Consider the following 131719-nt stretch of genomic DNA (forward strand, 5'->3'; position numbering starts at 1 on the left):
CACACCCCCTGCACCGTGCACACACACCCTTACACAACCCCCTTGCACCATACACCCTTACACACCCCCTGCACCATGCACACACACCCTTACACAACCCCCTTGCACCATACTCACACCCTTACACAGCCCCTGCACCATGCACACACACCCTTACACAACCCCCTTGCACCATACTCACAGCCTTACACACCCCCTGCACCGTGCACACACACCCTTACACAACCCCCTTGCACCATACTCACAGCCGTACACCCCCCCCTGCACCATGCACACACACCCTTACACCACCCCCTTGCACCATACTCACACCCTTACACACCCCCTGCACCGTGCACACACACCCTTACACAACCTCCTTGCACCATACACCCTTACACACCCCCTGCACCGTGCACACACACCCTTACACAGCCCCCTTGCACCATACTCACAGCCTTACACCCCCCCCGCACCATGCACACACACCCTTACACAACCCCCTTGCACCATACTCACAGCCTTACACCCCCCCCGCACCATGCACACACACCCTTACACAACCCCCTTGCACCATACTCACAGCCTTACACACCCCCCCGCACCGTGCACACACACCCTTACACAACCCCCTGCACCGTGAACCCACGTTTCCACACACCCCCTTGCACTGTGCACACACGCTTCTACATCACTCCACAGCCCCCCTTGCCCCATGCACACACACCCTTACACACCCCCCTTGCACTGCGCACACACACCTCTACACACACCTCTTGCCCCGTGCACTCGCACCTTTACACACCCCTCTTGCACTCACACTTTCACACAACCCCCTTGCACCGTGCACTCACACCCTTACACACCCCATGCACCATGCACACACCCCTTACGCGTGCCTACTCTGTACGCACACCCCTATGCACACCTTGTTGCACACCCACCGTGCTGCACGCACCCACCTTCCCGTGCCCCGTGTGCACACCCCTTACCTCCACGTGCTTGCTCTGCACGCACACACGTTACACATGCCCGGACACAGCCCCGCGCACGCACAAGCGTTACAGACGCCTGTACGCAGCCCCGCGCACCGCACGCACGCCCCCACGCACCCCTTGAAGAGCACCTGGGAACCCCCCACGCCGCGCGCTGCCCGGCGCGCAGCCCTGCACCGCACACCCCTCCCGCCGCAGCCGCGCGCGGTGCACGCGCAGGCGGCCGCGCACACCCGCTGCACACCCGCTGTCACCCCCCGCTCCCCACCTCGGCGCGAGGCTGTGGGTGCACGGCGTCCGCCCCGGCTCCCGCACGGCACCGGTGTCGCGGCGCGGGAGGGAGGCCAGCGGCCGCGGCAATCGGCGTCGCCCGACGGCACCCAATTTTACCGTGGAAGAAGAAAAAAAAAAAAATAGAAGAAAAAAAAAAACCAACCCCCGGCAGCCTCATTTACGATATGTTTTGCATGAACAATCACAATATTATTTTGTGGTGACTAACTCAAACCTGCGCCCTGGCAGCCGGGAGCTGCCAACCACAGCTTCCTCCGGCCCCATCGCCCGCGCCGGGGAGCGCGGCCGGGCGTCCCGCCGGCAGCCGGGGAGACCCGCGGCCCCGCTGCCCCCCGCGCCGGCCCGGGGGCTGCGGCCTCCTGCCCCCAACCCCAGAACCGCGGGGGGAAGCCTGGGCGAAGCCGGGAGCCGCTTGTGGCTCCGCGGCCAGGGCATGGGGAACATGGCCGGGGCTGGTTTTATGGCTGGGGAGGTGACCGGGGCCGTGCGGCTCCGTCGCCTGCCTCTCCTCCCGCGGGTCCGTCGCGCTGGCGGATGGCACGGGACAGGGGATGAGGCTCCGGATCAAGGCACCGGCTGGAGAGTGGGATGGTGCAGGGGAGCGCCCCGGGGAGGGAGCAGACGCTGGGGCGGCAGACGGGCCCCCCATCCCGCCCGGCGTCCCCCCGCCCCAGCCGCAGGCAGGCCGGCGAGCAGGCAGCGGCACCCGGCGCTTTGCCAGCCCAAAACCGGGGGGACCCTTCTCTCGGGCCAACGCCTCGCCTTTCGACACCTCGCCCCCAGCTACTCTGTAAATGTTGACTCGTGCGTGAAGCCCGAGGACGGCGCTGGCATCTGCCTCGACGCCCAGCCCTTGCCTGAGTCAATAAACACCCTTATAAAAACACAGATGTCCGATGCTTTTGCGAACTCCGGGGGTGGCGGGTGCCATTCGCCTTCCTCCACGGCAAGAGAGGGAATTTTATCGGGGAAATGAAAAGAAGCCTCAGCAAAACCCCAAGGAGCCCCGAGCTGTGCCGGCCAAGATCTGAGCGAGCAGCCAGCAGCGCCTGGGGACATCTTGTCCCCCAGCTGCCACCGTGAGGGTGTGCCTTTATCAGCCGAGGCCGGGGCTCCCCTGCCCTGCCGCCGCCACCGAGGCCGCCGCCGCCGAGCCGGCTGCAGGGGATGGCCCCGCTGCAAACCTTCAGGGAACGGGCTGCGGTCGCCGCCGGCCTCGGCAGGGCTCGTTAGCCCAAACGCCTCCTCCTCGCCGCTGACGGGGTCGTGCACCGCCCAAGCGCCTGGATGATAAATGCGCTCCCGGCTTTCGGGGTGACCCTGCCCTCCGTGATGAATGCTGCTCCGTCCGCTGGCGCCGGCACCTCTCTGCCAGCAGTGAGAGCTGGGGAGAGCGCTGTGATTTCCCTCGATGCATGGCAAAACTGGCTCGGAGAGAGAGGGGAAGGTGGCCCCTGCTCCCAAAAGCTTGCACTGGGGTTGTAAACCATCCCTCCTGGGATGTCCCAGGGCTGAAATCCCCTTGTCCAGCCCCAAAATCAGCCACACGTGGCTGATGGGCAAGGGCCCGGGGTGGTCTGACACGCGGATCTTGCCCGCTGCTGGAGCATCCCTGGCCACCCTCCTGGCAACCGCCCCAGCTCCGGCAGCTCTCTTCCCATCCCCTTCACGCTGCTCCGATGGGATGGAAAGGAAAAGGGCCTGCGGGTGTTTGTGGGGGGAAAAATAATCTGGCAAATTCATTAGGAAAACTCATTAGGGAAAAATTTGAAGGCAGGGACCAGCAGCAGAAGGGAAAGGCTCGAGGGTCCCTCCTGCCAGCTTGGCCACGCCATCGCCTTTCCACACCGAGGTCCCACTGGTGAGGCAGAAGCAGGGCTGAAAATGAAGCCTCTGCCTCCTTTCCCGGCCCTCCGGCAGCGGCACCTGCGGCACGGAGCCGGCGTGGCTCTGCGAGGGACCACCCGCTTCCCAAGTGCTTCCCCCGGGATCCGGGAGCCACCCGAGGCTTTGCCCCTCCGTCGGGCGCTGCGGAGCATCCCGGGGCACCCGCGGCGCGGTGGCGGAGCGAGGGGGGATCGCTCGCGGAGGCACCGGGGCTGCCGGGGGCAGGGGGCTGGCAGGCAGATGCTGCAGCTATTTTCTCCTCTTTGTTCATTTTGGTTTCTGCGTGGGTGGCTCATGTGAACAGAAAGGTGATGGGGAAAGCGTTGTGAGAGAACAGCCTGTCCTTGCAAACACCTAAATTTAAGCCGTCGATTTTGGTGCGTTTGCAGGGCTCACACGTGCCCGCAATATTTTGGAGAGCCGTGACAGCTGCTGGCTTCACCCCCTCTTTCTCCGAGCGCATTTTTCCGCGGTGAATCACGGCACCAGCCTCCTGGAACAAATCTGTTTCGACTTTGTCCTCGTTCCTATTGTTGTGAACCATCTAAGAGGTATTTGCACCGAAGCCACATCCCAAAGGTCATCTAATTTCTGGCAGCCTGGCACGGCACTCGTCAGTGGACGTGGATGGAGAGAAGCGGGGTTTGCAAACCCTCCTCTCGCCCCCGCCTCTGTCCCTGCTGCATCCATACCCCAGCCCCTCGGGGACACCGGGTCGGGGATGCCACATCTCAGCCCTCGTCCTGCAGCACCGGCACGCGCTAACGGCCAATTAGCAAAGCTCCCCTCGGACCTGCTGGCATCCGTGTCGCAGAGATGCCGCCAGCCGTAGGGCGCTTTCTTGTCTCCCGCATGGAAATGAGAAGGGAGAAATGAGAGGGGAGGTGGAGAGGGATGAATAACGAGGATGGTGGGGATCCCGTGCCGCTGCGGCATCCTGCTCCCCCAGCACTGGCCAGCACTGGCCGGCGGCATCGCCCACCCAGCCCTCCCTCTGCGCTATCCCAGCGGACCGTCACCGCCACCGGGAAGCGCGCTGGGAGGAGGGACGGAGGGAAGGAGACGGTGCCCGCCGGGGGAGGAAGGACCCCTGCCGCTGCCGGCACGGCCCCAGCGAGCTGAAAAACCCCCAGTATCGCAAAGAAAAACAACCCCCAAAACACACCCCCAACAAGCAGCTGCTCACCAAACCCATTTTTAATTATACAACACATCAACGGAAAAAAATGACTACTTCTTCTTCTCCAACCCATTGTGATAAATGTTATTTCACTCAGCGCTGGCAGATAAAATCAAGTTTAAGCCACATGCCTTAAATACGAGGCTTTATCTGAGCTGGGTTTGGAGCCTGACCTTTACCGCGGCACGGTGCTGCGCTCCCTGCCGAGCACCGCCGGCTTTCAGCGCCGGGAGCGCAGGAGCAGACGCAGCAGCCTGGGCGCCTCCAAGATGGCACGGGGGCCAAGGGAGAGGAGGGAGAGGAGGAGGCTTTCCTGGCCGGGGACGGGAGGAAGGGCTGGAAGGGCTCGGGGATGGACGGGCTGCCCGGCGGAGCGGGACGAGCAGGCGGCACACGTGGGTTACGGCAGCCTGCGCCGGAGCAGGCAGCTGGGCACAGATGTGGTGAGAGCAGCCGTGGGACGTGCGCCGAGCTGCCACCGGGCTCAGGCACCTGCGGGTGACGTCACCAGCGCCAAAAAAGCCCCAAACCCTGCCCGCCCCGACCCCTCTCCCACCCAAAGGGTGACTCTGTTGGAGCGACCGGGCATCACCTTTCCTGCGCCTCACGTCCACGTCCCCTGTGCCGGGCAGGGACCGATCCGGGGTCCCCCACGTCCCAGGTGAGCACGGAGCTGCTGAATTTGAAAAAAAGAAAAGAAAATAGAGCCATTACTCCTCCATCAGCTTGCTCCGTGTCCTTAGTGGCTACTAGGAACATGCAAAGGTTATATATATACATAAGTAGGTGGGTTTTTTAAATATATACATATATATGTTTGTTAAAGAAACATCTAAACCATCTCTATGCGGGATGTCATTATTCTTCACACATCCGCAGTGGCGACGGTGACGTGGTGATGGGCCAGGGGACGGTCCCTCAGCAGCAGCAGCCTCTGTCCGAGGCAGTGGTGGCTGAGAACGGTCCCGTCGTGACCCGAGTGGTCCCTGGGCACCCCCCGAGGCTGTCGCTTGGATTCACTGCTGCCCGAGGTGCTTCGTTACCCGGTTAATGGGTATTTCAAGCTGGGTGAAGTTATTTGTTGTCCCTAACGGGACTGAGTGACATTGCCCTGGGTGACATTAATGCCTCACCTGTACGGGAACCAGGACCGCTGCTTCGTTAGCGTGCGTCTAACTAATTAGTGAGGTGCTTGCAACTCTTAACAACCTCAAACTTCTTTTTTAATGCCTTAAGAACTGCGATTAAGAAATTTGGCCTCTGCCGAGCGATGGTAGGGAGACGTTGCCGGCAGCAAGGGCTCGGCCAGGGGTGCTCGGTGATGGGTTGCCACCAGCAAGCGATGGAGGACCTGGGAGAGAGCAAGCACCCGACCCTGGCTGGGGGCCCCGGCTCACCACCGAGGCACGGCACGATGGCAAAGGGTGAAAAGTGAGTAAACTTGGGTTTTCTGCAGAAGAAAAAGCGAGCCACCCACGCGCCAGGAAATCTCTCCTCTCCGTGTGGGTGGTGGAGGCCCCAAGATGAGTTATCTCTAAAGGGCGACTCTGGGGATACCTAGAGATCTTCATCAGCGTGGATTTGGCGTGCGCCGTGGAGGAAATATCACCGTCGCCAGCTGGGGCTTTGGGTTTGTGTGTTGTTTTTTTCAAAGCTCTTTTTTAGCAGCTCATTTTAAAATCGGTTAGAAAATAGGAGCCTCCACCCCACAAGGTCGCCTCTCCGTGGACCCGTTCCCACGGCCATCGCGCCGCCCGGCCCCTCCTGGGATGGTTTTACCCTTTAGCCCTCCTGCTTCCCCACGGGATGCTTGTGCGCGGGGATGGCAGGAGCAGGTGCCCGGCGCGGGGGCTTCTCTTTAAGGCTGTTTAATGGAAAATGACAGGGCATGGGCAGCCTGGACCCGACCCTGCACTGGCACGGGCAGGCAGCATCCCGTTAGCCATCCCCACCGGCTACCCCAAATCAGACCTCAGCTCCTCACCGGGGCTCAGCTATAATCATTTGTAGCAAAACTAAGAGCCCAGAATGATAAAATCAAGGCGATTGCAAGCAAAAAGCCCACCCGGTGCATCCCTGCAGGCATCCTCGGAGCTCACACCCGTGCCCAGCTTCCCTGGGATGCTCCGAGCTGTTGAGCAGGAGCCATGCTTGCAGGCAGACGGGATGCTTGCCAAGCGAGGAGGGATGCACGGCGAGTTATAGCTAACACCTATCTACCATATATAACGATGTGAAACTCCTACACCCACGCGAGCTCCCTCTCCACTCGCAGGGGGGCTGACATTTAAGCTGCGGAGGCTCCCGCCCGGCTGGCGGCACAGCTGGCGGGGACACACCTGTACCGCAGCCGCTGCCGACAAAAATCACCACCCCGAGGTGGGGCAGGCAGAAATCAGCACCAGTTAGGGGCAAACACACAGGTGAAAACTCCATCGTGCTCGTTACGCAGCATCATACGCCGCTCCGAAAAGCGCTCCGTGCTTTTTTACGGAGCGGTGTATGATGCTGTGTTATGAGATGAGGAACTAAATATATATATATATATTTGCTATATGTATAAAAACTGGAGCCTGGCAGAGTTTTTTGCCTGGACAGAGAACAGGTGGCTCCAGCTCAGCTCATAAGAAAATTAAATGAAGGAGGAAGGGGGGGAAAAAAAGCAAGCCCAGCATTGAATGGTTGTATTTCCACCAGCTACAAGGGGGTTTCTGCAGCTGAGCTGCCTCACGGTGCCACTTGCTCCAGCTAACTCATTATCCAGCTGCTGCGTGTCAAACCCGAAGGCTTTTCCGTATGCCACAGAAAGCCTAACGAGAGGCAAAGCAGGCTGCGTGAAAGGGTAATCCCGGAGTTATTTGCCATAAAGGCAGGCAGAGGAGCCCCAGCCTCAGGGAGATGCTCCCTGCTGCTGGGAGGAAACATCCCGCGCTGCTGCCTGGCGTGGAAAAGGTTTTCCCAAAGCGAGGAAGGAGGTGGAAGGTGCTGCCGGACCTGCAGGCAGGCGGACGCGGTGCTGCGGAGCCCGGGCACGCAGCACCGCGTCCTGCGGGGAGGCATCGGTCGGGGCAGGGTTGCTGCCGGCAGCGGGGAGAAGAGCGAGAGCCCGATGCGAGACCCGGGAGGAGCAGATAAAGCAGCAGCGTAGGAGTGAATTACCCAAAATAACGCGGCTGCTGGGGTCAGCGCCCCTCCCGCCGACACAGGCTTTTCTACGGTGCAGCTGGATTTATGAAAACACCGCAACAAGCGTTTCCCGTACCTGGGCTTAGCTCACCTGCCCAACCGCTGGATGGTTTTCACGTTGAACAATTTAAGCAGAGAAAAAAATAGCCCTGAAATATGGTGAGAGGGAGGGAAGATTTATAGAAGGCTGTTGTCTGTCTCCCTCCTGTGGATAGATGCACAAATAAAATTAATGCCCTGACCTCCCCCCGGGGCTCTGCTGATAAAACGTCCTTTTTTCTATCCGTTTCACAGGATTATACAGCAGGGCGCTGCGACTGTGAGCAGCGCCAGGATAACCGCATCCCGCGGGCTGCTCCGGAGCCCCCCTGCAGCGTGCCGCCACGAGAGTGCTCTCCAGCTTCTCCATAAAGCCCACACATCACTCGTTGGCAGTCGGAGCGAGAAGGATTTCCAGGCTGACAAAGTCCAAATGCCGTATTTTTGCATGCCGCACGCAGGGCGAGCGCAGGTTTCCCCGTGCAGCGCTGCTGGCTTTCCTCTCCCCCATACGTTACCTTCCTTACAACTCACTCCAGGTCCCATAACTCCCAGTTACAGCTCCCCATTTTACCCACGGAGGGGAAGAAGGTCCTCAGCGAGAGGAGCCTCTCGGTGCTGGGATCATCCCGCAATCCCGGCTTGTCGGCAGCACGCCGCACCACCGGCCCTCCGTTATTCGCCGTTCGCAAGGCATCGACGCAGAGCACCGCCAGCCTGCGAGGAGCAAAGCGTTCGCTCCCCGAGGCCGATCGGCAGGCGCGGAGGCTCGAGCGAAGGCAGCAATAAGCTGCGGTGCAACTTTTGGGCAAGCAGCTGCCGGAGGAGCTGCCGCAGGTTTGCCGCGGCCCCCCGGCACGCGTGGCAGCTCCCCTGAGATGGGGCAGCTGCGGCGATTTTGCCACCACGTGGGAAGCGCAGAAGAGGAGGGGGGAAGGCAGGTCAGGTCCAGCTAGGAAGCCCACCAAAGCGAGCGTAGTTGTGGCTCCAAAGAAAGGCCACAGAGACTAGTTTTAGCGGCAAGTCTCAGCTTAGCAATGCTGAAGGATGCGGAGAAGCAAAAAGAAAAGTCGCTCCGTGGCAAGGGGAGCTCTAGAGGTGCCGTCCGTCCTCTGCAGTGCCCATCAGCCACGTCCAGCTGCTCCTGGCGTCCTTTTAAATGTTCGGCTGCAGGAATGAAGACAGGGACCAGGTTTTGCTTCGAAGCAAGGCAAGCAGAGAACCCACCCCGAGACATTTGCTTGGTGCCAGCCCACATGGAGACGCTGCTCCAAAGCAGCCACGTCCGTTCTCACCCAAATGCCGCCGTGGAGCTGGTGTGCTCAAGGTGCCCGCTAGATTTCTCTGGAGTTTGTGTCATTCAGGTAATTCAAGTTATTTCGACGTTTAACATTTGACAAAATAGCCATGAAGTCAAGCCAACCTCACGCAAACTCGAGAGAGCGACTTGCGTAGGCAGCAAGGCTTCAGTGCGTTGGCGTATAGCCGCTGCGACTAAGAAACATGTAAAAATAGCTAAAAAGGAGTCGGGGGCACTTTTAAAGGAATGCTTTCCAGAGTATTTCCACAACATTCTGCCACAGTAAGGGAAAACAAAACCTGGTGAGGAACACAAAACAACCCTTTCAATGCCAGTAAGGAGAGATATTTGCCTCTTGGTTTTCCCCGTCTCTAATAATGTGTTGTGGCTGGTCAGAAGTGAATTTAGCAAAAGGGGCAAGTGTGATTTCAGTCCTAGCTAACCTAAAACTAATCTGCAAACCTCGGTTTCTTTCAACCTAGAAGCTCCTGGGAGAAAGGGCAGAGCAGGAGGGCTGTGAATGTAGGAGCCCCAAACCTCAAAGAATCGCAATACCAGCGCTCGCTGTTGCTCATCTGCGCCTTTGTCTCATCACCAACGCAAAGCAGCGTTTCCTCCTACTCGTTAACTATCTGCAGTGGGTTTTTTGGGAGAAGAGACCTCTAGAAAACTTGTCCTCCTTACACCTACCGACCACGGGTTTCCCCTGGCCAGGTGTAGGCGGCTACCCGAGTTCGGGCTCTTACGTGCCATTTCACTTCAGTTGCTGTCGTCGCTCCTCTTGGAAGAGGTGCCGGAGTCCTCCGCGATGGTCGGGTCTCAGCCTGGAATCACGTTCCCATTCCCAACACCTCGCTCCTCCCCACAGGCTCTGTTCCCTGTTCTTCATAGCGGGAGTCCGAACTCAGCATTGACCTTGCTTTCAGGACAGAGCAGCCGAATTCCCAGGAATTCCCAGAAAGGTGACGGATTCAACGGGCTTTTTCAAAAACCCCAGGAGAGGCTGAAAGCAATTACTTTGCCTGTACACTACTTTTCACCAGCTCTTTTTCCCCTTAGAAATACACAATATTATGACAACTGTCTACAGTCTCCAGCACGCCCATGCCTCCCAAACCAGACAAGTTAAATTAACAAGTAATTTTAGTGTAATTTTTTTCCACAAAAGCATGGAAAGATGCAAGTTATCATTCCTGAAGTTAACCCCAAAAACATTTATTTTCAGAACAAGTTATTACAAAAAGATTTCACAGCAGTAAAATGCCAGTCCTCAGTAACTGTGCAAACTAAATGCTTATTTCCGTGACCGTTTGTGTTCTATAAGCAACACAACAAGTCTGTTCCGAAGGAACTTTATTTCCTTTGCGTACGACTTGCAAAATAAGTCCTTCAGCTTTTTGCGCAAAACTCCCAGGGAAGGCAGGCTGTGGCAACTGGGGATGTTTAGCATGCTCTCAAAGAACTCTTTCCACAGGTCAGCGTTGGCAAGCCTGCAAAGGGAAAAATAAGGAGTAAAAAAATCTACATTCAAGCTGTTAAAATACTATTTCCCGTATTTACGCCGCTCCCTCCCCAGTCAGAGGCCGGAGCAACCGCAGGCATCGCTGTAACACGAGCGGGCTGCTTAGCGAACCAGCGGGATTTTTCCTCGTTGGCTGCTGTTTCCTCCGCCCAGGCGGCGAGCGGCCGAGGACGCCGTGCAATTCGCCACGTGCACTGCTGAAACCCTTCCTGCCCTTAAGTCAGTGAATTCTCGGAAGCAGTTGCCATGCGCTGAACCCAGCTTTTAGGGTACCAAGAAGTGCGCGTAAGCACCGCTGAAAGCTGTGGCAGAAACGAACTTCAAACAAACCCGGTACTAACGGTGCATCTTTCTAGACAAGGGAAGATTTTGAACAGATTTTTGACACCAACCTTCTGAAGGCTCCCTCAGGCTTCCAGATACCGTTGTCATTCTTCACTTGCATGTAGGTACCAAAGAGCATGCAGTAGATCGTTGCTGCAATGCCAAAGTAGTCTGTCTAAACAAAGCATAAACAAGTTTCATACTAAAAATGGATTCAGACCACTAAAAATCAGCTGAAAAACACTCTGTGGAGCCAACAGGGCAGGCTCGGTAAGAAGAGGGTTCAGGACTGTGTTTTTAAAGCAACAAGCTACAACTCCAGTGCAAAAGTCTAATATTTCTATGCTCCAGTTATTCACCCCAGCTGCATGCAGTAAGCTCCAAAGGTTCAGGCTGTCTATGCAATCTCATACCTGGTAGTTCCACGGTTTCTGCGTCAGCATTTCAATACACTGAAACCCAGATGTTTCACACTTTGCAGTAAATGCTGTTCCTTCAGGAAAGAGCTTCATGTCTATACTCTGGCCCAAGTCAATGAGCGTCAAGCCATGGGAGAGACCATCTATGTCACACGTATCGTTGTCCAGAAACCTTCAACCATGACGAGAAGAAGTGATCACGTAAGTATCAAGGCTACGGTATCATGATATGCTGGCATCTCAGGTAGCAAAGGGCAATACTTGCCTTTCTCCAAGTATGAAATTGTCGGGTTTAATGTCACCATGAATGATTTTGCAGCTGTGGAGCTCTTCCACCATATAAAGAATTTTTACAGCAAAGTAGATTACAAGTGCTTGAGGCATCACCTTTTCAGGAAGCTTTTTGTAAATGTTTATGGCATTCTGTAAACAGAAAGATAGCAAAGAACCATCAGCTACACAGAAACAACTTGATATGGACTACAGGTCCACGTTGATAAACACGGAATATGTTCACAGTAAAGGTCCATGAAGTGGAGAGTGGAGGAGACATCTGAATATTGTAATATAATAGCACTCCAGAAAGAATCTAGATGTTCCAGAGCATAAGCTGGTTACACTTACTAGCAATGTTCCATAGTTGTAGAGCTCACCAACCAAAATGCTTCCATTTTGAAAGAAATGAGCAGAATAGAAGTGGATGTAGAGATGGCGTATACTTGGATTGAGCCTTTCTACCAGTTGTGTTGCTATATAGAACTCCCAAGGGTTGGCAGGCTTCTGGACCTGTAACCAAAAAGTTGATTTACTAGGAAAATATATTAGCATTAAAGCAGAAGTTCTTCTCAGGTTGGGTTTTTTTGTTTTTTAACGGCAGACTAGGCGTTTTTCCTCTTGACCAAATAAAATACTTGTATCTACAGTAATTAATCTCAGGTCGATACACTCAATGATTAACCCTCTTGAATCAAGACTTCAATTACACGCCACAATTCCGTTCTGGCTTATATTCTCTTTTGTGCTATTTAAAATATCAGTCTTTCTGCAACATTGGTGGTTCTGCTGGCCATTTTGTGTAAGAGAGAAGACTTTTGAGATCAAAACAGGAAAACCCTTCTGATTCTTTCCCCTGCTATTTCCCCTCCTACATTGAATACCTGATGCTCAAAAAAAAAAAAACAACCTTAAGTCACCTTTACATACTAGCAGGCTCTCAGTTAAGGTGCTACGCTAAAAAGATTTTTGCTGAAGGATTAAATATTGCAGAAGAGATCCACAAAAAGATTCCAAAGGAAGGAAAAGACCCGATGCGGAGAGGCTAAGGGGGTGTGTGTGCGTCAGCTCGATCGCATGACTGGGTCTCAGCCAGGCTGCGGTCACTGCGCGCGCGCGCTCTCAGCCAGCAGCAGATGCAGGACCTCGTACAACCAACCCTCCTGGGCTAAGCTGACCTCACAGTTGCACAGACTTTCCGTTTGGCAGCGGTTCTGATGTAAACATGCTATCATCTGTTGCTCATTCCTGCCCTGAAGCAGCCTGGAATAAGACAGGGCAGAGCAGAGAGGGAACTGCTCAATCTACAATTGCCATCGAGACAAGCGTGTTTATTAATAAAACCGTACCAGAGAGGTATCACCCAGCAAAGGCTACGGAACAGCCAGCCGCCACCAAACAGGCTGGCTGCACAAAGTGCAAAAATGCTTGCGGGAAGCGAGCGGGCACAAATCTGGAACAAAGAAAGCAGTCCTTTCGGTGCGACCTAGTAGCAAGAGCAATTTTATCATCAATCCACACATATTTTCGTTTGCTGTGAACTAAGAGCACTTGCACAAGCAGCTGCCTTTGTCCAGCTGAGAAAGATAGCCTGGCTGTAATTCTCACTCCTTAGGATACGGGCGACTACTTTATAAAGAAAAGATGAAGAGGCAAGTCGAGTCAAGAGGATAAATAACTTCCCGTGTAGAATGAATCAGACACCATGGCATTCAATCTGAAGAAAGCTTTGAGGACAGACCAATACGCTTTACTTCTTATTTATAAATAAGAAAACTCAGCAGAATCCACACAGAGTAGGTGTCATTACTGTAAGACTCCAGGATTTTCCAGCAGAGCTGTTCTGAATCAACGCTACTTACCTTGAATATTACTTTCTGGTTGTTTCTTGGGTTACTTGCATCCAGAATGGAAGCCTGATAGACTTGAGCAAAAGCTCCCTCTCCAACCAAGCAGTCCACGTGGAATGAGCTGGAACCTTTAAGAGATTAACAACATTAAGGTCTGCTTACAAACTTCACAGAAGAGACATTGCCACTCAGAGAAGGAAAAAAAAGAAAAAAGAAAAAGCACCAGCCACATACAAGTTCTTGCTTTAACTCTAATGCTAGTCTTTCTCTACAGGTCTCTTCTTGCTAGCCAGCCTTTCCACAGAGGAGAGCCTGTACTCACTCTTGAAAACAAGAGTGCTGCAAAGTGCCACATACTAAAAACCAGTGTTTCTATTTTAGTCTGACTCCCTGGAAGTAATCAAATTCCAAAGTGCCTTCCTTAAAAAGTAAACACTAATGTTTAAGTCATACAAGTGTGTTGCAATTACTGTCATACAGATTTTGTTGACACAGGACTGCTGCTGTTTTATACAAACTTTGAGGGCTGCGTCACAGATTACTAGGAGAGGGAAACTGGGAAAATATCCTACTCAGAACGCCTAATCAAAAATGCTTATGCTGCAAGAGACAAACAAAAAACCCAGGTCTAATTTCAAATCCGAGGTTTAGATCTGGAAGCTATCTGGATTAGAATTAGAAAAGTACTTCAGAGGTTCCCAGAAAAACGTCAAGAAATGCTTTAAAAGTGAAATCTTTGAAGTAGCTCTTACCCAGTGGGAGTTCAGCCTTCAGTTTGATGGCTGGAAGAGTACATTTCCATTCAAAGTAGTTGGCATAGGTGTGGAGTGGTTTAGGAAGCTCTGATAAGAATTTGCAAATCAATTCCTTATCCCAAGGGTTCTCAACAAGGACTTCATGGAAAGAAGAAAAATACTTAAGCTATAAGAAAAGTGTCATTTCAAAGAGGTAACACAAGCTTATACTTGAATGAGTATCACTGATTAAAAAAACCAACCAACCAACCAAAAACCAACACAAAAATCAAAGAGGGCAAGTTAAGTATTCCTCAATTTTGACAATCCAGCTTTTATACCTACGTCTTTCCTGTTAAAGTTGCCCAGAAAGACATGTTTCTGAAGTATTTGCTGCAAGAACATGACACTGCTCTGGTCTTGGTGGAAGAAAACTGTAGGCAATGCTCTGTACCTGCAGCTCTAACACTCCGGGCTGTCCTGTCCTGCCCAGCTCCAGGTGGCTTTTCATGGGAAATTTTGTCCACCCCAACAGACGAGGAATATTCAGTTCTGCTCGTGGCAGTCTGCTCATGTAATCTTTGAGAAGCAGCTGTGGCAATTCCTTGAATTCCATTTCCTTGTTTCAAGATATTTCCTTGAAGCTCTCCTTGTTCTGCAATGTGTTCAAGAGCAGGGCTACATATTTAAAACAAAATATTATTAATTGACAGTACTGCCATGGTATTTTTGCATCTTCAGTAAGCAAAAATGTGTCAAATGTCCACACTTGCAACTTTGGCCATAACCAACATTAAGATGAATAAAATGGACATTTCTTAAGTAAATAAGATCTGGTCATATCATGCTACCCATAGTCTAATAACTTTCAAGTTCATTGGCCAACAAGTTCAGCCAATATTGAACAGAAAGCCATAGTTTTACATACACAGCCATTAAAATTTTCTGGATGGTTAACTTTTAATTTAAACGTGTCAGAAAACTTAAATCATAGGAGCATTATCACCATACCCAGCTTCATTTAACTCCGCAAAGTGCTGAGATGTATGCTAAGCAGAGTCAGTCTGCCACAAATAGGTCAGCTCTAGATTACTTGGAAAACTTGAATCTAGAGCAGCACAGCAGACCTGCCTGCTGTGGCATAGATTTGCCTGGGCTCTCAAGCCTCGAAAAATCTCAGCAAGTCGTGACGTACCTTAGCTTCTTGGATTTTGTCTGCTTGTGCTGTTCTTCAGAAAACTCCAGATCCATTTGTGGCAAGTCATCCTCACGGGCTGAACAGAGGGAGTAGCAACAACAGCAAATGTTTATTTTCCCCAAAGGCAAGCACGTTGAGAGTATTCTTACCAAGACAAGAAGGTTAAGTCACACTGCAGCTGTGAAAGTTGCTAAGCTATCACAAGAGCTAGAACCGAACAAACCTATTTCTAAATATATATAAGGAAAGACAACAGCTTGATTTCTTTAGGGAGCGTGTTCCAAGACTAAAGAGGGGCAGACAAGCATAAAGGTGCCCCCAGAAGAAGGTGGTGCTGGGACTTCGTCAATTTTTTGACTATTTACAACCCTTTGGTACAGTTCAGAACAGCAGTTCTACAGCACAAAGTCTCTCTTGTCCCTTGCCACCTTCTCTTATTCCCCCAATTAAAAATTCTCGGAAAGCTGCTGTGCTGGCCAGCCCATGCTCCCGGCTGCTGTTCCGCAAGGAGTTTGTATTCAGAAGTGGCAGCAGTGGGAGCCATACCCACGCACTATTTGGCAAGGCCTGCCAGGTAACCAGAGCACAGGAATGGAGTTACGCAGTACTGAATTAGATGCTCTCGACCTGAAGTACTCATTATTTTACCTTTGTCCTCCAAAGGCTGTCGCGGATGTGCCGACAGGTAATTAAATGGTGTTGATACAAGCTGGGCAGCTCGTGCAAAGTCTCTTGTGTTGTTTGGACTGGGAGCTAATGTTTTATTACTACTCTGTACATTCCACACCGTACAATCATCCCCCAAGAACTCCGGTGTCCCTGTTTCTTCCTAGGCGGGAAAAAAAAAAAAAAAAAAAAAAAAAAAAATTTAAAACCAAGCCGTCGAAACGATCCTGCCAGCGCTGCACTGTAACCTGCTAGCAGCCTCTGCACGCAGTTCCAATAATGGTGAGTCTGCCGGTGTCAACTTACAACATTAGAAAAATAAAGGAATGGCAATATAACCTAAATCACAGGTTTACATCGTTTTGTATCAGCCCTGAATGTTGGCAATAATCGATATCACAGCAAAACGCTAGACAACAAAAGATTGCCATAAGAGTCTGAAAAAGCCTGTCTCATTACTCAGTGATCACTTGTATCACCAAGCAGCCTGAAGTTTTATGCATCTCCTTGGCTATGAAAACTGTTAGGTGGTTATTAGAACATGAAGTGTCTCTTGCTCCCTGTCCTTCCTCCCCCAAACAGATGCCAAATCCACACATCAGCTGCAGTGGGATTTGTTCTACAGATAGAGGTCTCCACTTTTAAGCTCCTAGAAGTTTTCTGAAAATTAACAACTGAAAAAGTCCATCCCATTGGCAGGAAAAGGGAAAGGGCATCTAGGCTTCAGGTAGGTATCATTCATCAGAATGTTGCAGGGTTGGGATAGATACAACCATCTCTCATATCCCCTATAACTACGTAACCTGTTTTCAAGGCTAATTCTTGCAATAAGACCAAACACTCACTTCTGTACCCGCTGTACAGTCAGTCAAGGGACGTTCTCCAATAGTTCTGGGCTCTTCTGGCTTGCTTTTATGCTGCGGGATCCTGACAAAACAGGTAGTTTAGAATAGCTTTTCGCAAGAAACTTTCCCAGGCAGACTGATCATAAAGACTTGCTCATTTTAATTTTTTTTTTTTTCTTAAAGAATCCCACTTGCAGGTACTTAGAGAACAAGCAGTAGCTCAAAGAAACAAGCTATCCATAGTTATCCAGAAAATTAAGCATCTCGAGCACACTGTCCAAACAGGAAAGTTGTACAATTTCACAGAGAAGCAACTACCGCTTTCTCATGCCACTTCCACACAGCTGCCAGCGACCGTATTCAAGCCAATCCTGATACTGCAAATACAGTCACAGCAAAATTATATAGAATAGAATCAAACCTATATGCAACTCTTTAATAAACTCAGCTGTTACTTTTTCCCGCCTTACCCGCTGTTTTCTTTTTCATTCTCGTCTTCAAAGATAGAAAATGCAGGCATGACAGGGGCAACAACATTAGCTTTCAGACTTCCATCAGGCTCTTAAAAAGAAAAAATAAGCAATATTATCTTCACCCAATGAAGATTCTATAAACAGTCGCATTTTCACCCCTAACCAGGCAACTGATGGTCATGGCTACATCCAGCTAGACCAGGAGCACCCTCAGAACTGCCACTCAGTTCATCTCTCCTATAAGCTCTTGGAAATGGGGAAGATTTTTCCATCTCAAAAGCAAGACTGGCCAGGTACAGAAGCTTTCTTGGCTGCATCTGACCAGTTGGGAAATATCTCTGTGCTGATTCTTGTAAGCCACTGCTGCTGCCTGGTTTTCAGACAATTTTAACTGTTAGGATAAGGTGCCTCTGCTGTTCTCAGACTGTGCATCAACATTTAGAACCTGTCAGTAAATTAAATTCATTATCAGGAAAGAAGCGGCTTCTTTACACCTAATCAAACAACTGCTTATCTTATTATTATGAGGACTGGTGGGAGGGGTAAACAGGAGCGAAATATCATGGACTGAAAAAATAAGCAGTACTTACCACTTTTTCTGCAAAAGACTTCAAATGGTTCCTCGCTTTCTTCAAGAGGTGATGGTTCGGGCAAGATGGGTGTTTGAAACATATCCATGAGAAATCCTAAAAAAAGAAATAAAAACCACAAGAATATCACCCCCAGTAAAAGAAAAGACGCTTTCAGAGCTTCTTCCATTGTGTAGTAGTCGAATTAAATGCCAATTAATTATTATCATTTGTCAAATGCCAATAACCCATTATGCCTTCATATTGCATTTAAACACTCCAGATAACTGAACAAACACAGGAAGATCCGACTTGGCCAACACATATTTGTTGGCGCCATGGCCTTTTTTTTTTTTTATTTCCCCTTCTCCAAGATGAGATTTTGACTTGTCCTAAAGGAGCAAATTATCCTTTATCTTCTTAGATATTTGGAAGACTAATGACTATCATGAGCTTTTTTTAAAGTTATTATTATTTTTACAGATATATATTCAGCTGCAGCAGTTTGCTACATGGTAGCAGTTAACAGGTTTACTATTGAAACAGAACATGGCAGAAGAGTACAGAAGGGATAAAACAGTATCAGGATATTATTACTCCATGTCTGACATCAGAAATACAAATGCAATTTCCCTTTTAGGATTTTGAAAAAGCAATGTTGAGAATTGACCATGTCCATCAAATAATAATAAAGACCTTTTGCATAAGTCACCCTTGTTTCAGCTTCGGGGGAAGCTCAACAGAGCTGACTTATTAACTTCCTAACGTTCTTCCACATTAGTCCGTTGTAGGTCACCATCTCGGGAACAGGAGTCCCTGACAGTACTGGCAAGAGCAGCCCAGAGAACATGCTGCCCAAGGAAGCCTGGCAGGTGTACCACCAGTGACTTACCCAGGGGTTTATAGGATGCGGCTGCTGGGACATTATTAAAGCACCTATTTCTGGTCAAAAGCTCTGGGTCATCCAGCCAATCGCAAAAGAAGAGTACCAATTTAACTTTATTTTCCTCTTTGATTGAATGGTGCACATGCCCATTGCTAGATACCCTCCTTGTGTATTCGGCGCCACTAAAATTACCAGGCAAGATCCCATGCACTCCAGTGAAAGTAGCATGTTATTCCAGATGCTTACCCAACGCTTCCTTCGTATGAACCGTAGGTGAAGGTTGCACTTTGAACGGTGTCGCCTGCATTGCTCCTCCCAGCGAGGTGTTTGGGGTAGCTTGAGAAGCATTGCCAGAAGCAAAGGAAGAATTTCCAACTCTAGATGCTAGAAAGGAGAACAGCGAGATCATTTCTGAAGTAGCCTGGGGAATGTTTATTAACATTTCAGCAGCTAGCAAAATGTTAGTAAGAGAAGTAAACAAGATGAGTAGCAGAATGACAACCCAGAATTTTGGGAGAGCAGATTTTGGCTTGTTCAGAGATCTGCTTGGCAGGTTCCCAAGGGAGACTGCCCTGAAGGGCAAGAGGGACCTTGGGCAGCTGGGTGGCCTCCGAGGACTCCGTCTCCAATTCACAGGAATGATCCATTCTGACACAGCAAGTCAAGCAGGCAGGAAGCCAGCAAGGACAAACAGCGAACTCCCGACTGAGCTCAAACAAAAAGGAATTGCACAGAAGGTGGGAACAGGGACTGGCTACATGGAAGGGATATAGAGACATTGCCCAAACATGCAGGGGTGGAGCTCGGAAAGTCAAAACGCTTAGCTAGGGTTGGAACTAGCAGCCACATGTAACAGTTATAGCAATAGCATCAGTCTTTTATCAAAACTTGGCTTATTACCTTCTTTCACGTCCACAGAAGTAGTTAGTTCAGTGGATCTCTTGTTAGGGTGCCTTCAAAGGAAAGATTAAGAACATGAGCTTGAAATAAAAGCCATTATTTAAATTCCAGCTTCAGTTCAGGACTTAGCAGTACTGCACTCTAAGCGGTTAAGGAGGCCTTTCCCAGTCTAAAACAAAGGAAACATCCCAGACAGACAGCAATTAGTGATCCTGTTTTTCCCCCCATGAATGCCTGTTTTTAGTCACACAAATGAAGTAAGTAAGAGATCCTTTACAACATTTGAGAGACTGCCCCCAGAAGGTTTCTCAGACAGTTGCTATAGGTACAAAACCTGAAAGGCAGCAGAGTCCTTTAAAAAGGTTAAAATGCTGGCACTAAATACTCTCCTCGGATACAGTTTGCCACAATATGAGTGAATGACAACGGGTTCCATTTCCTCTCGTTGGCCAAGCCTACGCAGCCACGCTTGCTTTGCCAACCTACGTTTCTCCCTCTGCCCCTCAATTTTGTTTCCCGTACTAGCCAAGTCACACAAGCAAGAGTGCAGAAGACAAATACAAGCACTTTTTTTTTTTCCTCTGGAGACCTTTGTGGCCAAGTCGTAACATACGGGATCTACATGAACTAAGCATATCCTGTTGTTTATTTCAGGCATGCCAGGGACAGCAATGCCCAATAATTACTTCAGTTACACAGCAAATTTCCTCTTAGTTATTACAACTAAAACACAGGGTTAAAGGAATTAAAAACTGAAGTGAGGACTGACAGTTATATAAGTTTGATATTGGTTTCCACAGGCTACTTCAGATTTTTTTTCAGAAGAGGGAGAAAAAGACTTTTTTTTTTTTTTAATTAATTAATTCTCAGCTGAAGCGTAGATACGGAAGACGTCAGAATTTGCAGAGCAAGAATTATCCTGTTTATACGTACTGTTCTCCAGTGCTCCAATTAAGAGCTGAGTCAGGATGTGCCCTTTCCCGAGCCGAAACATTATAGAACGGAGGCTGTAGGAAACTGTTCTGGAGTTCTCCAAGCTCTAGCTGACTTTTGACTGCATCCTTCTTATATGTTACTTCCCACAGGGAGGTTGATGTCATCCGGCGGCCAACAGGTTTCACTGACTGCAGTGTAAGAGCAGTGGATGATAAAGCACTTGATCGAGGCTGGTCTGGCACCAGACCTCGGGCGTTTTGCAGATCTGACTTTTGACAAGGTGCCATCCAGTTCTGCTGTAGAGCTGCGCTGGGCGTCACGCGTGGATGCACCTTTAGAGATGAGAAATGTTCTTTTATGTTCAACCCCCCCCCCAAATATAGCCATTGCCATTTTCCCTTTTATTTCTGCATAACTAAAACAGTTTTTCATGCATAAGAGAACTTTCATATGCAACTAAAACTAAATAGCGGAGAAGCAAAAACAAACTTTTGGGTTTAACAATTAAAATATATTTCGTCAAGCATTGAAAGTTACGCCAGGTATCTCTACTAATCAAGAATTGCAGTCTTGACTTCCAGATTTGGTTAGCGAACTGTTCTGGTTGCCATCTAAAGCATGGTTAAATTCTGCGAGGTGAGTTGACGAAGACATCTCCTGCTGATCATAGTACATACTTACCACTGTTTTATTTGCTTCAGCTGACGTTGTGGATGCTGGTTCCAGTCTAGTTTCCTCAAAGCTTTTGGTGAGCTGGGTGAGCTGCTCCAGCCGCTGCTGCAGGGCTTGCAGTTCAAGGACAGCTGACTCTTTTTTCCTTATGGAGTCTCTCTCTTCTTCTTCTAAGGATAATACAATGATATTAAGCGAAACAGTCAATCAGTATCCAAATGAGTTGCTCAACACAGCCATTACAAGCTGCTTGAATTTAAAATGCAGATATCTATAGTCTGTGTAACTGCAGGACAACACTCAGCTCTGGAGGCGTAAGTTTGGGAGATGTAGATGACACCGTGTCTAACCTCTCAGTCCTGATCCCTCAAGGGAGGGCTACATAACACTGCCCCAGCACTGGCCCGGCAACCAGCAGCAGCCCTAATAATTCCTGCTGGGAATTCTCATATATTACAACTGGATTTAAAAAAAAAAAAAAAAAAAAATCCAGATTCAAACACTGTTTTAAAAAATACATTAGCATCTTTCCTCCCACTGAATCTCTCCCTGTTCCACTGACTACAATTTATCCATGTCTTCCTTTACCAAATGAGATAATTACTTCTTTTGTCCAGCAACATCCCCCAGCAACTTTTTTTTCCCCTCCTATAAATGGTCAGACACAGAACTCGCTTCTGAGCAGCTGCTCTTTACTTGCACTTGGTTTTGCTTCTCTAAGACCCTATTTGTCTATTTGAAAGTCCACCTACTTTTGCTCCAGAATTCCATCATTTAGCAAACAAAGGTATTACTTCTAATTAGAAACTTTGCCTTGAGTCCACCCCAGCGACAAGCATGCCATCGCTGACTATACAAGGGGCATCCCACAGCTGCATTTGCCAAGAAGGCCAAGTGAAGACCGAGTGTCACTCTTTGCCGCAGCACGCAGTACTGCAAAGAGCTGCTCACGCTTTCCTCCCGTTCCCTCAGAAGAAACACCACTCTCTATGAAAATCTAGGTTTGAAAAGACAAACCCAAAGGATAAGCTTAAATATGTCAGTCATTTGGCATGTTACTCGATGCTTCCAAGCTCACCCCACCCTGTTTCTGTACGGGGATGCTAACTTGGGCTTTGAGACAGTTTTCAGGCTTCAGTAGAGAGGCTGAAAAGAAATGAATGCAGCCAAGCACCAGTTTTCCAACAATATGAGAATGTTTCTGAAATAGCTAGATGGAAAGAGAAGAATACCCCATTCTTGCTGTCTTCTGAGGCGCTCGTATTTCTTGAAGTATCTCTTGGCTCTTAGCTCCTCAAATGAAAGTTCCGAGCCTTCGCATATGAGCAGCTTTTTATCGTACATTGCAACCTGCTCACATTCAGCAACAGTAGACGACGACTTAGGAAGAACTTCAGATTTGGAGATGTACGTAACGTACTTTCTGTGAGGAAAAACGAGAAAAGGCTCTATTCAAGTTTATTGGATTTATTCTGGGAGCATGTTAATGTTCCCGCAGTGTGACTTCAAAAAAAACCAAATACTTACACTTCTTCTCTTCCACCAGAAGAACAGGACTGAGTACCAGCAGAATCAGGACCCTAAAGCAGGGCAGGGGAAATAAAAAAATAATAAAAAAGAAATAATTCCAATATTACAGTTAACCATCCATTTTGACAAGAACTGCAACCACAAAGCCCCTAATATTTAATTCTGATTGAAGAGATGACAATTCAGACCACGAGCGTGGCAAGAACAGATCAGAAAGAGAGCTCTACAAGTCGTCAGAGCCTGAGGAAGTTCAACTGAAGAATTAGCCACATCACAGTTTGCCGTCATCTCTGACAGCTTTTAGAAGACGAACTAAGAGAGACAGATGTAGTTCTAGAAACTGCAGTCCAGAAGGACACTGGAACTAGCTGAACAGGTAGTTTCTATTCCAAAACAACGGAATGCAAGTTATAGATCACTTGGGTTTGTCAAGAACAGACTGGGTAGCTCATCCAGTTTCTCTTTGACAAATTATCCAACCTCAGGGCTAAGGAACAGGCAGTGGACATAGTAAGTTTTAAGCTGTATTCCATCATCCAAGATATCTTTCGGTATTTGCAGGCAATACCAAACTGAAAGAGTCATGAGCACTGTAGAAAAGAGGACCAAGCTGAGAAAGGTTACATCAGTTTCCTACCTGCAGTCTTTAATGTCACCCCCCCCTTCACATTTCATCTGACTGTGCCAGAAAGGCTGTGAAGAATTGTAACTGGCTTTGCCAAACCTCAGAAGAACAAGAGTGCTGCGTTCTGGTACGTAGCTGAGTTACAAGAAGTCTGGTTTCTTTTTTTGTTGTTTTATTGTGGGGAAGGGGGTGAAGGAAGATGACTACGGGGTGACAGAATTTGGACTGCGAAGGTAACTCAAGGTCTCCACGAAGTGTGACCAGAACCTCAGCTGGAACTGTTAGCGACTGACCTGGCAAGCTACAGAGGGGCTCGTGAACCGCGATAAAGCCATCTCCTAGGCATTTCCCCGCTCAACAGACCGACTTCTACAAGAAGCCACCATCCCACTGAGGACCAGCCTAGAAACTTCTCTTCTTCCTCTGGCATTATCTTTTATTCATTTTTAAAGAGGGTATTTAAGAAGTAACCTGAATTCCACAAAAATTCAGTGTAGGCAATTTTCAAGAAGCACGACTGGCGCAGAATCTATCGATAACATTATTCCTCCAAAGAGTGCTAACCAGCTGGATGGATCACTCCTTGCCTGTGATTCTGGAAACGCGTCAAGTGACTAAAAAGCGTGTCCCAATGCTTCCCAACTGAGATATTTTCACAAAGATGTGATGCTTACAGCATAAAAACATCAGTAACATTTTTGAGATACATCAGATATAATTAGCCTATTTTATCTTTCTTATTCAGGCAAGCTCATCAATCTAAACTGTATGTGAGGGCTCCACATTTTCCCCACAATGTTTAAGTCACTTATTAATCGTCATTTACCTGATTTTTGCAAGTGTACACTGGGTCATTAAGACTTGAAACACCTTTTCGAGGAGCCATTTGATTTGCAGCATGCGAAGTTTGAAGTGGTTTTATAACAGCAGCACCTGGGACAGATAATACAGGTTTGCATTAATGAGTAGAAATTATTTTCTCATTTATGAATTTCCATTAACTTTAAGCATTGGAAAACTAATACCCTGTTTTGAATACACTCCCCCTTAAGAATTTTAAATATGCCCGGGGGGAATAAAAAAAAAATAATCAGTTTTTACAGGAAACTTATTTTCTTCAGCAACAACACTCACTGATTGAGGGAAAAGATTCATTTAATTGAGCTACAGCTCACAGGCAGATATCTTTAGCCTCACCTTGCAAAGGAGGATTCCGAGGATCATAATTCTGCAGGCAGCTAAATTGCAAGAAATGTCAGTTATTATCATTAAGTCAACTGGTCCCTCATTCCCCCCCCCTCCCCCCAGGAACCTTTGATTTCCTTGTACGGTCATCACGCCGTGAAACGTAACGCTAAAAAACTCAGGTTAGTTACAGGACACTTATTACTGTAGATAGACATATCCTGTTAGCTTCACATTTGCAAAAATAAAAAAGCCTGCAATAGGCAGCAGCATATGGAAACTGGGCTCTTGTTTTATCATCACGATAAGCACCAACTCTAGCGCTTCCTACAGCGAAATGCCTAATTCCAACAGGCACCCACTCTTAGCTAAGGACTGTGCGATAAGCCCAAGAAACTGGATATAGACATTGTTGTCAACATATCCCCAAGGTGGGCTAAAAAAAAGCAGCTCAGATCAGGAACTGACATCTGATTTCACTACAGTTCCAGCCTTGGCCACACACCAAAATCAAAGAGGGTCCGAATCAAGCAGCAGCTGAGGTATGCATTCAACTGGTGGTGTCGATAGAAGCACAGACAGCTACAGGGTGAGCTACAGCCAATTAACTCACTCTGGAAAGCATCCAGATGTCCCTAACTTGAAAAGCCAGGTGTCATTAGAGTGGGCAACTTGCTTCAGCTTCCAAGTAACGAAGCTCACGCACCGTATTTCCAAGGTAGGCTGCCTGAAGCAGGCCAGGCTATGCACCTTTAGAGTTTGGATCTACTTAACAGAGACTAGACAGGAAATTAATCAGTTAAGGGATTTTCTTTCTGGACGCTGCTTCACTGAAGACACTCTGGTACAGCTTTCCTCAACACAACCTCCAAAACACCAAACAAATATTGAACAGCAAAAAAAGTATTGTTAAGCTTATATCTGCCTTTCACAAAAATAATCGTTGGTCTACCTCTGCTACAGCACAGGGCATACGCACACAAGAGAAAAAAAAAATTACCCGTACGCTATCTGAACAGCTCGACAAGTAAAAGACGCGTCAGAATTACCCATACAGCTGTTGCAAGTTCTCTCGTGGCTGTGCCTGGTTCTGAAGTCCTTTCTGAAGGACAGCTCCTGCACACTGCACATTGCCTTCATTCACAAGCTGCTGAGCCCAAGCAACGTAGAAGTCAGATGCCTTTGCACCAATTCCCTGTCCATACAGGTAGTCAAAATACTGGCAAGGAGAAGTGATGAACTCCGCCTGCATAAGAGAAAGATGCATAAGTCATAAGCACTTTCGAAAACACCCAAGGAAGCTGGAGGCAAAAAAACCAATAACAATTTCTTAGTTACCATCATAGGAAAGCATTATTTTCTAAAGATAAAACCAATTGGTAGGTAAGATACCTCTCACAAGCTAAACAGCTTAATAACACAGCTTTGAAAACACATGGTATCCTTCAGCAAGACTGCAAAGTTCTGAGGGCTCCCACTGAGAGCGATACATCCGAATTCCGTGCCCCATCCCTGAGGGCTCCTTTTCCTCCCACAGCTCTTTGCAGTCACAGAGCTACAGAATGGTGGGACAACTTCGATTTTTTAGGATAGCTTAATTCCCAGAAAAGCATATACCTACCAGCCTAATGCAGTAGTTAACAAATCTTGGATCTTGGTGGTACCTCTTGTCACTTAGGAACATCTTCACAAGCTGCTCCAGGAGATTGGGCAAGCGGTTTTGTTTTTCGTGAAGGGGAAGACATCCTTCTATCCACTGCACGTACCTGAAACACACTCAAGCAAGTTACAAGCCTGCCGTGCCTCACCAGCGACACTAACATCCCAGCCGCAGGCATGCTGACCTGTCCCAGGGCTCCAGCGGGTCAGTCCCTTGGTAGCTCCGTATCTGAGCCTCGTAGTTCCTGCAAGACAAAGGGCAGGTCAGGCTGGGCCAGGGGCAGAGCGCCACGGCCCTGCCCGGGGTGTGTGGGGGGGAAGGCCCGGGCAGCGCCCGGGCTCAGGGCTCACCGCTCACCGCTCCCCTGCCCCGCCGGGGCAAAGGCCGAGGCCTGCGCCCCTCCCTCTCCCCTCGGCACCCCCGGCCCCGCTCGAGCACCCGCCGCCCTGCCCTAAGGCTCCCCCCGCACAGGCCCGGGCGGCCCGGGAGCCCCCTCACCTCACGGCCGCCTCCATCGCTCGCCCGGCTCCAACCGCCGCCGCCGATTCAAACAGCCCGCTTCGCCCTCCCATTGGCCGCCCCGCTCCGCCAATCGTGCCCGCTTCCGCCGGGAGGCCACGCCTCCTGTCTCATCCCATTGGGTGGCCGCGGCCACGCCCCTTTGCGCGGGGCGGTGCCGGGAGCTGCTCCCGCCGTCCCTCACAGGCCGGGCAGGGGCGGCGGGGAAATATATAAAATATGTAAAAATATGTAAAAATATATAAAACAATAAACGCACCCCGGGCCCGGAGAGCTCAGACCGCCTCCTCTATAAATACACATCACCCTGGAAGTCGGGAGGAGGCCACGGTTCTCTGTTCCCATTAACAGCCCACAAGGGGAACGTACCCTGCATCGCGCCCCACCGCCTCCCATCATTAACTCTGCGATAACCGGTCATTTTTTCAGACTGCTGGATTTAATGTACTGAAGAGCTGTTTAATTCAGCTTACATTGGTCCATATACGCATATAAAAGTGCGGAAATACAAGATTCCAGTTACAAGAAGTCGGTATTTCATAACATACTGAATACAGCACCATGACGCGCCTGGGACAGTCAGACACACCAGCCCTCCCTCTGCTTTCCCGCCAGGGCACTCCCAGTTTTAACATTTCTACGAGACTTTACATGAGATAAAGCTCCTTTGCGTGACGAAGCCGTCGCCAGCATCGGCTGCCCCTTCCGCTGCGTGATCCAGGCGTGAGCGCGGTGGCTGAAGCCAGCTCGAGAGCCGGGCAGCGGGGAACGAGCTCCTCCTGGGCGCCTGCCGCGGGCTGCCCCCGTTACGCAGCACTCTCCGAGGTCAGGTCGCCGGGTACAGCAGCGGCAGGGGACAAGTTTAAGATCTCTTCAAATGAAGGGCCTTCGTCCTCAAGGGGTATCTCTGCCTCAAACATACGCTGGAGCAGAGCGTCAACCGTCCTGTACCCTGCGGGTGGCCAGAAGAAATAAAGTCACTGTAAGCATCCATTCCTGGTCCTCAGCAGAAGTTAGGAAGTGGCTACCTTAAGGCAGCTCTTACTCAAAGGCTGCTCCCCATGTTTTACACCAAACAGGCAAGAAAACAGATGCCCCAAACGATGTTCCCTGATATTTTACCCCATGTACTTCCCTGTGAGCACTTGTAAAGGATAAGACCATTATTTTAAGATTTTAAGCACTTCTATTCCCACATCTCCTTCAGTGGGCTTTGTGATCCCAGTCAGCTGCCACGCCGAGAAGCACAAGACTGGGGAACTGCTAAGGTACAGCAAGAAAGCCAGAAGAAAAAGTAAGCATTAAGCTGGAGGAAAGGAGCACATAGTCACCCCGTGATCCAAGCCAGGAGGCATGCAGAGTGCACACAGGAAGGAGAAAAGCAGAAAAACAGATTTCTTGGCCACAGCAGGACCTCAGCCACCAAGACAGCGTCTTCACAGACTGGCTGCTGAAGACAGGCATGCACAGGAGGGCCTAGGTAGGAAAGAAGAAAAGGAGTTGCTACAAAAATAGAAAAAACAGCAAACGTTAGAGTGTCACCATTCTCTAAAAACCTCCAACTAGGTTTTAGCTGCTTTTATAGCCCAAAGGAAGCAAAAGTGCATGGGAGCTTCCCCAGAGACAGGGCTACGATCAGGGACAGTTCAGAGCCTTGGCCTCTTAAACCGAAGACTGGGCACGCTGTAGGGCTGCACTTACGTTTGGAGGCAATTTTGAACACCAGCCCTTTAGACTGTGGCTTCGTTCCACTTTCCCCCTCGAGGTTGTGCTCAGCACTCTCCATGTTGTCGAGGAGCTGTTCATCCTGGAGCTCATCCCTATACCAGAAGGACCAGAAGTTACCCCAGGGGGGCACACCTTACCCCAGGGCCCACACGTACCCCGCAGCAATGGATTCCCTGGGGCAGGGCAAGCACCACAGCCGTGCTGCTAGCCTCCAGCATCTCCCCTCTCCTCTGGGCAACAGCCATGGGCTGAAAGAGTTCAGCGAGGCAGACACAAGGCCAATGCGAGCAGCCTTCTGCTAACATCTAGGTCAAGCCTATGTGGTCACGACAGATTAGCAAGAACTTTGTGATAAGGAAGAGGAGTCTCAGCTCACACCTCCGGACAGAGGGAGGCATTTCCCCACAGACCCTCATGGGATGTGCCAAGCCAACCACATCCAGCACGACCCTTTTGGGGGGCTTACTCTTGAACTCCCATTCCCAGCTCCTGGATTTTCTGTTCAATGGCTGTTTCTACTTCACTCTTCTCTAGGGAGTACTCCACAAAGAAAGCTTCCAAAATGAACGACACGAAGATACTGAAAGAAATGATGAGCAGAATTACATAGCAGCCTTTCCGTACTGGCATCCCCCCTGCTTTTGGGCACCAACTACAAATATCACCCCAGCAGGGGGCAGAGCCCCTCTTCCCTCCAAAAACAGAGGGGAGCAACCCAAAACTCACTTGACAATAATGATCACCATCACAATGTGGAAGGCAATAAAATACAGCTTTGCAGGCTGAACCGTCACGTTGGCAAATCCATTGGCAAAGAGTATAACCAGAGTCAAGGGCAAGAGCGTGAAAGGAGGAGAACATCTTGCTGTAGAGCAGCGCTAAGGGAGGAACCAGACAATACTGCCCAGCGGTGACCTTCTGAACAAAGCTCTCTGCTGGGACCATTTCTCTGTGGTCTGGCACTATGTGTGTTCAACACAAGGCGAAGAGCATGGATCACCAAGCTCCAGTTTGGACCTTCCACCACAAAGGATATCGTGCCACTGATTGACTACAGTGAGCTCCATCAGGACGATGAAGGACGATGCAAAGTTGTTGAAGTTGTTCTTGCAGTATTTTCCACGGGCAAACAGCGAATCCTTGAGGGCTGGGTTTCCACATTCCAGGGCATAGGGAGCATTCGAGTTTGCAGGGAAGAACTGGATTTTCCCATGGAATAACTCCATGCCAATGATAGCAAATACACAGTACACAACCTGGGAAGAGAAACCCCATCGCCTGCTTCTCCAGTGAGCAGCAGGCTGCACGGCAAGTTTAGAGTTTCAGCAGGTTTTCCATTTCTTACAGAAACAGCAAGCTGCTGAGGAGCAGCATAGAGGCTAAGAGACCCAAGCCACTCAAGGGCAATTACCAGGCAGGAATAATAAGCCAAGAACTACAGCTCAAATACATGGAAATGAAATATTCTCAAATCATAAGAGAACTTATTTTTAGGAAATTATTTGAGAAAAAGGTTTCTTGTTCAGCTTCTTGCCCAAATCACAGTTTGATTCCTTACTGTATGAAGCCCAGACTGCACAGAACATCCTCGCTGAGCAAAGAAGAATGTCCTGACCCAGCGACTAGCAGGAACCCAACCCCTCTGCACACATTTACATGTGCAACGACCAAGAATCAAATGGACACTTACAGTTTCAAAGGCCAGCCATCCAGAGATTTGCATTTATCCTCTTGAAAACAGCACGAGCGTGAGACTTAAGACACATTCCTGTAAAACTGGAGTGCTTTGAGCTAAGATACCAGGATTTCTTACCAGAGTCAGCCCACCAAATGTCAACATTGTCGGTACGATGTTTATCAGTGTGTTCATGATGACCCGGAACCTACAGCAAATGATTCATGACAACACCTGCTGTGGGGAGGCTCTTCTAAAGCCCAGGCTTGCTTATTATCACATCCCATCCAGCACGTGCTCCCCACATGCCTTTATTTATAAGTAAGTCTCCAGAGAGGCTGCAGCAACCGGGCTCATCCCCGGCACACGAGGACAAGGCCTTCGGATGCTTTGAGTAGCCACCGTCGGTCCAAAGCAGCCATGCAGAGCAACTCAAGGCGCTGTCTCAGCCAGCCTCTGACACAGCCTGCCCGCCCCCCCGCAAAACATAACCCTATCCCACTCTCTTCATTACCTTTGAATGCTGTCAACAATCCTTATTAGCCTGAGGACCCTTAGGATGAAGACGATGTCCAGGATCTGTTGGCTGTTGTACTTCGTGGCTGAGAAAGGAAAAAAGATTTTATTTTTTCTTCTGAAAAATAAGCAGGGAAGTGTAGAGATAGAGCATGTTCTTACATTTGTTATGATTATGTCCCTGTTAAACACTGTTTATAACAGGTAGTTATTAAAAAAAGACTGAGTTAGTTCTTAGAAACCCTATAAGAAATTCATTATCTTGTCAAAAAGCCTCCCAAGCCCAAGGTGATGGCAAAAGACAACTCAAGACCGAGTCTCCCAGATGCATGCAGACTGCTTAAGCTGCACTTACTCGATTTCAGGGTGCTATTGAGTATCGTTGCAGTCAAGGCAGCAAAGATGATGAGGGTATCAAACCTAGCACGAGGGAAGGCAGCGCTGTTAGATTTGTGGCAACAGAGAATGGGCGCTTAAGCTGCCACACGACACATGGAAGTAGTAATCCCTCTTCCTCACATCTGTGCCAGGCAGCCCTGCATCATCTCAAACTATCTGCAGGGTGGGAAGATGGGAAAGCTTTGTTTAGCAAAACGCTTTCCCCTGCCCAGCCACTACCTTCGCACGCTGCAGAGTCACCTTTGACTGAGCTAGCAGAGTGGGCTTAACTACTACAGAACAATAGTCTGTCAGAGCCAGGTTAGGCCAGGAAAGAGCACCATGTCCTCTGACGCGTACAATCATTTTAATCACAGCCTGGCACATGAGTTAGGCAGCCCATCTCTCCAAGAGACTTCCAGTTCTTGAGGGGCTGAACACAAAGATCTGATCACACTTCACGCCACCTTTAACACAAACATTCATCCCACTCACCAGTTCCAGAACTGATTTTTGCCAAAGAACGCCCTCGGTTCGTAAGTGTACACTTTCAGGAGTATCTCAATGATATACAAAGCAAGGAAGACCCACTCTGCGTAAGAAATATAGGGGCTTTCCTCATCCAGAGCAATGAAGATAGCATTTATTAGAATGATCACATCGTAAGTCCAAACAAATCCCCTGCAAGAAGAAAAAGAGAAATCAGTTCGCCACTCCCAAGAAGGTAAAAGTTACACGGTTATTTCAGGGGTTCTTTGCCTCCTCTCTCAAACATTGCCACTTAGGCAAACTCCCTTTACCCATCAGCTCTCCCCCAACCCGAGAGTTTAGGAAAGTCACTACAGAGCTTAGCTTTGCCCTTGGAGTCCAACGCAAAGGGGAGCACAAGCCTTCAACGTACACCACTGCCAGTGCTCTCAGTGTTAAACAAACGCGTAGAGACTGACTGCAACTGTGTTTCTAACAAGCCAAGCAGCCTTTCTCAAGCAGAAAGGCTGGATGAGTAAAACAGAAGGCTATACAAAATTGGGAGGGGTGGCTGGTACACCAGATGGGCGTGCTGCAGTCAGAGGGACCTGGCCGGGCTGGGAAAGCGGGCAGAGAGGAATCCCATCACGTTCAAAGGGGAATGCAGAGTCCTGCTCCTAGGAAGAAAGAACCTCAGGCACCAGTGCAGCTGGGAAGCTCCTCTGCGGAGGAGCTGCGGGCTGTCTTGTTGTCAAGCTGAGCATGAGCCAGCAATGCACTCTGGTGGCCAACAGCATCCTGCACTACGTTAGGAAAAGCGTTGCGAACAGGCCACATTTGCAGTGCCGTGTCCACAACTGGGCTCCCCCGTACAAGAGAGACGGGAACGCACTAGGGCGAGCGCAGCAAAGGGCCCCAAAACGATTAAAGGATAAGATAGTCTGACACATTACATGTGGAGAGAGCTGGGATTGCTCAGCCTGAAGGGGAGAAGGGTCGGGGGATCTCAATGTCTATGTATAAATACCTGACGGGAAGGTGTAGAGAAGATGGAGCCAGACTCTTCTCAGTGGTATCCAGTGAAAGCACAAGAGGCAAGGGGCACAAGTTGAAATACCGGATTTTCCATTTAAACAAAAAAGCTTTTTTTTTTTTTTTTTGTTTTAAACTGCGGGTGGTGAAACACCGGAACAGGTTGCAGAGAGGTTATGGAGTCTCCATCCTTGGAGATACTCAAAACCCAACTAGACACAGCCCTGAGTACCCTACTCTAGCTGACCTTGCTTTGAGCACGGGGGTTACACTAGACCACCTCTACCTTCCAACCTCAGCGATTCTGCGATTCTGGGAAGACTCGGAGGTGAAACAGAGCACTAGTAGCTCATAGTACCAACTTGGTAAGAGCTGATAAAGCAGCACAATGCAGCTCTGCAGCAGAGACTGCTGACGTAAGGTCACCTTTAAGTGAAGCATTTAGTCTGGTCCTTCAAGGCAGGCCATAAAGCACTCCTTGCTTTCAGTAAAAGCTATTTACACTCAGCACCTATAGAAGATCTGAACAAGCAGGACTGGAAGAGGTATGGACTCATCAATAGCCAAGTCTAGCTCCTCCACACCACTGAAGGTAGGCTAAGAGCAGAGCTGGTCCACAGAACACTTTTAAAAGCATAACCCCCAATGTTTGCCTAAGTGCAGTTTGCACTCTCCAGCATGACGCCCAGATGAGCATTTGCTTGCAACACCACTGCTCTGCAGCCCTTTGAATGTTAAGAGCTGCTTGCTCCACCAGTAGAGGCTTACCTGTGCCTAACCATGCTGCGCAGGAACCGACTCACTGCTGACTTGTATACACCAGGCATCCACCGCCCCAGCGGATGGCTGCGTATTTTCAGGGTAATCACCTGGATGTTGAGGAGATCTGCCAGTTGTACGAAGGACTTCTTGTCTGCAGCAAGGGAAAGCACTACGCATCAGTCTACTGTCATTAAAAAAAAAAAGACAGCGTCTAGCAAATGCAAACCTAGATGGACACGAGTTGCAGCAATCTGGACTCAACATCTATGGCAGAAGGCAACGCACACGCCCAAAGTGGTATCCACCAGAGAAGAGGCTGAACTCGGTACTCAAGCCGCTCCTCTGCCCCTTTCCTGGCAGACTGGCTCAAGCCACAGGCCAACAACCAACACAAACCTTTAACGATCAGGATGGGCATGATCTAGCCTGAGGAGACTGACCCATCTCTCCTGATATTCTGTCTCCAGCAGGAGCAGAGCAAGAGGCTCCAGAGGACTGTGTGGGAAGCCACATTGCTTGGAGGAATCTGATAGCAAGGGGGGCTTTCCTTGTCCTGTGCTGAGAACAGGAGGTCCCATTCTCCGTGGCGAGCTTGGCCTGATGTCAAACGGCCAGGAAGAGCTGCCCACAGCGTACATGACACGGGCTACAGCACAGGCAGAAAGAACCACCTTTCAGGACTTAAGCAATCTGGAGGGAAGCAGGAAGAGGAGCCTGGAGTCCCTCTGGGTCCATTACAGACCACAAGTCCCAATGCCAAAACCCTTGAAGCATCAGGCTCCTCCCCAATCCCTTGAGCGCAGCAGTGCCCCACTGCTCACCTATGAAACCCTTCTGCTCATCATCCGAGATGTGTAGCAGCAGCTCTCGGTGGGAGTTGCTGATATCAGGAGCCACCAGCTTGACAAGCTGCTTCCACCGGGCTTCTCTAACCACAAACTGTGCTCCTTCCTCTTCCTTCAGGAGGTTGAAGGCCTCTATCATCTTGCGGTGCTTCATGTAAGCAAGCTTACGGATCTCATTCTAGAGAGAGTATCATGATTCAGGCAGCTTCAGTCACCCTTCCCCCTCTTTTTTTTTTTTTAAATCTTATTTTCATGGCACAGAGGTGCAAGAAGAGACTCAGAGGAAAACACTTGGAGTGATATTAGACACAAAGTACAGCAGAGTCAGTGGGGGCAATGAGAAATGCTGTAACAGGCAACCATGGGCTCTCTGCACAGCACTCTGGAAGGATCAACAGATTGCTTGCTGCTGGGAGATGCATTGAAAAACCGGAAGACAAGACAAAAGGACAGTGTCTAACAGGAAGGAGATGACAAAGATCACAGGATCCGCATGTCCACAGGTCACAGAAGCAAAGAGGATGTGTCCACACATGCTTCCCATCCATAAGTGAATACTGCTGAGATCAGGAGTGGAGATCCTCTTCTGCACACGATTACAAGCAGGCTAGAGAACCTTATACCCTTGGGGGACCAGCTTCCGGAAAGACCTAGCAGGCTGCTTACTGAGAAAGAGCCAATCCCCTCATGGTAGCACCCAGGACTTTCCAGCTCCCACCCTTTGATCACAAGTACCAAACTGCACCTACTCAGTTTGGGTAGAAGCAGCAAGAGTTTTGATTTCCTTAGACCTCCCTTTACATTTCCTTTGCTTTAAGAGCACATGCAGCGGCAGAAAAAGCGTGCTGTGCGCTTATAGCCAGCCGAAAACAATCTCCAGCGTAGAGACAGCGTTTCTGAGCTACGACTAAGCCTCTAACAGCAATAATGCAGAGACATGTGCTTCCTATCTGTTGCAACTTCTTGGGTCCACAGCACCATAGCGTATTTCATTGTTAAATGCCAAAAGCAGAACTCGCAACAGTCCCCATGATATGAAAGGTGGGCCTGTGCTTGTTATTTGCAGAGCATCAGCAAAGGCAAGCAGCTGTAGCCCCTTCTCCACGCTTTCCAAAAGCGGACGCTTTCCACGGGAAAGCCAGCTATTTCCTTACAAGGTTATACAGAACAGCGGGCAGTCACCCATCACAATTCACCCCTCCAAACATTACCTTCAGGTGTTTTTTGTAGTTGTTGTACACAACAGCCAGGAAGAGGGACATGAAGATGTAAGTGTTGACGATGACAAAGGCAATGAAGAACAGGGCGTACCATGAGCTGAAGTCAAATGCCGGCATCCTAGAGAAGGAGAAAGAGATTGCTACTTGCTAGGCAGACAAGCAGGGAAATAAAAGAAACCAGAAGAAAACAGTCTTCCAGATGGATTTCTAAGTACTGTTTTGTATTGCTAGATCAAACTTGCCAGATAATACCCACGCTAAAAACTGTGTATTAGTTCAGTTAGAGAACAGTTTTCTTCCATTAGGTTTTCATTCTAGTTTATCAGGCCCTGATTGAAGGGATGCAGAAGAGAAAGCACAGAGATTAAGCTTCCGTCACTGTGGCTAAACTTAAGTGCAGTCTCTCGAGGTGCTGCCTCAGTCATAAGCTGGTTACTGGTTTCACAGACCCCCACTGCACTCAGACCTCCTCTTCCACTTACTCTAGGAGGACGAGCAACATTTCTCAGTCTAAAGGCCCAGGGTCCCTGTAACGTCCCAGTCCTGTTCAGTACATGCCCAGGACACAAACGAGTGTGCCATTCCTCCCTGCCCCGCCTCTTTGATGGCACCTTCACAGTACAAACCGAAATGGGAACCCAGTTAGAACAAATGAGGATGGAAAGCCCAACCCTCGCATAAGTTTAACACAGCTGTGCAAATTAAAAAAAGTCTGCATAGGAAGCCCCGCAAATATTACGAGACAAAAAGATATCTGATCACTACAGCACACCCTTCCTTTTCAGAAATGGGTTTTAATCAAAGAGTGCGTGTGTTTCTCCCTCTGGTTTAAGCCTTCATCAGCCACTGGGTCATTTGCAAAGCAGTATTTTTGATGCATCTTTTCTAAAAGTCTTCCTAACCTCAGATTCTGGTTCAGAGCCATTTATAAAACACATGGCTGAGAATTCACGAAACCCCTGCAGGCTGGAAAAGTAAAAGCCCTGTTGCTGCTCCGAAATACCTTGTTGTGCAAAACACAGTATTGTTCTAACCAGAGATCCTGCCACTAGGAGCAGGACACCAGCACTCACAACAGAAAGACTGCAAGCTCAGCATACGTACATGACATCCGGGCTGTTTGCTGTCGTCACCAGCACATAGAGGTCAAACACAATTTCTAGGTAGTTTCTGAAATACGGCAAGCCTTCTGCTGTCTGGAGATTCCTGGGAGGAAAAGGACAACCTGAAGTTAAGCACAGAGATCACATGTCCCACCACAGGAACTGCATCTATCAGCAGTCCACTAAATCGTTTGGAGTTGCCAGATTCCCTCCTGCCCGAAAGTATCACACACATTCTTCCCACCCAGCTCTGAACAAAAGAAGTATTCACACCTCTCACCAAACAGCTTCAAGGCCATGAGGGAGAACATGAGAAGGCTAAACATGAAGAGCAAGAAGACGTAGGTGATCTCTGGCAGCGTGTTGCGGATGCTGCGGAAGGCTCTCCGAATCTGCCAGGGAGAAGGGAAGCATTTAGAAGCAAGCGGTAGCCATTTTTCTCCTCACCATCCCATCTGGATCAAACACCTACACAGGTACCCTTCTGTCGCCCAGCAGGAGAGATTCTGACCCAGATGTGCCAGCTCTGTTCTGCTAAAACCTGTGCAAGAGTACCAGGCCTTTCCTCCTCCTTCCCCAGAGGAGATGCTAGAAGGAGAAACCCTATCTACTACATACCATCACAAACGCAGCTAGCCAAGGGACAGAGGGCCCCGTGGCACTGCTGCGATGCTCTTGCTGCAGGGGACTGGTCAGGGACAGAAGCTCATCACTCCAGGCCACAAAACACATCCTCCGAGACTGAGAGTTCAACTGCTCCCTCCCCCAGGCCTCCAGACCACAGCAGTTTATTCATTTGTAAGTCAGGACCAGAACGGTCTTGGGCAGCGGGGCAAAGATCTCCCCGTGACAAGAGCAAGCAGAGTCCAGATCACCCATCTCGACTGCAAGTTCAGTTTCCGAGAAGAGTGTGACACTTGTGCTTGTTTGCCTAGGAGACTTTCAGAAATAAGTAACCTGGCCCCTGACCCAGGGAGCAACAGTTTTCTCCTCTGCGGTGCTGCTGATGTTCACACCTCCCGAGGACAGCGTCTCACTCTGCTTGCAGACAGAGCCTGCTCCTCCACGCAGGCTGAACTAAGCACAGCCCACGGGCTGACCTTACAAAAAACATTCTTCCGTCTCCATGCAGTCTTACACTTTGGTAAGCATGATCTTCTCTAAATCATCACAGCACCATGTTTGGTGAGAAGCTCTAGTTCTAGGCCCAAACATGCCCAGGGTTCTGGACAGCAATAACCCAGCCCACAGGTACAGGGAGAAGCCTTCTGGTACTTCGCACAGAGCCCGAGCAGCACCAGTGCAAACGCACTCTTTTCTCCATCTCAAATTCTTGCTTCAGGCCACCTCCGAGAGAAGCCTTCACTCACAGGAACCTAAATTCTGCCATTTCTGCATGAAAACCTTTCTACTAAATTCCCTGGATCTCAGAAGCTGTCCAAAAATAGGACCCTGCACCAGGTCTACATCCCACCAGGCCTCTTCCTCACCTGGCGACTCTCTGCAAAGTTGATCAGGAAGATTGGCCTCACAATTCTTGACCATCGAATGCTCCTCACGTTGTATATCCTGAGGACTCCATATATGGCCAAGTCTGTTAGCGATAACTGTAAAGAAAGAAGGAAGATTCCCAGAAGCAATGTTGGAAACGTTTCTAGATGGTGAAGACAATAGGGCTAGCTGATACAAGACAGATGCACACAAAACAGGTTTGTGAGAACACACCGAGCTGTTGGCTGATTTGGCCGTGGCCCTCGTAGAGCCCTTGTGCATCAGGCCTACGTCCCCGAGAAAGCAACAGGAGGGAAAAGCCACCTCCGCATTGGCCACTTCAACCTTGGAGGCTCCCCTAGGCCTAACTCACCAGGATCGCAACCATGATGCAGATGTTCTTGGTATCCTTCCAAAATACATTGCGAAGGGTGACTTTTGCAAAATGTGTCAGTCGGCCAAAGAACACCAGAAGGCACACCACCTCGATCAGAGAGGTGACCTGCAGAGAGAAAAGGGGCCCAAGTCAGGTCAACCAAGAGCAGCGCTAGCCCTCTTCGCACAGGTGAGGGTGTTCAGGCTGGGGTACAGGCAAGGAAAAAACAGGCAGAGTCAGTCTAAAAGTTTTTCCAGTGGGTTTTGCTGTCAGCTGTTTTATAGGCTCACGTATCTGGCACCGAGCTATAGTTTCAGGCTTCCTTTTGTGAAACTCCCTGCAACAGGCAGGTTAAAGCCAGTAAATTTGTATTTGCTTAGGATTCCAGGAGCATCTCTCGCAAACACACTAGTGCAGAACAAATAAAGGCTACAGAAAAGTCAGTCCTAAGGGCAACACTCCACTTCTGCTTTCAGACACTAGGACTGGACATGGGTCACACAGAAAGGCTGGAATTGTTCTCCGAGATGCAGAAAAGCAGCATGACTTTGTCCGCGGTCACAGCAGCCATTGCTTACGGCCACGATGGTTCCCATAGTCCCTGTCTAGCTCCTATGCCCCTTTCTTGTTCCCATTTCAGTAAATTAAAGATAGCAACAGAAATATCGACATCAATTATCTCTTGACACCTTTGACAACAAGTTCCAAGCAAGAAACCCTTGCTTGCTCCACCAAGCAACACAATACCTGTTGCATTGCTGCATCGACACTGAAAACTCACCAGGAAGGGGAGCGGATACACAGCAGGTTCTTCAAACACTGCAAGGGAGAGGTTGAGAAAGATGAAGAAGTAGGTGGCTGTTCGCATAATCCAGTGGTTATAGAGATAATAAAGCCTGTAGAAAGAAAGCAGTGGCACCATAAATAAAGGCTTCAGTGCACATACCCAGGGGCTCACAAAACGCATCTTGGAAGAGCGGCACGTGCTGTCCCAAACAGCCATGGAGGAAGAAGGGTAACAGTAGCACAATTTTTGCTAGCCGGGTATTTGGCAATTTGTTTCCCAGCCCTTCCTTATAGTCTCATAGCTGATGGATGCTATACGCCCTTTCAGGGAGCAAAAAAACCCGGGAAGGTGGAACACAGGCATTCTTTGGTTCAGCTGAAGACTGCAACATACAGATTTGGTAAAGCTGCTTCCTTTTTGTAATTACCTTGCTCCTTAATTTGAGTGCAAACTTCTGCTAAGCTCAGGTATCCACATGACACACAAACTAAGTCTGATTAGTTATCTAACACCCTTTCTTTGCAGGTTAAAAAGCAAAGCGGTAAGAAAAGCCACCAGAGAGAAGTATGGAGTTCCACAGGAAAGTGGTTTTTTGTACAGAGCTTAAGCAGCATTCTGTGCCTACGGCAGCAAAACCCCTGGGGAATGCTAGCAATAACTGTGAACACTTCCACCTCTAAGCCTCCCACAGGAGGTTTCACACAACGGCACACAGCAGCGGCTCCTCTGGGGAGATGCGGAGCAGATCTGCAGAGCCTGTAGTTTCTCTGCTAATAAAAAAGCTGCCAACATTGCCAAACAGTCACCTCATCTGCCCAATAGCCACCTGCATAAAGGCTACAGGGCAGGTGATTATAGAGATGACATGATATTATACCCTTAATAACAGCATCAAGACACAACCAGGTAAAACCTGCTCATTTCTACTATTTATGCTAAGCACACTTGGGCACAACAAAACTATATATGCACGCGGTCTGTTTTTCCAAAGCAGACAGACATTACAGCTACACAGCAGCATACACCTGCTCAGAGCCTTTGTAACAAACACACTTAACCACACTTGTGCCTCCAAGACACCCAAGAAACTTCACTGGCTAAGACATGAGAACTAAGTAAAAGGGAAGGGTTTTGCGGGGAGGGCTACGGGAGGCATTAATGCTCGCACGCTGCTTTGCTGGTAGTCTGTTGTATCGCCTTTCCCTTCCACTAGCCACCTTCTCTTAAGTTTTACACATGGAAGTAGTTAGCCTAAAGCACTCCAAGCCTGAGGGAAGGCTGACTGAAGCTGCTCAGCCTCTTACCAGCAGCTAAAAGGGAAGACAGCCACCACTCCAGGCAAAACAATCTTGACTTGGAAAACTTCACTACACTTGTTGCCAATTAAGCTTTTAATTACTCCTGCCCCAGCAGCTACCGCCCCTTCTGAAGTACACCTGAGCAGAGGTGCCGTGCTCTCCTTTGATTAGCTGCAGCTTTGGTGTGCAGCAGCAGGTTGGTGTCACCCAGCAGGGCCACACTCCAGCACCCCCTTCCACGCAGGCGAGGGCCAACCAAGCCTCCCATACTCTTCATCCCCACTGCACCCTACAGCTTCCATCTTGAAAGATTTTAATTTTTTTTCTCCAGCAAAAAACAAGCTTTTATTTCTTTTCCTATGCTCAACGTACAGATGCACTAAGCCTCATTCAACATACACATTTCAGCTTAAATCCAGTTCTTTGCATCCCACCCAACCAATCTCAGCGCCCAGCTGGTGAACCCGAAGTCCCCAGCCTTTGCTGGCCGTTGTTCTTTGGACACGGCTGCAGCTGGTTCTCCCCACCCCAGCATGCGTGCCCCGCGGCACGGCGGGGACAGCGCAGAGCCCTGCTCCAGTGCAATAGCATGGGATGCAGAGCTCCTTACCTGACTGCCTCCGGGGAGGTCTTAAAGGGAATATTTCTGTTGTACTGTGCATCGGAGACAAACGCCGCTGCCAGCAGGAGATCCTGTGGAAGGGGGAAAAAGCACACAGACAGCTGGTCAGCGTGTTGGAGGTGGAATAAACTCAAGGCAGATGCTCAAAGGAGGTCCCTTTCACTATGGGGCACGCTGTAGAGGCGAGAAGCGGTCCAAGGGATGCCACAGCCTCGCCCGCACACGTCCCTCCTCTGCTAGCGAGGAGCCACACCGGGACCCCCCGTCCTCCCCGGGGCAGGGGGACGGCACCGGAGCTCTCCGCTACCTGCGAGACCGCCTCCGCCATGGCTCGGGCAGACGCTGCGCCGCCCCGGCCCCGCCGCCTTTAACGGGGCCCGCCCCCGCCCCGGCGGAAGCGGGAGGCGGCGCCGACCCCGACCCGGAGCCGGAGCCGGGGATGGGTCCGGAGGCGCTGCGGCCGCGGGCCGTGCGCTGGGCGCTGCTGGCCGCCTTCGCCGCCGGGGTGCTGGTGGGCTGGCAGGCGGCCCGGGCCCGCCGCCGCTTCCTCCGCTGGCGCCAGCGCCGGCTCCAGCGCCGCCTCGCCGCCGCCCAGGAGCAGCTGGAGGCGGCCTGAGCCGAGGGGACCGAGCCCCGGCCTCGGCGGACGCTGCCCGAGGAGCAGAGCCCGATTCGCCCCGCGCCGCTCTCCGCAAAGGTGAAAACGACGTCGAAGCGCTGCTGGGAAGGGACGGCGTCCGTGGGATGGCAGGGCCTCGCTTCTGCCCGGCAGAAGGCACGATCCCCAGCTGCCGCGGGCGGACCGAACGGGATACGGAGGATACGGGAACGCCACCGCCAAACGCGTTTCCATATTTCCAAGGGTTGCCTGTATTTGCCTTGCTTTAAGCCTGCCCCTGAGGCACGCTGCTCTGCCCTCGCCGGGAAGCGCTGCCGATGCACGAAACCAGCAACAAATCACAACGTGACGTTCCTAGATGTGCTCGTTTCTCCGATAAGTGAGAACGTACCTCGCGGGCGCTTGTGACGAGCGACAAACCTCGTTGTGGAAGTACGCACGCGGAAAAAACCCGCGTGGACAATTAAGCGGTGAAATAGCTGCGCGCGTTGGCAGGATGAACGAGCAGATTAAATGATGGGCATTTGTGCTTTGGACTCTGTGTTTCCCCTTGTGCTTTAGACAGGGAATTGTGGAGATAGCCGTGGCGCGTTCCTTCTTCCCCGCCTGTGGCCAGCGAATTCCAGAAGAGACCCTCCGCGGGTCTGAGGGAAGGGGCTGCTCCTGCCTTGCGCCGCAGGAGGTACCGCACGGGGGGCAGGATGCTGGTTTCCAGCGCTGTTACTGAACTGTAATAGTTTTAAAAGTTTTGGGGAAAAAAGATGCTGCCCGGCACCCTTTAAGGTCGTGAAATGCTGATCGGCAGCCAGATCGGCAGCCCTGGGGCCTTTTGGTAGAAACGAGGTTTCAGACCTTCGGAAGTTCCTTCAACGTGAGCGCCCGGGATTCAGCTGCAGGCCGGCTGCCTGTGGGCCGCCAGGCCGGGGCTGCGTGAGGCCCTTCGGGCCCCGAAGCGGGGCCCAGCGGGTGCCCAGGGCGGCCGGGCCGGGCCGGGCCCAGCCCAGGCTCGGCGACCGCCGGGGGCGGAGGCCGCGCAGCCTCCGGTTCCCCCTCATGCGGGCGGGCGGCGGCGCCTACAACTCCCGGCGTGCCGCGGGCGCCGGAAGTGACGGCATCTCCCCGCGCCGCCGCGCCCGTTGCCTAGCGACCATGTCGGGGCGGCGGGAGCGGGGCCCGCTGCAGCGGGCGCAGCGGCGGAGGCGGGAGCTGCAGGCCCAGGTAGCGGGGCGGGCGGCGCGGCCGGGCCCAGGCCGCGGGCCGGCGGGGCTCTGACGGCGCCCGTCCTTCTCTTGCAGGTGGAGGCGCTGCGGGCGGAGAGCGCGGCCCCGGCCCCCGGGCAGCGGAAGGCCCTGTCGCAGAGGTGAGGCCCCTGCCTTCGGGGTCCCCGGCCCCTGCCCTCGGCCTTCCCCCCCTTCCCTTCGGTACCGCTCCGCGGCCAGGAGCTGCATGGCTTAACAGGTTCGCTCCGTCCCCCTCACCCCTGCATCCGAAGGAGCGGGCGCTTCCCTGCGCGCCTTCCCGTTTCCCCCGAGCTGTACAGACCTCTTCCCCGCCCCTCTCGCTCATCTCTGTGCCAGTCCTCAAGGGCTGAGGTGGTTTGAAGTGGGAACGTGCACATCACCGGTAATAACCAGCTAAGCTGCTGTTCGGGCTTGTATTGCTGTTTGTCTGGGTGTACGCACACAGAGCTGGGCAAAGTTCTGGGTTTTTTCCATGTTTTAGCAAGCATGCACGATTTCGGTCATCCATCTATCAGAATTTTAAGAAAATGCTATCTGTCTGGTTTTGTTTTCATTGCAGATGTATGCAGCTGAAGAAATTGGTGGATGAGAATACAAACGCTCTTCGTAATTTGAAAAAAGTAAGTGCGGAGACAAATTTGGTAATGGTTTTCTCCAAAATGCATCACGGAGAGCGTTTGGAGAACGCCGGCCTCCTTCGGCTTTAGATGCCTCAGGGCAAGAGCAATGCCTAGCGCTGCACAGCCCCGCACTGGCAGCTCTGAGATCCATTTACATTATTTAAAAGTACATTTTTAATACCTTATTGTGTACAAGTTTTACGCTTCAAATCTTTATCAATCAACCCAGTGCATTACATTGCAAGTGGAGAATGCAGGCTTCAACATGAAATTTCATCCTGGCAGAGTAAAAGGGCAAGAAAGATGTCGCTAAACAGGGAGCGACAGCAGCCCGGGAAGGTGAAAGCTTGTAAGACGTGTCTGGAAAACAAACTTTATAGGGGAACTTTGATTCTTTGAGCAATTTGCTCTGTTCTTTCTCAGGCTGATGAGCCTGCGCCTGTGGGGAATTATAACCAGAGGAAAGAAGAAGAAGAAAAGCTCTTGCTAAAACTCTCTCAGCAGCTGCAGAAACTTGTTCTTGTCTTGGATCAGGATAACGTGACTACAAATTACGCAGCGTAAGTAGCTTAAATAAATACAATCTGCACTTTAATAGAATTGCACATGTGCAGTTGGAAAGGACCCTGAAAAATGGTTAGCTCAGCCCCTTCGTTATCTTAACATACAGTCAAAAAAGAAGTAGGGAAGGGCCAGCTCCTATGGGGCTTGTCTTCTTGATGCAGTCAAGAACGACTCGCTGGAATTTTCTGAGGGTGTTGGTTAACGGCTGCCATAGAATGTGGCTGTTGAGAGGAGAAGATGCAATGGGGTCTATACGCTCAGGGAGGAAACGCCATTAGGATTTTGGAGTTTTTTCAGATCAGGACAGGGAGTAAAACACAGGAATGAAAATTCTGTGTCTGGATAACGTCCTGGCAGAGAAGCCCGTATTGCAAGGCTTTACAGCAATTTCAAGAAGTTTTGTTAAAATAATAATAAAAAAAGTTTGATTTATTTTGGGTAGGGATGAGGAACATCAGAAAGATCCTCAAACAGAAGATGAAAATGGAGAAGAGGATGAGAGTGAAGATGAAGAAAGTAGTGAGGAGGAAGACAGTGAAGAAACAGATGATGAAGATGAGGATAAATTGTTGGATGATCCAAATGTTAAAGAATGCGTTGCAGTTGGAAACTTTGACGCGCAGCAGGAAGGGGATCTCACATTTACGGTAAGTATGTCTCTGTAAAAGCTTTTTGACATGTCAGTACTGCGGATCATTCTGTATGAAGCAATAACCGTAATTAAATCCTGTGCCTCTGGGATTCAGCCAGTTCCTTGCGGGATTCGGGGAGAAATGGCTTTTCCCGGTGTACGTTTGGCTTGGTGGAGTCCGGTGGAGTGCGGTGCCCTTTTGCCACCTTTTGTAGCGGCCGGGTCTGTCGCGGTAGTCTGGGATCTCTGTTGTGGGAAAAATTAAGTTTTTGTGGGTTCTTTTAATTGTGCCTGGAGCTGTTTTGAAATATTTGGTTGTCTCTTGTCTCTGTCTCTCCTTCCAATGGCAAAGAAAGGTGAGGTCCTGCTTATACACGACAAGAAGGCGGATGGCTGGTGGGTAGCCGAAAACTCGAAAGGGGAGAGAGGCCTCGTTCCTAGAACCTATCTTGCGGTTAGTGTGCTGCCACCTTCTTCTGTTCTAGTCTCACCTCTGTCGGTTTATATAAATCCATGATAATATAGCTGCGTAAAACTGATCATAATGCTTAGATGGGGACACAGAGCAGTGTTTTGCCAGTTATTTGGAAATAGCACCGTGTCTGTATACATGTGTGCGGAGACAGCGAGCAGAAGCGGTGGTTTCGTGCCTTGTGAAGATGTGACACGTAAGTGCAGAGAAGTTTCTTGAACATGAAAGCCATAACCTTCGTCACTAAAGATCAACTCTCAAGACTCCAAGCTGCTATGGACTAATTTGGGCTTTTCATAATTTATATGAAATGTGAGTCCATGTAAATGTTGGAGTATTTTGTAATTTGACACAGAAGAACCTTTCCAAAAATAGCTTTTAAAGTTTTGTAACTTTTGAAGTTTCATTTTGAGAGTGGCTTACACACGTTAGTTTATGTACTTATGCACGTATATCCAGCGTACAATTGTGGTGAACGTTTAAACGTGGGTACAGTTGGGATGGAGTGAGTCCTGTTAGTCCGACCTTTACCCTGTGGAACAGAGCTTTTCACAGCGTAACTAAAGAGCACGTTGAGTAGCTAACGTTTTACTTCATGATGCTGATGTATTGCTCTTTTTAAAGAATCCGCTTTGCAAACGCATTCTCGTGCTTACTTGTAGGAATACTCCAATCCCTTGCCGTAACTCTAGAACTAAGGGCAGTGTTCTGCAGTTACAGAGCTATGGAGTGATAGGTCACTGCAGACAGAAAATCTCCTCTTCTAAACTGTTAACATGTGCTATGGTTGGAGAAAGCATTTTTAAGAGCAGAACCGTGAAGAAATCATGCGCTTTCCCTTGCCGAATCTGCACTACAGGTCCATCGCGAAGACGTCGACAGCCAAGAGCAAAGTGAAGAACACATAGAAGTGGTGGATGAAACAGCAGATGGAACTGCAATTAAAAAAAGGTAAATGGATGATGTGAAAGCAAACACGTATAAAATTATTCTTCCTCCTCCTTAAATCTGGCAGTACGTTTCTTACAGCGAGAACACCTCACAAGGGTATCTGGTTCTTTGTGACTGCGGGTTTCTTTTCAGTACCGCAGACGCTTGCTTTTCTTTGAGCTTGCAGACACACGTTTACTTCAGTGGGTTTGTTTGGGAGTTTTCCTTTGGTTTGCCTTTTTTTCCCCCCTCGCAAAATCAAAGAATGACTGGGTCATCTATCGAATTACGTTCCAGCTCATGAGATAGATAGTCTAGCGATTAGTCTTAGTAGCTGGAAATATATCATTATTCGTACCTCAGATAGATATGGTTATTAAGCTGCTGGTATTTGAAGTCAAACGTGTATTTAGCGTTTAAATTTTTGTCCACGTGAGGATGACAGATTATAAAAAATGCATTATTTTTCTTCCAGAACAGATTCTCACTGGAGTGCTGTAAGACAAGCTATCACAGAGGTAGGTGTAGCTCTTACATAGCAACTTCATCTACCATAATGTTAATTATTTGGCAGAAGAGGTTTGCCTTTTACCAAACGCTGTTTCTCACAGTACAGGCCAATGTTTTTAATGAACCTCTCTGTCTTGGTTTTTGTAGCAAGAAATTCTAAGGTTCTCTAGTGCTTTAGAAATAGGCTGCGGCCCAGTCCGTGTGTCTGAATGAAGACGCAAACGAGATGTCGGTTCTGGTTTTGCCACAGTAGCGCTACACCGTGTCTTTCAAGGGTGTGATTTTGTTCTGTAACCAGCTGCTCTGCTGCTGCTTTGAAATGGAAGGGGGATTTAGCAAAATGGGAGCCTGGCTGGGTTGATACGTGAAACAGAGTAAAAGTAGTTCCCGGAGATGGGCCAGACTAGCTTCAGATGGGGAGAGGTGACTGATGCCCCAGGTCTCTGGTATCGGTTGCGTGAGAGTTCTAAATTAGGATAGAATTAGACGTTAAATAGCAGGAATACTAGTATCTGTCTGTCTGGTTTTTAATAGAATGACACAGTAGAGGTATTGGCAACCATAGGAGCAGTTCCTGCCGGGTTCCGCCTGTCCACGCTTTTCCAGCTCTTAGAAGAAGGTAAGGTTTTCTCATAATAACTGTGGTGCAAGATTCTCCAGTGTCTGTGGTGGGTTTCTTATCCTGGTTACTAGCCTGTTGGACTAAAATCAGTATTGCTTAATTATAATTGGTAATCTGTACAGGCTATATTTGACCCATCAAATAATGTATAAAGGCTTTTTTTTCTTCTTCTTCAATTAAGTTTTAGTTTATCTGTGTGAAATCCTGGCCACAAGGAGGCAATGACAAATTTCCTCATGATTTCAAAGATTTTCCTCTTTGGAAGATAATTCCTGTTGATGTTGCAGAAAATGATGATTTTTTTTTTTTTAATCTTGCCTTTTTCTTGGAGACCTTTTGGAGTCTCTTCACCGAGTATATTACACATCTCATATTTTCTTTGTCTTTTTGTTTGAAACTGTTTCAAGTCAATAGCTCTTTTTGTTGATCAAATTACTGTGCTTCTGGAACGAAATACTGCAGAACACTTGCAAATAGTAAAAGTACCCTTCTTAAAGGGTGCTTGTAGACGATACCTCCATAGTTTCGTTTGGACCAGTCAAATATTCAAATGGACTTCAGCCACATCTGAATTTTGGGTGTTGTTCACTTTGTGGCAATAAAGATCATAAAAAAATTTTAAGAATTTTAAGAATTACTCTTGTTGTAGGCGATCAGTTTCGAGGAAGTTACTTTTTGCAGCCTGAACTTACTCCATCACAGTTGGCTTTCAAGGACTTGGTGTGGAACTCTGAAAAAAATACTGTGAGTATGACTGGCAAGAAAGCTATGATGCTTTTGGTTTAAGAGAAATGGCAGGATCTGTAGATGTGAATCGCTAGCAATATCTCATATTGGTGGGTAAATATTGCTGTGAAACAGATGATGGATTTCGATGTCGATCCAGCCTCCTTTGGCAGTAGATGTTATCACTCCTACGCTCTAACAGGCAAAAAATCAGTATAAATTGTCAAGTTGGGTATCTTTTAAGAGTCGTGTTTCATCTTAAGTTTGTGGGTTCCTTCCCTGTCTGGGGTGAAGCAGATCTGCATGGGTGACGAGCCTGAAATTTTAAACCATGAACTTCTGCTAGGCACTGTGAAATCACCCATTTCATTTGTTGTCTTTCATTTTGGCTAAGGATGAGGTCTTGATTTGCTCCATTTTTAGAATATTTCTTTCTTCTCAAACTTTGACAGGACCTTCTGTCTGTCACACTGAAATATTTGTAGCAATCTCCTTAGAAGAGAGCTAAAGGCTTATGAAGAAATTTGGTTGCTGTTGCTAATACTACACGAGCTCTGTGGTTAGAAGAATGCAGTCTAGTGAACGCTACAGTCTGTCACCTCAGTAAATAAAACCAAACTGATACCACATTCAGGAGGAGCCTGTAGATTTAACCCTTCTGTTGTCTGTATTTCAGATCTATCCTAGACCAACTCGAGTATCGCTGATTGTAACGTTATCTAGCTGTAAAATGATTCCTCTCCCAGGAGTCAGTATACAGGTTCTCAGTAGACATGTTCGACTCTGTCTGTTCGACGGCAATCGGGTAAGTTGTTTGGCTATCAAAACCAGTCTTGAGGTCTGGATCTTTTAGGATCTTTCTTTCACACTCTGGTCCCTCCGACAGCCAGCTCCTCCAGCTGTCTCACTCAAAGAGAGAGAGAGAGACGCCCCCACACAATCTGCCTCCCAAGCCGCTTAAGTTGCTCTCCGATTTCTCTGGCTTGATCCTCGCCTGCGTTCACACGCAGACGTACGCACCCTCGCTCCCCCAGCTGCAGTCACCACAGACGTGTGGGCCGCCAGTGACCTGTGGCCTGGCTAGCACCTAGGTGTCCACACACAGGTGCATTCAGAACAGAGCCCATTCACCCAGAAAAATAGTTACAAGCAGAGTTTAATGAAAAAACAGGACAGACTGCACTGATCAGGCGCCGGGCGTGGCCAGAAACGCATACTTACCCCTCTATTTTCCCACCCTTGTTATTCCACAAAGCACCTTGATCCCTCCCTTTTTCTGCCTTTGGTTCCTCCCCTGAGCATCCCACAGTAAGTCATGTGCAGTCCCAAAATGCTCTTTCCTGGCATGCCACCGTGTCTCCTATCCCCTTTCAGTCTGTAAGGCGATCCAGAGAGCCGCTCCTTTTGACTCATGACAACGATGGGCGTCCCACCTGGCCCCTGGGCCGCCCTGGGAGGGGCTGGGTGAGAGCGCCGTTCCTCCCCGTCTGTAATTTCGGTTCCCCCACCTGCCATTGTGCCTCTCTCCTCCTCTGGCTGTGGAGATGAGCCTTTCCTGGGCTGATCTCCCTCCGGTGACCGGCCTGGGAGTCGCTGGGTCAGGGTCGTATTCAGATTTCCCCACCCGCAGTTGTTCCTCTGCGCTCCTTTGTGCCCATGTGTAGAGCAGCTTTTTGTAACAGCATCCAACGCTGACAATCCGGCGGTTTTCTTCCTGCTGCACTGAACGCTCTTGGGGGCAAAGGGGCTATTACTGGTGTATACAGAGCAAGGATGGTTGGAAAGTGCTCTGTGGCTTCAGAGAAAACTTCCCCTGTAGTCCTTTAAACTGAAACCATCTGATAAAGTTGAGGAGAAAGCGTAATTTTGTCTTTGTTGTGTGCAGTGTTGGATTAATCTGGGATAATACTGCATTTTCGTAAAGCTGGGTAGCTTTCCAGAAAAAATTGTCTTGGCTTTTTTCACCACTGTCACGCTTTAGGTGCTGAGTAACATTCACACGGTGAGAGCTACGTGGCAACCTAAAAATCCTCAGACGTGGACCTTTTCTCCAAGGGTAGGTATCTCCCTCAGGGAGCGACATAGCCACTACCTATTTACAGCTTCTTATTTAGCGACACCTGTTACTTCTGGTATTCGTGTTGAAATAAAACATACTGCAGCCACAATTAACATGCAGAAAAGGTGAGACTGGCTGAAGCGCATGAATTCAAACCGAACTGTTTCAGCAAAAACACTTTGGAGAAAAGAGTTGGGAGGAAGGAAAAGTAGCGGGAGGGACTGGTGATCGAGCCAGTGGCACTGGTTTGAACTGCTCTCGGGCGCACACTACGTGGTGTCCAGGGAGAAGGGACGGCACTAGCCCCTCTGCATGTGTTTTTTTGATTTGATTTCATTAAAAAAAGAGCACATGCTTTGTCCCGTGTTTCAGGTGCCGTGCAGGGCCAGCCTCGCAACAGGAGTGTTGTTGTGTTTTACCACAGTTGGTGCTGTGTTCTTGGAGGGAATTAAGTGCTTTTTTGACATCCAAAGTTCTTTAATAGCTTGTCATCACACACAAAAAAGCACCTCGGTAGCAGAGCTGTGTTTCATGGCAAGATAAAGAATAAGAGGAGCAAGGTTTCACCTGAAATCGGTTCTCTACTCATCACTTGCTTTTATATGCAATGGGATTGGGTCTGATCTTACATGAGTGAGTGATGTGTTTGACGGCCTTTAAAAATCAGAGGTTTTTTTAATAGGTACATTCACTTTTTTTTTTCTTTTCCCCCTCTCTGTATTAGGTAACGGGCATTTTACCCAGCTTGCTGGATGGTGACTGTTTTGTCAGGTCCAACTCTCTGTCTGCAGACATCGGTATATTATTTGAACTTGGCATCACTTATATTCGCAATGTAAGTGTGTAAAGTTGCAGTATAAATCATTCCAAGCACGTGCTTATAAAGTGAACCAGCTGCCCCATATTCGATGCTAAGCTGCAGTATCCCAGCAGCGAACTGTGAGATCCAAGTGGAAATTTAGCTGAACTTTTCCTAGCTTACTGCAAGATTGTCTTCCTTTTGGCTTCTGGGAGGGAGGAGAGAGATGTTGGGTTTTGGAACTTTTCGTTCTAGTCAATAAAAGGCTTTCTGACTAGTGGAGATGAACGTACCTTTACTTGCACTGAAGTAATTCCTGTTAGTCTGCCAAAGATCTCGTGTAATGTGATTGCAAAGGACCAATTCTCTCTTCATTCCTGCATTGTTTTGCTATCTTTGTGATTTGTTTCAGACTACCGTGCTATATAGTTTGGAAACTAAAATTTTAACTGTTTAAATGGGATGGACACTGGTTTCTAGCTGCGATTGATACAGACGTATCCTATCCCTCTAGGATATGCTTCTGAAAAGTACAACGGGTAGTGTAACGCAAGATGGTAAAGCCCACAAGGACTACTGTAATAGAAGGTGGATGCACGCAGGGGCACAAGAAACACTAATGTTTGGGGGATACAGTGGCTTTTCGGAACAGATCCCTGTTCTGAAAGATCTCAGCCACTTTGTCTACAGGACTGACTCGAGTCTTGCTGCCTCTTTCTGAACACTGACATTTTCGTTATGGTTGCAGTCTTCCTCGGGTGAATCTTGGCAATCGAGTAAATCAGGGGTGAAGGATGAAAAGTGGGGTAACCGCAACGGTTAGCAAGCAGGGTATTAAATGGTGGGCAACAGAATTCTGAAAAGATGGATAAAGAAGTCGCAAAGGGGAGTGTTGCTGTATTTTCCCTTTCGCTAACACCTGTATGAGCTTAGGGTGCAAGAGCGCAGCGGCTGTGGAGGTGCGGAGGAGAGACGTGCGGGTAGCGTGGTGGGGATGCAGAGGGGTTGTGCCAGGAGATAAGTAGAGCGTACGCCTGTAGGGAACTGGACTGTGTAAGTCCTGGTGACGAACAGCGTGTTGGTAAGCAACGGTTCACAGAGACCTAACGGAGCATAATGGCCCTCCTCACGCTAACGGGAGCCGTCACCGTTACGCAAAGCTGTCTGCTTCTGTTTACAGAGTAAGTTGAAACGAAGGCTGAAGTGTTTACAGGTTCCTACCTGTTATTAGTGCTCTTGGGGTCTGGAAACGGATGGGCTGGCGCACAGGATCAGCTCCCTGTCCCAGGCGCTGTCTCTGGCACTGTGAATAAGGCCGCCTGATGCACGGGGTCACTGGCTTGGAAACTGTTGGCTCTGGAATCAGATGGGTAAATCCTCTGGGTATATTTTTTTCCCTCCTGCATTCTTCAGAGTATCAGTGCAGGTTTAGGGGCTTTTACCTTTGTATCTGTGCATTTCTTCTTTTTCAGGAGCTTGATATACTTAGGTTTCCCTTCAATATGTATTTCTCGGCTTTATAAATCCTCGTCTCCTACATACGTTCATGGATGATCAGCTGAAGTTCAGCACAACTGTGTGTGCTGTTTGGTAAAACATCTTCAAGCACCTGTGAATGTGACATAGTCAATGTTTACCATAAATCTGGGGCTTTTACTATTTTAATGGGATTGTTCTAAAGAATTGTTTGTGGTTCAGTTACACATTCTGGTTTAGCTGCTCAAGTTATTTATGTTTCTTCTTTTTTTCTAGTCAACAGGTGAAAGAGGAGAGCTAAGCTGTGGCTGGGCCTTTCTGAAGCTTTTTACTTCTAATGGAATGCCTGTTCCTTCCAAGTAAGTTTATTATGTTTTCCTTCTCTCTGTCTTTCTCTCTCTGTATTTACATGTGTATGTATATAGATATATTTTAGGCTAGGAGTTTCTAAGACTTGGAAGCAGGTAAGAGTTGTTGTGAGTGAATCTCTTGCCATTCCCTTGGAGAGTATGAACAACCTTATATTTTGCAGCTGATTTATGATTAGTTGATGGGTCCAGCCATCTTAAAGAATAATAAAATGTACATATTTCTATTTTATTAAATGTAGGGAAGCTTTCTGTTAATTTACAGAAATGGTTCGTTGCAGATCGCACTTGCAATGCTTGTTTTTTACCAAATACGTATATAGATATAGATACACAGATATATACGTGTATTCTGAATATATTTGGATAACAGGGCACCAAAAAAACCCCACGGGAGACATCTACTGTTCTATAAGTCTCTAAATCTTTTTAAATCTGCTCTCTAACATTGTTTTTCTATTCCATTAAGTTAAAGATGTTATTTAGAGAGCGAAATTGCATGATTGCTTCAACAGTGACTTACTCTTGACAGAACTAGGATTACATTATTCAACATTTTGAATCTTCCGTATCTAAAACTGGATACTTAAGCAATGACTCCTCAAAAACATTTTAGTGCAACAATTGCTAAATTTCACATAAGAGAAATACTGGAGTCACATGGAAGAGAATCAGTGTTGCTAATTCCTTTTGAAATAATTAACTAGTTTCCCAATATAATACAAGTTTCAAATTTATCATTTGAGGTTTGGTTACTTAGTAATTATGTCTAGCCATTTCATATAAAATACTAGTCCTAACTGCAAGCACCGTGTCAATTTTTGTTTGAGATACCGGATTTCTTTCTTTCTCAGAGAGCGATTGTGAGAACACGTATCCTTACATCTTTTTATTTTGACTGTGCTGCTCTTGTTCACAGAATGTATGAGCTGCTATTAAATGGCGGCACTCCCTACGAGAGAGGCGTTGAGGTTGACCCATCAATATCGAGAAGAGGTGCGATTTCTCCTAAACATTGTATAAATGAAATGATACAAAAAATGCTATCCCGATTTTACAACGTGCAGTGCTCAGCCGGGGCTCTCATTAGCACGCAGTCACCACAGCCTGGTTTTCTTTTGTGTGTTCTCATTTTGCGCAAGAGAGAGTTGATTGTTAGGGCTGGCGGGAATCAGAACTATCTGCCAGTGCTAATGTTTCTGTCACTTCCCGTGTCTGCAGGTTGAGGGTTATTTGTGATAAATACATTCAGTTATTTCTTTAATGGCATTTAACACTTCCTGGCTATGGGGCGATGGCACAAGGCTCAGCAGTGACACTGGTCTGGAGAGTTCCCAAGCCAGGCTGTTCGAGTCACGTATCATCAGTCCCATATCACTTGTGCACAAGTTCCACTTGGGCTTTCCTCTGGAAGCTGTCATAACACCCATGTGCCAGTGACGCGCGCTGCAAGCTATAGAAGGCCTTTACCTTTTGGGTTTGGACACCTCCTCCGTGTTACTCTGCGCATGTTATGAATCCACTGTCCTAGAGAGAAGCAATAGCATACGTTAGACCAAACGTTGATATATTTTTCAGAGTCAGTTCCTCCTGGATTTTAGCCTATCCTTAAACCATTACAGTTTTAGCAAAACATCTCTTGCCAAATTTAAATGTCCATTCTTGTAATATAGTTCTCAATGTTCTTTCAAAATGACCGATTATTGTATCAGGTATTCCTTTCTTTAGCAGGCAGTGGTGTTTTTCATCAGTTTATAACACTCAAGAAACAGCCTGTGCTTATAGTGAAACTGCGGTCATTAAGTGCGCAATCAAAAGACATCCTGAAGTAAGTATTTGTGTCTGCTGCCATAAAATGAACAAATATTTCAGATTGCCTAGAATGGTTGCAGAGATCTAAAGCGTCCCCCTTCCCTGGAACACTGGCTGTGGAAAAATCCGAGGGTCGCGTCACCTGCATATTGCACTCAATCTCTCTTTGACACTTAGAGCTATTTTGTTGAAAACAAACAAAAAGTCTTTAAGTTTAGATAAGATTGAAAACTGCAACAGCAAGAGTCTGGCTGTTACGGCTGTCTCAATGTGCACCTTCAAAAGTTGTGGCAGAGTCAGGGAGATGCCAGTATCAGCTAATAATAATCTCCGTGAAACTGTGATTGCTCTCAAGTTTTGGTGAACAATGCTTCGTAGGAGCAGTTCTGAATAAAAATCTCAACTGCACGTTCTTTATTTTCCCAATAGTTTGCTACCAGAAACGTTAATTGGCAGTATGTGCTACATCCATCTCTTGATATTTTATCGACAAATACTTGGTGATGCACTCCTGAGAGACAGAATAAGCATGCAAAGCACAGGTAAGAATTGGTCAGTAATGGCAAACGTGTTGGAGAAAGATCGGGTTCCTAAAGAGAATGACTCTCTCCAGAGCCTCCGTTTTGAAAGATAAAGCAGGGCTCTGCAGGAGCAGCTCTCGCTGATAGAGGCTGCTTGGGGAGTTTTGTTCCCTGGCATCGACCATCTCACCGGGTGAGGAAGTCATGCTCCCTGCGTAGAGATTTCAGTGCTTTCACTTCCAGTCTGCAGGTGTTGTGTGGACAAACAGAAAGCTGTTGTCCCCGTGGATAAAAGAGAACAGCCTCTCGCTGCGAATACCACCGCTCGGTGTGTTTGTATTTCAAACGAGTAATATTTCAGCTAATGCGTTGCCCTGTTTGACATCAGTTCAGACTCCACAAGAACAGTTTTGTTTTCTGAGAAGTATGAATGAAGTGCTTTCAGTGAAATTCTCATTTAAAAAAAAAAAATAAAGCCTGCACGGGATAGGTAAAGGGTTATTTCTAAAAAAATAATTAAAGGTATTTGTAAGAGAAAGGTTTCCTTTTCACCACCCATGCAACAAGAGATTGCACACAGGTTTACTCATTCATTTCTAGTGTATGTGTGTTCACGTGAGCTTATGGAAGAGATTAGGCAGATGTTTTTGTCATTGAGGCTAAGTCACCCTCTTTTTTTTTCCCCCCCAATTATTATTTACTTATTGGCTAATGCAGCAGGGAGAGACAGCAGTGGAAAAGTTCTGGTTTTAGAACTCAGCGTCTTGCTCTGATTGTGCAGTTCTCTCTCTTACTCCTTCCACATCTTTCCTTCGACAGAACTGTAATAGTTTATAGTCTTCTCCATTTTAAAATCAATTTGAAATATGGAAAAATTACATTTCTTAACTGTACTACAGGTGAATTTATATTGGTACTACAAAGTGCTTTTCTTGTGTTTTCTCCTGTCTCTTCTCCAGCCTGAATTATGTATCATCTGCTCCTACGGCAAATAAATCTGCTTGTGCACTTACTAACATGTTTAACTTACAATCTTTAGCCATGCTTAGGCATCTGAATTACAGGTTCATCTTTGAAAGGTGCTCAGAACTTAACTCCCTTCCTGATTTTCTTTATATTTTAATATACTTCAATATTTTTATACTTTAATATACATTCTGAGTATACTGATTTCAGTATCTGAAAGTCAGACCATTTAATAAATTAATGCTTTATTAAATAAACTTATCCTAGAGAAACTGAAAATGCTTGGTTTTTAAAGGCCAGTTGAGAACTGCCATACTTACTTGATTTGATCTTTATAATGTAGGACAATAGATCAGGCCGATGACCTCTCCTGGAGTTAAATTGTGTCCATTGGGATTCAGACTTCAGTTGAAATGGTTTAAAGGCTTCGCCCCAGCATTTCAGAAGTTGTTCTGGTAGCATTTTCTACTTTTTTCTGGTATAACAAAAGAGGGTTTCTCTTATTTCAAAATCAACTATCACTTTAGAAATAGGCAACTTAAAGCGTCTGTTTTATTTCACAAAAGCAATTAGTTTGGGTTGCTTCGGTGAAATGTTTTGTTATTAGGAAGTGGTTAATGTTTACTAAACTTTCCATCAACTTCAACATGAAGAAACAAATGTACATTAAATATTTAAAACCACAAGAGAAAGAAAACACTTCAACCAAAATTCCTCTGCATGTCACTTGCAGCACTCTTGGAATCTTATCCACAAACCCATTAACTAAAACAATGACAGGACCCCTGCACCACCGGGGTTCAAGATTTGCTGTGCTTTGTTCGAGAGCTTTGATTCCGGCACGGGGAGGCCGCTCTGCTCTGCCCTGCCTGCCTGCGGCGCAGCCGGCCTGCTCGGCTCCAACAGGAGACCCAGCTATTGCCGGCAGCTAACCTGAAAGGCACGCAGCAGCCCTAGGCCCCCTTTGGTACACTGGCTATGCCACTTGTTACCCGCTTACCTTAAAATCGCACACACCACCAGCCAGGTTAAGGTAGAACGAAGGTGTGTTTATTCATAACATCCAAATTGAGCAGCACAATTTCAGCTGTTTATCAAAAAGACAGGTGCAGAAATGAGGAAGAACACCTCAATCTACCCCTAGGTTAAATCAGTAACGTCTCCTGCTTGCTGGCTTCTCCTAAGGAACCAGCAATCATGTTTTGTGGTCTCTCCTCTCGCAGGTTAACTGTCTGTCAGCCACTGAGAGTTTGCGACAGTCACAGAATGCGGTTGTTAGCTTTTCTACTTTCCCTGCTGCTCTGCAGCACTATTACAGCTAATTTCCCCTTTGAAATATTCTGAGGGGAGGGGATATGTTGAATACCTTGATGTGCTGATACCTTGAAAACCATCCCGTTTCTTCCATAGCCTTGCACGTGTTTCTTTTCTGTTTCAGAATTAATCTGTAATCCTATTTTAGCAACTTTCCCTCAACTCATGGATCAGCCAGACCTGATGGATGCACTTCGGGTACGTTATCTACGTAGCATTCAATTACAGCTGATGTGTCAGGGTGTCCAGATAGTTTGCAAAATTTCAGCTTTTTTTTATCCTGTGAAAAGATAAATGGAAAAGCAAAACAGCAGAAAAGTTACAATCATTTCAAGTACATGCAGATCTCTTGTGTCTTAGTGCCTTCAAAATTGCAAGAGAACACTTGGATACGTTCAGAAGGGATGCAAAGACATAAATGGGCTAGTTTGAGCACTGCTAGCCACAGCAAGAGAGTGCTCAGGTGGATTAGCTGCCTGAATGTTTGTCTGGCTTCTAGGACAGTGCTGCTTTGTGACAGGTAGGAGCTTCTGGCTGGCAGTGACGGGAGAGGGCTCACCGCATTGACGCTGCGGTCCCTCACAGGTGTCCGAGGACCAGCCAACAGCAGCCGAGCTATTTCTGCCCGAAGGACGCCACCGTTACAAGCTGTCAGCCTCTGGGCTTAGGCTGTATTTCTGCATGTTTGTAGGGTGGAAAAAAATCAGCCTTGCTTGCGACTGATTTTTCTGAAAAGTGGATCCCCTTGATTTCATTTATATGGCTCCGAAAGTTTCAAATCTCCAAACCCTCGCATCTGTAAAATTTGGTGGAGTGGCTGTTTGCTTAAATCAACTAAACTGGCCCAAGGGAGGAATGGGGAGTGCGAGGAAAGTGGGACTGCAACAGGAGCTTAAACTACTGTGGGACTGCAGAGAGAGAGATTTTTGCAGCTAAAAATGGAATTGCTTTAGATCTCCATAGGCTGATTTTACATTTCATTTTAGAGCGCTTGGGCAGATAGAGAAAGAACGTTGAAGAGATCTGAGAAGGTAATAAATTACAGGTTTTTCTTTGACATATATTAAATCTAATTTGAACTAGAAGCTTTCTGTCAGTGTTATTGGTAGTTAACTTTTCCTCTCGCCATACATTTATTTAGAAAATGTAGATATGCTAAATGCAGCTCTTAACATTTCTTACCCATATTTATAACAGTAAACTAGGAGGAATATGGAATTAACTTGTAACTTTTTGTCTCAGTGTGTGTGTATGGTGGTTAGTGGGAAGCTATGATCGGTTCATACCCAAAGCGTGGCTCCCTTTCGTGATGTGCTTCCAATATTCGACTGGTAAAAGCTTTCCACTGGTCCAAAAGGGGCTGTGCATGTCCACAGAATAATCTTTCTTCCTCCAACCTCTGAGCTCCAGTCTTCCCACAGTCTGCCTGGAAAAAGGCCCCCAAATTCTGCAAATCTCCCTACGTCAGACAGTTGTAGTCTCCCATTCTGGCATGCAGACAGCCGGAGAAGAACTGAATTGGCCATGTCCCCAGGCTTACCCGTACCTTGTCCTACCTCCTCTGGACAGAGAGAAGCTGTAGGTAACTGAATGAGAAAGGCAGTGGCTCTTGATCCAAGACACCTCACTTGGGAGCAGCAGCAGGATATTTCATTCATCGTGCGTGCTGCTGAATAGATACGCAAGGAGATCTCCCCATTTACGCAAACAAAGCAAAATGCTCGAGTCAGAATCGCTTTTTCAAGGCCATTCATCCAAAATGAAAGCTGATCTGCTCAAAGAATTAGTAACTCCTCGGTATCCCAGAACCATCCAGTTTTACCTGATTTGTCATGTGCCACTCCCATGGTAGGATTGCTGCCTGGCGAATTCTTACTCCTTCTTGCATGGTTATATGACACTCAGCTGCTAATCGCCTGCCGAGACGTGAACTGCTCAATGCCAGTCGCAGCGCTCACGTTTCTGGAACACTTCTGGAAGAGTCTCGGTGGTCAGCGAGTTTTCCAGGAGGCAGCGCTCTCTGCGTCCTTCTTGCACGAAGCGGGTTTTCTAGTGTGCGTGTGGAAGACAAGGCACACAAATCTCATCGAGTTAAAGTGGTCGGCATCTTTTAGCGTTTGATAATCGGCCAGGCTGATTCTTCATCTCTGGGGTTTGCAAAGTGGTCTCTACAGGAGAGGGCATCATTCTCACCACACGGAGAATGTCCTGTCAAAGCGTGAAGTAGCAGTACTTACAGCGTGGCCTTGCCTCCTGCTCAGAGCCACGTGCTGCGAGGAGCGTGGGATTGTTGCAACTCTCCACCTAAAGCAGTACAGAAAGGAGTGGAGTTTGGGCTTCCAAGGCGAGGAGGATGCGGCACTTCCCCGGTGGCCACGGCAGTCCCAGTCGGTACCTGCAGAGGCTGCGGGGAACAGCTGCCACACGCGGGTGTTTGTAGGAAGAAATACAGATACCCCATGAGCAAAGGGCTCTCGGCGACCGTTGTGCAGATTGCCGTTTTGTGGTAACGCTGGCAGGGTTTGGCTGCACATGTCATCTGGAAAAGTAGGTGGTTTGGAGAGCAGGTCTGTTGATCTGTAGTTTATATAGCGTAGTTCTTGGTGGTGAGTTTGAGGCTCATCCGAGATAACTGATGTCTGTTTAGGAAGGTCAAATCTCTTCCCGTTGTTATCCTGGGAACTGGGGGTTAGTTGCATGTTTTCTTGTCTGTTTTTTTTTCTGTGCACAATACTTCTGTAGAAGCGCTCGGCAACACCATGTATTTGCACTGAAGTTATTCTCAAATATTCTTCTTTGCAGAGAGATCAAGAATTTCTGAAGTCTGTGTTTGTCCTGGTGTACCACGACTCTGTCTTCCCTCTCCTCCAGTCCACTTTCCTCCCTGACTACAAGTGGGCTGAGGAAGAGTCCGAAGCATCTCGCTGGAAGGCGATTGCTGACTTTTTGAAAAAGAGCCGAGAGAACGATGGTGCACTTCAGTATCTGCTGTCGTCAGAAAACACTCACAAACCCTTTGATATCTCAGAGCTGGCTTACGATTTCTTAGGAGAAGTGAGGAAAAACAATCTGGGAGTATGAATGGATTATAGAAGAGCAATTCAGGCTATGTAAGAATGGGGTAACGATATAAATAAATTCTTACCAAGGAGAAACTGCGTACTATCTGAATTGTAATGAATATTTTAACATGTTTTGCACTAACGTTTTGAGGGAGACTAAAATTATTTTATCAGTGTAACTAATGGAAGTTATATTTTAAATTTTTGACTTCGCAGTGTTGGACAAGGCTGTGGTTGGCTGTTGCTACATCTGCCTGTCGTAGCCATGTCGAGTGTCGCATTTTGCCTAAGCTGAGCAAATGCTGAGGCAGCGCTTTTCTCCTCTCGTGCAACTTCCAATTAATTTCCAGCTTTGTTTCAATCAGGGTGAACAAAGGACTCTTTGTCGCAGTACCCCAGCAGACTGGTAACAGGCAAGGAAAATAGCAATGATCTTCAAGAATGCTGCTGAGCAAGGTCAGGCAGGTTAGGAAAAAAAAAAAATCATCTCTTGTCCAATCAGCGGATAGCAGGTCGCTCTGCATTTAGACTGTTTTACTGTTTTTCCTTCCCACTCAGGAAAAGGTGGGTTATTCACAGAAATCTCTTTGACCCACCTAATACAAATAAAAGCTGGCGAAAACTCAGGGCACGCTGTGTTTCCCCTGCGCCCGGCCGTGCCGTACGGTGGCTCCCTCTGTGCTGACTTTCGAGGGCAGGCTAACGAGCTGCGGGTATTCCCCAGGTGGAGCAGGACCTGGAAGGCTTCTTTTCCCTGAGCGGTTTGTAACCACAGGCCGTACATGCTGCTCGCTCCCAGTGGGAAGTTATTAATCTGATTCCTCTTTTGGGCTGGCGTCTCCGGATGCTTTCTGCCTAGCGATGGGTACGTTACCACCGTGTCCGACGAGGCAGGTGGGCACCGAGTCACGTGTGGATTTAAGTCCGAGCCAGGCAGTAGTTTTGTCTGGTGTGAAACATTTTAAAGCAAGATCTTCCAAAGACCACAGCACACTGCATGGAGCCCAAAGCCAGCTCCCACCAACCGCATTTGTAAACTGGAGCCTCCAGAAATGCCACAAAGCACTTCCCCCCTGGCCTAGGAGGGGCTCGGACAATAAGAAACGTCACGGATTTCATCTTTGCTCTGTATTGCGCAAGAGTCTGGCATAGAAGCCAAATTCCTCAGGCATCACTTGGCTCTCCTAACAGAGAGATATAATATCTTACTAGGATATCCTCCTCCTCCTGCTGCAGAGTGGTGCCCGAGTTAGAGGGGACAGAATGACTTCACTAGGCCACAAGGCAGAGATGCCACCTTCAGCCTTCCATCCCACCAGTTATTGCTGAGTTATGGCGTGAGGCAGAGTTCTCCGGAAAAAAACAGCGTGTGCTTGTCAAATCCAAAGCGCATCTGCCAGGAGGTAGAAATCCAAGCTGTCCCGGGAGCTGTCCTTCAGACCTTTCTGGACACTTAGGAGCAGGCGGGCAAACCCTCCTGTCTTTTACCAGTGTGTTGAGTTGTCTGTAAAAAAAAAAAAGTTTGGCTGCCAGTTTTCAAAGGCTGGATGTGCCCGGCGGGTGTGGGCGAGTCTGATGTGACCAGGGAGCAGAAACCTGAACAGAAAGGGGAGGAGGCAACAACAGCGGAAGTGAAAATATTTCAGGCTTGAAAGTGTGCCAAGGACAAAAATCCATTGCAGGAAACGTTCCTGCCCCAGCGTGGTGTAGGATTTTTTCTTCTTTCCCCTCTCGTTCGAGACCTTGAACTGATTGTGTGGCGGGGCCGGGGTCCCGTTGCTCTCCCGTCCCAGTGTTGGCAGCGGGGCGTGTGGAGCCAGCCGCAATAACCGGAGGGCTGCTGAGGGCTCCTTCAGCTGGAGGAAGCAGCGTGGTGCCAGCCTGGGCTGGTTTCTGTGATTACGTCCCTGCGGGTGTGTCTCTTAAAACCGCGCAGGGGAGCGGTGCGGCACAGGCAAGTGTAAGCGGAGCCGAGCCCGAGCGGTGGTGGCATCAGCTGAGAGGAGATGGACTCGGCGTGTCCCCCTGGGGCCTCCACGCAGCCCACCGTGCCCTCCGGACCCGCCGTCTTCAAAACCATCCCCTACGCCTTCATCCTACCGGAGATAGTGAGTATGCCGAGCTTTGCTGCGTTACAGCACCCCATTAATCAGGGAGCAGCCCCCGAAACGATCCTGAAGACAGTGTTAGTGGGAAATAGCGTCTTTTCTTTTAGTTTATACCGAATGCACAAAGGTGGTCTTCGTGATGTGTTTTTTTTGGAACAGCTTGAGGACAAGATACGCTCCACCTCCATCCCAGAGCCTGTGCAAGGGTTGCCGGCTGCCGTGGGGCTGGGAGAGGCTGAAGAGCTGCCAGTGCCTCCGGGGCAGAAGCAGCTTTAGTTATCGCAGAGAAATTGCTTGAAAAATCAAGGGAATTTTGTTCTCTGTATTAAGTCTTTCCAAGGGCTTGAAGGCAGTTGGGTATCTTGTAACCTGTGACATTCCATGAATCTTTCGATTGCTCCTGGGTCCAGAGGGCATCCGGTGGGACTGGCCGAGATAACGGCTGCTGTACTTTGACACATGAGACAGCGCTGGCGACGCACACCACCCACGCTCCACGGGCACAATCGCTGCGGCTGGGCTTTGCCGTGAGCCGCCCGTGCCGACAGGCTCAGCTCCCCGCTGCAAATCTGGGGGAGTTTCATCCGCCGGAGCTGGAGCGGCACAGGGCAGCGTGAGCCTATCCAGCTAACCCTGCGTGCTATTTGTGCACGGTAAATATTTAGGTGGATCCGGAGCAAGCGACTCACTCTGGGCTGGTGCGTGGAGTCAGGAGGAGACTTCCTCCTGCCGTGATTTCAAGCCCAGGAGATTTAACGAGCAGGCAGGGCTGGGCCGATGTGGCCATCCGCCTTTCCCAGATAAAAGCATATTTTCTGGCTTCTCTGCCAAAGCCCTCGGGGTGGGATGTTTCCTTGTGTTCCTTGCGTCAAACACTGCAGCAAACCTTTTGTAAGAAACTTTTTGAAGTATTTCCCAAGAGCGTTCAGGGACGCTCGTGCCAGGCTGCGGTGCCGCTGTTGTGCCGGGATGCTCGTCCGCGCTGCCCGAAGATGCAGGGCTTCCCACGGCTGCTGGGGCCGGCCCGGGAGGGAGGCGAGGGGGGACTCGGGGAGGAGAAGGGGCTTTCCCCATCCCGTGCTCATTGGAGGCGCCTACGTTTGTCCCCGGCAGCTCTGCGGGACCTGGGTGTGGATCCTCGTCGCTGCTACCTCCGTCTCCTTGCCGCTGCTGCAGGGATGGGTGATGTACGTGTCCCTCAGCTCCTGGCTCATCTCCCTGCTGCTCCTCTTAAGCTACCTCTTCGGCTTTCACAAAAACAGCGAGAACTGGAGAGTGCTGGTAAGGAGGGGCTAGGGCAGCGGCAGATCTTGGCGGCAGCAGTGTGGGCGCAAGACTACCGTGGCTGACGACAGGTTAGCCAGCCAGTTGCTGGCCCTTTGGCAACCAACCAGCCCCTTTTTCCTCCTTTTGCCTTGACTGGAAATGCTGAGGGAAGCTGGGCTATGCCCTGGGTGCTGCCTGGGCACAGGGGAGGGTTCGGCACGGTACGAGGGTTTGGTCCCAGCTCCCGTCTGGCTGTGCCTGTCCTGTTCGAGCACTCACACGTGCAGAGGATGGACCTCGTCCTCAGGGCACATCAGAGAAGGACAGTCCCGGGCAGGCTTTGATCCTCGCCGCTCCCTTGTTTTGCAGGACAGTTTGTACCACGGCGCCACGGCCATTCTGTACATGAGCGCTGCTGTCTTGCAAGCCAACGCGACCATCACCTCTGAGTTTCGCCCAAGGATGCCGCTTTACTACCAGCTCAACAGCGCCGCATCGGTGAGTCAGTCCAGAAAACCCCAGGCAGGCCGGAGCACCCGCAATTCCCCTTGGGGAGATGCAAAAGCAAATATTAAAGCCACAGCACAGCCATCCCGAGCCCAGCAGTGTCACACTTGTCAGAGCTTCAGCTCCTCGTCTCTGTTGGGTCGTGCAGGCAGGGTGGGCTTCTCAGGGTCCAGCAGCTCGTGGACAGCCTGGCGTGGCTGCCTCCTGGGAAACGTGGGGGGCTCTGCCTCTTCTTCGAGGCTGGGATGTTTCCCCAGGCTGAGAGCACCGAGAAGAGATGGGGTGAAGACTCTCCCAGCTGACCCCAGCTTTTGCTCTTCTTCTCGTGCAGTTCTTCGCCTTCATCACGACCTTCCTGTACATCCTCCACGCCTTCAGCATCTACTACCGGTGAGCCCGGCAGCGCTGGCTTCGCCTCTGCAGGACGAGGGCTTTCCCAGCACGAGGGATGCAGCTGTCTTCCACCGAGGTGTCCCTGTCACGTCACCCACCCTGTGGGGACGGCGGTTGCTTTTTCACTTCATTGAAGGAGGGATTTTTGTACGGCGGTGTCGCGTCGGTGTGCTTGCGGGGACATTTCGTGCCTTGCCCATGGGCTACGCAAGGGGAGGGACTGGGTGCAGGCTCCGAGCCAGCCTCCCACTCCAACTTTCTGCCAAATGTAGATGACCAAGGAAAGGGGAAGGGAAAAAAAAAAAAAAAAAAAAAAAAAAAAAAATCACTCTTCCTTCAGCAAAAAAATTGCTTTCTTATATTATTTTCCTGTCTCTGGTTCAGCTAGATCACTCCCCAACACAAAAATTCATCACAATAATAGAATATTGTGTTCCTTGACTTTCGGATAATTTCATTTGGTATACGCAGTACTTAGAATAAAGTGTCTGTTAACAACGTCCGACCAAATAGATTTCGACCACTATGTAAGCTATGTTCATTGAACAAGGTAATTTTACTCTGTAAGAGTTAAAAATTTCCTTTCAAAAACCAGAAAATGTTCACAGACTTAGAAAGCTACAACAGACTTTTTAAACAAGTGAATCACAGAACTAACAAACTTCTAGATATAGTATAAAACTACAGCATGGAAAGACTTATTACTACAGTTATTTACAGTAGTTCTTCTCCAGTGTCTGCTAATTGCCATTACAAAATCTGCAGCCGCAGAGTTCAGTCACTGGCAGCGCCGTCACCTAACACAGGCGTCCCTCCTCTCTGCATCTTCAGCGCTGGAGCGACTGGTAGAGGGAGCTCCCTCCTCTCTCTGCCCCAGGTAATCCTCCGCTTCTGGGATAGCGTTGACTCGCAGTACATCCAAGTAGAGAAGGTAGTCCTGGAGACAAGCTGGCAATGGCAATTCCCGGATAAACCGGTCTGATCGTAGGCGTTCACTCGTTAAAATGGACCGGATCTCAAGACGACAAAGATGAGACAGGGAAGGAATGAAGGCTGAAAAATTAAAACCCAAGTCAAACACCCAACAGGACACCACGGCATTACATCGCCTGCCTACAGTTACCTGGTTTAGCTGGATCCCATCGGAACACCCCAGTCTCTGGCAGATAACGAGGCAGAGTTCTCGGTAGTGAAGGGCTGTTGCCTGCTAGAATCAGCATTTTCGGAATTTCCCTACAGGAGCTAGAAAAGTTACCTTAAACTTCTCGAAACAATGTGTCAAAGAATCATTTTATCCTTAATCAGAAAGTTTCATCTACCCAGCCTAGAACAGCTACCTGCCTGGGGAGAGAGACACTCATGCCACCTTACAAGAAATGAAAAATTAAGTCTAGAAGTAAACCCAGCAACAAAATAACACAAGGGAAAACACTTTTAGGATGAGTATTAAATGATAGCATGACTCAGTTGGCATATGATGCCAAATGTTCTAACGGGTTGCTAAATAACTTGACTTAGGACAACCACCGTGCCAAAAGAGACGCAAACGGTGCTGTAAATGTGCATTCGCTCAAACACAAACTTTCACATTATAGATCAACTTATCCTGATACAGAACTCTAGTGCCTCCAGACTCTCCTGGAGTGGCTTCTCCATTTATTTTATTCACAAGGAATCTGTAATATTGACTGCAATCTTTTCTGTATTTCAGTATTGAAGGGTAAGTAGAGCAGGCGTGTAACTCCACGGGACCGTACATTTTGCAAGCCTCCAGCGGGAGGTGTGAACAGCAGTTCTTGAACTTTTCCGCACAAACCCTTCATTTTTAGTTTCCTCTGCTCACGCACGTGACCAGCTTATCTCGGTTCAAGTGCTTGGTATTTCTCAGGCGGGGAAGCCTGCCCCTCAGCACAGCAGCTGGCCTGCTTGCCCTGCCTGCTCTTGGCTGGAAGAATGAAAAAGCGAAAGCTTTCAAACTTTCTCCCCTGCTTTTTCCCCTCTGCTTTCTCTCTTTGGCTTTAGTTACTGGATGCTATTACAACACAAATACATTTACTAATAGCAAAGGAAACAAAGAAATAACTTCATCTGAATTTCCCCAAATAAAACCTTTTTTTTAACTCCAAAAAGATATCCTAATTAGCTCAAAATATTCCAAAGGAAGTATTATTTAATAACATTATCACTTAGACATTTTTAAAATTATTACAGACTCTTCCAAAGAAGAATTTGCTTTGAAATGAGTCACTAACAAAAGACATCTGAGCACAATTTTTCAGTCACGTAATGCATAGGTCACAGTGCATGACCTGTATGTTAAAGCTGCTTTTCTGACGGGTGAATGCAGTGAGCACCGGAGTGTTTTCCTGGACAATCGATTACTGAATCTTTTTGCCTGACACATTTTGATTACAGGAGTGACAATGAACAGCTAGATTTGTAGGTATTTAGCATGATGATTTATATGGTTCCTATTTTAATCACTGTCAAATGCTTACAGAACAGGATAGACACTTCATTGGAAATACAAATTGAATTAAAAAACCATAAAAGCAGTGGGATATTGTCTAGAAAACATAACCAAGTAATGTTGAGCATCTTCCCTTAACTCTTCCAAGAGGCTGAACAAATCATTTCAGAATGGTGCCATACTAATTTACAGTCACTACCCATATTTTATAGCACACGCACTAATTTGAAGTGGACAAGATCGCCTAGACTGAGAACACCTGCTTGAAACGTGCTAACGACGAATTGAACAACGTAATGAGTAAAATTCATTCAAATACGTTTTGCTTGTTTGTTTGTTTAGGGTAACTGCTATTTCTGCTCCCCAGTTTCTGGACAAGCAACGCCTATCGAGTATTGAACCTTCTTTGCCATCGTGCGTTAGCACACGGAGCTGCTTCCCACTTACAGCCTGGAAGCTGGCTTAGACAGAGACTTTTTTATTTTTTTCCTAACTGTATCGCTTACCGAAATGGCTCTTGGGAGTCCAGGTGAACTTCTCTTTGTAGTCTGAAAGGTCTTGCTCTACGGCTGGAGGAAGTCTCTTCCAGTTCGTGAACTCCAGGATGAAATTAAGGGCATTCTCGCTCACAGAGAAAATCCTGCATAACAAAGACTCCCATAAAATATCATTTTACACAATCGCATAAATATAATACTGGAAACAACGCATAGAAAGCTTTACTGTTTTCTAACAAATCCTTAGCACCCTACATCCTAAGCCCAGAAACAGAAAACCATTAGAGAGAAATCCAAAGTAATTTTGACAGCAGAAGCCTTTACTAATGTAATTTTACCTTCCTCCATTTCTTTTCAAAAGGAAGTTGGACTGTAAGAGAAAAATATCTGCTCTGAAATTTAAATGCCTCAGTAATAGGCCGCATTCTCCTCTGCGCTAATTTCTTATTCCATTTCCACCTCAATTTTAATAAGGGGTCAAGACACCAGAGCATTATAAGCATTACCATCGCTTTTTGGGGAAAAATGCGCATATACTTAGCTACTTATTTATTAAAACAAAACAAAAAACCCTCAAAATTTGCAGGTGTTTCAAACTCTCCTTCTACCAGAGATTGCAGTTGCATGTATTCAGAAATGAGTATGATTTACATTTCAAATCTTCAGCAGGTGTGAAGTACTCTTAACAATAGCTTAACTGAACAAAGCGTACAAGGAGGTTTAACAGCAGGTAAACCAACTGCTTTAGTACGACACATGACGAAGAGCCGTGCAGTTCCACAGGACAGCTTCTCGGCTAGATGTATACAATCCTGAATTTTCATCTGAACGGAAATCTAAATGCTCTAAACGCACAAAAATACCAGACTACGCATTTTTGATACACTTGCTTTTTACAAGAGATTCATGTCAAAATGATTTTATGTCCTTTCTAGTTTTTATTATTTCATTTTTCCTATTTGACTGGACTTTCATACATTTACCAAAAACCATACAGGAGAGAGATTTGCCTCGCTTTCTTTAAGAGAATGGCGATTTTCCTCTTCCCACTGGTAATTAAAATTGTCAGTGCTCTAGACTGACCGGTTTATGCTTGATTATACAGTTGTTTTGCACAAGGAGCCAGAGACAGTTAATGAACCGTATGCATAAATGTCATTTGCTGTCTAGGATCCTCCTGTTATCTTCCAGGATGGAACAATTAATATTGAAGTTAAACTCATAAAAACATTAGTTTTGTAGATTATGATGTGATAAGTATTATTTTTAAAAGTGGATATTTAAACAAAGGAAGTAATTGGTATAAAAGTATTTGTGAATTATGTAAGAAAATATGAAAAAGCATCATCTATGGTATACATGGACAGTGAGATTTGTTCACTCGCTGAACTGCAATCTTGTAGTCTGTTTACTTTTCCAATCACTCAGTCTTCTATGAATAAATATGATCTACAGAAGCACAGATATACTGTGCTTTACATATGCTTCTCTAATTACCGTTCAGAAGGCCATTGATGCTTATGACTTAGTGAGATTCTGGTAATCATTAACGAATGCATTTAAAACTACCAATAATATCTTAACTGTATCTAAAATATAAATCAATATTTAAGTAAATCTTAAGATCCTACTCCTTTCATACAGTTAAGTAATGCATGTAATGAGTTTATACAACTCGCATTATGTTGCGAACGGCTGACACATACGGTAGTAAAGTCTAAGCGTCATCTTCACGCACAAGAAAAAAAAAAAAACAGAAGAAAACACAAACGCTTCATAATTTTAAATATAAGCTTAATTCTGTATGCCTTATTAAATAGAAAACATCACCACGCAGTTATTTGTATGCGAAAGAATTAAAAACCAACCAAACAAAAACCGCCCCAGACTGGAGTTTTTGCCACATTATTTTGCATAACACAATCGCTAACTGCATGCGTTTCCTCTCCTCCTAGCCTTGGCCCAGCTTCACCTTACCTTTGTTTCCCATCCCTCCTGACGTCTTTCTCAGGATTTGAAATCCTTCGTACCATTACTGTACCATACATACACACGCAATTTGCAATTAAATTTGGGGGCTAATAAGAGATGTTTGATATAAAAATTGCGAAACGATGCCTTTCTCCAGGGTAGTGATAAAGCAATCTCCATTCTGGCTTTCTTCCTAAAAGAAATTTGTTTTACTGAATCCAGCCATCACCCGTCCATGTTTTATTTCAGACTCTCCCTAACCCTCACCATTCCTGATCACGGCAACCGATTATCAAGTACTGTCCTCTGAAAGCACACGTTAAATAACATTGGCAACAGCTCTGCGGATTAGCCTACAATATTTAAGTAAACAAGATAACATTATCTGCTTACCAGAGTCTGCACATTAAATTCACTGGATTAAAACCAGCCAAGAGCAGATAAGGCAGCCATTCCTTGTACTCCTCATGCGCTTTAATTGTGTAATTTATGAACTCCGATAATTGGTCCCCAGAAGGCAGCAAACAGCCCAGCTTCAAGAAGCGTTGAAACAAAGTAAACTTTTCATGGAACAGGCAATATCCCAAATTAATCCCGAGTAAGGTGATCCCGTATTTCAGGAAAATATCAGTGAAATAAAAAAACCTGTGAACAGCACACAAGGAAGAAGCATCCTGTTAGTTCTTCCCCAGAAAGCATCTACCATTTCACTTTTTACATCCGAGAAAGCAAATTTCTTCTACCAAAAATCCCCCCAAACCAAAGAAAAACCCAGCACGCCATTCCGACTGCAGTTCTTTCTGGAAAGCATCGGTTTAAAATGTAGAATTCCTTCAGGAGACCCCAGTCCCTACATTTGACTCATTTGTTCTTTTTGTCCTGAAAAGCCTATGGCTCCAACCAGCTTCCCGCCCTTCAGAGCACGCCTTTTGATCGCCCATAGAAACTGCCCAAAGTCATCCACTACTGGTGTCCGTGACCCGGAGGCATCGCCGCACCGCCGATCCACCACGTGCTTCCTGGAAGTGCCCGCGTGGCGAGGTTTCACCTTAAAAATACGCCGTATGTGATAGGCGGGCAAGTATGTGAAAATATCAAATGATTGCCCCCCAGAACTCAGGGACCAGCCCAAGGTTCAAACTCGTTAAGGGTTTAATTTATAACCAGCTGTGTTTGCAGGAAGCTCTGCAACCCACTGAACTATTGTAAACATTTTAAAATGTTTTCAGTAAAAATCAGTTTATCATTATCAATTATAATATGGTAATATGATAACGAATGAGATTATGACTGGTAATTAGCGTGTTGTTTATTAGTTAGTAATTAGATTGCACATTACTTCTTGGAAGCGGTGATATATGTTACCTGCCTCATTTACAGCACATTTTAGTAGTTATCTGGTCTGCATCCCTTCCTAAACTATTTATTACATACTAAGGATAGGACAGAAGGGGGAAAACGGTGTCCAAAGATTTTCAAAGACAACTCTAACAAACCCTAGGCGCTGCTTCGCAGGCACAGTCGCTGGGATGTCCTTTCACTAGCAACAACAACAAAAATAATAATTCTGTCCTTGATTTCCCTCCTTGAAATAAGCCTTCTTAGTTCAAGTAGGATAAACTCGATCAGAATATTACTGTCGTATTTTCACTTCAGGAACATCATGAATGACTGGCAAGTTATTTATTACAATTATGGCACTGTAGATTGATGGCATATATCTGGTAAAGTTTTTAAAGATTTTCCTAAGCCAACTGGAAGAATGTGCGATCCTATTAATTAATAGCATGCAGCTAGTACACACTTTACAAACACATATATTCAAGCATATTCAGCAAAGAATATCCCAGCAAAGTTAATTCTTTCAACAGCTTTATCCAGGGGGGAAAAAAAGTACATCACCTCAAGACCATGATTGGTCTATATTAATTACAACAAGCTTTCTTGTAAAAAATAATTTCTCAGATAGCCTCTACGCATCTGTGTACAAGCCTCAGCTGTTTATAAAATTCAGGGCACCGAGGCACATCCTCTAAATGTCAGTATTTTGGCTAAAAACGCTTGCAGGTGACACACTTCTGGAATCTAAGGACTGTTAAAATATTGCATATTTTGATTTTTCTTCCTTAAATAAAGGAAATCAGAGCAGGTCCCATGTGGAAGACAAGAGGCAAGAAGGAGAAACTGAAATCATGACTTCCAAATGAAAGCTAGCCCCAAAAGCTATGTTTTTGCATCTGCCGGATAAACTGCTTTTTAAGGGGCGTGAACTAAATTCACTACTACCAAAACCTCATTAATTTAAATGGCAGCACATAAGCAGTATATTTTGATTCATGTACATGAAATATTCTGTTAGAATCTGAGTTTAAGAAGATTTAAAAGCCTTCATTGAAGATATTTTCCTTAATGCAGCACACTAGCCACACAATATTACTTCACATTAATATTCCCAAGGAGAAGTGTCTACAAAGGGTGAACTAACTAGAATTCTGGCAAAATATTAAATGATAGACAGCAATCAGCTAAAGACAAAAAAAAAGTTTTCAAATGTATTCTCTACCACATGAAATTCTCCGTTGTTCCAAAGCATAAAGCAGTATCAGGTAACTGCTCTCAAGCCTCAATTAAAACGTGAAGCACAATGACGTTACAGCTCTATGCAAAGCTCAAAGCTGCCAAGAGGTGACCAAGATTTGATTCTCTACCTTGATTTGAGCTGGTCTATATTAATTATAACAATATATAAAATTATAACAATATATATTATAAATTTATATATTATATATTATAAAATTATAAAAAATTTATATTGTTTCTACAATATATATATTACAATATATAAAGTTATAACAATATATAAAATTATAACAATATATAAAATTATAACAATATATAAAATAACCTTTTGAAGGTTATTTTATATATTAAATTAGTTTGGGAGGAGCACAAGGCAAGCTTGGGGCCAGCAACATCTAGATCTTTTATAGTAATAGCCCACTACCTCCACAAATTAATTTCCCACAGAAAAAGGAAGAAGAAACTTCTGCACTAAAGGGAAGGAAAAAAAAGAAAATCAACAATAAGGACATGAAGAGCACCTCATTGACATACCATATATATATATATATACACACACGCTTAGGAGTAAGGCTTTTATACCTTATTATTTTTCCTCCAAAATTATAGCCTTTGCATTATGAAGTAAGCATTGGGTTATTTCCTGCTGAATACCAGGGGTGCACATCATTCACCAGGCATAAAAAGAAATGGGTCATGATCTAAAAGAATACATCATTCAGTTGCCCAGTCCTCCTTACAGCTAGAGTGTTGAGCTGATTAATTCTGCTTGTCTTATGCACGAGACTGGCCTACAGAAAAAGAAAACGCTATTTTCCAATAACTCATCCTTACTGAAAAGAATCTGGCTACTCAAGAGTCCTTTTGATCCAATTACAGCATCGAGTCACGTTCCCCGGAGACAGAGACGTGTTGATAAGGCCTCCTGAAAGCACGAAAACTGCAATTATGTTCTACAAGACTCTTCTTCAAAGAGCCGAGCTTCCCCTCGGGGCTTTCAGCAAGGTTCTTCAGCTCGTGCACGCAATCCAAACCCCACGCACCATTCGGATACTTAGAGTTTAACTCCAGCAGCTCAAGAATTGAGGAAGGAGGGCAGAAAACCGCACGTTTAAGAAAACTTAAATAAAGGCCAACATAATTATGAATAGCTTCAAAATATAAGAGGACTACTTACTCTTTTTGGAAGACCATACACATGGGTGAACTGCAGTCGAAGTTAAGGCACTCTTGAGCATCTGGACTGTAGCCTTCTTTAAGTAACATTTCCAAACATTCTTTATTACCACCATATACTGCTGAATACACCGGGCTCACTTTGCCTTTGCCTTTGTCACAAATCCGATCGGTAACTGGTATTAGCAACTCCAGTATCCTGCAAGTATTTGAAAGCACTATTTATTTTGTGATCTTTTGCAATAATTAATTTTAAATGTGTGGTCATTTTTCATATGGTCATTACAACTTAAGAAGAAAATCCTTCCTGTTTTTTCACTGTTGAGTTTGCATAAAGAACAACCTTTATCACTTCATATACAGACCCGTAACAAATGTTGTGCTTTGGCATGGATTTAGGCTGGCAATAAATATTTTAATGTGAATCAGAGACAGATATTTCCTATTATCCAACAATCCTTTTTACAGCAATAGAGTACCTCTGCACATTAAATCCAGACTTCACAGAAGTCTGGAAGCAAACTGAAAATGTGACTTGCAAATAGAATTAATACTTAGTTCTGTTCAACAACACTCACCGAGATACTGAAACAGAAAAGTCATTCTGTTTCATAGCTCACACCTCTGGTCCACATCCTTTCCAGCCAACAAGGATTAGTGATAAACACAGATTCCTTTGCTGCTGGAACTTGCTGGCGTTGCTCAGAGGTCGCCAGTTACATATTGCTGCAAAAGCTACGAAGGCAGCGTTTGATTTAAAGACATTTCTAGTACTGACAACTTTGCTAACCCATCTTCCGTTTCTGAGAAAATGAACAAAACCCAGCTTCCTCAGCATCTACTCCAGTCTGCCCTCCTCCTCGGTTTGAAAAGAGGCATCAAGGTGACGCACAAACTTTAACGACAACTCGGCTGATGACCTCCTTTTGCTAGGGGTTAAGATCAAGCATCTACTAACAATTTTGCAGTTAGCATCATCATTAACATATCCGATTTTAAATGCTGTCACACATGTGCACGTCATGGGGTTCCTGGGAGATGCCTCTCCACAAATGGCCTGCTACTCTGGGAACTTCCTTCCACTCTGGGTTTTCTGCTATGAAAGCGAGTTATACCATTGGGATTGGGCAAAGCTAGAAATGCACTTCTGGAAGGATTAAAGGAACTGTTTGGTGGCTTTGATTTTCTGGCTGGTTCAGCTAATTCATTATTTGCATATCATTACTTCTGCTACTTAACAGTCAGGACTATAATTCCAATTAAGAGCTGCTCAATTCATGTATAAAGCATATGCTATTGTTATTTATATTTTAAAATGTAAAAGTAATATGGCTACTGAGTGAATTGGTATCTGATTCAGCACTGTGGAAACCTCTCTAAACCCATTAGGATGCCGATCAGACCCAGATTAGATGCTGAATTCAAAGTGGTTGTTCACTTTACTGGGACTACTAACAGACATTTAAAACAAGAAAACAATCAGAAACGCTAAACTACAAATCAGCTTGAGAACTCTCTTTTAGAGCTGAATATCCTCTTTGTCAATTAGGATTTTATTACCAGAATCTTTTGCCCGAATGTCTTTTTAATCACCTACTTCTTATGGCCCATTTCAGCCGCTGCGTGAATAGGTAACTGCCAGTTGTCCTCGTTGCAGTAGAGGTTTGGATCTGCCCCTTTCGATAACAGCAGTTCCACACATTCGGCGTGGCCCTCCTGCGCAGCAATCAGCAGGGGAGTGGCTCTGTCCTTGGCTTGACAGTTTATATCTGCGCCTGAGGAAAAAAGCTGATACTTTACATCACCACTATGACGGACAAAATAAACAACAAAGTAAAGTTAATCAGTAATTGGTTTTCACAGCGTGACTTCACAACACAACAGGCTTTCCACAGCAATAAGGAAACATTTACTGGTTTGTTGCTAAGTTTTTAAACAGTCAGTGCTTCAACATTAACTCTGTCAAAGACCAGCACAAGACAAGACAAACGTGCTGGAGGAAAGGGAATGGGCTAGGCAATCTTTGGATTGCAACGATTTTTTGAGATTCTCCCCCAGGTATTGGCAGATCGGTTACTACGATTTCTCTGGTCAGGTCATGGCACCCTCAGGCTTAAAATTTACGCAATTTGTTTTGGTTGTAAGGACACACGCAGTCAGCTGTATAAAACTTGCTCATTATGTGAATGAAACTGTTGCTGTCACTTTACAACCAGAGAGAGATATCTTCACTCAGCCTGAACAATATCCTATTACAAGAGCAACGTCATCAAAATCGGACGACTAACGCAGTGCTATTGAGGGCTTCTTGAAGACCCTGATGAGCCTTCACCTTTTCATAGTTTTGATTTATTATTTCCTACTATCACTTGCTGAAAACGACATTAAATTACTGAAACAAGATTTAAGCAATTAAGATGGTTTTGCATACCCACCTGCAACTAAAATTACATTAAAAACACTAAAATTTGAAGTTCTGAAGCGCAAAAGTAGAACGAAAATTGTATCTGGTGACAGGCTGATGCAAGTTTAAGAACAACAAAGCTAAATGAATGATCACTATTACCATGGGATACAAGCAGCCGTAAACTCTCCAGCTTTCCATACTGAGCAGCAACAAACAAAGGTGTAATTCCAAAGTCATCCTTACATTCCTTGCTTGCCCCTTTCTCCAGGAGTATTTTCATTATCTCAGTGCATCCCTGAAATAAATATTTTTGTTCTTAACCAACAAAAAAGTGGGCAATTGACATAATCTATTTTTCCCACACATTCCAAACAGAAATAAGAAAAAACGCAATGTATTCAATAATCTAAAGATGTACTGAAAATTTAATGGCAGAAGAAATTAGACAAGTTTAATTTAATTTTCCACAGTTGCTCATTTACACAATACATACAAATAGAAATTAAATTAGTTTATTAGAACCATTAAGCGAACATATTTCTATTCCGGAACTAGGTCATACATCTCACTGATGACGAGATACTAAACAGAACTCTTTCTCATAAAATCTTGTAAGAGATTCACTTCCCAAATACAACACGTGAGCTTGTGAGTACATGCAATACTTATAATACTTAAATAATTATTGCTTCCCAACACCATCATCTCACGTAGTTTCAGATACACTCTTTGGTGCATCGCAAGCCCTTCAGCATTTAGACAACCTTATGGCTGCTAGGTAGGTTAGGAAAAAATACTGGATAAAAATGCAAAGAAATAGATAAATTATCACTCAGAATACACCAGTTACATGGAAATTATATGATACACTTACAGGTTACCTGAAAAGAAGCTTGGTGCAAAGAATTCCATCCAGACCAAGAATGAGGTCCCTTAACATTTGCTCCGTGTTGGAGCAGAAACTTTACGATGTCTGCGTGTCCATTTTCAACAGCTTCAAATAGAACAGCAAAAAAAACGAAGAAAAAAATTCACATTAACTGGATTTAAAGAACTCATTGAAAAATTCAAATGGTCTCACCACTAACTTCTTGACACAATAATCATAATTCTTTTAAACTTGCCTTATATATGCTTACTTGCCTTGTACATTTACACCCCCAAAACAGAGTTGGAGAATGGAAATTTATCCGCAAAAAGTTTTAGTTAGACTTGTTAAAATTCCACCTACACTGTGCTAACACAGATAACAAAAGCAAGTTTCTCTCCTCCCTCTTTCCCGTGGAGCACAGAGACAATTCTGCAGCAGACACCCAACTGCACGACAGTCACAACGGCCTCCCGAACTTGTGAAGCCCAGTGACTATCTTACAAAAAAATTCCCTCAAACTTAAACCTTTTAAAAAAAAGTTTAAAACTGTTTTAAACACCTATATAAAATTAATTTCTAATGTGTACATTTAATTTATGCTAATGCATTCATTGACAAAGCCTCCCTTCGCACCCTCATTCATCCTCAAGATTTTGCCAACAACAATTCTAGCAAGGCGCGTTTCCCGCGTAACCGTAAAAGCGCGATATGGTGATAAATGACCTGCGAGTAGTTGCTACTCATTGAATAATTTTTAGAGCATTAGCGCAGGAGCTCGCCAAAGGAGTGCCTCGGGCTTGTAGTACTCACGTCCAACACAGAGCTGTGCCATAACCCCATGACACAGTCTGGACTAACCTGACCACAAACTTACCCCTTGTTAAAAATCTCTTGGATGCGCACCCCCAGGACCGTTCCTTGGCCCCGTCTAATCTACGTAAGCACTTACACGTAGTGTTAATTATCACTATCCAGTGTGCTTTTAATGATGATTTCCCCACAAGTGCTACCTGTTATCAACTGTTTTAAGCAAATAAGCTACGTAGTTGCTTAAAAATAAAATGTGAATAGACTTGTAAACAAAGGTAATGTAGCAGCCATGATGTTTGCCTGGGTACGGAGGTGAGTAAAACAATAAGCATATTTAATCAGATGATTTAGACTCTGAGGATTCACCATAGCAGAAGTTTTAAGCATTTAATTATGTCAAATATAAATCATAGAAAAAATACTAAAATATTTAGTACCTTAGGACCTTAATTGCTAAGCTAGGAATTGCAAAAAGAATAAGAGGCCTTTTCACATAAGAAGTAGGGAGAAAATAAAAAAAAAAAAAAAAAAGACGACTTGAAACACCCTCATACAGATGTAATCCTGTACCTCCTAGGCCTTTTCTGTGCTAGAAAGAAACAAAAGGCAATGCAAAAAACCCATTTGCTTTCACAATTTTGTTTTAAAACACAGTCTGAAGCAGGTTTATCCATAAATAAAAAGTAATCTCTAGACCCACTCCATCTCCGAGTCTAAAGCCTAGTATTTAGGCTACAAAAATATGAAAGACGATAGGCAGCGGATCAACTGGTGAGTTTAAGCTCAGTGAATAAGCTATTCCCCACTCGTCGTTTGTTCTGAGATTTCAAGAAAGCTCGAGTCACCTAGGAACAGCGCGGTGGTCGCTTCAGTGGTAACTTCATTGGGGTCAGCCCCAGCTTCCAGAAGAAGACGAACACTTTCCAAAGACCCGTGGCGTGCCGAAAGGTGCAGCGCGCACATCCCTTCGAACGTCTTTGAATTTATGTAGTCATCAGATGGAGCTACAAATGAGAATAACAAGAAAAGGTATACTTGGCAATAAATTACAAAACACAGTTATTTTCTTAAAATAAGCAAGTTATTTGAGATGTGTGGCCCACAGTATATCCACGAACATGCTGTTATCAGCTCTTTCAAACAGCAGTGTCAGTGATTGCTGGCCCTACGCAAATACCGCCTTGGATAGAGAAGGTAAAGTAAAATCAAGCGTCATTCACAGACTCCAACACGCCAATTTCTCTTTACCATACTGGTCAGTATCTATGAAACCACAGAGAAATTTACAAAACAAGTAAGAATATGATGAGAGAAAGCTATTTAATTTATGTTTTATACCGCAGGGGAATTTAGCAGAAAAATCACACTATTTCACATGGAATTTTCCTTACCTGCACGAACTAGCAGCCTCAGACATTCACTGGAATTGTGAGCTGCTGCTTCGTGGATGGGCACCCACCCCCTGTTATCTGGGACATCGATGCTGTATCCCTGCTTAATTAGTTTCCTCAGCATTTTAACATTTCCTTCTCTGGCTGCAAGCCCCACGGCAGAGCATCGATCGGAATAGGCCTCCGTGAAATCCATCCTTGTGTGTGGCAAACTCTGCGGGAGGAAGGGGAGAGGAAAAAAGGGAAGGGGAGGAGGAAAAGAAAAAAAAAAAAAAAAAAAAAAAAGAGATGCCTGTTAGTACAGAATATGTTTATGGGGGTGTGTGTGGTGTGTTTTGTTTTGTCTTGCAGAGGTTTTTGTTCAGTTTGGGGGTTCGGGGGGCTCCCCTGCTGCTACCCAGCGGCCCCCGGGGAGGCTCAGCTACCGAGGGGAGGCGAGGGGCCAAGCGACCCAACTCCGAAGGCGAACCCCTGCGCACAGGACGGGCTGACACCGACACCTGGCAGGCCCCGCTCTGCCAGAGCAGGGCCGTGGCTCCGGCGGGCCACCCCTCCGGCCAGCCCCGGGGCACCGGAGGGGCAGGACCCGCGCCGGCCGGCGAGGGAAGGCGGCCCTTCCCGCCCCCCGGCAGTGCGCAGGCCCGCCCGGCGGTCGGTCGGCCATGTGGGTGTTCGGCTACGGCTCCCTCATCTGGAAGGTGGATTTCCCCTACGAGGAGAAGATGGTGGGGCGCATCCTGGGCTACAGCCGCCGCTTCTGGCAGGGCAGCACCGACCACCGCGGCGTGCCGGGCAAGGTGAGGCGGGACGGGGCGGCCCTCCCCGGGCCCGGCGGAGGAGCCGGGCGGAGGAGCCGGGCGGGCCCCTCAGCGCGGCGGCGGGGCGGGCGGGCCTCTCCTCCCGCCGCCGCGACCTCCGTCCCCGCCGCCGAAGCGAAGCGGGGAGTCTTTTTGAGGACTCGAGACCTCAAAAGTTAGTAGTTATAGACATTAATCTAACTAACTGAGGGAAGATACCTCAGCGGGGGCGTCAGGCTTTGAGGAGAAAGGCTGGTTAATAAGTAAAGGCCAGAAGCACTGATTTGAATAACTACCTTGCTGGTTTTCAGCTTTTTTACTTTCAAATGAAAAGTAAAATTTCCTCCTCACGGAGGAGGAAATATTTACTGCTTGGAAAAGGGGGGGGGGGGGGGGAGGCCACCCAGAAAAAGAAACTAAACTTCCAGAAGCGAGCATTCCCAATTTCAGGCGAACATATGTATTTTTAAGGCGCGGGAGTGAGAGTAATGAGTCTCGCTCTGCTTTAGAGCCTGTACCACCCTCCCCATAGGAGGGCTAGCGCCCTTATTTAATTATAAATACCTCCACAAATGTTAAAGAAACCATAGGTTACAGAAGCACCCGGCAAGTTAGAGGGATGACTTTGATGGTTATTTACGGCTGCAGGTGCTGCGCACGATTTACTCATCAGAAACGCAAACTCATCATAAATGTACAGAAACTGATGCTTGCATACAGCTCTCTCACAATTTACCTACTCTGAGTGCTGGTTTTGTACCATCAAAGTATGTTTTGCTGATGCTCCCTAAAGCAGTCGTCTAACCTGGAAACTCCACTCTAAAACTGGATTATGGCTTTAAAACAGCTCCTCCAGAAGAGGCATAAGGATTCTTTTTAAAAATAAAACGCAGCGTGCTACACGTAGCATGGAAGAAATTTTCACCTAGTTCTAAATAGCACTAGTTAGAACCTCAAACACCATAAAATAACTTGAACAGTACTTAAAGATAATACAATGCCCCCCCCTCAAATTTACCTTTCTGCAAGGCAAATCCCCATGCTCCAGGTCCTAGCACGAGTTGGGCAGCTAGAATTTAAAAAAAGAAAAAAGAAAAGAAAATTGCAAAGAAACAAATTGCAAGCGGACTGGGGCTCGGCAAGCATGTTTTCCAGCTTGGAGCAGTGCTGTGCAAATGCAGCTGTCCTGGTTCTGAACTCGAGCCCCAAAACGCTTTGCCGTGTTGCTTTTAAGACAGAGTCAAAAGCCTCGCTTTGTCAGCCGGCTTACGTGCTGTCGTACACACGGTTCCCGTCTCCAAACCTGCCCCGCTCTCAGCCACAGCCTTGCTGGGCTGGAGGGATGCAGCATGCCCTGCGGCTGGCTCCGTTAGCTCTGCTGAACGCTAATTTCTCATCCACCAGTCAGCCCTTTCCAAAGATTACGTTTGCGTGAGCATTGGGAAATTTCTGTCCTTCTCTTGAATTTGGGTAAATTGAAAAGCACGTGCAAAAGTTGTTAGGGTGGGGCATAAAAGAGTGTGATCCCATCAGCCTCCCCTACTTAGGGAACCAGGCTTTAAAAAAAAAATAATAATAATAAAAAGAAGATTAGTCAAGAGAGAAAGTCTTACTCTCGGGGCTTCAGCACCTGCACCAGCCAGTTTTTCCTTCCTTTTTGCAAGTATCCTTGGTGGCCTCGTTGCATTATCTTCTGCCGGGCTAGCTGAAATTCAGGGGGATACTCAGAGCGACTGTGCAGATTTTGGAAATCTTGCAAAATGGCCACGCCAGGTTACTACCCACTAGCATATACTTGGTTCCAAGAAGCTGAGACATTTGTATTTCTGCCACAGTCAAGATCATACCCAGAACCATCATCTCCAGGCATACAGAGCCTTAAAACAACAACAACAACAACAAAACCCCACCCACGCAAGCCCACGCGTTGCTCTATTTCTATTTAGATGCTTATTTGGACAGACTGAGGGCACAGGTCATTATTTATGTAAACTAGTTAATGCATTTTATGTTGTATATAAAACACTTGGCATTAACAAAATACACTTTTTCTCAGCATCAACAAGTTAATGCCGTTTTGTATTCCTGCAGTCCATGAGCTGTTACTCCTACTTGCAAGGCAAAAAGGCTTCCTCAGCGTACGCTGAGAAAACACACAGCTGGGACCTCCCATTTTCCCAGGCCAAACGCTCTCTGCTATAAAACCTTTACAATCCCTGACATCAGAGAGGAATTGCATCTCTTGTGGGTGAGCTACAAGTGAAACTCGTCCTTCGGTACGAACACATTTTAAAGAACAGCAATAAAACAGTAGCCAACAAGTTAAAAACACCTCTCCTGAAAACCCTCGTTGCTCCAACATTCCACGGTCAGCGCAACAAAAACATACGGAGCACTTTTACGTACAGTGGCTGCAAGCTTTTAGTACAAAACTCGGTTGACCTTGTCTTCGTACTTTGAACTGCTCAACTCCTACTGCAATAAGACAGTTAACTAGTTATAAAGTGCTGTTTAATCATGGGGCCATATTTTATACTTTACAGGATGTTAAATCGGAAAAGGTTTTGTTAGATTAAGAATGCAAAAAAAGGAATAACCATTTCTTAAAAAAAAAAAAATATACAGCAACTTATACATCAGCTGTATTTTAAAATAAGATTTTCAGAGAATTATTCCAAATAGTACATTAAGGCAGCTTGAATTTTACCAGGCAATAACAGCGTTCCCTGCAAAAAGTGCTAGTGGCTTAGAAAGACCTGAATAAGTAACAAAAATGTTTTCATAAATGGCAAATTCAGATTTCTTAGTGCAAGCTTCAGAAAAAACAGCATCAGGAATGCAAACCTGCATGATTCACATAAACCTTCTCAAACATTAAAGTCCGGGGTTTGGTTTTGCACGGAAGCGTAAACGCATTCAAGGGTTGAAGCCATTATTATCACAACATGGTTTGAACCAAACTAACAGCTTGCTGCTGCCACAACAGTGAAGTCTGCGTTCCTCTCCTTAGGATCCTCCTCCCTCCCAGCTTTGGACCGCTTGCTTTAGCCGCTCGCCTTCATCTGGCACTGGCACTCACTTGACTGCACGGCACACCGACATTTGGGGAATCTCATTTCTGGCTCTGCCAGAGACTTGTTCCTAGCCCTCCGATGCGCTTATGAAAAAAAAAAAAACAAACCAAAACCAAAAAAACCCAGGGAAACTTGATGACACGATTAATCTAGCTGCAGCTGTCTCCTGCCACTGTCCAAACAGAAAACCGAGTTTCTGCATGCGTAGAATTTACTGGGTCAGCTTAAGGTTAAATCATCTTAAGGTAATGGAGGGCTTTTAGTTTGTTAAAGGTGAAATGGAAAAAAAAGGAGGTTGGACTAGCGGATCTCCAGGCGTGCCTTCCCACGTTTGTGATCCCCTGATTCACCCCGGCGGTTTCTTCCCGTTGGATGGCTGCCAGCGAGGGGACTCCAGGGAGAGGATGGATAGATAGGCTCCTGGTACGCCACAGAAGTCAAAAAGGCTACGCTTTGTTTAAATAAACTTGTGCTTTGAAGGAAACCATTTTAAATTATTACATTCCGACTTATTAGCAAACTTACACCTCCCATTCTGAAAAAATTTAGAGGTAATCAAGCTAAAATTATTTCATATTTCCTTTTAGTCCATCTTACTTTCATATCCAGATGCAAAAATTGATTGATTCCTCTATCAGTAAATATTTAGTAATTTCAGTAGCTGAGCGGTTTATAGTACCACTAAAAACAATCTTAACAGTGGAAGACCTTATTTCGGTTTACCCCGCTATTTCACAGCGCCCATCAGCCAGACCTCCGGACTGTCCCGAGGAGCTTTATCTCCACGCAGACAGACAGAGCCCCCACGCCAGGGGAACGTCACAGACTCTAGCCCACGCTCTGCACCATGCTAATGCCATTTTCCTCTTTTTACTGAACCCAGGATGGTCAAACCTAGAAGAATCTCCCATCACATGCAGTCTAAGGCAGGAGTACGTTTGGGAGCCCTAGTGTACAGTACAGTTGAGGGCTTGAAGTGAAATACAACGCTAAGAGCTGAAACAACATGTATTTAATTTTCCGCAATGGCTTCCCTTCCGATTCAGAGGGGCGATGGCCCTTAGCACTACAGATGCCTTAGAAAAGTCCTGCACGCTGCTGCTCCATCCAGCGGGACCCGGCGGAAGGTTGCCTTTGTCAGCCTGGCAGTAGCCTGCGCAGAGCTGACACAAGTCCCTCAAAGACATCTGATTAGGAGATCGTTCGGGTTTGCCCTTGCCAGTACTTGGGCACGACAAAAATGGTTTTGGTTCACATTATATAGCCGGTCATTTACAGATGTGTTATTTGCTTTACTTAGCCAGCAGAGGTAATACCGATGGTTTCTTAATGGTGTTTGTTTTAGACAAGGACTCTGCAAACCAATACAACAGATATCCTCTCCTTCCCTAGACAGATCGCTCTTTCATCACGCAACCAATCTGAAGATTAACAACTCTTCAGCGCTTCACTTTCATTTAATATTTAGGCTTCAGACACAGGCATTCCTGGTAATAAAGAGAAAATTGTTTCCCACCACAGGATGTCTCTTTAATCCATAATTTACAAAAATCGTAGTGGCCAGTAATGAGTACGCAAGTCAGGGAAGTATCAATGGCTATGGAAAAAACTGCCCAAAAGGAACACCTAAGTTGTCTTGATTAATCATGGTAACAGACCTGTTTCCTCTAAGTACTCAAATAGTAATCACTTCGTATTAATTTAGTTTTGTTGCCTTATTTTATCAATCAGATCAGGAATAGATGGCTGATGCTGGGAGAGAACTGGCATAAAAATGAAAAATACCGCACACCTCAGAGCTTATAAATAAACGGCCCTTAAGATTATAAAAGATCTGGCACTGAATAAATAATATCTGCAGTTGATGGTATCTATACGGTGCTCTGCAAAAACTAGATTCATAGTTGGCTTGCTACCAGAAGAACGCGTGGCTTGCCAAAAACACTGAAATGTAGTAGCCCAAGACTGAAAGTTAGCTAAGGCTAACCGATGGGCACGCATCCAAGTACATCAAGCTCAGATTATCTTTGTACCGCCCAAGAGAATGAATTTCTATCCTACGCTAAAACTGAAGGAATGCTAGTACCTCTGCTTTCCCTTACCTCTCATCAAAGGCGCTTGTATACTAATTTGATGCCAAAATTAGCAATTTTAAAGTACAAATGTAGTTCTCCATAGGGTTTTATGTTTTAAAATTTTATTCTCCAGGTTATACAGCAAATTTCAACAATTTTCTTTTCCGTATTTACGAAATTGGCTTCTTACTCTTCCTGCAAGAAGTAACTCATTGGAAAAATAAGCCATTACCAAGGTATCCTCCGTCTGCCCAGTAAGGGAGAACGAGCTGGGAGGGGGAAAAGAAGGGGGAAAGTAATCTTTTGCACAACAAGTTTCTTTTTTTCAGTTTTAAATAACATGGTACTAACATGGTGCTTACTACAAATTACTAGCAGATTTATTTGCTATATGTTTTTGAAAACATCTAATTAGCTAGGAGCTTTTAAACCTAGGAGTTGCCATGTGTCATAGTCTGTAATTAACATTTTCTAAAATCCAGTTAGTGCAAACCAAGCCAGAAGTGGTAATACCTTGCTTAGTTCTACGCAAGCTAGGTTTCTACGTTACGTTATTTTTCCATGCCTGCATATCAACTTTTTGAATACAAGTGAGAAGGTTCACCTCATTGTCACTCCGGAGACTGAAAAAAAAAAATCACATAGTACTGTGGAGAAGCAACATGACTGAGGAAGGTTTTACACTAATGAATTATTGTCACCGTTTTAAACATAACTAGAATTGAGTCTGGACAGCACATAGAAAGCAAGGACATTCAAAACCTCCCTGTTTATGACTGCCCTGTGTTGCAGACACTTTCCACTCAGTATTTAAACTGTGATAAACAAAACATTATCTAATACAGATCAAAAGCTATTCTCAGAAAATATTTATACTGGATCTCAAAGAAATAGACCTTATTGAGGTTGTCCTGGCTTAGTTCTCTGACCCCTTCATTACTTTTCATTGCTTTTTTCTTGTTTTGGTTTGGTTTTGCTCATGATTTAGGGTAAAAGCCTTTAACTGAACTATGATTTTTTTTTTTAATTTTAGCCTGGAAGAGTTGTGACTCTGGTTGAAGATCCTGAGGTATAGTACTCCTGTTCTGTCTCTGTAGTGTACAGAAAGTCCCGTTGCATTCCCAGCCTGTGTAGTAAGTCTCTATTAATTTTTGCTTCTCTACAAGCAAATAATTGAGTTATCTTTAGTGCAACGAAAAGTTCTCTCAGAATTTCTTGGAGTTACACGAGTGACTCGTGATTGTTTCAAATAAATCAATCAATTTAAACTAAGAAACTGGAAGTAGTTTGGGTCTGTTATGACCAAAGGTATATTTTAAAGTATTATCTGGAATAGTCTCTTCAGCTATCCAGTTGTAAGATGCAGAATTTTACTTACAGCATATGTATAGCGCTGATAATATGCCATTAGCAGACCCCAGATGTTGAGTCAGGACTGCAGTCTTGCCCTCCCAAAACAGAAACCAAAACAAACCAAGATTACATTGCAGTGATAAAAAAGGGAGATACTCTTGCTTTATTTTTTGCTACACAGATAAAACACTTAAGGACCTAAATGCCACAACTGTGCTTTTGGTTTCTATGCAATATTGTGAAATTAGCTCCTGTTTAGAGAAAACGGCCGTTGGCCCGAGTCTGCCATTCTTGCTTATCTTTCGCCCTTTTCCCCAAGTCTCGCTCAGACAGCGCAATGGACGCGTTTGCAAGGGGAGTGCCTGGGCTGGGGAGGGAGGGGAGGTGAAACAAGGCCTGGGCTTACAGTCACGTAAGCTGCAGGAAAATCAACTTTTCTGCTTATAAAAGTACTTAGACTTACATTTTACCCATCGGTAATCCTGTTTGATAGTAAAGAAGCTATCTTACAACTACCGGTGAATTTTTTTAGGGATCTTGGCCACCAGAGAGCTCTCGGTTAGACTGCTGACCAGCTAGGACCAAAGGACTGAGCTAGGCTGGGGAAGCCCGGGGCGGCGATTGCAGGATACATACACCTTGGATGCGATCGCTTTCCCACTCCCTGCTGCTCCCCTGGGCCCCCACAGCCAGCAGCGTGCTCCATTCTGGCACCTTGCTGGGGACGGCTGCGGTGGTCCCGTCCCTCCAGCTTCACACCGCTCCCGGAGAGGGAATCCCTGCAGGCACTAATGCCTCCAGAGGGGCGGGAAGGAAGAAGGGATGGCATGGAAGCAGAGGGAGAGCAAGGCCATGCAACACAAGGCCATAAGACACGGAGGATGGATGTTTTGGTAGTAGTTAGTTTTTATTTACAGTGGCTAATCTATGTGATTATGATATTGCTGTCTTACCAATCTGTTTCCCTGAGAGCAGCCACAAAAAGAGGTAAGCTTAGCAGTAATCAAAAACTTAAACTATTTTTTTGCAGTTAGCAGACCCAGCAAAATGCAATGCACTGTCTCTCATTGTGATTTTCTGTACCTTTCTAGTAAGGGTTTTTCACATTACTGTACTGCTGGGTACCATTATGTTACACAGACGCCTATATAGACAAAGAATGCTTATGTTTGTTGTCACTCACTTTGTATTGTTAAGCAAACTTACACGTTTCTATAGAAGCTTTTTTCCCCTTAGCAAACCAGTTTTGTTTGGTTGGGTTTTTTTTCCCTTTTCTCCAGAATCTGGTGTGGCCAGATAATCGCACGTTACACATCGACATCAAATGGTGTGACAAGTCATTTGCTTTCATTTCAGTTACTCATGCTGCAGGTTAAAAAAGTAACCGTATTTTGAAGATACCTTAGCAGACTACAGCAATTATTCCCTTGCACACAGACACCAAACGCTGTGGTGACAACAGCAGCGGGACTTCTACTGGCAATGCCAGCTCTCAGCTCTGTACTAGCCTGCGTGTCCTTTTTCGCTAGCGATACACGTAGTGCAGCTTGGAAACATCTAGTTTAGAGTGGTTTTAACTTGCTCTATCTTTCCTTGCCAGTTAAGAGGAGACCACAGAACATCATACTCCTTGTCAAATTTCTGGATTATAATTTTCCATCATCCTCTATACTGAAAAGTAAATGAATTAACTAGCAGTTACACTTAACATATCTGCTTTAAATCCCTAACTCTGCCACACCCGTATATATTTTTCTACCAACACCAAAGTAGGTCTGAATGGCAGATTTAACTCAAAAACAATGTGCACAGAAGAGGCTGTTTTTCAAACTAACACATTTCCTGCAGACAGCTGGAGTGAACCCGCATCCCGGATGGCTGAGGGAAAGCAAGGAACCCATTTTTGTACTCGTTACTGCTGTTCCTGGCCATAGCACATCAAATGCTCTCACCATCTACAAAGGATGCAATAGAAAACGACTCCCGAGTTTTTTAATAAAATGCCTTTGACCAGCATATAGTCTGACTGCAAAATTCAACGCTCATGAATTAACACCACCACCCCAGCATCGTCTGATATCATGTCTAAATACTAAGATCCAGTTTTAGGGGGGAAAAAAACCAAAACGTTAATTGCTTTGTCATCATTACTGTAGCACCGATACATATACCCACTTAGCTGCAGGAAGAACTGACATTTGATGTTGCCAGCAGGCAAAACAGACTACCATTTATTTTAAAACAGCACTCATAAGAAACAATATGTAGCCCTTAGTGGATAATTTTTCTTCTCTGATTCGGTTTCAGCGCGGTAACGTCACTACGCTCATCCCTCCAAGTGCATGTAACAGATGTGACACCCAAGTCCTTAGAAACAAAACTGCAGCTAAACAGAGAAAGGACCGGATCAAAACTACTTTGAATTTGGCACTATTTAAAATTTTAATTTTCAGATACAAATTTTGTGAGGTCAGGAAGATACTTTGTATCCTTTCTGCCAGGTCCTTAGTCACCCATGCCAAGGCTATTTACTATTTCAAACTTAGTTGCAATAAGAAATTGTTTTGTAAGAAAGGCCTCAGCATTAGCAAGAAAGTGGATGATCAATCTGCATAATTACCATTTTGACTGAAGATTTCCTGACGAAAACAACCCTTTTCATTTGGGACTCCTTCTACAAACAGTGTGAGAAATAGCTATAAAAAGACTGGAAACGGAAGGAATTTTTTTTTTAAGAGAGTTTTGTCTAAATACAATAGAAATACATTAATTTGTGAGTATCTTTATGAACACTGCTTGGATTTTCTTTTCTTATGTCCTTCAACAGGGGTGCGTATGGGGCGTTGCTTACAGATTGCCAGCCGGACGAGAATGTGAAGTAAAGGCGTACCTGGACTTCAGAGAGAAAGGAGGCTACAGGACTACAACGGTCATTTTCTACCCAAAAGACTCGTCAGTAGAACCGTTTGATGTATTGTTATACATTGGGACTTGCGACAACCCGAACTACCTCGGTCCCGCACCTCTAGAAGAAATTGCTGAACAGATTTTTAACGCAGTTGGTCCTAGCGGAAGAAACACAGAATACCTGTTTGAACTCGCTGATTCCATCAGAAATCTCGTACCAGAAGACGCAGACGAGCATCTCTTCTCCTTAGAGAAATTAGTAAAGGAACTCTTGGAAAAGCGTCAAAGCCTGAACTGTCTGCAAAATAACTAATTAATTTTAATGACCTTGCTTCATCTTCAGAGGAATGGTTTTGTTGCACAATGGGTATGTGACTTGGAGGCATGTCTCTCTGTACTATGCTATCTTATTTATTTTAATATTGCATTCAAAATAGTAGTTGGTCATTAAAACATACTGCTACAAAAATCATTCTTTCAGGAGTCTATAGAAAGGGGAGCAGGTTTTAGGTTTCAATTTGGTATATTGGGTTTTTATCCAAAGATGACATCTTTATGAATATCTCAAGAGAACCACTTAAGCTTCTCTTTGTTTGAAGATTTTTTTTATTATTATTATTTCAGGTTTAAAATAAATCTTCAGAATATTTTTAAGATCAAAATCTGCATTCGGATACAACTCCCATTGATTAAAGTAGTAGTTCTTTCCGATTCAAGACCACAGGCACGGAGCTCAGTGCAGCTAAAGAGAGATAAACGTTAAGTAGTAGTTGTAAATTGCATAGGAAATGCATAGTAGAATGTTTATATCATCAACATTCAACTTCACTGAAATTAAGTGATTCCACTGAATTAGTCATCTTACCCTTTATAGATTAGTTTGTCCTTAAACGCCGAGGAGAAACCATTTCATTGCCAAGGAAATGATTCTTTCCCTTGGCTCCTTATGTCAAGCCCCTGAAAACCAAAGCACAGGGTACTTTGACACAAGCAAGCCATAATGTATCATCAGTGCCTCATTTTATTTTTTTAAGATTAATATAAAGAATAAAGCCAAAATGTTAAAACTAACTAAGAGTATGACTTGAAGTCACAATGCAGCAAGAATGTTCAGAAACTCTCATCTTCGTTATTTGCCTTTAGATGCTGTTGTAACCCCATCTCTTAAAAAAAAAATGGCCAATCTCTGAGGGTAGATTTTAAGCCAGTAATTTTCAACCACTGTTTCAGGGATTCGCTGACAAGAGATAATTAAGAAAGGAACCCTCTTCTCAGTAACCTTGTGTGTGTTGTGTGGACATCCACACACAGAGGGCTGGAGAGCCACCAGTTTAGGCTAGTAGGCTTACTTTATGCAAAACATAAGCAAATGGAGTTCCCGTCCCAACAAGGACTTTTCTTGCTTCTCAAAAATTTAAGTTATTTTTGTTAACTTTTAACAAAGTATATTTTTGTATGTTAATATAGGAAAGGTCCTATTTCAACCACCACCTGACGTCACATTTTCTCATACAGAGAATGCATAAGTGTTTAGTAGTAGCTTGGAAGCCTGTATTTTGCATCAGTAATTGCAAAACTTATATGTTTGCACTATACAGGTTGTCCCTTTCTCTTCTTCACATTTTCCTGGTTTATATTTGTAATGGCTTGAAAATATCAGGGTTATCAAACTAACAAGCTGCTATTATTTTACTTGGCCACCTACAAACGCCAACAAGAACACAAGTGAATGTTAATAGGAAACAGTTGAGAAAGGCAGCTAGATGAGTAGAAAATAGGAAATTAGAATTCAAACCTAAATTCAAGATAATCAGACCACTTAAAGTATTTAACCAAGAAAGCTGTGGTTTTTACACACCAGATTATAATTTTACTGTGCCTCTGGCATCTCTCAAGCATTGATTCATTGAGGAAAAAAAAAAAAAGTCTATCAGTTTTTAGAAGCTACTGTTTACTATTAATAGTTCAATGCCACTATTTTAAGAGTACACGATGGGCTATCACTTGATGGACTGCTCTGAACTGCCGAAGCAAATCCTCTGATCATATTAGCAAAATAATCGTATGTATCGAGGCCTCATTTTTCCATTAGTACACGAGTTACTTGCAAACTGACGGACTACCCTCCAAAAGTCTTGATTCTCCTCCACTGCACTGTGCTGGTTTAAGACTGACATAACTGAGCAGAAAAGCAACCCCAACTAATTCAGCTGCACAGCGGGAGAGGAGTATGATCCGAGCTTCCAGGCGTCTGTACGCAGTGACAGTCATTATGTTACCCAAAGCTGAAGCTGAGTGACTTCCCACAACGAAGATGGACAGCGGTAACCGTGACCCAAATCAGCATCCATGAACGTGCTCCATTACGCATGCGTTTATTCACCGTGACTTAAGGAGTAACTCTTAAGCGTTACTGGATACTTAACTGTTACTAAAAGTGTTATGTATGATTTATTTCAAGAATATTTAAGTGTTGAAAAGAACAGTACCCTCCAAAAGACCCAGCCAACAACAGCACTTCCTTTCTTGTGCTTACTTCAGATTCAAGCAAGCTGTAGTAAAGTTAAAAGATGTACAATGGCATGTCACTCCACACATTTTTTAAAATTCTTTCCCCAAAGACTTACCCGTGTTCCTTAAAACAGGGCAGGGCAGGGGATGCTTACACTCACTAATGATCCAAAAACATCCGTGATGATTCCCTCTTTAAAACTCTAATTATTTAAGCACTGCGTTGGGGCATTGTGATTATGTACGGCTCTGTATCTTGTATCTTTAATTATACTCAGGACATCGTTGGTTCATTTCTTTCCAGATTCATAAAACTTGCAATAATATCTGTAATGATACATTCCAGTTTGTGCATACAACTTCAGTACAATAAAAACGCACCACATTTACTAATGGTGTTGAAGAAATTCCCAGAAATGTTATGTTTATTTAAAGTGTATCCATGTTAGGATGGACATCAATGTGTGTCTTAATTGCATCTCGTTATAAAATGCTGTTAGATCTAATGATGAAAGCCAATATACAAGAGCAAGCTACTGTTATGCAGTCTTAAACTGTGTCGAGATGAGGAATTAATTAAAAAACTGGAAATACACATTTGTTCTTGCTGTACGGGATTTGAGCCACGACTCTTCCTACAGCTTCAGTCACTAACAAAAGCTCAGTATGCTTTCAGATCTGTTACTCACCACAAAAAAATTAACATACTTTTTATATGCCATATATGCTCAATTTTTTTTTTTTCTGCTGGTTAGAATGAAATCTAAATTTGTGACAAATTATAGAGATTTTAGATACGGTGCCCTTATACCACCACACACACGAAGCTACCTCTAAACTTGGTTCCAAACAGTGTCTGAGGAAACAGTAGTCCTATCCATGCTGTCAGATTTTACTCCCTGGGATCCACAGACTCCAATCTGACAAGCTAGACAAAATAAAGTAAAATGTTGCATATTCAGCGTGGACCTCTGTCTTTCCACGCACGAAGGAAGCAGTACGTAGGAGTATGCAGCGATGGTCTTCCCTGGTGTGACTGCACAGTAAAATTTCTAAGGCCATTTGTAGGAAAAGGAACTTGCCCAGCAGTTGGTCAAGAGACACCCTCCCTGTGATGCTGAAAGGGATTACCACTGAGCAGTACGTAAGCTGATATATCTGTAAATTATTTTGGAATCTCCCAAATAAAAGTCCTATATTAATTTAAGTTACAGGGAAAAAAAAATGTAAGGTTTGTACAAAGACTGCAATAAGACAGTTTAATTTGATTGTGCTATAATGTGAATTAAAATAAAAAAGCAGATACTGAAAAGTAGCTTATGTACTCTCTAATATTCCGTAGTATGAGCAATTAACCATTTGATAGCAAGTCATTAAATATGCAATCATCTTCTGTGAATAGATGCATCTATAACCTGAATATGCAACATTTTACTTAATTTTGTCTAGCTTTTAATAATAAGCACACTTCATACCCGTTTTGACTGCCACTTTCAAAATTAATGTGTCATCTGACATAATCATAAAGCTTCTGTAAACGGATTGGCATTTCTTAACACAAGAAAACTCATGGACAAGGGAAATGAAAACATTCTGTAATCACCAGATTCTTTGTAGCATCCCCAGTAATGATTTCTGTCTTTCCTCCTTCAACCATTTATCTGCTCCCTATTTCCCATAGATGAGCAAGCAACAAAGATCAGATAGGCCTGGCCTAACCTGTTCTAAATTGGAAACTGTGCTGGACCATTCAGGTATACCTGCATATCTGTGATATCTCACACAGAGAACCCTTAGAGTTCTTTTTTTTTATACACATAAACCTCGATTTGCTTTTATCCATTAGTTAGGTTTAACAGCTTTGTGCATAAACTAATTACCAAAGTTTGGAGGGTCACAGACCATTTCGAAACAAAACAAAGCTAACTCCCATGCCCTCGCTACACAAAAAGAAGAATTGTTAATGATTTCCTTACTTTTGTATCACTACATCTTTATCCCCACTTTCATGCTTTCAAATGTCTTTTTTCACAAGGGTACATAGAGACCAGACCTTCTAGACTAGGCTGCTTTCTAGAAACTAAAATTTGATGAAAATCCTTCACAAAGGTAACTAAAAGCTTCACAAAGATAAAAAAAAAACTTCACCAAGATAACTAAAGTGCAGTTTAGTCGTGCAGAAGAACGCATTGTTTGGTAATTCTTAAAATCACTTTACCATGTTCAGTAAAACAATTTTCACCACAAATGCAAGAATAACATCACGTCATACTGCAGTTCTTTAACAACTGACAAAAAAAGGAAAACATACAGCCTTAGCAGAAGCTCTACAATTCTGAATGTTTCAGGCAACTTTGCTAAGAAGCAGAAGAAAAAAAAAAAGTGCTTGTTTTCTCAAAATATCACGGATAACTTACCCCTTACAAGCAGAAAAACCCAACATTTTGAACACCACTTACCCTTAAGAGCTAAAAAAACACAGTTAGAAAAATGATGGCAGCATCTCCCATCAGTATCACGTCACTATTTTATATCATTATTTCCTGAAGTTCGTCATGTTTAACTCTGATTTGTATCCTTTCCCATCCCTTCCTTCTGGTATGCATGTGTGTACAGGCTTTACTCAAACCAAGCAGCTGAGGACGTTGAAAAAACCTGACTACTACAGCTCCCCCATCCGATCTATTTCTGTATGTCTGTTCTGTGTAACAAAAAAAGTCCTTACGAGGTGTTTTTCCACTCTCTTCAGCCAAGCCACTGACTGGCAGAGGGGATGCACACAGACATCAGGATAGCAAGCCCCCAGCAGGGCCCTGCATCTTGACTTTCTACTATGCAAGTATATAATTGTCACAAGATTAGAAAGAGACTGCTTTTCAAGTAATGAGGCTTCTCCAACAGCCTTCTGCAAAAGCTGGACGTGGACTATACGCTCACTTTGATTACCAACTACAGTACAGCCCTGATTATTCCAACTTCACACTCCCTCAGTATTCTTACATTAATTTCCTTGCCCCTCCAGCTTTAATCCTTGCCCTCCCTTGTCTCGCACAAATGTCTTACCTGCATCTTTCTGGCCTTTTGCAACCAAGGTCTCTTCTCTGCAGGTATTCTGGCACTTTCCTCTCATTGTGCATGTGCTTTAACTGGAAGAACTCCTCTCCCAGTACAGCTATAGCTACTTCAACACCAGTTTAACAGGGAAAAAAAAAAATTACACCCTTAAACAAGAAAATTACAGCAGCAAAGCTCAAAAGTATTGACTAGACCTGATGCAGCCATTCAGTAGAGTTTTAAGCTCTCTCACTTATATTGTCCCCAGCTGGAAATTGTTCCTCTGATCAGGGCAAAAGTCAACCAAGGGATTACAAACCGTTTACTTAAACAGTTCAGACTCAGCCGGTTTTACCCAATGTAAAAGCAAAAGCACGCACACACATCGCTCTACTGGCAAAACAGTGATGAAGAGCGGCCTGAAACAAAACACCGTAAACCAAACCACCTGAATTCGCGACGCATCATCCAGAGTCACCTTTCCCCACCGCCACTGGGATCTTTCCCGGTATCATCTGCTTCCTTTGCCTTCATATACTTCTCTCACTAAACATTTCAGTGCCCGCTCTGCTCATTAGGGGTCATTAAGAATTGCTATACGTTGCCAAAACGCTACCGCTAGCTCCATATGTCACCTCATCACCAACTGCTAAGCAGGCAGTAAATTGCCCCACTTTTCTCCTTCCCCCAGAGTCTCCACTTCATTCCAGCTGTGTCTCAACTTATAGCTCAGTCTTAATTGGAGATGAAAGTAAGTGCTTCGTTATATTTACTGCAATATTAAATGGTGCTCCTTACTTTTTCGTGTCTCCCAGAGTTATCCTATAGCACAGAAATCTTGCTGGCACTCCTCTATCAGTAAAAACTTGTGAAAAAAAGAAAAAAACAGAGGAAAACACACCCCCCCCGGCCACAGAAGCGGACGAGCACTGCCGCTGCACGGACGCAGGGTACCGGTCCCCTCCGCCCGCACAGCCCAGCCCCCAGAACACGGCTGCGGTACCAAACAGCAGCGGCCCGCCCGCATTTGCTGCGGCGATGCCTCGGGGCAGGGCCTCCCCTTCGGGGTGGCTTCCAGGGCCTTGGGTCCCGAGGAGCCGCGGCAGAAGCGCGAACTACCGAGGAGCCCGTCCTCGTCGCCGCCTGACAGACGACATTCGGAAAAGACGGATTAAAACGGGTCGGGGTCCTCGTTTTCTGAAAAGCCTACGCTGCGGCGGTTTGAAATCAGCGACAGAACGAGCGCGACTGCAGACATCACCCCCGAGAGGCTTCTCCTCAGCCAGCGGAGCGCGAACGCCCCGCACCTGCGGGGCGGCGGGGGGTCCCCGTAAGCGCTCCCCGACGCCACCACAGCCGGTAACGAGCCCGGCGCGGCCGCAACACCCCCCCAGCACCCCGCTTTGCGGGGCAGGGCGGGGGTTTCCACACGCAAACGGCGACTCCCCCCGCCATCTTCCCGCACTCACCGGCCGCTTCCCGCCAGCGGCGCGCGGCGGCTGCCCCGGATGTTGATGGGCGGCGGCCCCGCCCCGCCGGAAGCAGACGTGGCGGCGGCGCTGCCCGCCCCTGCCCGCCGCTGCTCCCCCGAGCCGCCGGCCGGCATGAGGGGGTGCCGGCACCGGGCGCTGCTCTGCGGCCTCCTGGCGGCGGTGGCGGCGGCGGTAGCGGCGGGCGGCCGCGCTCTCCCTCAGCTCAGCGACGACATCCCCTTCAGGGTGAATTGGCCCGGCACCGAGTTCAGCCTGGTCGGTACCGGGGCGGGGGGTGCATGGGAGGGGGGTGTGTGAGGGGTCTCCGTGTGAGGGGTTTCCCTGCTCACCCCCTCTGTGGAGCTCCCCTCGCTCGAGGAGCCGGAGGGTTGTAACTCTTACAGGGTAACCCAGGCGGCAGGAGCTGGGTCCCAGGGCCGGAGCCCCCTCACGCTTGGCGCTTATTTTTAAAAGCCCCTATGCCATAAAAAGGGTATGTCGGTTTTGGGGTGTTCTCCGCAGGGCCTGGCTGGTGCCTGCCTACACATCACCCCGCCTTTGGGGTCACGGTGGCAAGCAGTAAGTACCCGCACACGCAGCGGGCCGGAGGCTGAGCGTTAGGCCTCGGGCTGAGTCCGGCAGCTGGGAAAATCCCAGGGGAATCTGGCCTGAAAGTCAGCGTGGGAATGGCTGGTTGCAAAATATAAGGGTTGGGGGGGTGCTTCTTTAATAAAGGTCTCCCATAAGAATGGGAAATACGCGAGCAGGAGCGAGGTGAGCGTGGAGGAGAGCAGGAATGCAGCTAGGTAGGATGGGAGCAAGGGAGAAGGCAAGCAAACACCAGCAAGCCGTGTCGAGCTTAAGCGCCAAAGCCTGGTCTTGTGATATAATTAAGACCCAGGGTATAGTCTGGACCCCCTGCCCTATGAATTAACTGTGCCCTATGAATTAACTGTACCGCTCGTGAATTCAGGAGCATTAAAAAACCCCAAGTAGCATTAAAAAACCCCACCTGACTAATCCGTAGGTTGGTTGTTTTCTTAGCCCACAACTGGTGTCCTGTACAAAGAGGATAACTACATTATAATGACTACTGTGGATAAAGAAAAATATAAATGTATACTTCCGCTGATAGCAAGTGGCAATGAGGTAAGTTCAGTCAAGTCTTTTTTGTAATTATAAGCTGTAGACAAGTCTTTACAGTATCTTTTCAGTTCCTTTTTTTTTTTCTAAGTAAAGTCTTTTTTTTTTTTTTCCTGTAAGAGGAAAATCATCTGTAGGGTGCTTCACAATTTCACAGTTTATAGTACTTTGTATTACATACTAGCTCTATACTAAGTGAGGCCAGTCTGAACAATCTTGAAGTCCTTATTTGTCACCAAACAATTGCTTTAATGTTCCCTTTATTGCTAGGTCGATCACTGATTGGGAAATGCTTGTATTTTAAGTAATACTGTCAAGTTTTAGGCCAGTAAACAACTATAAAGGTTGTTAACACCGCTGTCCTAACTGCTGTATCTGAAAATACTATCCCAGTAGTGCTTCTACCACCAGTAATATAAGCTTTATTCTCTGTCATCTGTTCCTTAATTGGAAATCTGAATGTGTAATGTGGGGTTAAAATAATAATTAAAAAAAAAGTCTATAAATAATTTGTACAAGAGAAGGTGGATTGCGGAGGCCTTTGGTGAGGTTTGTCATTGGTCATTTGTTCCTCCAACGGTTCGTTCTTTTTCACGCCCCGAGAGCTTGCGCAGACAAGCTGTGCTCCTGCGTTAGGGGCCTCCGTTTTGACTCAGCCCTCATCCTTTAAGCGACTGACAGCACGGAGTGCTTCAGCGTAGGTGAGAAATCCTTAGTACTGCAGAACTCTGTGGAAATCTCTTCAATAGCATGCACACTTATAGAGAAAAATGACGCAGAAATAAACTTAAGCTTTTGTGATAATTTTTTTTTTTAAATTACGTAAAAGCTGCGTGATGTTCCAGTTATACTGCATCAGCACGGCATCAGCATTGACTAACAAATCAAAAGAAAGATTAACGATGCTGTTTTCCTATTCGCACCCCAAGCTGCCACTCTGGACATGAGCAAGTTGAGAGCTCCTGCTCTTTTGCCACGTGTGCATTTTTTAAACCACAAAACTTTCCTGTTTTGAGTACTTTATTTGTGACTTTTATTTGCCCCTTCTTACTAAACTAAATTACCTTTTTTTTTTTTTTTCCTAATCACCACACAGCTCCTTCAGGGCAGGAATTAATGAGGTCTTGTACCTTTTAATTTCGCTATATGATTTTTTTTTTTTTCCTACTATTGCAGATGAATATTAACTAACCAAACTACTATTAATTTTAATGTAATGAAATATCCTTCTATTCTAGGAAGAAGAAAAGGACTATAAAGGTCCTACTCCAGGAGAATTGCTGGACCCTCTTTTTAAGCAAAGTAGCTGTTCGTATAGAGTACGTTACTTCTGTGTTGATAAATTAAGTGCTGATCAAAAGTTTACAATCCAGTCCATTTCAAGGTTTCATGTAGTAAACTGTTTGGATAAATATGTCTCAGACTTCAGGTACTAATTTAATCCAAAATAAGGTCGCTACAACTTTACGACTATATCTTAATATTGCTGATAAAATTCTATGTAATTGAAGATGTCGGGATTGAAATAAATTGGGTTGCTATAATAGCAATTTAAAAATGTGGATTTAAAACCTTTACTTCCAGGAGTTAGGCCGTAATGCGTGACAGTCTAATGCAAAGCATTTCTCGGAAGGTGTTAGGAGACCAAAACAAACGTGCTTCTAGATGTTCTGAAAGGTTTCCAGTTTTGCACCAGCTGTCGTCCCAGTTCAAAGGCTCGTGTCTTACATTGCAAGAACAAGCCGAATACCAAACAAGCCGGTACTGGGAACCGGAGAGAGCGAAAGTGGCCAACTATTATATCTACGCAACATCCCACACAAGTCCTTGAGGAAGGAAGGGTGGGTCAAGTGCAATTGGTAAACAGCCCATATCTACGGCAGTTGCCAGAACCACTCTGTGCTGAGTCACTACAGCTTAGCCCTAGTGATTTTGCCGCAAATTTAGTCTTTACATCTTAGCTAATTTTTTTTTTTTCCTTTGTTATATCTGTGGGAAATTTAAGGAAACTTTGCCTGTTGTGTTTATTTGGAACATCATCAAAATGCTTGGGGAACACGGAGACTGTTCACGGTGCTGTTGTTTTTGAGGGTGCCCAAGACCACCTGCTTGGGCTGCGTTTCATTGCTGCAAAAGCCAGAATTTTTGGGGGGGGGGGTAATGTATCTAAACAATTTTTTTTTGCTTTAAGATCGAATCTTACTGGACTTACGAGGTCTGCCACGGAAAACACATCCGTCAGTATCATGAGGAGAAGGAAACGGGACAGGTAGGCTTCTTACAATTCAGTAGTTTCAACCCCCTTTCCCGCTGGCCTGTTCTTGCTTAACTCCTCTGCAAGACTTGAATTCCTGTACACTTTAAAAAGTCTGGAAAAAGGTAACTGAAATTTGTTTTAACTCCTTTTGATTGTAGAAAATAAACATCCAAGAATACTATCTGGGGAATATGATGATAAAGAACCCATTATCAGAACCAGGTTTGTCTTAGATTATTTTATTTTGCTGATGCTAATTAATTGTTTGGTTTTTAATTATTCTTGAGAAATACGCTGTTGAAAACTGATTCCCAGTGCAATAGAATAGAATTTTGTAGGTTACTCTTCTTAGCAGAATGCGTTGTTTTCAATTCCTTTTCAGCACCTTACATCGCGTACATCCTGTCAGTTTTGCCATGCTGTCTAATTGATTAGATTAACTAATCTGCAATAATTAGTGTCAGGGAAAGAAAACACATAATACAGGCAATGGAACCAATGTGCGACAGACCAGGCTTTGGTAATGTAGCCTGTTGCCACTCTTTTTTTGGGTGGGGAGAAGGTCTTTTTCAAACGGAGCAGAGGGCAGAGCGTGCAGCACGTCTTGGGCTCTGCTGTTCTGTAATGAAATATAATCTGCAAACCCAACCGCGTACAGCCTTTGCGGGTAGACTCGATCCTTGGAACTGTTTGAGTCTTTTTTTAGGAATTCTGGCACAGACCTTCAGAAATGCTGAAGTGCCTGAAGCGGGACTTTGGCGGAAATTGGGTAGCTGAGCCCCAAACTCAAACTGCGGTTGAGAATAACTAATTTTCTGAGCACTCGCATTTTTTGCCCATAAATTATTGTAGATGCTGGAAGTTCTTGTGGTCGCGCCTGCCAACGTCTGCTTTCCTGGCTGAGCACTTTGGCAGTATATTAGTCTAAAGAACTCTAAAAATCCAGAGACTAAGCGTTCATTTATCAGTTGATAGAAACAATAGAAAAAACATAATCTAGTGGGGTTTTTTTTTTGTTTTTTTAATTCTAGGCTAGTACATAAAAGGTGGGCACCACCATTTTTCTCTTCCTAAAAGTGATTAACTTGAAGGCCTCCGTCTTGGAGGGGATTTAACGCTATTAATCCCGTTCCTTTGAATTTCTACCTATGGCCTTCAGTTAGGTATCTGAAAAGAAATAACGACTAACTTCAGTTAGTCCTGAAAAGAAATAACGGCTTCAGAAACTGCATTGTTTGGCATTTCTTTATTAGCGAGTTATAGTGCTTGTTCGTGCTGTCATTAATCCTGTGCAGAGATGCCAAATTCTCCCTAGATGCTGCTGTACAGAAAAGAAAATGTTTAATTTGAGTTACCCGTTCTTTTGTGGGGCTAGATGCTGAAGTTCTGTGCGATGATACTTCAAGTCATCGTATCTGAGTCTTTTAGGACGCTGACCCCCTGTCCTCTCCGCTTAGGTGGCAGACTGTATTCTTTCTGTGCTTCCTATACAGCAATTCACGCTACTTCTCTTAAAAAAAAAAAAAAAGTAACATAGATGGTTTCTCAAACCATTGTGAGCCGAATCCATGAGCGTGATACAGTAAGCTTGGAACAGCTGAATGGGTGCCAGCAAAGCAGAGCGGCCTTTTGCTCGCCTGATTCCGAACGGAGCCCGGGCTACCTCCCGAAGCGGTTCCGGAGGCTAAGGGTAGCTCTCGCCTGTGACAACTCGCAGCCCCTGCCCCGTACGAGGCTTCCGCTCGTTAGTGCGGCACCCGTATTAGTGTGGCATATTAGTATGGACACAGTCTGGCCTCACTTCTTCCTACAAGAAGCGTACCTCTGAGGCTGGCTCGTGGGTGGGCTGAGGTACTTGCCTGTTTACTGTCCCAGCCTGTAATTCACTCACTTTTTTGAAAAGAGTAGTCAGCTGCCCCTCGCAGAAGAGCAGCAGTGACATGTTCTCCCGCCCCGACCGGCCTTCTGGTGGTGCTGGGGCTGGACTTGGCCTGTCCTACAAACTCAAAACTGTTTCAAGGCGATGCTAACTCGTATTTTGTTCTGTTTGCTCTGGACCCCAGATCACTGTTTGTTTCCTTTCTTTCCTCTTTTGCACCTGCAAGTTCATGAAATTGACTCTTGGCAGTGTATCCACAAGGTCCTAGCAAACACACGAAACGTACAAACTTCTCTGTATATAATTTCATTTTATTTCAAGTTCACAGACTTTATGCTTACCTCATTCTTAATTATTCCCTAGATCAAGAAGAGAAGGAAAATCCAAAAGAGAGTGCAAAAGAGGCAAGTGAAAAACATCTATTTTAACTTTTGCCGTCAATAGTGGAGGCAATTTATATACGATGAGATTATGTCATTAGTTCCCTAGCAAAATGAGTACCAAAAAATGAACCTCTGTTCCTGAGCTGCGCTCTTCTCGCTTCCAATTTACCAGTCCCAGCTCAGAAAGCTTATTTAGTCTAGCTAGTCAAATTTCTTGCCCTTGTACTTACTTATATTAAAGTTATGCTAATCTTAAACTTGAAAGAGATGAATTATATACTCTTCTTCCATGAAGACAGTACACATAACCCCAAAGTCACATTATGGTCTAGCGGCAGTTATTTTTCCAGCTGCATCAGAGATCCCAACTCCCTTCATGACACTTCCATGCATTTTGGGTAGGGAGAAACACTTAACAAAATCCTACAGCACAAAATCCCTAAAAGATTTCGTAGCTGACTTGATGAGCCATCCCATAAAACTCTGTGCTTCCCTTTTCCGTTAGAGAACTTTTCCATTTGTTGAGGCCCTCAAACTCAACTTTATAGCAAAACAGTGGACGTACCTGAAGCACGTTGGGGTTCGGAATCAGCAATAGCAGATTTGACCTGTGGACAGACACGCGCCTACCTTATTTCCAGTTATCGTCGTTCTAATTCTGAAATGAAATTTTTGTCTACGTGTTCTTTGTAATGCCGATGTACGTAGCACAGAGGGGTTCTTCTGCAGTGGATCTCGGAAAACGTACGTGCCCGCTGAGCATTTTGGAGGTAGTTGGGGGGCAGACCCAAGTCAGAATGTGGCCCATTCTAATGGCAGTGGCAGTTAGGCCTCTCTGAAATTAAAGAAAACCAGGTTCTTTGTAGTGTAACTTTTTTTTTTTTTTAATTTCAGAGGAAGTTAAGTCTTTTACTGACTTTTTTTTTGGCGGTATTTATGATGTACGTACGCTGTCTTGGTTTCAGTCTGCAAAGAATTTAGACTTGCAATTTGTGTGGAATCTCTAGCCATGAAAGGGAAACAACAGATAACACAGAAAAGGAAACAACAGATAACACAGAAAAGGAAACAACAGATAACACAGCTGGGCGCTGCTTAAAGTAACCAAAACCCGCTGCGGCTGGAGATTTATCTTAAGTCCTGCTGGGCTGCCTCTCAGTTGTGTGCAAACAGCAGCTATCTCCGCTTAGGTTTCTTGAACAGTTACCTTCAGTGACACGCGTAGGCATAATTTTTCAATTTCTAAGGCAAAATCAGCCGTTTCATTCAGAAAGATAGAAAGGGAGGGCACTGGTACCCTTTTTGCCAGCTCTTTTGTACGCAACCAGAACGTATCTTCATTTCCCACCTCTGACTGAGCACCGAAGCATAGAGTGGATAAGTGAGTGGAAGCTAAGGAGCGCCTGAGCAACACGGGTAGAAAAAGGCCTAAGAGAGGGACTTTGACAGGTAGAAAAAGGCCTAAAAGAGGGACTTTCACCAGTTTGGGGAATTAATTTCTTGAAGTGGCAGCTGGATGAAACATAGGAGGGAACAAGCCTGAAGAGAGCTCACTTAAAGCCTGTTCAGAAGTGGGATTTACTTTGTGTACATCGTTACCTTCGTTAGCCGCAGTAACGGGTGGCGTGGGGTACTCTGGATGAGGACCGGCCCAGGCTGGGTACGCCGAGAGGTGCAGCGCAGGTATCGGGGTGACTCTGCAGGGGTGTTTTTAGCTTCTTCATGGCCTGGCCAGACCCGAGCGGAGTCTGGCAGAGCTACTCGCATCTCCCTGTCTCCTAGGCTGCAGGGCGAACACAGCTGGCTCCGTGCCCGCCCAGAACACTGCGCCCAGCTGGCAAGCTTTCTCAGAACCGAACCACCGGGCAGCCTGTGCAGAGAAACCAGCCCCTTTTGCAGGCAGAGCTCGTGTGGCTCTGCGTTTGTGCAGTGCTGTGCTGGAGGCAATAAGCCAGAACGTGTTTGGGTGTTGCAGAAACACCAAGTAACTACGCAGGGGCTGGTGTCAATCCAGTAATGCTGGCTCTGCACAGTGCAGTAATATTTTTGTTTCAGAAGAGTCAAAGGAGCTTTACTGTGATTCTTAACTTTTACTTTCTTTCACCTAGATACCTACAAAAAATATAGAAGGGCAGATGACCCCGTACTATCCTGTAGAAATGGGAAACGGCACGCCTTGTAGCCTGAGACAAAACCTACCCAGATCAAGTACAGTGATGTACATCTGTCATCCGGAAGCTAAACACGAGATTCTTTCGGTAGCAGAAGTTACGACCTGCGAATATGAAGTGGTTATATTGACACCTCTGTTATGCAGCCATCCTAAATACAGGTACGGTACTCAAGTTTTGGCTAACATTATCATTTCAAATTTTCACCCCTTTCCATGCACGTACCTGTTTATGCAAGTCATATATCCAGCTGCGGTTTCTGGGACAGAGCTGTGACACTTGTAGGTGCTTACTTTGGCAAGTGCAGTTTTGCCAAGTCTTAAATTTTCATGGGAAGTTGCACAATATTTGCATTTTGTAAGCCTCTAGTGATCGATCCCATATGAGAAGCAGATGGGAAGTGTAACTTTATTTTCAACAGGTGAGTTTGTAGCCCTGTCATTCTGGAGAAACACAAACCAGGGCTTTAAGGCTGCAGGCAGGTTAAGACCACCCTGTCTCCTCCTAGTTTATGATTTCAAGGTCTTGGGGAGATCATCTTCATGCTATTCAAAGACTGGAGATTGCATATGTGCATTATATGTGCGCGTAGACTTCAACTTCTCTAATTTCAGAAGACAAAAGTATGGTCTTCAGCCATAACCTTAACATTTATTTTAGCAGTATTCCCAACTTCAGGAGCTCCCATCTGTCTCTGGCCTGCTTTATTGCCTTACCTTCAGCGGTGTAAGTCGCTTTCATATGAAGAATTCACAATTTCAGTGTTATTTTCCAAAAATCAAGTTTAGGATTCTCCCCCCCCCCCCCGAATTGTACCATGCATCTAAGGGATACCCTTTGTCTCAGTCATACAGATTTGTGACCTTTCAAGGGGTGTAAACAGTGACTATGACGTAGAAATGAAGGGGCAAATAACGACAGGAGTTCTGAATTCCCCGTGTGCACAGATGTCAGGACAAGTGAGCATTTAATCACTGTTCTGAAATAGCCAACAAAGTCTAAAGGACAAAATCCTCAATCGTGCATTTTATAAACGCTTGCCAGTTAGATTAAAGTAGTTATGCTATTGTTAAATATTTAGTATCAATTAATTTTCTCCTGTAGATGGGTTTGGCAATACTGTGTTCCCTGTTGCACTTGTCTATTGCACTATTATCTGTTTACTGTAGGAGTCTTTTAAGCCTCTCTATCTGTAGAAAAATAGAAAGTGCCCAGGCAAATTGTTCTATCGTTCGATAAAAATAAAATCTCGACCTGCTACCTCCTTCCAAAGGGAAGGCATGGAAGGCTTCCGGGGCCCTAGCAGGAAATACTTCTAATAAACATACAAGATCTTTATTCTCCCACTTACGTCATGTTAGTAAATAAAGATAGGCGGAGACAGCAGGCTGGAAACGCTGCTCAGTGTCAGCAGAGGTAACAGCGAACCAACCCTATTTTAAGTTAAGTGCGCTTTTCCCATCGCGTGTTCCTGAAACAGCACTGAGCAGCGTTAGCCACCAGCGCTTTCCCTCTGCGCCCCTCGTCTTATCCAATAACGGGCTTGCACTGGCTTAGCAAAAGTCATATCCATTGGTTCTCGTTCTTATTTGGGTACAATTGGACTTTTTTTTAAATTGGTGGGAACTGGGGACGGGGAGGAAGGCAGTGAAAAGTAATATTTGTCTACTGTAACAGTCTTAATGTTGTTTAAGTAAAATTCAGATAAAACTAGGCTGCTTTGGTACAGGGCTTATTTAATCCAGCGTGCAGTTACTATTTAGGAAACGCTTTCATATTCCTTTAACTACAGTGGTGACCGTTGCACAGCTACGGGGGCGCGTTACAGCCTCCTCCCAGGAGGACATCCCAGAAAGCCACCTCGCCTCTGAAGCAGCCTGCACGGTGGTTTTGTAAATCAGCTTTCGGATCTTCTCAGTGAGACGAGCAATGAAAACGGAACAAATGCTTCCCTTGTCAGCATGATTTTCATTTTGATGTTCGCTTTCCTTAACTATTTTCTGTTAAGGCTTATTTGGAGTTTCAGGGAGGCCTTCATTTGTGTGAACTAAGGAGGAAGCTGTGTTAACTCTGCTTCATCTTTTGGCTTTTTCATTCCTGAAATGAGCTGCTTTTTGCAGACACAGCTCATGAAGAGAGCGATAAAGGAACGACGGGTATATATGCAGTCTGAACAGCCATACGTATTATTTTAATTATATTGGAACTGCATCTATCAGGTTTAACTTTTGCCGTTTCCTAGCTTCTGAGGGAGTTTTGCGGAGCCCTGACACTACGTTCGCGGTACGCGTACAGTGCGGTTTGCCTTTCAGTACGCGACTCTCTCTCCTTTTGCCGAAGAGGGGTTAGATTGCGTTGCCAGTTGTCTGGCAGCATTAGGAGGGAGACTGTGCTGAGCAAAAAGCGTATTTACATCGGTCGTAAGAACAGCGTAGCTTTGGCTTAGGTGGTGCAAGTACAAGGAAAAAAAAAAAATACACACCTCAGCCCAGCTCAGAAACTTAGAGCAGTAAAAAAGTATGTCTTTAAGGCGTAATAAGTGATGTATTGCAAACTTGTTTGGGCAGGTTCAGGGCTTCCCCTGTCAACGACATCTTTTGCCAGTCTCTGCCAGGATCCCCACTTAAACCCCACAATCTGGAACAGCTGGAGAAACAGCAAGAAATGATGAAGATGCCTTTTAGAAGGGTTAAGGAGGTAGGATTTCTTTAATTTTAAAAAGAAAAAATATTTATTTTCCATTTTGTAATGGATACAACTTTCAGTTCTGTGGAATAAGTTCTCTTACCCAGCTTTGTAAGACCACGTCAGTCTTTCAGACAGTCTTTAAGCTTGTTGAAATCATCTGTAACTTACCTTATTTGGAAGGAAAACAAAGCAAGTAAGTTTGGGCTGCTAATTTAAAACTTCTGTAGCCTTTGTAGCCTACAGTTTACAAACATGTCAAGTTTTTGACTTTAGATTTCTTTTTTTTTTCAGCTATGCTGAAGACAGTGAAAACAATGACAAAAGGCTTTCATGCTTTTGCCCACAGCCTACTTCACTTAGTATTAAGTAACTTCATACAGTTTATAAGACTTTGCAAGGGTGATATAAAATTTAAATGGGCGTATTTGTCTATACTGTCGTTGCAGGAAGAAATGCATTCAACAAAAGAAGAGAAATTTTCCTCCATTCATAAGCCTGTTGCTGTTGGAAGCCATCAGCTATTAACTGTGGGAACAACCCACATCTCCAAACTGACCGATGACCAACTTATAAAGGAATTTCTTAGTGGCTCCTACTGCTTCCACGGGGTGAGCAATAAAGCTCTGCATAATGAAATAGCTACGCCTCGATTGCACGCACCGATTTATGTATTTGTTTAGTTTTTCCGTGAACTCCGATAGCTGCATTCTTATACACATAATAATTGCCTTTCCCTGCATTGATCGAGGGAAGGCTTATATACCAAAGTCTATGCCAAAGGTATCTTTAACTTTTCTGATGAAATTAAATTTATTTGAGTAGACAGTGAAATGAAAGTAGATCATGAGAACTCTTCAGTGCTAATTTTGTTAGTGAGAAGAAAAAAGAAAATTTGGTAAAACTTATTGAGAGAAGAGCCAGCAGAAAAGAGGCATCTGCAGTTTTCCCTGTCTGCGAAAGAGGAAAGTATTTCCTTCAAAGATGAAGAAGGGGGGGATACAAATAGTTTAAGGGATTTAGTCCTCTCTGGCTCTTGCAAGAGTCTTTGCTTAAACTCATTTATCCCATCCCGTGCCTACGTCAGTTAGCCTAATCGGAGATTCTCTCTCAGTGCAAACCTTGAATCCACATACCTGATTAATAGGCGTGGAGTCGTACAGCTGAAATAGCCATGGTGTAGGGTCTGGAGGGAAAGGGATGTGGTTGGTTTGGGGCGTTTTGTTTGGTTTGGGGCGTTTTGTTTGGTTTGGGGCGTTTTGTTTGGTTTGGGGCGTTTTGTTTTGGTTTAACGCTGAGCTTATAACCTCTCCCTAGGGTGTTGGTTGGTGGAAGTACGAATTCTGCTACGGCAAATACGTTCACCAGTACCACGAGGTATGTTTACATAGTTTTACGTTCTGCCACTAGGTGGCTGGGAGGGAAAAAAGGGTTAGAGAATCTGTCCACAATTTGAAAAAAGCAGCCTCCTTTTCTTGGCTGATCAACATCTTGGGTTTAAGAAGCTGGATTTCAGAAAAGAAATCCTCCATGTGCTGCCTAAGTTTATGCAGGGGGGTGTAGGTGCCATCTCAGGTAGAGCACAACGATAATCAAAGCTGAAAAAAATGTGAGGTTTTTTGTAGGAATGCTCTTCTGGTCACTGAAACACTTCTGTCAGCTCACGCAGCCTGGATGGCTGCTCCGAAGAGACCCTCAACTTGACGCTAACACAAATTCAGTCATAGTTTGTCCCGAACGCAAGAACATGTTATGTTGACAGCAGCAGATTTGCTCTAGAAATGACATTCTACACATCATTAAAATACCCTCACTGCTAATCGTGTAATACAAGGTGGCATTATCAGCTTTTCCTTTTTTAGGATAAGGAAAGTGGCAAGACTTCCGTGGTTGTGGGCACCTGGAGCAAGGAGGAACACATTGAGTGGTCCAGGAAGAACGCTGCTAGAACCTACTACCTTAGAGAAGACGGCACGCAGACCGTTAGGTACGGCCGCAGCCGCCGCGGTTACTGCTCTGGCTAGCTATTCCTGAATTGGGCTCATACTTGCGATAGAGGAGAATAAACGCCAGGGCCCGCTTCTGCAGCGCGCCAATATTCCATTTACAAATCGATAGAAGCAGCTGTCAAGAGCAGCGTGTGTAGATTTATCGTTGGGTTTTTCCCCCCCCTAATCAACATGCAATATCAGAAAACGTAATTCAACACTTTGGGTATGATGCAGAGACAAATCTTCCGACAGTGAACAACTATTTGCTCCTGCAATAACTGAAATACAGCACGTTACTTCTTTGTTTTGTATATTAGAGTTAAATAGTTGAAGAAGGAGGAGATGCTGTATCACCCAAGTTAGCCGTGTGCTTAAGAATTGTGTGTAGTATTTCCAAACGTTTTCATTCCAATCTCTTGTGGCAGGATGGTGTCTCATTTCTATGGAAATGGAGATGTTTGCGACTTAACGGACAAGCCAAGGCAGGTGACTGTGAAATTGAAGTAAGTTAACTTTTTTAGTAAGCTGATGTTTTGTGTGTGACTGTTGGCTTAGTGAAAATGCTACAGATACTAGGGAAATATCCGTTTTGGTCTTGTGCTTACGACACGCTAAACACTACACAATTTCTCTTCTGTTTTCAGATGTAAAGAATCCGATTCCCCTCATGCTGTGACCATATACATGTTAGAGCCTCATTCTTGCCAATACATCCTCGGGGTACGTAAAGACATACTCGTGTTCCCTAAGAGCAGGTGCCAGCTCGGAGGGGGCGTCTCCAGGTTTAGAACAGCCCCTTCCTCCCAGGGCCTCTTCACCACCGACTCCTGCAGCGTACTTTAGCCCGTAGACGTAGCTGCTGAACAAGTACTGCTTTTGTTCAATTGCATTTGCTCAGAGAAAGGGGGGTCGTTATTAATTACAGTAGTTACCTTGTTAATAAGCTACAGAGGTCCTACCCAAAAGTAAAAAGCACTTACTAAATTTTACAAGCGATGCTCGAGTACAGTTCCTCTTGCAATCTGTCGTCATCAGTCTCACGATCTCTGTTGCGGTCTCATGTAGAAGTTTATCAGCGGTTTCCTGGTCTTTTAACGTTTTGATCTCGTCTGTTCCAGGTGGAGTCTCCAGTCATCTGTAAAATCCTGGATACAGCAGATGAGCACGGGCTGCTCTCCGTGCCCAGCTAAAGGCCAGCCCACGACGCCGTAGCCGCCAGCAGCCCCGCTGGCGCTTCCCCCACCACCGCCCCGCCTGTGAGATGACAAAGGCAGAGAGCAGCCTTCAGCCAAGCAGCCTCACCAGCAGAATTCTATGAGGGACTCGTGAACCACTTTGTGTATAACTATGTGTATATAAGAGGTTATCGATAAACTTTTAATGATTAAAATCTTGTCTTGCACTTCCTGTTTGACTTGTGTACGACACCTCCTGCAGTGATCATCGTCGTCATTAAGGTGTAACTGTCAGCTTTCAAAAGGCAAAATAAACAAGGCCCAGCTTCAAGCGAGGAGTTCAGCTGCCCGCAGAACGAGAGCGCGAACCACCAACCCTTGCTCGGGAGCCCCCAGCAGCCTCTGCAACCCTCAAGCGTTCTGCTGCCGTAACCGACTTTGTCCAGACACAAACGTTACCTCAGTTTGATTGCTCGGAGCCGTATGAATATCACAGTCCTTCCTCCGGTTACCTTACCTTACCCCCCCTCCAACTGTTATTTCATCCCCCAGCCTAGGCTGCTTTTCAGGACTTTTTTTTTAATATTAACACTGTAGGGTTCATCTCAATATATTTATTTTGCTGAACATTCTTACCGACATGAGTCAGCTTTGCTGTTTTGCCTCTAAGGACGCTAAGGTAGATGCTCGTGCTCTACAATCGGCATTTTTTGAGGCAGAGTTGTCGGTATCAGCTAGGCCTCTAGGCTTCCCCGTGCCTGTGTGGTAGGTTGCCTTCTCCGTGACAAAGCCTGGCTACCTCCACCTGCCTCTGAGTGGCCAACACCAGGCTGGAGATCTGCCTTCTGCTAGCACGCCTACCTTGCAAATACGATTTTTGGTGCGGGCACGTGAGGTTGGCGATATACATTCCTGGAAGATAAGTGAAATATTACTTAACAGCGGGATCTCAAGTAGATTTCCATTATACTTCTAAAATAGTAGGGTTTTAAAGAGGTAAGGAAAAGAGTTTGCAAGTGCCTGGTGCGTAGCCATCACCCACACACCCTCAAGGATTTCCTCCCTCGAGGACGCTGCGGGGCTGGCCGGAGCCCTGCCTGGGCTTTTACCAGGCGTGCGAGCCCACGACGTTGCCTCTTTTCCAAAGCGATTGTGCAAGGTGCGGGAATTTCAGGACCGATGTCAGACAGACACCCACCAACCGTTTGGCATATGACTAGTTGAAAACTACCCCAAATACCAAGGTAAAGTGCCAGACTGTTGCAACAGAAGAACCCATTTTATTGTCTCATAGAGTAGAAGGAAACCAAACCAGCAGCAGCAGGATGATACAGCATTTCAGTTCAAAGTCATTGCTCCTGACCATATCCTTCTTTCTGACAGCTTGGCAGTGCGACAGAGGAAACTGAAAAAGGGGAAGAGAGTCTGGCAGAACCCGGAGTTTTTTCCTCGGTTGTGGTTAATTAGATCAGAGGAAAGGATAAGAATAGTTATTTTGCAGAATGTAAAGAAGTCCTCTTCCCCGCAGAGGAGGGAAGTCCCCAGCGCGATGGGGAAGCACAACCTCTTTGACTAAGCAGCCACAGCACCTCGGCATGCTGCTAAGGCCAATTTTTGCTCTTTTATGAGCAAACCACGCTGTTGCCAAACACAGGAAAGTTGTACCCTGTTCTCCCTATTCCTCAGCCTCTACTTCCCCTTGCCCAGGAAGCAACGTGCTCGCGGACGCTCCGACCCTGCCTCCGAACCCCCCGCAAGCACACAACTCCACAAAGATAAAGACCGTGCTTTTCTCTTCCGCCCTCTCCCATCCCTCCCCAGCCAACAGCCGATTTGGGGGCGAGGGGAGCAGGGAAGATGCAGGCAGCAAACCCACAGGGCACGACAGACCATGGGTTGGTACTGCTAGAAATAATTCATTCCAACATAATTTTATGTTCTGACACATTTGAATCTAACCTAAAAGAAATGTGCAATTGAGAGTAGCTTGCTGCTTCGACCCTCTCCCAGAGAAGCCCTGGGGCGCAGGAACCTGTCAGTACCAAAAATGAGGAAAAACAAGCCTTTTCTGGTACGCGGAAAGCAGAACCGGAGGGCTGAAGGTTTCTGTGCTGGTCTGCCTAGGTTTACGCCCGAGATATTATGCGGGTTTGCTTCTCAGCCTGAGAGGCAGAGTTGTTTCCATGCTCATTTCAGAATCAGCAACGTGGAAAATAACACGAATGGCAGACGGCAAATTTGCAGCAACGGTACTGATATCATCTGCAATCAGTCGAAGGCAATCGCATCAACGGAAAGTAGATTTGGGAAAGTGAAACATGCCACTGATCTAAGATATTTACTTCCAGAAGAGTCCAACGAATGAACTGGTCCCAAAACACAGGATTCATCCACCCAGGAAGAACAAACGTCAGTAAATAGCACTTGACAAACCCAGCTTACCTGCACAGGAACGCTTGAAACTCACCTGGGGGCTTCTCCTGCGCAGCCCAAGGCTGGGTGAGAATGGCAGCTCCGCTGCTTGCCAAGGCCTGCTGACGGAATATCGGAAAACGATGTCGGAATTTTCTATAGAAGATGAGAGTCGTGTCATTATTGCCACCTCTTTATTTGCATTTCCACTCAAAGACACTGTTCAAATACAGCAGCCATTAGACTTCAGACAACAGGGATTCATTCTAGAGGTAATTTTTAATCATCATTGAAGTTCACAAATTATTGATTAGCTGCAAGACCGGATCCAAAAGCAGGGACAATATTTACGTAAGACATCTGCACCGCCGACAGACAGGGCTGAGAGGAGTCAGGGGCTCGGCGTGCGAGGCCAGGCAGTCCCTGGGAAGTTTCTCTTGGCTGAAGGGGTGAAATAAGACGATCGGTCTCGGAAAGATTTTTCCCAAGTGGTAAAGAAATGCGGGGTGTTCTTCCCTCTCCCTGCGCGGAGGCAGACAAGCGCATTCCCTGGTCATAAATACCTGACTCGTACAGCTGTACAGACACGACTTACAGTTGCCATCCAGCACCCAAATCTAAGCCCACCTTAATAAGAGAAGCTCCTTGGGGGTCTGGCCTCCGGAAGGCTGGTGCTCATCCTCCCTGGCTTTGAACAGGTCTGGCGTGGGTTAAATTACATTTCCACAAACAAATCTCCCCCGCAGAGAGACCGTGAATGAGTGGAAGATGACCCGTTTCAGGAGTGAAATCTCTGCCTCGAGTCCTTGTGGGGAAGCACGACCCTGCCTCGGCTCTGCTCTCAGCCGCGCTGCGTGTGCGTTCCCTGCTCGCTCACGCAGACCTCGCTCGTGTGCTGGTCCACAATCCCCAAAATAAGAGGTTGCCTTCAAAAAATAAAAGGAGAATACATGAATACACTGAATGTGTGCTGGATAAAACAAATGCTAGAATAATGCCCGCGCAGCATGTCGGTAAAATAACCACTCCTGTACCGAAAAATGTTCTTTTTCACTTTGTCGCTTCTGACCGTGATTTACTCTCGCGGCCAGCCGAGGAGGCGCGGGTTGATGGGCCCCGTGCTGGAAGATAGCTGCTGCCTCTTCCCCCCGGGGACCTACAGGCTGAGCTTCGAGAGCAGCACAGCTGCAGGCAGGTGAAGGAAGGCAGACCCGCCGGGGAGAAACGGCTCCCTACAGGGGGTCCCCCCCAAGTTGAAAGCAGGAGCAAGAATCTTTCCTGACGTGTCCAAAACGCTCTTCATTTCCTTCTACTAAAGCGAGTTAGGATCTGTCTGAAGAATGGATGACTTCGGGGCAATTCCCAGAACCTGCCCGGGCAGGAAAGCGCCCAGTCAGACCAGAAAGGGAGCACAAACAACCTTGGGGTTTTCCAGCCCTCCGGGACCGCACAGGGGAGCCTCTGGGCTACCAGAGTTTCCAGTCACCGCCAGTGATGAAAGAGTGGAAAAAATAAATCGATAGCGGAAAGAGCGGAGCAGATGACCGAGCTCTACACCTTGTGCAACCTGTTGACTCCCCTTCTGTTGGCATCCCGAATCAAACTAACAGCAAACAAGGGGCACGTCTTTCAGGGCAGCACCGCCAACACCGAGATCTCCCGTTATCCCCCCCAAGCTGAAGCGCTGCTGGCGCACGAGACCTCGTATTCACGCGTAAGAGCGCCCAGCACAAAAACCTCCCCGTCCTGGGAAACGCACCCCACAACGAATCACGTCATGGGAGTTAAAATCAGTTTTACAACCCCGCGGTCCGGCTTGGCGCTTCCCTGCGGCGCTCGGGCGGGACCGAAGCCAGCAGACGCCTTGGGACAACGCCGCTGGCAGCGTCGAAGCGTTAAAACGACCAACTTCCACCTTCCCCTCGGCGAGGGGCTGCTACGGGCAGGGGGGGAACCTCACGGGGAGCAGCACCTGGGGCCGGGCCCCGCCGCCAGCCCGGCCGAGCGGAGGGGGCCGCAGCGGCTTCCCGGGGGCGGCCAGGCCCGGCCCCGCCCGCTCCCGGCGCTACAAAAGGCGGTGGCGGCGGCGGCGGGTACCGACGGGGGAGCAGCGCCCAGCAGAGCGGGTAAAAGAGGGGACGGGGAGGGTGGCAGCTGTCCTCCAGCCTTAAATCTGCAGTGTTTGTAATGCCTCGCTTACCTCCGCCGTGCTGCCGGTTACCGCTTGCCCCTTGGGGATGCGGGGTGGGCCGGTGGAGGGGTCCTGCTGGCACCGGAGGGTCCGGAGCCGGGAGGTCGCTGGGGTCCCGTCTCTTCAGCTGCACTTGATGGTCCAAGTCTGGCAAAGGGGGCTGTGGTGACACCAGGGCGCTCAGCTGAAGGTCTGCACCTGCGTTTTCACGTAATAAATACAAGACGTGGACTGTAGGTGCCAGAGACAACCGGTGCCAGAGACAGACAGCCGGTGCCAGAGACAGACAGCCGGTGCCCCTGCCAGGCAACGGGAAGCCTCCAAAGATGAACGATGCGCAGGCAGCGATCTCCTGCCGCAGGCTGCCCCGTACAAGCCTGGGAAAGGTCTGCATTGGATCGTGTTATATTTGCCAGATATCCTTCATAAACGATAGTCTGCTGAAACAAAATGAAAGAAATGAAAAAAGCACAAGGCCAAGGTGCACGAGAAACTCGTGATGCCACAGAGAAGAGGCACAGAGAGGGACTCAGCGGATCAACACAAAACTCAGCAACTACTCAATTTTTTTTCTAGGTGAACATAATTCTTATTACTTTAAAACGCAGTCTGTAGACTGCGCACCTCCCCGTCCACTTCATCAGTTTGCCTGAGGGGCGACGTTAGGGGAGTGCTTCAAAGCAAGCGTACTTTTTTCCTTACTCCAACACGCAAGGCTAAATAAACGGTCGCTGGCAAATTCTTGGCAGAGAGCAAAGCCCCAAGGGGAGGGGATCACAAGAAGAGAGGTGGTCGCACAGTTGCAGGCGCTCCCTGCCACATTGCTCTCGAATACGTTCCTGAAGCGGCTGAACAGCTTTTGGAGGGGTCAGGCTTACGCGGCTGTTGTGCGCCAGGACGAGCGACGTCGAGTCCGAGTTGCAAGCAGCGGTTATGAAAGCGCATTTCAGATGGCGCAACGGAAAGGTGCTGTTGCAAAGGCTGCTCGCTACCTGCCTGGGGTGGGAGGAATAGAAAAAAAAATATTAAAAAGAAAAAAAATCATTCAGAGTGAAATGAATAGTGCTCTCCTTTAAATCATTCTCCGACACCATCTTTTAGCATTGCCTCTTGAAAATAATAATGAAGTGAGATGTATTTTTAATGTAGATAAACAGGAATTCATAGGTACAACTAATGAAACAATTTCTGTACTTGCAAGTAAACTAGGATTTTTTTTTTTTAAGGGTATTCATTAACATAGAGCATATTATAATGATTAATTTTACATTTCTTTTCTCCAGGATGAGGATCCTTATTGGAAGCCTTCATTTCTACTTCATTTCTTTCTTATTCAGCAGAGCAAATGGATTCCTAGCTCAGAGGACACCTACAGCCTATGCCTTCCCCTTTTATAACTACTCCTATTTAAACCTCTCTTCTGTATCAGAAGCACAAGCTCCAAAAACAGCAAGAGCTCTCAATTTCTCACATAACATAATTGAAAAAATAACCAAGAGAGACTTGGAAGGTTTTGACATGCTGGAAGTTTTAGACCTTTCCTACAATCAGATTAAGGACATCGAACCTGGTGCGTTTGAGAGGCTGCTCCGCCTTGTTTCTGTGAATTTATCATTTAATGACAAGAAACTTCTTCCGTCGGGTCTTCCACCCCACCTGAAGCTCCTACCTGCTAGCGAAGCCTCAGGGTCCCTGCGGCTTTCTAAGTACGCCGACAAATCACCAGCGGCTGCTCGGGAGCCTTCTGCGTCCGCCGAGGAGCCGCCACCGGCGGGAGGCCCATCTGTCCTGCAAAACGTTAATCTCAGGCTCAGACGAAGCACGGAGAATCTTCTTCGAAGAGCAGAGAAAAACGTAACGGCCTCTCCAGCACCCACGTTCAGGCCTGATTTCTGTGAAGCACCAATAAATGGGATACTCGATCTGTCAAACAGCAAACTCTCCGAGGAAGAGCTGACGTTAAAACTGGATCCGGATATCTGCCAAGCTCAGCTGGACGCTATTTTGGAGCTTGACATTAGTCACAGCGACCTGGAAATGGATCTTCTATCGCTGTTCGTTCTGTTTTTGCCAATGAAAAACGTGCAGTCCATCGATGCCAGTTACAACAAATTAACAATTAACGTTCTGGACGTCGAGGCGATCTGTAACTTCCCATTCAGCAAGATTTTGTTTTTAAATATTAGCAACAATCCCATAAACAGCTTGGATACGCTGTGTCTCCCTTCAACGATCAAGGTAATTGATTTGTCCTTCACAAACATAAGCCAAATACCTCAAAATTTTGCTACAAAAATGTTTAACTTAGAAAACATGTACGTTCAAGGAAATCACTTCATATATACTGTACGTCCGGAAATCACTAATGCAGTTCAGAAATTTCCCCCCGGAACCGTACACATTAACGCCATTTCGTTTGTCAGAAACCAGGCGGGTACGCCCATCGAAAGCCTTCCGAAGAAAGTAAAACAACTGAAAATGTCCAACTGCTCCATTGTAGAACTGCCAGAGTGGTTTGCTGGCACCATGGAGGAATTATTATTTTTGGATCTCAGCAGCAACCGGATTTCTGTGCTTCCCAGCTTACCTGCCTCCCTGCAGCATCTCGACATAAGCAACAGCGATATTAAAATAATACCCCCTGGTTTTAAATCTCTCTCCAACTTAACGATATTTAATATTCAAAATAATAAAATTACGGATATGCATCCTGAGTATTTCCCATTGACTTTAACAAAATGCGACATTAGCAAAAATAAGTTAAGCATGTTGTCATTAACTGATGCCCTGGAGAACCTCCAATATCTTAATGTTTCCAGAAACCTCATCACCAGACTGGAACCTGCCAGCCACCTTTCTGCGCTCGCTAATCTAGACAGTAGTCATAACCTAATTTCAGAACTCCCTGATCACTTCGGGAAATCTCTTCCGATGCTGAAATATTTTAATTTATCAGGGAATAAGATCTCCTTCCTACAGCGTGGCTCTCTCCCAGCTTCTCTGATTGAGCTTGACATTAGTGACAATGCCATTACCACCATAGTGGAGGACACTTTCGGCCAGTTAACGAGTTTGAGTGTTTTGACCGTTCAAGGTAAACATTTTTTTTGTAACTGTGACTTGTACTGGTTTGTGAACGTGTACATCCACGACCCACGTTTGCAGATAAACGGCAAAGGCAATCTCCGGTGCAGCTTCCCCCCGGAGAGGAGGGGCTCGCTGGTGGAGCGCAGTAACCTCACGCTTCTGCACTGCTCCCTGGGCATCCAGATGGCTATTACGGCTTGCGTCGCCATCCTGGTTGTTCTGGTGTTAACAGGCTTATGCTGGCGGTTCGATGGGCTGTGGTACGTGCGAATGGGGTGGTACTGGTGTATGGCGAACAGGAAGCAGTACGAGAAGAGGCCAGAAAACAAGCCCTTCGACGCCTTCGTTTCCTACAGCGAACAAGATGCAAACTGGACGAAAGAGAATCTGCTGGAAAAACTGGAAACGGACGGATTCAAGATATGTTACCACGAGAGGGATTTCAAACCGGGGCATCCTGTACTTGGTAACATTTTTTACTGCATAGAGAACAGCCACAAAGTCCTTTTTGTCCTCTCTCCCAGTTTTGTAAACAGCTGCTGGTGTCAGTATGAGCTGTATTTTGCTGAACATCGGGTCCTGAATGAAAATCAGGATTCCCTCATCATGATTGTGCTGGAAGACCTCCCGCCCAACAGCGTGCCGCAGAAGTTCAGCAAACTCAGGAAATTGCTGAAAAGAAAAACCTACTTAAAGTGGAGCCCTGAGGAACACAAACAGAAAATGTTCTGGCATCAGCTAGCAGCCGTCTTAAAAACAACCAACGAACCCCTTGTGAGGGCAGAAAACGGACCCGCTCAGGACACGTACGAGATGGAATGAGATACGAGAACGCGTAAAGGTTGCGCCTGGGAAGTCCGCGGTCAAATAAAAGCGTTTCTGTGTTTACCTCCTGCAAAGGCTGCTGTGTTGCAATGCGGGTTTGTCTCGGATCAGTCCCGGGAGAGGTTACTAGGGGGGTTGCAGCATGCGCGTTAGTCCGTCTGATAAAAGAATCCGTGATCCAAAGGGCTGAGACCCGAGCGCTGATAAACAGCCTTTTCCTTCCTGGGTGCTCCATTTTCTTCAGCTATTTCCAGCATTTCTTAAAATGCTGTGGATGTCACCTGAAGGGAAGAACAGCTCGAGTCACGCTGCACGCCCTAACCGTCCTTTTGAGACTATCGCAGAACTAATGAAAAGCGATGTCATTCAAAGGTAAAGCTGTAGTTCGGTTTCTCGGTTCTAGTACAGCTTAAGATGGGAACAGAGAGCGTGTGTACACGTAAGAAAAACACAAACCGTGACACTACACCGGTATCGCTTTCCTTCTGGGGTTTAGCGAGAAAAGATTAAAGACTGACTTAACGCAGCCATCTGAGAGATGCAATTGCAAATCCACACTGCTCCATCATCTGGTTTAAGTAACTGGTGGAAAAGATCAGACCTTAAAATCTTCTATAATTACAGATTAACATATACAACCAAACACATACAATCAAAAAAGAGCCAGCTGAGCGTGCCAGTCTCTGCTGTCAAGTAACTGGTGTGAGCTTTATTTAAATGCTGTTATCACAAGCCTCTAAAGAATAAGCAAGTTCTGTATATTATTTAGACTGAGGGAAGTTTCACTTGACACAATCAGCCTGACCCATTTCAAGTGAACTCCGTGCTCCCTCAGCATAGCCCTTGTCATCACCTAGTGCTACTTCATAACTTTATTTACTGTATTTGAAAAAATAAAAAAAAAAAAATCAGCTGATTTAACATCCACTTTCAAGAAAAATCAACAGACTGCGACACTGAATAAACACCAGGTGAGAACAAATCATTTAGCGTAGCACGGTCTGGACTCGCTCCCACGGTGAGCGAAGCCCAATGGCTTACCAGCAGAAGACCGCAGACCCAGGAATGCAGAATGTCTATGTGCAACGTACGGGACAGCGCGTTTGAAACACGTGCTCTGAAAAGGAATTAGCTCTGCTGCGACAAAAGACGACCCATACCATCCTATTTGATGCCAAAAGGGGAAACGTGAAACAAACATAAAGAGACACCAGCAAATACAGCAACTCTTCTGCGATGTATTTTGAAAAGGAAAAGATCCAGCTGGAGCAGCATGTGGTTTTCACCCTCCCTGTGCTGCTCCCTAGTAAAAAGGAAAAACCCCCACGTTGCAGCACGCAGCATGTTTGACTCTTGGAACCGTGGTTCAGGGACAGCTTTTGTAATGAACGAAAGTATTTTTATAACACTAACCATAAACCCATTTTAAATAGGAATTGACAACGACCTGTTGTCAGCATTTATTAGCACATAATAAACGACATTTTAAAGTCAATTTGTCGGCACTGATTAAACTTAAGACTACTGTACTTTGTATATCGGTGAAGCGCAGCGCTTGAAGTTGACAACAACCAAAGAGCTACTCAAAGCAAAGAGGTCTGCATCAACCGCACCGCAGGACAGAACCAGTGCTCACAAACGGGTGCTTTGAAATTGCCTCCTTCCCCTTCGTCCCGTGGTGCCGATTCCCCAGCTTTCCACCCGGGCAAATTACGAGAAGCAGAGTAGGACTTACCCTCCTCTGCCACCTCCATTTACAGAGATCTCTTTGTGCAAACTCACCTTTCCTCAGCGAGCATGAGGAGTTGTACGCCGACTGTCGTGAAAACAGAATTATTCTCCTGTTCTTTAAATTGCTGTCAGCCAGCTAACTGGTGAAAGAGAGAGCTGGCACCTTTTCTCCTGGTATGTGCACAGCACGAGCAGAATTGCTTACCAGTGCTCAGTGGCAGGCCCATGTATGCAATCCTCCATCCACCCGTGGCGTTGGTGCAAATACACGAGTTAATACTTAGAAAAAAATCAAAAAAAACTAAACAGACAGAAGGCAAACCTAGAAAATGTCCATAGGGCTCCACCTTAATCCCTGCAAGACTATTCTACTGTTTTAAGACCTGCCTTCTGTTTCCATTGTGAACATTAGGCACTGATCCTTCTTGACTATCGTCTTTACAATTTTTGCGTCTTGCCCTCCGCAGCTCGTTGCAGCCTTACTGCTAAGGCAGACTGGCTCTGTGACTTCGAGGAAAACGTGTGCCGCCTGACAGAAACCTCTCTAATCCCCAGCCCAAAATGTTCTGAGGGGGTGCCCAACTGTTGAACGTTCTTTAGCAACTTTTTGAGGTTGCGTAGATGTTGTTTAAAATTGTTTGGCATTAGTAGCTTTTAGGTTTTATACATAAAGGATAAAAAATACAATACTGCAGGCCACCAGCTGAAAAAGTCAACTCTTATCACCATAAAGCACGATCTATGACTTAAAAAGACTGTGAATTATAAAATCTTTCAAATATTTTTGTTCATGTAAACAAACAGAAGCCACTTGTTGGTGAGATCAGCCCCAAGTAATTAATCAGCTGTTTTTCTAATAAGCTTCTTTATGCCGTTCCTTATTTCATGAGCCACCCTGGTGAAACTGGTAGTAGGACGCCTAACACCGCAAACACAGATTTTCAATAATAAAGCATAACCAGTCCTTGGGCCAAATATCGCGACAGCAGCCAACACCAGCAACTTCAAAAGCAGCTGCAAAGCACACTGAAAACATATGCTGGGTAACCTGGTCCACCACGATGGGTTCATCCTAACCCCAGAAATCAAAAGATTGGTTTAATTCCTGGAGTATAAAATTTGGCATATATTCCAAAGCACGTTGGCGTTAACTGTCGGGCTCCTGATATTCACATTACCCACGTGTTAAACCTCCCTGTTTTTTTCTAACCAGTTCTGCGGCGATGAGGTCCACAGCGTATGTACGGGCAGCAAGGAAAGTGCAGCACTTTACGAGTCTCGGATTTGCCACCGTTCATATTCACGAAATGCTTTCTCGTGTTACGGACTGCACTAACTACAGACCTACTTCTTCCAAACCATTCGGTATTCACGTACTTCCCTTGCTGACTCTCTTACCCGTCTCCTCTCTTCACACACCTTTTCCATCTCCTTCATCCAGCTCTCTGTTGCTTCCCCTCTCAATTAGATGGCTTCTTTTTTTAACCTCGCAGTCACGCTTTACTGGTTCTGTGCTCAGCAGAAGAGGGCTCTGATGCAACGAGGGGGCTAAAGGAAAAAAGAGAAGTTATACTCGAGAAGAGTCTAAAACAATGACTTTATCATACGGTAATTCATTACTTCAGCTTATGATTCACTTCAAAGAAATTGTACCTACATATTTTCAAAATCCCATCTCTATTTACTACATCCATAAACCTTCCCCAAAACAGTTGTTTAGTACAACTGACAACTTCAATCGGATTTTTGTTCCCACTGTAGATTAAAAGGTGTTGCGCTTTCCTATCTGACACCATAAGCATACTAACACATCGGTTGTATTAAGAATACAACTGGCACCAGGAGTTACCAGAAGAGCCATATTACAAAGTGCTTTGAAGGGACTTCACTTCTTTTGTCTTAGTAATACATCGCATAAAGACAATAAAACCTTTTTCTACCCTAAAGCTGTACTCTTGCTTTACTCCCACATGAATACTCCATGCAAATTACTTTTATGAGTAACGTGCGAGGGATTTTATCTTCTATCATGTGATGAAGTTCACGTGATCCAAACCAAAAGCACAGTAGGAGTCGTACATACGCGCAGCAAACCCCAAAAATGCTTAATGCTAAAACCAGTCTTAATGCACGTCTTCAGCTCCCTTAAAGTACATACAGGACCCCACCCCGCAACCACTTTCGGGGTCCTGCCCCGTACCCCTCACAATCTGAAACTGTAATTGCTGCTAAGAATGTCTAATTTGAGACAAAATGACAGGATCCCACGTATTTTTTCCCTCCAAATTAATAGGCTTTGTACTAACCAGAAATGCAAAGACAGAAAAAACAAACAAGACAGATCTTTTAGTTATCTTTTATAATTGCTTTAGAAAGAACCATGTTATTCGTTTATAGAGAAAAATGTCTGAGCAGAGAGAAAAGACTTATGGAAATAATTTCAATTTTACATTTGTATTAGAAAGTTGTTCACATCCATTTTATTGCAAGAAAGCTGTCTTGAATTATTCAAAATTAATTAAAATTCAGAGCATTAAACAAAGAACAGTGTTCATAATGTAATAGTCTTCCAGGAAAATCTCGAAAATAGTTTAGTTAACAAACAGCCTAAACCAACAATTCACACATGGCAATGATGTAAATGGTTTTTGTTTCTAAAATAACAAACTGTCTTTCCATCACTGTAATTTTGCTAAAGATGTGGCGTTTTCCTATAACGAGGCACCAAAAGTCTGTGGCACGATTATTTTGGAGATACTAAGGCTCTGCTGAAGTCCACAGAAGTTGAAAGGTGACTGCTTGTTTTGAACAGATCTGGCTGGTTAAAGCGATAAGTGTCAGGAATTTAAATGCCTCCAAATCATTCTGTTTCGTAAGGAATTCCCACAACACGTGACACAACACAAACGGGCGGATTTATAAAAAAAAATATTTAACTTCTGTTATTTGCTCACTGTGTAGACCAACAGATAAAGTTTACGAGTAGACAGATTATTAATCTTTAAATCAAACTGATATTAGACTTCTTAAGAAAACCTCAAAAACTTGTAGTCATCTTGTTACATGGTTATTTTGTTTTTAAAAATATTAATAGCTGTCAGTTTTACCTGTCAGGAATATCACAGCCGAATCCACCCAATTCCCACTTTTGTACAAAGTCATAGACAAAAAAGCAACCGGTAACACTACTCTTTGTGTAACATTTTACGAATTAGAAAATTCCAGAGGTGACTGCATTACTAATAGTGTACCAGTACTATAATATTGCAATATTCATCTTTATCCTCAAGTAAAACCTATAATTAGGTATTGCACAGTTATTTCTATCGATATAAAATACTTCTCCAAATGTATTATTTTGGGACACACAATGCCACCGATCCTTAAAATAAACATACGGCAGAAATTAATACATATGTACTTCAGAGGTTTATTACAGTGCCACAACACTTCTCAAAAGTCCTTCTTCCCCAGTGGCAATATAACACTGTTTGTGAAACGCCTTGTCCCGCTTTAGAAAGCCGAGACTGAAATCCTAGACTTCCATTGAAGTTCATGGAAATTTTGCCGTTTACCTCAACAGAACCAGGATTTCACCCTGCGGACAGAAAGGACTTTTGTTATTACTGACACTTGCTACAACAAAATACCACTGATTCTTTCAACCTTCTGCAAGAGGAAGAATTTAAACTGCGGTACTGTAATACCAAGCATCCTCCCAATTCTTCCTTCTGGAAAATAAGGCAAGTATGCAATTTAACAGGTAATGCTTCTGGTGCAGCCTCACGTTGCTCTCCGTGATATTCCGCCTCGTGATGTAAGGAATCACGTAGTTATAGCGCTTATTTTTTTTACTTGTCCAGCGGTAAAATTTAGTAACAAAAACACCCTTGTGTAGCAATTCCTAATACAAATCTAAAATACTGCCCTTTTTGACTTCCTGCAGAAATTCAAGATAGCGTCACAGAAGTAATATCCTAGCATTCACTTCAAATGCAAATAGCTGGATATTAACATTAGTGGCATTTTTCTTAATTAGCAGCAGTACTGTATCAAGTTCAGAATAATCATTACGGAATGCAAAGAAGGGGACCCACTGGATCAGCTAGATCAGAACCCTGTCCTAAGGTTACACCGAGGGCACCGGTATCTGCTTAGTCGACGCACTGTCATAGTCTCGCACCAAGTCGTTGGTGGTGTGGTAGTGCATGGCAATGTAAGATTTGGCAAAGCCGAAAGTCGAGTTCACCGGCTGTAAGCTGTTTGGGGTGCTCGCTTCCTGGGAAGGGCTGCTGTTATAGATACTGTAATAGGGCTCGATTCGGGTGTTCATGGGGGTTGAGCTGCTCTGTGCATAGTGCTGGTGCCCGACGGAAGCCTTGGGACTCAGCACGCTTTCCTTGGAGTGACTAGGACCACAGGCTTGGTCCACAAATTTTTTCTGAGGTTTTGGAGACAACATGTACGCTGAATTGGTCTCGTGGTGGGATGACTTGTTCCTGTTGACTTCCAGGCTGCCTTTGCCCATGGCCCGAAGCCTTGTCTTCTGCTTGCAGCAGAAAAAGACAAGGGCTACGTACTGCAGGCACCAGAGGACGCGCCTCCTAAGTCCGGCACTGTTGCGGGAATATATAAAAGGATTTAATCCAGATTTGAAAAAAATGAGGGTAAATCCACACAGCTCGAACTGGTAGAGCACAAAGCCACCGCTGCTAGACAGCATGTCCTGCACCAAGGAGATGCCCAGGGGCAGGCAGCAAACCAAGACGGAGAGCACAATGACGACGCACGTCAGCACCGCCCTGGAGTCTTTGGCCGTGGAGAGGTTGACCGCCGACACCAGCTGGAGCCGGCCGGCAGCGGTGGCCGGCAGCTGGCCCAGGTGCTTGGCGTAGCCGTGCGTCTGGACGTGCTGCGGCTTGCTGTAGTTCTGGTTCCTGTACAAGGCAGGCATGGTGCTCTGCACGCCCTCCCCGGCCCCGGCGGCCGGGGGCCCCACGAAGGGCTGCGGTCTCGAGGCGTCCACGGCCACCACGGGCGGGCACTTCCTCACCTGGGCGTTCCTCCGCAGGGCCTGGGCGATCATGACGTAGGAGACGGACACCACGGCCACGCAGCAGATGAAGTCGGTGACGTAGAGGTAGAGGATGATCTTCCCCTCGCCGCTGGCAAAGCTGGACATGGGCAGGCAGAGGCGGGAGCCGCGGGTTTTCAGGGTGGCCAGGGTGGCCAGGGTGAAGCTGGTGGCCCACAGGAGCAGGGTGAGGAGGAGGGTGCAGGGGAAGGAGGCGGCGCGGTGCGGCTGCTTCCCCAGCACCATGCGTAGCCGGTGCAGGGCGATGACCGCCACCGTCTTGAGCGACATGATGATGAAGCCGGAGCTGGTGAGGTGGAAGGTGAAGCAGAAGGCGGCGGGGACGCCTCGGGCCGAGTCGAAGAAGAGGACGAAGGCAAACATGGGGGCGGCCACCCCGCAGATGAAGAGGTCGCAGAAGGAGAGGTTGAGGATCATGAAGTCGAAGTTGGTCCTGAATTTCCGCAGGGCCGGGTCGAAGAAGGACAGGAGGACGATGAGGTTGCCGTAGGAGCCCAGGCAGAAGACGAGGGCCAGCAGGGAGGCGCAGGCCGCCAGGGTGGCGGCGTGGGTGCCCTCCCGCAGCTCCCCGGGGCCGCCGCCCGCGCTGCCGTTCCCGCCCAGCGGCAGCAGCGAGGCGCCGGGGGGCTCCTCCTCGCCCCCCGCCGGCAGCCGCCCCGACGCGTTCATCTCCGCCCGCCGCCTCGCCGCGGCTGCGGCCGAGGCGGTCCCGCGGCGGGGGCGGCCCGCCCGCCGCCCCGCAGCACGCACAGGGCCGCGCCGCCGCCGCTCCCTCAGGGCTGCCCCCGCCACGGCGCCGCCCGCCCCGCCATGGCGCCCGCCGCAGCGCCCGGCCCCGGCCCCGGCCCCGGCCCCTTCCCCGCTGGGCGCCGCAGCCCCGCGGGCGCCTCCCGCCCCGCTGCCTCCGCCGCGGCGCCGGCGGCTGAAGCGAGGGCCGAGGTGCGGCTGCGGGGCCGGGGCCCGCCGCGCACACGCACAGCCCGGCGCCCCGGCTCCCGCAGGGCCGGACCCGCGCCCCCCCGCACCCGGTGCGGCCTGCGGGCCGGAGCGGCCCCGGGAAGAGCTGCAGGCACCCCCGGCTCCCCAAAGCGCCCCTGGGGCTGCACCTGCGCCGCCAGGAGCAGCGCAAACCCCGACTTCCAGCGGCCGCTTTGATGCAAGGCGCGGTAGCAACATTGACTTTGGTTTTGATCAAATCTCCTCGGTTTTGATCAAATCAAATCAAACCTCCCTGCAGCTACCAGCAAGTCTCTCCCCATTAACTTCCAGCCGCTGTCACAGCGTCCCAGGCCCTGTCCGGCACCACCCTGAGCCCTTCCTCCTCCACGGGGCACCCGCAGCACCAGCCCAGGGCCAGGCAGGGCGAAGCTGGCTGCGTGGCCAGGGCCGCTCCAGAGGCTCGCCCCTGCAGCTTCCATGACTGCAGAGAAGCCAGAGGAGGTTTTGCTGCAAGTCACATCACAGCCATGCCCTCACCAGGCTACCAAGTCAACAGCCGGGCACTCAAGGCTTTGAGGTCCCTCCCTGTTGACTTAACACCAACAAAACACCTTGCCCCAAACCAAAACCTGATGATTATCAACACTCAAGGCGGGGTTCTGCACACTGCGTCTTCCCCTGCTCGCACTTGGGTATTGCTTTCCCATGCAAACTCAGCAGGGTAGGGAAGCCCTTTTTGTTTGCTTGTCTGCACCCAGAAGCACAGGATCCAAGGCAAAAGATCTTCTGTATTCCCATGGGGGGGGGAAAATAATCAGTATTATTTAACTGTTTACTGCCAACTACCACTATCACAAATACAGTAGTTTTCATCACTTTAAATAACGTGTTGGATGTCCGAGCACTTAAAGGGATCATTTTGAAATGCTTACATGGGCTTGACGATGAGGAAACGCTCAGCGCACGTTCTCCGAGGCAGCGCAGGCTGTCGCAGGCAGACACAACCGAGGACCTCCATGTCAGGCCCTGGAAATGCAATTGGAAAAGATGAAAGTCCAGCCACGCAAGCCACAAAAGTGCTATGAAAATACAGCAGACCCAGTACTTCTGACTTATGCATGGGCACTTGTCTTATACTGTACCTTTCTACATATAGTCATTATATATATATACACACATTAATCTCTATAGCATCTTAATAATCTACCCCTACACTCGCAGCAACCACGTGGAAGGCGGAGTGGTGCTTTGTAGAAGCATCAAGACAGCGACAAGAGTCCTAGGTTGACATCTGAAAGCTTGTCAGTGCTACTTGCTCGTTTATTTTTCAACGCCTTTATCTGAAACAGAGCAATTTTTTTTTAGTAAGCCTATGACTCACGACAGCAGCCCAGCCTAGGAGCCTTGCACGCTGAACGCTTCCAGCTGGCAGTCAGTCCGGATTTGTCGTCAGGGTCTGTGGCAGGGAAATGCCGGCAGCCATCAGAGCAGGCTGCAACAGTGCCTTGCAGCCTGGGCACCTAGGTCAGGTATGTTTGGCCTTGGTTTTGTTCTTAAACTAGTTGCATACAGGAGGGAGAAGGTCCAAAAACCAAAAACATGATGTCCGTGGTTTCCTGTGGCTTCGAGCTATGTTCTCTCTCAGCTCAGCTATTGCTTTTATTTCCACTCTTGCTTCTATTTTTGTTCTCCAAGTCGTGGTTAATTTGAATTCTGTGGGTGATTCCTGGCCCTATTGAGTACGAGTTGTTTCTTCATTGACAAACTGGGATCTCCCTCCTTGAAGTTTCTTACTTATAAATATCAGAGCACGCTGAACTGCGTGATTAAACAAGACAAAATATCAGCCTAATGCAAGAATGAATTACTTCAAAGGGATTAATGCTGAGCAAAGAGCGACGATTGTTCTCTTCACGTGAAACCAATGTGCACACCACGTCCACGTCCTTTCAGAGCAGGTAACGCACCGCACTTCGGTTGTAGGCAAGACGCTGCATAAAAACTGACCTTAGTTAGGCTATGACAATTTCTGTGGTGTCACTTACCAAAACCATAGGAGTAGGAACACAATTTGCAAACCAAGAATCCTTTAAAAAGTTGGGAAGGTCTACGTAATTCCAGGTGTTATTTGGCCAAATGCTCAGCCTTGGATGACCACAGGTAAGACTTCTTACTGTCCCGTAGTTACTAGCCGAGCAGGTGGAAGCACACGTACAGGAATAAGGCTGCACAGGCCTAATGGGATTGTTTTTAGGGACTGAGACTCTTATGTGCTTTTGAAACCCCTACCTGAGATGCTGAGAAATGGATTTAGGAGTCAAACTGTAAGACTTGGGCCTTACACAGAGTTAAATATTTTAGAACTAATTATGTGCAAAACAGCAAAAGAAAACTCTGCATTTTCTAATAGGAATAGGTTTAGATTCACTCATTTCATTAACACAGTTTAGCAGGCCCATGAAGATCAAGGGGGTTTTTTTGGTTTTGTTTAAGATGCTTTGCGGCTCTACAGTTATGAACTGCGGTTTGAAATGAAGGAAAAGGTGTTCCACGTTACAGCCTGTGAGCCTCAAACGTTTTGGCAGAAAAGTGTAAGCCAGATAGCGTGTTTTGGTGATGCACGTTGAGAAACGCTGCGGATGGCCACGGGCATTCAGCCTGCAAACGCTGCAGGAGGCGGCGAGCGCAAGAGAAGGTCACTGGACCACGGGGCTTGTGCTCGGGGAGCGAGGGGATGAGCTGAGGCAAAAGGGATCTCCGTGGGAACACGCAACACTGCTCAGGCCCTTCGGCACAGCAAAGCGTCTCACGGGCCTGCCCCTTTTTAAAAGAACTGCCAAAGTTTGGGGCCAGGGAGAAGAGCAGTGGGGGGAGAAAAAAAAAAAACAAAAAACATCAGTCTCAGTTTTCCAAGGCAAGAATCACAAGAGCAACAACTTTTGCAGCACCTTGCACAAGGTACCAGGACATTAACTCCTTCTTTACAGCATTCATAAGACTTTCCTTAAACTAATTAATAAAAAAACCCCAGCGCACTCTAGTACTATCAAGCTTCTCAAATATTTTTCAGCATCGGAGTTCCTACTGCATAAGGAGAAGCTGTGTTCCCGAGGCATTTTTTTACAGCAGCACCAAGTTTTGCAGATATTTACCACAAGAAACTGGAAGTTACTTTTAATTGTGGAAACCTGCTGCCATCTCAGCCCAATAACAGTACCTTCTGATTTTAACAAAAGAGTTGTAGGGGAAACAAGCTGGAATAATAAAAGGGGAAATTAACCCAGAAAAACAGAACTAAAAGCCAAGAGAGAATAAAGAAAAGCTTTTAACCAATACCCTTAACAGAACCCTTTCTGGGTAAACACACCTAGGCTTCTACCTAGACTTATTGCTAATCTGACTACACATCGCTAAAACAGATTTATTAGGTTTACTACTGTTTTTCTTAAGTATGCCATTCAGAAATGATTGCATCTCGTATTTCCCTCACTATTCCCCAGGGAAGTGGGTGTCCAGCTCCATCCCTAGCAGCAAGATCTGCTCAGGTAATTTCTACAAAATACTTGCAGCAGGGAGGGTGCCAAGAGCCCAAGCAGGGAAAGCAGGCTGAACTTCCACAAGCCTTTTGTGGAAAAAAGGCCATTTAATCTAGAATTAGGAAAGGATCATGGCCAGCAAGGCTCCATCTCCTTTTCGCCCTTTGAAAAAGTCTGCCTCGTTAGGATGCAGCTAATTCCTCTAAGCGCTGTGCTCTAATCTGTCAGAAATCAAAGATAATTTTGCTAATGATCTTTGTAGGCAACAGTCTAAGCTTTTCTCTGTGCTACGAGAACTCTTGATTCAAGACTAGTTACTAAGAGTCACTCTCCTTCCCAGGGAGAGAATACTAACCTTTTTTTCCTCTCACCTCATGGACTTTCCCTTCTAAATCTCTCTTAATAGCTCTGAGAAGCACCTGTTGACCAAGAGAGAAAAAAACCCCTCAGTGCAAACCAATTACAATTTGCTTGTAATTTGTATGCATTGCCTTAAATAGCTTAGCAATATTCTTCATCTTCCACACCGTTTAATTTTCTTCTGTAATCAAACCTCCAATTCCTTGCAGAAGACCGTGAAATTACTGCTGCCCTAGTGCCCCAGGCACCTTGTTGGATTAACCATCCTCCCCGGAGCACAGTTACCTCCAGCGTGCAGACAACCTGGAAGTCTGGATCAGGTTCAGGTGAAATTCACCCCCTCTTACTGGAAATCCCCTCCTCCAGAGCCTGTGCAGCAACGTGACTACGTACAGCGAGTATTTTGTGACGGGGAAATCCACAGAAGTTGCCTTCCAGTTACTGCACAGTGCCAGTGAGAGTGTAAAACAACTTACCTGGTGAGTCACAGCAGGGTTAAAGTATAAATCTTCCAAGGACAATGACCAGCAAAACTTTCTACTGATAAGTTGTTGGTTTTTTTTTCCCCTTTTACATCTTACCAGATTATTGTGTTTTCCACAGCACAGCAGAAAAGGAAGCTGGAGCCTCTGCTGCAGGATTCTAGGAAGTCTGAAGCTGTGGAAGAAAGTGCGAGACTGAACAGGGTGTGGGATGCTGGGGATGCTTAAGTGTGAAAAACTGGCAGGAGACGTCATCCACGTGTACCAGGCACAGCACTCCCAGCAGCCTGGTAAAGAAGGAAAAAGCGTGAGAGGGCAGATATCTGGACATAAAAGGAATACAGTCGTAATAGACTGTATCAGAAGTAACGACCTTCATACCTTTTCCTCTTTCATTTTTAAAAAAAATCCATATACAGATGAGCTCAACTTGTTGTTAACACAATCCACCAACGCCGAGTCTGTGGTGCCACCCAAAAGCACAAGTTAAAGCCTTATTCGCCTACTTGATCGTTTTCTTAGACATTTTTATCAAAATAAGCATCATGTCTCTGCTGTGATTTCAGCAGGTTTTCACATGACAAACATACCCACTTGCTTATGGAAATATGGGAGATCGCTCCACTTAATACTCTAGCGAGACAGTCACTAAGCAGTAAGTCACTGCAGCTCGAGAGGAAACAAACACCAAAACCACACCTGACAAACGGATTCTGCCTTACATCACTGCCGCTCTTTGGCACTTCAAACAGCGGTGGTCACCGAGATGATTTGTGCAGGCTGACGCGTGGTCACTAAGGCTCTCAAGGCTACCAGACCATCTCCAAGATATTTTTTCAAGGAGAAAAATTCTCTCTTCTCACGCTAGAAATGTCTCCCTCTCCAGACTGAGGTATTGCAGTGCTTTCCTCTCTAAGGCTTTAGGGAAGAGACAGCATAAGACAGAGTGATGGAGAGCTCAGAACTCATTACATGTGTATATTGCTTGGGGAAAGTCTGGGAATAAAAGTAGCAATGGAGTTACAGTATTTGATGAAGAACTCAAAATTGTTCCTACATTCTCAGAATAGGAGACTTAATCTTTCACCCACAAAAAGTCAATTAGTACAAGTTAGTTCACACTACCGTGGGTATATTTTATCCTATAGAACTATACTTTGAATAGGTACTCTTGTTTTCTGGGAGATCTGTTTGAATCCAGTGATTTATTGCTGATTTATAAACAGCTATTATGAATTAATACCACCTACTTATTTGCCATCATAGCTCTGACTGCAGAACGATGCTCTGCAGAGCACTGGATCTTCAGCATTGCAACCAATTCCAGCTACACTTTGACTATCGATATGTAAGAAAAGAAACTCCCAACTACAGTAAAAAGCAGGAGAGCTGGATCCTATAGTTAGCTGCCCTCAGTGTAGGCAAAGC

General features: G+C 46.3%; 8 protein-coding genes across 31 annotated transcripts; 5 read left to right on the plus strand and 3 right to left on the minus strand.

Moving 5' to 3' along the window:
• Window positions 1–10154: 10154 nt before the first annotated feature.
• BUB1 (BUB1 mitotic checkpoint serine/threonine kinase) lies at window positions 10155–60008 on the minus strand (the record flags this gene model as incomplete). 14 transcript variants are annotated; one of them, XM_082307349.1, is made up of 25 exons in its annotated part: window positions 26626–27449; window positions 26312–26371; window positions 26089–26233; window positions 25517–25713; window positions 24480–24520; window positions 24109–24215; window positions 22655–22707; window positions 22360–22550; window positions 21137–21297; window positions 20453–20787; window positions 19520–19572; window positions 18866–19003; window positions 17755–17850; window positions 17162–17252; window positions 16692–16773; window positions 15829–16009; window positions 15178–15256; window positions 14437–14660; window positions 14001–14141; window positions 13261–13376; window positions 11750–11911; window positions 11391–11548; window positions 11120–11297; window positions 10775–10881; window positions 10155–10350 (listed from the first exon to the last, which is right to left on the minus strand). In XM_082307349.1, exons 1-25 carry the CDS (start codon window positions 26697–26699, stop codon window positions 10155–10157), a joined length of 3366 nt encoding a protein of 1121 aa, XP_082163475.1. In that variant the 5' UTR covers window positions 26700–27449. The 14 variants fall into 14 exon arrangements, with proteins under 14 accessions (XP_082163475.1, XP_082163480.1, XP_082163482.1 ...); XM_082307360.1 differs by lacking the exons at window positions 10155–10350; window positions 10775–10881; window positions 11120–11297; ... (20 more) ...; window positions 26312–26371; window positions 26626–27449 and adding exons at window positions 27496–27598; window positions 27978–28122; window positions 28348–28466; ... (20 more) ...; window positions 57266–57477; window positions 58484–60008; XM_082307350.1 differs by lacking the exons at window positions 10155–10350; window positions 10775–10881; window positions 11120–11297; ... (20 more) ...; window positions 26312–26371; window positions 26626–27449 and adding exons at window positions 27496–27598; window positions 27978–28122; window positions 28348–28466; ... (19 more) ...; window positions 58484–58623; window positions 59020–60008.
• Window positions 42716–61802, plus strand: NPHP1 (nephrocystin 1; the record flags this gene model as incomplete). 3 transcript variants are annotated; one of them, XM_082307364.1, is made up of 20 exons in its annotated part: window positions 42716–42784; window positions 42862–42926; window positions 43367–43427; window positions 43851–43987; window positions 44434–44638; window positions 44975–45076; window positions 45954–46045; window positions 46500–46542; window positions 47069–47153; window positions 47806–47900; window positions 48559–48687; window positions 49864–49938; window positions 50666–50776; window positions 52493–52575; window positions 53504–53580; window positions 54313–54412; window positions 54826–54938; window positions 57322–57395; window positions 58184–58228; window positions 60000–61802. In XM_082307364.1, the coding sequence occupies 20 exons, from the start codon at window positions 42716–42718 to the stop codon at window positions 60276–60278; spliced, it is 2040 nt and encodes a 679-aa protein (XP_082163490.1). In that variant the 3' UTR covers window positions 60279–61802. The 3 variants fall into 3 exon arrangements, with proteins under 3 accessions (XP_082163490.1, XP_082163491.1, XP_082163492.1); XM_082307365.1 differs by having other exon boundaries at window positions 54316–54412; XM_082307366.1 differs by lacking the exon at window positions 58184–58228.
• Window positions 61803–61908: 106 nt separating this feature from the next.
• Window positions 61909–64572, plus strand: MALL (mal, T cell differentiation protein like). 2 transcript variants are annotated; one of them, XM_082307373.1, is made up of 4 exons: window positions 61909–62367; window positions 63481–63648; window positions 64003–64131; window positions 64472–64572. In XM_082307373.1, the coding sequence occupies exons 1-4, from the start codon at window positions 62266–62268 to the stop codon at window positions 64532–64534; spliced, it is 462 nt and encodes a 153-aa protein (XP_082163499.1). In that variant the 5' UTR covers window positions 61909–62265; the 3' UTR covers window positions 64535–64572. The 2 variants fall into 2 exon arrangements, with proteins under 2 accessions (XP_082163499.1, XP_082163498.1); XM_082307372.1 differs by having other exon boundaries at window positions 61909–63648.
• Window positions 64573–64623: 51 nt separating this feature from the next.
• ASB3 (ankyrin repeat and SOCS box containing 3) lies at window positions 64624–95974 on the minus strand (the record flags this gene model as incomplete). Of its 5 annotated transcripts, none has more annotated exons than XM_082307368.1 (11): window positions 95947–95974; window positions 78707–78920; window positions 78161–78319; window positions 76516–76628; window positions 75794–75929; window positions 74825–75002; window positions 73229–73426; window positions 69865–70116; window positions 67510–67643; window positions 65331–65586; window positions 64624–64792 (listed from the first exon to the last, which is right to left on the minus strand). In XM_082307368.1, the coding sequence occupies exons 2-11, from the start codon at window positions 78900–78902 to the stop codon at window positions 64624–64626; spliced, it is 1791 nt and encodes a 596-aa protein (XP_082163494.1). In that variant the 5' UTR covers window positions 78903–78920; window positions 95947–95974. The 5 variants fall into 5 exon arrangements, 4 of the variants coding, with proteins under 4 accessions (XP_082163494.1, XP_082163493.1, XP_082163495.1 ...); XM_082307367.1 differs by lacking the exon at window positions 95947–95974 and adding an exon at window positions 94487–94609; XM_082307369.1 differs by lacking the exon at window positions 95947–95974 and adding an exon at window positions 80522–80592.
• Window positions 79369–90162, plus strand: CHAC2 (ChaC glutathione specific gamma-glutamylcyclotransferase 2; the record flags this gene model as incomplete). The annotated part of the gene is made up of 3 exons (XM_082307374.1): window positions 79369–79503; window positions 85686–85721; window positions 88833–90162. The coding sequence occupies 3 exons, from the start codon at window positions 79369–79371 to the stop codon at window positions 89223–89225; spliced, it is 564 nt and encodes a 187-aa protein (XP_082163500.1). The 3' UTR covers window positions 89226–90162.
• Window positions 95975–96035: 61 nt separating the features above from the next.
• ERLEC1 (endoplasmic reticulum lectin 1) lies at window positions 96036–114009 on the plus strand. Of its 4 annotated transcripts, XM_082306524.1 has the most exons (14): window positions 96037–96225; window positions 96994–97098; window positions 98331–98411; window positions 99284–99361; window positions 99508–99571; window positions 101592–101632; window positions 103720–103943; window positions 106350–106479; window positions 106917–107078; window positions 107785–107844; window positions 108330–108454; window positions 108884–108961; window positions 109103–109178; window positions 109577–114009. In XM_082306524.1, exons 1-14 carry the CDS (start codon window positions 96082–96084, stop codon window positions 109646–109648), a joined length of 1440 nt encoding a protein of 479 aa, XP_082162650.1. In that variant the 5' UTR covers window positions 96037–96081; the 3' UTR covers window positions 109649–114009. The 4 variants fall into 4 exon arrangements, with proteins under 4 accessions (XP_082162651.1, XP_082162652.1, XP_082162653.1 ...); XM_082306525.1 differs by lacking the exon at window positions 98331–98411 and having other exon boundaries at window positions 96036–96225; XM_082306526.1 differs by lacking the exons at window positions 99508–99571; window positions 101592–101632 and having other exon boundaries at window positions 96036–96225.
• Window positions 114010–114240: 231 nt separating this feature from the next.
• Window positions 114241–118145, plus strand: LOC309587845 (uncharacterized protein; the record flags this gene model as incomplete). The annotated part of the gene is made up of 2 exons (XM_082306337.1): window positions 114241–115202; window positions 115520–118145. The coding sequence occupies exon 2, from the start codon at window positions 115521–115523 to the stop codon at window positions 118143–118145; it is 2625 nt and encodes an 874-aa protein (XP_082162463.1). The 5' UTR covers window positions 114241–115202; window position 115520.
• A 5863-nt stretch (window positions 118146–124008) lies between these two features.
• On the minus strand, window positions 124009–125757 carry GPR75 (G protein-coupled receptor 75; the record flags this gene model as incomplete). Its single annotated transcript, XM_082306217.1, has 1 exon — window positions 124009–125757. The coding sequence occupies exon 1, from the start codon at window positions 125641–125643 to the stop codon at window positions 124009–124011; it is 1635 nt and encodes a 544-aa protein (XP_082162343.1). The 5' UTR covers window positions 125644–125757.
• Between the last annotated feature and the right edge of the window lie 5962 nt (window positions 125758–131719).

This window comes from Platalea leucorodia, assembly GCF_965183815.1.
Source record: "Platalea leucorodia genome assembly, chromosome: 3".
In the NCBI taxonomy this organism is placed as follows: domain Eukaryota; kingdom Metazoa; phylum Chordata; class Aves; order Pelecaniformes; family Threskiornithidae; genus Platalea; species Platalea leucorodia.

What these genes read in the sequence shown, in the direction of transcription:
- MALL (XM_082307372.1), top strand. Translation starts at nt 63,214, where the DNA reads ATGTTTCCTTGTGTTCCTTGCGTCAAACACTGCAGCAAACCTTTTGTA. An exon ending in GCGAGAACTGGAGAGTGCTG is followed by an intron (nt 63,649 to 64,002) that starts GTAAGGAGGGGC and finishes CTTGTTTTGCAG; the next exon opens with GACAGTTTGTACCACGGCGC. An exon ending in AGCTCAACAGCGCCGCATCG is followed by an intron (nt 64,132 to 64,471) that starts GTGAGTCAGTCC and finishes CTTCTCGTGCAG; the next exon opens with TTCTTCGCCTTCATCACGAC.
- ERLEC1 (XM_082306524.1), top strand. Translation starts at nt 96,082, where the DNA reads ATGAGGGGGTGCCGGCACCGGGCGCTGCTCTGCGGCCTCCTGGCGGCG. An exon ending in CTTTTAGAAGGGTTAAGGAG is followed by an intron (nt 106,480 to 106,916) that starts GTAGGATTTCTT and finishes CTGTCGTTGCAG; the next exon opens with GAAGAAATGCATTCAACAAA. An exon ending in CAGGTGACTGTGAAATTGAA is followed by an intron (nt 108,962 to 109,102) that starts GTAAGTTAACTT and finishes TTCTGTTTTCAG; the next exon opens with ATGTAAAGAATCCGATTCCC.